Source organism: Nuphar pumila, chromosome 9, assembly GCF_984573655.1.
Source record: "Nuphar pumila chromosome 9, dmNupPumi1.hap1.1, whole genome shotgun sequence".
NCBI lineage: Eukaryota > Viridiplantae > Streptophyta > Magnoliopsida > Nymphaeales > Nymphaeaceae > Nuphar > Nuphar pumila.
In genome coordinates, this window is record NC_143257.1 from 118,776,330 (window position 1) to 118,920,508 (window position 144,179).

General features: G+C 36.7%; 5 protein-coding genes and 1 non-coding gene across 9 annotated transcripts; 5 read left to right on the forward strand and 1 right to left on the reverse strand.

The window, feature by feature from the left end:
* Positions 1 to 715: 715 nt before the first annotated feature.
* LOC149829059 (uncharacterized) lies at positions 716 to 9,820 on the forward strand. The gene is made up of 6 exons (XM_090017885.1): positions 716 to 940; positions 3,819 to 3,850; positions 6,763 to 6,951; positions 7,614 to 7,664; positions 9,204 to 9,268; positions 9,352 to 9,820. The coding sequence occupies exons 1-6, from the start codon at positions 885 to 887 to the stop codon at positions 9,457 to 9,459; spliced, it is 501 nt and encodes a 166-aa protein (XP_089874011.1). The 5' UTR covers positions 716 to 884; the 3' UTR covers positions 9,460 to 9,820.
* Positions 9,821 to 12,840: 3,020 nt separating this feature from the next.
* On the forward strand, positions 12,841 to 38,897 carry LOC149829060 (uncharacterized). 2 transcript variants are annotated; one of them, XM_090017886.1, is made up of 9 exons: positions 12,841 to 12,990; positions 13,104 to 13,215; positions 21,803 to 21,882; positions 29,375 to 29,477; positions 29,596 to 29,752; positions 30,227 to 30,355; positions 37,446 to 37,532; positions 38,122 to 38,166; positions 38,301 to 38,897. In XM_090017886.1, the coding sequence occupies exons 1-9, from the start codon at positions 12,903 to 12,905 to the stop codon at positions 38,436 to 38,438; spliced, it is 939 nt and encodes a 312-aa protein (XP_089874012.1). In that variant the 5' UTR covers positions 12,841 to 12,902; the 3' UTR covers positions 38,439 to 38,897. The 2 variants fall into 2 exon arrangements, with proteins under 2 accessions (XP_089874012.1, XP_089874013.1); XM_090017887.1 differs by lacking the exons at positions 12,841 to 12,990; positions 13,104 to 13,215; positions 21,803 to 21,882 and adding an exon at positions 24,215 to 24,333.
* Positions 38,898 to 46,376: 7,479 nt separating this feature from the next.
* LOC149829061 (uncharacterized) lies at positions 46,377 to 55,065 on the reverse strand. The gene is made up of 5 exons (XM_090017262.1): positions 54,995 to 55,065; positions 53,848 to 54,079; positions 51,454 to 51,551; positions 49,977 to 50,084; positions 46,377 to 46,678 (listed from the first exon to the last, which is right to left on the reverse strand). Exons 2-5 carry the CDS (start codon positions 54,074 to 54,076, stop codon positions 46,517 to 46,519), a joined length of 597 nt encoding a protein of 198 aa, XP_089873388.1. The 5' UTR covers positions 54,077 to 54,079; positions 54,995 to 55,065; the 3' UTR covers positions 46,377 to 46,516.
* A 14,464-nt stretch (positions 55,066 to 69,529) lies between these two features.
* On the forward strand, positions 69,530 to 69,601 carry TRNAQ-CUG (transfer RNA glutamine (anticodon CUG)). Its single transcript has one exon. It is a non-coding gene; the product is annotated as a tRNA-Gln (tRNA).
* Positions 69,602 to 80,733: 11,132 nt separating this feature from the next.
* LOC149829063 (uncharacterized) lies at positions 80,734 to 87,029 on the forward strand. Its single transcript, XM_090017203.1, has 3 exons — positions 80,734 to 80,922; positions 85,962 to 86,226; positions 86,308 to 87,029. The coding sequence occupies exons 1-3, from the start codon at positions 80,734 to 80,736 to the stop codon at positions 87,027 to 87,029; spliced, it is 1,176 nt and encodes a 391-aa protein (XP_089873329.1).
* A 10,378-nt stretch (positions 87,030 to 97,407) lies between these two features.
* LOC149829064 (protein SOSEKI 1-like) lies at positions 97,408 to 105,054 on the forward strand. Of its 3 annotated transcripts, none has more exons than XR_016434185.1 (7): positions 97,408 to 97,716; positions 97,828 to 98,021; positions 98,582 to 98,651; positions 98,759 to 98,874; positions 101,350 to 102,010; positions 102,903 to 103,099; positions 104,906 to 104,946. XR_016434185.1 is itself a non-coding variant. In XM_090017263.1 (7 exons), exons 2-7 carry the CDS (start codon positions 97,862 to 97,864, stop codon positions 105,036 to 105,038), a joined length of 1,236 nt encoding a protein of 411 aa, XP_089873389.1. In that variant the 5' UTR covers positions 97,408 to 97,716; positions 97,828 to 97,861; the 3' UTR covers positions 105,039 to 105,054. The 3 variants fall into 3 exon arrangements, 1 of the variants encoding a protein (XP_089873389.1); XR_016434186.1 differs by having other exon boundaries at positions 102,938 to 103,099; XM_090017263.1 differs by having other exon boundaries at positions 103,004 to 103,099; positions 104,906 to 105,054.
* The last annotated feature ends 39,125 nt before the right edge of the window (positions 105,055 to 144,179 follow it).

The window sequence follows — 144,179 nt, forward strand, 5'->3', positions numbered from 1 at the left end:
AAGGACCCGATTGACTTGAGTAAGTCTTGATAGAAAAGTTAGATAAAAATATAAATAATATAGAGGGCATTTTTTATGCAACAACGATGTGTATGCAGTGCCGCTGATAGCCACTGACAGCCACCCATCTCAACATTTCTCGAGATGGAGACCACACCCATATTGAGAAATGCCAAGATGGGTGGCTGCATGATGCAGCAGCGCTGCATTTTATGTGATTCCGAATATAAAAACCACAACAAATAAATGTTTTTTATCATGCTACTGTCATGGTGGAAATGTTATATTTTTTAAAATGAAATATCACTTTTTGTTAACTATTTTTTTTATTATTTATAACTCAAAAAAACTGCACGGCACTTTTGGTGGGTCCTTTAACAATGATTCATAATCACATGAGGTCGTGTGGTTAAGTCTCTGATCTTAAGGATGGTTTTTCCGTGTAAATATCAAAAAAAAAAAATTCCAGTGCTATCAGCAAATGAGTGAATTTCTAATTTGCCTGAGATTCAGAATCACATGGGGGGCAATCTTTAAACGAGCAACCAAAAGTGAAAGGGCCGTTTACCGTGAAACAAACTGGCCCTCAGCGTTGAGGTGTCAGGTAATAGGATGACGTGCCCATGGGAAAAATAATTGAGAAAGAAAAAGCATGGGAAAATGACATTCTGCGCAAGCCCAAAGAACGAGGAAAAGAAAAAAAGGTAGGAGAAAAAGGGTGCGGGGGTAATAGGAGGGAGGGAGTTGGCTAGAACAGACTGGTTGAGTAAGAAGGGCGAGGGGAAGGTTTGGCCCTTCAAATCGTTGGTGGGATTTATCGTTCCCATCGTGTTTGGGGGTGTCAAAGGACACCTGTGTCCGTCTCTAGTTCTGTTTGGGGGACAATGCTTGAGAATCCTGCCTCCGATCCCTCCATCAAGCGATACACCCCTCCTCCCAGGTGCCACCAATCTTCATATTCTCTCTCAGATTTTTTCTTTCTTTCATTTATTTCTGTCCTCTGTAAAATTGGGGTGTTGAATTCATGGATTTAAATCTGAAGGCGGACCTTGTTCTCTTACCGATCCTTTTGCTTTTGTGGGTGTCTGTTAGAATTTTTGTTTCTAGCAAAAATCGTAGTTTTAGGGACTTGGAAGTGAAAGATTGAGAAGGTTGGGGGCTGTTTTTAGTGGGTTACAAGTAGAATTTTGGATTATTTATTCCTGTTGGATCTAAATGATAAGTGGATGTTTTAGTGCCTTTTAATCTTGCCTCTCCCTTCATGCGAACGCTGGTGATCCCAATTTTTATGTGTTCTATCGTCTTTAGATGGGTAAGTTGTTGAATATTGTGAAAGTGGATATTTGGAATTTGGTAGCATTGGAAGCTAACTAGTTTGGTTGGTATTAGTCTGTTTATTTCGACAAGTCCAAACCATGGAATTTCACGGGGAATTTAACATGAAATATCGATTTCTATTGTTAATTTTCAAGGATTGATTGCTTTCTGTGATGCCATGCTTCCCCTTAGAAGCTGCTCGTGGAACACAATAGCGTAGATTATAGTTATTTGGAAGCTTGCAGTGGAAGCGTGAAACCACATGTTTTTTTCTTGCTTCGAAGCTTTAGGAGAAGTTCACTTCAATAGAATGGAAAACTTGTTTTTTCTTGTAAAAAATTCATCTTTCTTCATGTCAGAAATGCACTTTTCATGTTGGAAGAGTTATACTTTTTGAAAAGTTATGTTTTGGTTATAAAACCTGCATATATAATAATTATTTTCTGGTAGAAAAACTTAAAAGTGATGATATCAATGGTGATCTTGAAATAAAGCTGTTGACTATGTCAAATCTGCGAACTGTGTATGTGATGCGGAAAGAGGCCGATTCGACATCATCCTTTCATCATAGTTAGTGACGTGCTTAATTAAAAGCACAGGTTTTATCTACTTTTTATGCCACTTCCTCCTCTCCTTCTTTGTCGCTTCTTACTCACTTCCCTTTCTGCTTCCTAAGTGCTTCATGTTTCATTCATTAAGCCATTTCTTGAACACTGTTATTTTCCCTTTTTCGAAAAAATAAATCACTTCTAGCTTCTCCATTTGCATATTGCTTTTCGCACGTGCTTCTTACTCTTATAGCTATGGTGTAATTTGACATCATATCAAAGCCTTTAAGGTGTGTTTGAATGCCTCAGACCTCAGATCGGGGGATCTGAGCTGGAGTGGGGCACGCTGATGTGGTGTGGGTCCCACACCAAGGTCTGGGCGCATTTAAGTGCCAGATTTTATATCATGGACTTTAACTGTCTCATATAAAGGGATTGGATGAGAGATCCACTGATCTCTTGCTCAGTGGGAGAGTGTCAGACCAGAGATCAACGGCTCTCTCATCCACTGATCTCCAAGGGATTCAAATGCCCCCTTGTTGATGGTATTTTGCACGCATTGATTCCTGCATTTCACAAATATGAATGCATTGGCTAGCCAAAAGAAGAAAGAAGAGAAAAGATTAAAAAAACTTTTATCTATAGTTCCATATAGAGCAAGAATATACTCAGCACTCTAAGCCTGGGTGACTCACCAATTATGTGCTTGTCAGGGTAGTTATGGAACACTAAGCAAGAAATTCATTTCCTCATTTTTCAGTGTACCTTGTCCTTAGAGATCTTATGTTTCGGGCAATAAGTCCAAAGGAGATTAACAATATAACCTGTTGCTTCAAGAGAATGGACCTCATAAAGAAAAGAATACTGGAATGACCATTAAAACTAAGAATAGCAGCTCACACCCTTTGGAGCAGTTTTTGCAGACTGCTCAACTGATATAGCTACCTCCACAACTCTACCCCGTTACAGGAATTTAATTATAAAGACCCAAAAGGTCCAAAACTAACTATAATATACATGAAAGGCTCATACGTTGGTGTACATACCACACTGCATTAACTCATAATAATCACTGAATCAAACCATTGTAAAGGCTTCATTTTCTGACCAAATAAAGCTGCTTTATCTTTCCTCCTCTTCTACATGGTTGTTTTGGATGGTAGGCTGTCATGCACATGTCATATTTGGATTTACGTTTCAAGAATATCTCTTATTCTATGTCACATGGGCACTTCACCTATTGTACAACACCAGCACATGCACTGTATGCAGCCTGACATTGATATGGTCAAACTTATGTTGACAATAGTTGGTAAACATGTTTTTACTTCATCTATGTTTTTATCATGATTTTGATCCTTTTTGTTATTGTTGTTTTTTTCCTTTTCAAAATGTCATTAATTATGCAGTTTTCAACTTCGAATTGTTGTTTAATGTCTATTAATTATCATGTCTTTGAATTGTTGTTCAAGGATTTGCACTTTTAATGTGATGTTTAATTGTCAGTGCTTTGTCGTGTAAGATGCTAATTTTTGATTAATGAAAATCACTCTCTCTCACACACGGCTGCATCCCTACATCCTATTGTTTCCAAACCATCATGTTGCCCAAAGTGTGTCTATGTTGTATTCAATTCTTCTTTCCATGTCTATATGACATGACTTTTACTAGATTTGGTCAAATTTGTTTACACTAAGAAAACCTGGTGCACATAACGTTCAAAATTTCACTAAAATCATCATAATAGCTACTTATGTTATGTTTTCAACCAGTTTAAATCATCAATTGTATTAAGTGTTGGAGGTTTGCAGCATTTCAGGTTTACATGCCTTATCAAATTATGTTCTATCTGCATGTTGTAGATGTGTTTATTTCTGGTTCATCTAGTATCTCATATTTGCAAATCATGCTTTATAGACATTCTTCTAATCTTTTGACATGTTATTGTTGTAGGAATCGTCTCCTCAATAGGCGTAAATCTGGAGGTCAGTTACTCTGTTATTTTCTCCGATTAGCTTGTAGTCATACTTTATTCTCTTTACTTGATGCTGGTTGGAGCTTGCCTAATGGTCAATCTCTTACTTTTTAGGTGAACTGGTGTCAAATTTGAGGAGTTTTTAATTCAAATCTTGACCTTACAATGATACACAATCATATTTTCTTGCATCATTTACATGTATGGAGGTTATGGATATATAGCTTTAGATTTGGATGAACAAATAATTCAAATTTGTACCTCTTTTTTTCATCCTCAATATTCTTAGCCTTATTATCTGCTTCCACCTTGTCCCTTCAATTGTTTGTAGTTGTGCTTATTTTTTCTATTCCAAACCTATTCTGAGATACTTTATTTGTTCCTTCATCACTTCATTATTTTCTCTTTTCAATTTTCATGTAGAAATAAAATTCACATGCCTTCTTTCTTCCTCTCTTTCCCTTTCTTTCCATTTGAATATTCCATATAATTTTCTTGAAAATCTGCTCTTTTGTTTTATTTAAAGAGAAGTCCATTCTTGTAGATTTAGTTTTTATTTTAGTTTAGCTTCACATTTGATTTTCTCTTGCTGTGGCTTTTGTTGACATGCGGTAATTTAATTCCCATGTTCTAACTTGTAGGTTGTCTCTCTGATTATTTGAGCATTCCAGCATCTACATGTGATTTTAATATGTGATGTTGTTTCCTTGAAAACTTGTGACAACTAGATTGAACTTTCTATTGTTTACTTGGCCATTTCTCTACAAAACATATGATGGAATGATGTAACCTTTGGTGAAAGACAAGGTTAACACTCTTTTCATAAACAACAGGTGGTGTTAAGCATTCTTTTCCTTGACAAGAACCATAAGAAAATCATAGTCACCTGTATCGTTAAAGGTAATTTCTCGGAGAGTTCTTCAAAAGTTGATAAATGTCGGGAATTTTAAAAATTGGAAAAATATAAATAACAACAAAAAAGCTAAGAAAATAATAAGTTTTGCATTATTTTTTTCACAAATATAAAGAAACAAAAAAAAGATATGCAAACTTAAAATAAAAAAAGATTTTTCCCAAAAATATCACGATAATATCATGATATTTTGTCTTCTGGAGATATTTTGAAAATATCGTGATATATTCCTTATATTATTGGCTACCTTGAAATAGCTGATAATATCACAATATTTTCGATATACCGGCTATATCGGTGACAGTGAGGAAAAGGAAAACTTTGATGGCTGGAGCAAATTGAATGTCTGTGGTACATTTTTTTATTGGGTCTACTGAAGTTTCTAGATATGATTAGGTTACAAAACTGTTCTTATTGTGTCTGAAGTAGAAGGCTTCCTATGGATGCATTCTAATTATAGATTGTAGGTAAAGGAGGCTCCTTTTATCACCTATAACTTTTATCTCATTTTCTTTTCTTTGGTCCTAGTCTCATCCTACCATCTAACAGTGTCTACATTTGTAAGTTTGCTTAGTAAACAAGGCTTTCTGAAGTAGTTTTAGAAAATACTGACACGATGAGTCATGCGTAGCCTGGGGCCTGGCTGTGACTTGCTTCAGCTTGACTGACGCACACACACACACACACACACACACACACACACACATATATATATATATATATATATATATATATATATATACTGAGCATGCCTACTCCCTAATCAAGTCCCTTGGATCTTATTTGATCCAACACATGTGACAATTCCGAAAACGGTGTGTTGCATTTAATATGAGTTACTAAACGATGAAGGGTTTCAAACTTTTGTAACTCTCTCTCTCTCAATGTATCATTATGTTTTCTTGAACAAAATAAACATATTTTTATTAAAATAAAGAAGGTAACAAGAGTCGCTGAAAAAGAAATCAAAGTACAAAAAAGGCCTCTTCATGTGTCATGACTAATATATTAAATAAAATACTTTTTTTTCTCTGAATTATCACAGCTGTTTGGTCACATCAGATCCAACTGACTTGATCAGGAAGTAGGTTCACCTCTCTCTCTCTCTCTCTATATATATATATATGTATGTATGTATGTATAGCTCAAGTAGTTGGGATAAGGCATGATGATGATGATGATGCTTGTAGCTCAAGTATAATTTAAACTAAAGAAGAAATTCCACCTATTACCTCTTTTATAAAATCTAGGCATGGACCACAATACACAAAAAATAACCTTATCAAAAGTGTACAATAAAGTGGTAACATATGTATGTTCATTTCTTAAAAAAACCATACTGAATTTGTTGAGCTCTTATGAGCCTGCACTGAAGCTCGAGCTTGACTTGAAATGTTGAGCTAAGATTGAGCCTCTCACAAGGGGCTCAGCTTGTAGCTCAGCCCTAGATAAAAGTTTCTAATTTATGGTAGTGACTATCTGCTTGTGCTCGATACATTTATTTAGAATTTTTTAATTAGTTAACTTGTTTGTATTGGTATACACTTTACAATTTTAAACTTGACTATCTAAATCTGTGCTATACCTTTAAGTTGCCTCCATGAATTTATTTAAGAGATGTGGTTGTTACTCATGCCAGTTCAGTGGCAGTTGTATATAAATAGGTGTGCGTTAACTCTTGATTGAATATTTTTCCATTAGGTTGCTATGTCCTACGCTGCTATGCATCTGTTGCCATGTTTGACATGTCTCATACTCTCAATCTTTTGATACTGAATTGCTTGTGTTTATTTTTCTTATCCCAGTAGACAGCATGCCAAGGGTATATTTGTGTATTTGCCTCATCATGTGAGCACGGTAGACACACTTCCTTAGAAACAGCAGGGCACTTGCATACAGACTATCCTTGTGTAGAATTTTCCTGCTGATGGCTTGAAATTGCACTTGCATGTTTTCTCATGACTGACTTCTCACCCCATCGGATTTCTTTTCTTTTCCAATGTTGACAGATCGATTGGATAGAATAAACAGCTCCCAGGGCAATGATGGAGAAAAAGGCTCATCTACTTTAAGAAACATCTCTGCTGCCAATCATGGAGATGCTGGTAGCAGCAATCATCAAAGCGAGAGTTCAAATCCAGGGTTAATTGTCATTGATGGATGTAGCAGCAGTGAGGCTGTACAACTAATGATTGAGCGTACGTTCATGTGTTCATTTATTTAAGATTGTTTTGTTATTAATTGGAAAATCTATATCCTTGCCTGTTAGCAGAACAGGACTTTTCATTGATATCATAAAGCTTTCAGATGTGCAAGTGAATTACTTTTGTCTACCAACTTCCATGCCTTGCTTTGTAAATGTGGAAGAAGGTTACTATGTGCATCCACATTTGTCAACTAATTGAATTGCTTCTTGGTACAAAAAATATGAAATAGTATTTGATAAATGCCCCCTTGAAATATGTTGTCTCACTCTCATTTGACTGCAGATTTTCAACATCTTGGAAATATGTTTATCTTGATAAGTGGTCCCTTTGGAATATGTTTCTTAATCCTCATTTGACCGCAGATTTTGAACATCTTGGAAATATGTTTATGGTTTGCAAGTCAAGGATACCAGCTTTTTATCCAAAAAAGAAAAAAAAACCTTGAGGGTACCAGCTGGCCTTTGCATTAGTGGTTAGTGACTCTGTCAAGTGTCAAGGGTTTGAGCTGGTAGAAATCTATGGGAAAAGAGGCTTGACTATTTGCAAAACTAAGAACCAATCCATTTGACATCCACGTTGAATGTTTCGTTTATCTCGCATATTATCTGTTAAGACATCTTAACCTGTCTTCTTTTAATGTTTACTGGATGCAGGTTGGGCTGCAGCCATGGACTCTTACAATGATCCATCAATAGGAATAGCTGGTATGTGTTCTTTCTGTGTTTTTTATTGAAAGCTTACATTATTGCTAATTTGTTATGGAAGTTATGGGGTATATTGTAGGTTTTCAGGAAAAGGAATTTTAGGAGGAGCTTGTGCTTTGATGTGTGTGAGATTTACTTTTTGAAACATCTGAAAGTGCCGTATATTGCTGCTGTCAATGCATAGATGTTTCAGTCCCTTCTAACCAGGAAACTGGAATAACCTTGTTCTGATTGAGGCGACTTGCTCAAAGTTGATATTCACAGACTTAGTGTACATGCACTAGTCTATTTAATAAAGGCTCTAATCAATTTCAATGATGTGGAGAAGGATGTGAATTAGCTGCCTTGTTCCATAATATGTTGGTCCCAAACAATGAACTAGTGTGCAAGATATTTGCAACTATTGCTATAAATCTTTAAGTATTAAACAGAAGCATCAAATGTGCATTGTTGATCTCACTCCTCTTCAAATTTTGTTTCTCTTCCGAGGATATCTCGTCGGAAGTCAATAAACTTTCCAGTGTGCTCTTTTCATCTTTATTAAGGACTCTTGCTAGCTTGCGACTCTTGTAACATCCTTCACCAGTACATTTCCTCTCATAGCGGGATCCTTTGGAATTGTCAACTAACTGCTTCGCTACCTGATTGATAGATAGATATTGCTTCATCTATTGCTCATTAGGATCTATATCACATATCTATTCTCCTTTTGGTTGGCTTCCTTTAGGTGTTATATTCTCTCTCTTCCGCAATTTTTAATGCTTGAACACCCTTGGGATGTCCTTTCAGTTATCCATCTATTGATGAAAGTGTATAAAGTTGCTAGCTGATGCTGTGTGGATGGGTCTCTCGGTGAACAAAACGTGCAGCTGCACATTCCATTTGCAACAGTCACTTTGTAAAGGATATGATACGTGTTGAACAGTACAAGGTGTTCCTTTTCCCTCTTTTTGATAGGTATCGGTTGTTGAAAGTTCGAAGGCTGCTGCGAAGTGTAGAATGAATTCAGTCCACCTTATTTCTTTCCCAAAACCAATGTTCTCGATTGCTCTGTCACAGCCATTTTCTTGTCTTGCTTGTGTATCTACTTTAGTCTTCATAGATGTGGTTTCTTTTCTAGGTATATCTCATAGCATTTCTTTAAATTTTTTATTATAACTCCAATTTTGGTTTACTTGAGTTCTTAGGAGCTCGTGACATTCAAGTTACTTTGTGTAATAAAATTCTAACATTAATAACTCTATCACTGACATTTCAACCAGTTAATAATATTCACTTGCTGTGTTTCTGGCCACCCTAATACATGTGATTCTTAGACAATTTATAAGCAGTTTCGTCCTCTCAAATACATGAAGCGGTGATGTTCCGGTTAATCAAAATTTCCAATCATTAAAGAAAACAAGAACATGCAAAGCAGTAACCCTGTTCCAGTATGTGATTTATGGTTCTATATCAGTATATACACAAACCATATCTCGTCTTTGTACTCTTTCAAGCATTTCCAGCTGTATGCTGATTTTGGTCATCATTTTGTTCCAGAAAAACCAGTTGTATACTCAGGTTCTAGTGGATCAGCATGGGGATCTGTAAAGCTTCCTCATCAGGTCTGTTCCTTTCATCATCTTTCTCTACTTTCTTTATTTGGGTGCTTTGTGTATGCCAACCATGATTATGTTTCTATTTACAGATGGATTTTTTAACTGAACTTCGACATGCAATCCAAACTGCAAATGCCCCAACTGCCAATGCTGGAGAATTCTCGAAGCCCAAAGTTCCACACTCAGGGCGAAATTGATCCCTTGAGAGTGAATTCATTATGATATGGAAGTCACAAGAAAAGATCCTCGAGGATTGGATTTGACGCCCAATTCTCTTTGATAAATCACTTGTGGCCGAGCATTACGTAGTATTCTGTCAAGAGGACAATTCTGTGTCTGTTTATCTAAAATATTTTGAGACTAGAGCCTGCTCATATAGATTTCTGAGCCAGCAAATATGCCAATATCTATGGATACAACAGAACCAAATGTTGTAGTACCATAAAGATGTATATTTTCTTGTTTTGCCATATCATAGTCACAGTATTTAACAGATAACAGTATAATTAATCGCCACTGCTCTTGGAAATCTGAAACACCATCCACGTGAATTTCTCATACTCTGTTAATCCCTGTTATATTATGATTTTTTTGATAACCATGTTTAGGCATTTCACAAGATGTTGAACTTGATTGGGTATCATAATTTGGCATTAAAGTTTCTATATGTTTCCAACAGATGCATGATCAGTTGGGTCTCGGTCAGTCCAGGAGGGTCTTTAAGTGCTTTCACTATCTTTATCCATGATAGTTCAAGGTTGAACCTGTGTGTGTGTGTGTGTGCCCCCGTGCATGCTACATGTTGGATTGAATTTAGGTTTGTGCGGATACACATGTTACATATTGGATCGAGGTCATGAAAGACATTTTGGGGTGGGTATAGCTGTGTAGGCTGCCTTAACTAGGGCCGGTTATCGTTCTGTCTTAATCTAGCAGTTTGATATCTGTCTTTGTGGAGAATATGAGGGTGCATTTGAGAGCTGAATCGGGGCCCAAACCCAGGTTCAAGGCACATCGAACGAGTTTCTTCAGGTCCTCCAGCCTTCATGGCACTTTACCACCATGATGATTTGATGTTTGTTTCATTCATGGTAAAATTCTTCATGAAAGTTGTACGGAAAAATGAGCTTTTAGTGAAATAAACATTCAAACATCATTGGGGAAAGTACCATGAGTCCTAATTTTTTCCACCACCTTCCTTTCTTATATGTAAAATCCTTTTATATCTCTCTACATGAAAGAACTTTCATAAGAAGGCTAACCTGGGAGAGCTTTTAGAAACCCATGCACTTTCCCATGTCCGACTCTTCTCTTTCTTGGAGATGAAACAAATGGGCCCTTGAGACTCTGCATAACAAAGTCACAGATTCGGCCAACTCAAGCCTTTGTTGCCACTTGGTTGGGTAGCAAAAGTCGGTCAAAGTCATGTTGCTCAGATGGGCTTATGGCAAGTTTCTCAGTCCTTACTCCAACCTTGTCTACGGAACTACTTATATTGGATATGATGTGTATCATTTGGTATTAGTGAAACCAAGCTATAGTGCTCTTGTGTGAGGCCTTGGATCAGCAAAGATGCAGAGTAATTACCTTGCCATTTTTGCCAATATGTGTAACGTGTAATAAAAAATACGAATCATTAAAACTCTCCAAAAAAGTGTCCTTTATCTCACTAAATATTTTTATTATTATTTCAGAACAGGTGATATTTTCAAAATATCGACAATATTTGTAACTATGTTCTTTGTGACAATGACACTGATATCACTGATCGGCATGTGTGATTTTTGCGAAGGTTAAAGTGAGCGATGCATTCTAGGATATGTTAGTCTCTTCATTTTTTATTTAATAATTTTATTTGGAGACTCATCAAATTGAGAATGGTGCAAGCAACTGAAGGTTTAGGCAGCAAGATGGCCCAAGGTTCCTTGTTACCTAATTTTGTTTAAGGCTTTTTGCTCACTTCAAAGTTGATAAGTTGATTAGATAATTGAAATGAAAATGAAATATGAAGCCCCACCCAAGCCTCGTCTGGTTTTTCCAGGCTTGAGCCAGGTGTTCCACTAACAAACCCAATGGAATGGAGGGACATGAATGGTTTCCCTGGAAGAAATGGTCTCAATCCAAGAGATTTTTTTTTACAATCCCCACCATCATCTTACCACATCTCACCATCACCACCACCATCCTCACCCTTCTCCTCCTCTTTCTCAATTTTCACATTTTCCAACTCTATTTTTCATGATGTACAAACAAACAAAAAAACTTTCTTTTAAAAAACTTCTCATATCAAAAATTCTCATAAGCAAAACTTTCTTTTCCTATGAGAGTTTTTCTTTCTTCCAAATGTACCCTTAGTGCACAAAACATGCTTGGGATGGGAACCAAAACCAAACCTTTACTACCTAAATGCGCCTCTCAAGATGAAACAAGCGGGTCCTAAGAAATTTATCCAAAATATCCAACCTAAGAATTCAATAGCCTAGGAATTCCAGTTCCAATGAAATTTGAACATCTCTGGTGTTTTAGTTTATGTGGTAAAAAGCAGAAGACGACGAGCACGTAGGTAAGGCTGGTAAATGAGCCAAACAAACCGAACAGGGCATATTCGGGCTCGGCTCGTTTACTAGTGGATTGAGCTCATGGCTCAACTCGTGTTCGTGTTTAGTCGAGCTAAGCTCGAGCTTGACTCGTTCCTGAATGATACATGTTATTCCATGTTATTTATACATAGTATATACATTTTTATTTATTATACTTAAAATTATATAACTTTTTATAAATTACACATAATAGTCCATATTTTATGTAAATATTTTTCATTCATCCTTCTTTTTATATATATTTTATGTATTATTTCTTTTATATATTACACAAATTTTATATTATCTATAAAAGTCTATATTTTATCTATACAAGCACTCTTGAGTGGAGCTGAGCACCTTGTGTTTAGGAGCGACTTGTTTAAGCTAAACGAGCTGCTCGTGGCTCTCGTCTCGCCAAATATACAAACTGATCATGAATGAGTTCATGATGAGCCAGACCGAGCCAAGTCACTAGCTGCTCGGTTCGTTTACCAGCCCTACACGTATGGCTGTCAACCGGTTGAGTCAGGGTTGACACAGACCCACCCATATAACTAAGAACTGGGTTCAGGATTTTGTTGGACCCCCATAATTTTTAAAATTTATTTTTATTAAAAGCATATATAAAATACTCAGATCGGCTAATCAGGTACCTGACATAAAATTCGTGTCGGATCAAGTACCCAAAAAAATCATGACCCAATCCGGTCAGCATATTGTTCGGGTATTAGACCCGATACAAACCGGACCCATTGACAGTCACTCCCCGAAGTAGGGATGGCTGTGAACAGGGGCGGGGGACAAGGTCTTCACCCCCGCCCCATCTCAAAATCCGGACCTCCATCCCGCACGGGTTTGGATTTTAACCTCCATCCCCGCCTCTATTCCCATTTCATGTACTCCATCCCCGGTCCAAACACGGTGAAGCGGGTCGGGGTCCCGTTTTCCTAGGCCTATTGCCATCCCTAAAGAAGGATTGGGGGAGGGGCGGGGGAAAGCGTAAGCCAATCCCCGCACGAGTTTTGATTTTAACCGCTATCACCGTTTCCTGAGAGAGGATGGAAGCTCTCTTGCTCTCTTTGGCAAGATGTTCATTGCTTTCCAAGGCGATCATACCCATCTTTCCTTTTTCCCTCGCAATGTCTCGTATGTTCCAAATTTTCTATTGGTTACCATCGTTGTTTCGTTCCTTCACATTTCCTTCAATCCCCAAACCCACAAAACTCCAATAAAGTTTGAGTTTTTCATTTGATTTACAGGACAGCGTCTGTTTCATGGAGTTTCTACAGCGAAAACGGACTGCCGATTTCGTTTGAAGCTTTGGAGAGCTTATGCTTCCGGGAAATCGGTGCAAATCCAAGTTCAGAAAAAGTAATTCTTTTATTCGTTTGATTTTGTTCTTACCCATATAAAAATCTTCCATATTTTTCATTGTACTATAAGGCTTTTCCACCTCTACCAAATTGATCGGTTTGATCACTTAAAGGAATTCATTTGCGTGGCACTTTACTTGTACTGTTCCAGTCCTATCATCTAAAGGAGTTCTGAGGAAATGATTTTTTGGGTCATTGGGCTTGCATATTACTCATGTTTGTGTAAACGAACCGTGTTTGTTTCTGGATGTGATGCACTCATGAGCATATTGATGGTGTTATCTCTTTATCCTTTCATCGTTCGTGACATTAAATGGCATAGTGGTATTATAAACCAAAATTACGGGAAGCTTTTTGCTAGATGGGGAAGCTAGCTTCTAGCTTCAAAGCAGGGGAACTCTTAGCTTTCCTAAAAGGAGGGGAAGCTTTGGGAAACCCACTTTCGAAATATGGAAAACTCTATTCCCTTTGGTGGGAAGCCCGCTTTCTCTTAGTTTCACAAATTGATTTCCTTGTTTTTCCTTAACGTTCCTGTAACACCTCGATCCGTAAGGGTTAGTAGGTATTACTTTCCAAAGGGAGTGAGCACAGCCAAACCATGACATAAAATTTTTTCTAAAATAAAACATCATCATTCCATAATAAAAGCCCTCACATGCTACATCATTCATACATATGAGTTCAATAAAATAAGAACACCTGCTGAAGTTATGGCTACGTCGACCTCTCTCTGGAATACCTCTTGGAACCTATAGTTGTAATTATTAAGGAGGTGAGTCTAAGACTCATAAAAAAATATTTATAAGTAACTTAAACTTTGACTTACAATTGTAGTGAGTTCTAAGCCCCTATTCTTAGTTTAGATTTTTCTTCACATAAGAGAGATGCTTGTCTCTTTTAAACCCCCATCAGTGTTATCAAAAACGTGCATTGAGGCGCAAGCTCGAGGCGCAAAAAATATATATTTTTATTTATTTTTACAACAAGATTCCTGAGACATGATCAACAAGATTTTTGTAGGTTAATCTCATGTATTTTCCAGTTATTTCAGTTATGTAATCAGTTTCTTAGTATATTACTATATTTTAACTTTTGTTGGTTAATCTCGTATATTTTTCAGTTATTTCAGTTATGTAATTAGTTTTTTAATATATTTTAACTTTTGTTGGTTAATCTCATATATTTTCCAGTTATGTAATCAGTTTTTTAGTTACTTTTATATGTTAATCTCATATTTTTTAGAATAATCTCATATATTTTAATTTTTGTAGGTTAATCTCATATATTTTTCAGTTATTTCAATTATGTAATTAGTTTCTTAGTATATTTTAACTTTTGTTGGTTAATCTCATATATTTTTCAGTTATGTAATGATAATCAATTTTTAGTTACTTTTATATGTTAATCTCATATTTTTTAGAATAATCTCATATATTTTAACTTTTGTAGGTTATATCGGGAGAAAGTGTAGCTACACAACATAGAGTTTTAATTTTGGATCTTAGAATTAGAAAATGCCGCAAAAGGGATAGACATAGGATAGATCCTAGAATTAAGTGGTGGGCACTGAAAGGAGCTAAACAAGGAATGTTTATAGAGCAGGTAGTTAAGGAAGCTGATTGGTGTCTCGAGGAGGATTCAGAATCAATGTGGAATAAGATAGCGGGTGGCATGAGAAAGGTGGCTACAGAGGTATTGGGTGAGTCTAAAAGCGGTGCACCGTTAGGTAAGGATACATCATGGTAGAACGAGGATGTCAAATTAGCTATTAAGGTTAAAAGAGAGTATTATAGAAATCTAAGTAAGAATCGTGATAATGAGAATTTAGAGAAGTATATGATAGCAAAGAAGGAAGCTAAAAAAGTAGTTCGAAACGCGAGGGATAAGGTATATAAGGAGGTTTATGACAAGTTTGATACCAAAGAGGGCGAGAATGATATTTATAGGCTTGCAAAGATGAGAGATAGGAAATCGAGGGATCTGGGTATGGTTAGATGTATCAAAGATGAAACACAAAAGGTTTTAGTCAAAGATGAGGAGATTAAGGAGAGATGGAAAGATTATTTTGATAAGCTATTTAATGGAAGTCATGCTCAGGATCTTGTAGACTTCTCCGTTCCTTTTCATGAGATGAATCGTGACTTCATGCGAAAGATTAAAAAAAAAAAAATTGCAGAGGCTTTGAAGAAAATAAAATCAAGAAGGGCAGTTGGCCCAGATAATATATCTATCGAGGCTTGAAAATACTTGGGTGAGAAAGGTTTAGAATGGTTGACAAATTTTTTTAACAATATTTGGCGGACAAATAAGATGCCTAATGAGTGGAGGAAGAGTACTTTGGTGCCTTTATATAAGAATAAGGGTGATATACAAGATTGCACAAACCATCGTGGTATAAAACTCATGAGTCATACTATGAAACTTTGGGATAGGGTGATTGAGTATAGGTTGAAGAAGGTTGTCATGATATCAGAGAATCAATTTGGTTTTGTGCCTGGAAGATCAACTATGGAAGCTATACATCTTCTTAGACAACTTAGTGAAAGATATAGAGAGAGAAACAAAGATTTGCATATGGTTTTTTTTGATTTGGAGAAGGCATACGATAGAGTACTTAGGGATGCTCTCTGGTGGACAATGATGAAGAAAGGTGTTTCTCTCAAGTACATTAGTATAATTAAAGATATGTACGAAGGAGTAGTAACCAATGTCCACACTTGTGGAGGGGTGACAGCCAATTTTCCTATAACGGTTGGGTTACATCAAGGATCTGCATTAAGCCCTTTCCTATTTGCTATAGTGATGTATGAGTTTACGAGATCAATTCAAGAAAATATGCCGTGATGTATGTTGTTTGCTGATGATATTGTTTTGATTGATGAGTCTAGAGCTGGGGTTAATGCTAAGTTAGAATTATGGAGACAGACATTGGAAGCAAGAGGTTTTAAGTTGAGTAAGAGTAAAACAAAATATATGGAATGTCAGTTTAGTAAGCAACGAAGTAGTGATGGGAGTGTAGTGAAGCTTGGTGAGCAAGAAATATCGGTGGATGACTGTTTCAAATATTTGAGATCTATCATTCAAAAGTATGGAGAAATTGATGGAGATGTAAATCATAGGATAAAGGTTGGGTGGATGAAATGGAAAAGTGAACTGGAGTGCTGTGCGATCGTAGAATGCCATTGCGGTCAGGGGCGTAGCTAGGGGGGGGCAGGAGTCCTGCCTCCCGAAACAGTTAATTTTTTTTTTAAAAAGCCCAGTCCTAGCCCAGCCCTGATTCCATATGAAATAGATTTTTATCCATTTTTGTAGCCCATCCCAGTCCTAGCCCAGCCCTGACTGCAGCAAATAGTTTGATTTGTCCATATGAAATAGATTTTTATTAATAATTGTAGCCATTTTTTATTTTATCTAAAAAAAATGTTTTTCGGGGGCGCTGCCCCCGAACCCCCGACTATCGCACAAATAACATTTTTTTTGCTACACCCCTGTTTGCCCCCCCCCCCCCCTCACATGAATCCTAGCTACGCCCCTGATTGCAGTTGAAGGGAAAGTTTTATAGGACGACAATTAGGCCCGCTTTACTATATAGTACGAAATGTTGGGCTGCCAAGAGACATCATATTCAAAAAATGAGTGTAGCTGAGATGCGTATGCTTAGATGGATGTGTGGAAATACAATAAAAAATAAGATTCGAAACGAGGAGATACGTAAGAAGGTAGACGTTGTAGCCATTGTAAATAAGATGAGAGAGAATCGTTTACGGTGGTTTGGACATATTCGACGAAGGCCTAATGATGCTTCAGTTAGAAGGATGGAGAAATGAAAAAATGTATTAGTTAAAAGAGGTCGGGGTAGGCCTAAGAAGACTTGGATGGAGATGATAGGAAAGGATATGAATGCTTTGAGCCTCACCAAGGACATGACATTGGATAGAAATGATTGGAGGAGAAGGATTCATGTGGAAGACCCAGAATGATTTTCTTTTTTTGTTCATATCGCCGACCCCAATTGTTTTAGGATGAAGGCGTAGTTGTTGTTGTTGTTGTTTGTAGGTTAATCTCATATATTTTCCAGTTATTTCAGTTATGTAATCAGTTTCTTAGTATATTTTAACTTTTGTTGGTTAATCTCATATATTTTCTAGTTATGTAATCAGTTTCTTAGTTACTTTTATATGTTAATCTCATATTTTTTAGAATAATCTCATATATTTTAACTGTTGTTGGTTAATCTCATATATTTTCCAGTTATGTAATCAGTTTCTTAGTATATTTTATCTTTTGTTGGTTAATCTCATATATTTTCTAGTTATGTAATTATTTTTTTAGTTACTTTTATATGTTAATCTCATATTTTTTAGAATAATCTCATATATTTTAGCTTTTATCGGTTAATCTCATATATTTTTCAGTTATCAGTTTCTTAGTATATTTTAACTTTTGTTGGTTAATCTCATATATTTTCCAGTTATGTAATCAGTTTTTTAGTTACTTTTATATGTTAATCTCATATTTTTTAGAATAATCTCATATATTTTAACTTTTGTTGGTTAATCTCATATATTTTCCAGTTATGTAATCAGTTTCTTAGTATATTTTATCTTTTGTTGGTTAATCTCATATTTTCCAGTTATGTAAACATTTTTTTAGTTACTTTTATATGTTAATCTCATAGTTTTTAGAATAATCTCATATATTTTAACTTCTGTAGGTTAATCTCATATATTTTCTAGTTATTTCAGTTATGTAATCAGTTTCTTAGTATATTTTAACTTTTGTTTGTTAATCTCATATATTTTCCAGTTATGTAATCATTTTTTTAGTTACTTTTATATGTTAATCTCATATTTTTTAGAATAATCTCATATATTTTAACTTTTGTTGGTTAATCTCATATATTTTTCAGTTATTTCAATTATGTAATCAGTTTCTTAGTATATTTTAACTTTTGTTGGTTAATCTCATATATTTTTCAGTTATGTAATGATAATCAGTTTTTAGTTACTTTTATATGTTAATCTCATATTTTTTAGAATAATCTCATATTTTTTAACTTTTATCGGTTAATCTCATATATTTTCCAGTTATTTCAGTTATGTAATCAGTTTCTTAGTATATTTTAACTTTTTTTGGTTAATCTCATATATTTTCCAGTTATTTAATCAGTTTTTAGTTACTTTTATATGTTAATCTCATATTTTTTAGTACTTATTTGAGATTTTCTATTTCTTATTGGTTGTTATTTCATCAATAAAGCATTTTTTTATTTATTTATATTTTTAGATATTTTTTTTATAAATTTTTTAAAGTTTTCAAAAAAACTATTTGTGGCTTACGCTTTACGCCTCGAGGCTTACGCCTCGCCTCGATTTTTGGTGGAGCGCCTCGCTACACCTCAACGCTTTTCACAACACTGCCCCATTAACTTTCTCAAAACTTATAAGCTAACACTTGCTCAATGCCAACTATTTCTCTAGATTGACTATACCAAAAATAACCTATTATGGGTATAGCAACCCGTGTAGAATGCCTCAATTCTATGATTATGAACCACTCTAAACGATTCCAGTTGAGATCACTAGGCACTACAGTTAAAGAGTCAGACTGAGGAGCTATACCTACCCCTAAGGTTCACGATTCATGTTACATCCTGGTCTGCCTAAAGTCTCAAATCATTATGTGAGACATAACTCCTAGGATATATTATGCAACTCTTGCTTTTTTCACATGAACTCCCTCAAGTTTATTTTCTCTCTATCTCAAGTAAGTTTCTCAGGGTATTCCTAGGGTTCTAATATTCAAAAAAATCTAAGCATGTAGACGATGTAGTTTTTCTACATCAATAAATCGCCAGTGACTCATGCTTATGACAACTCTCACTTTGACTACCGTAAGGTAGCCATTTTCATCCGTCACCTTTTATGGAATTTATGAGGTTAAGTCTAATATGCTAAGATAACTCAAATTGCAGTAAATATAACTAAAAGAAGAGGCTCAAGAAAATCACTAAAATACTCGATTCTATTATCAAGAAGCATAGAATATGGATTTTTGTTTAAAATCACACAATTTTCTCACATGCATAGAAAACTCAAGGATACATGAAACCATTCTGGGCATTCTAGCTAACTCACATGCATTCATTCAGTCTCTCAAGCGTGAATAAAAATCATTTTTAGAATACAACTACATTATATGCGAAGTAACGATTACATTCTCAAACATATAATTTCATGCAAATTATCTCATACAATCAAACAAACACATTGTTTATTATTAACTAGAAAATGCTCATAATATCAATTACCTCGAATGCAAGCACTAAAATCTAACCTGCAGTCGAGTCTCTCGTAGTAGTAATAGGATATGTTTAGTACATAAAGACTCACTTAATTACCAAACAACCATCTCTCATATTTTTGTAAAATTACCAAACTATCCCTCCCAATGGTGGTTTGTCGGACCTCATTTTTCATGCTGCGTGTTTGGTCATAAAAATAGGATAGAAAAATTTCCCTCTATGTCTTGATTCCAACGAACTAAACCTCACCCGATTCTGAGTCCGGGGTGAGGAGTTATGACCAAATTATGAAGCACATGCTTCAAGGGTAATCCGGTCTTTTTACTAACTTGACATAGTTCAGGTCAGAACTGGTCTCGTTTTGAGTTCAGTCCAGGCTTGACTGAATAAGCTCAGGTCTAGTTTGACCCAAGGCTCCCTCTAATATATATATATATATATATATATATATATATATATATATATATATATATATATATATAGGGTTCAACTCAACCCAAGTGGGTCCAACCCATTTTCTCTTTTACTCTCTTTCGTACCCACTTCTTTTTGGGTTTACTGATCTTAACCCAGACCTAGCTGAGTCTAGGTTCAATCTGGTTGTCTCTCTCACTCGTAAGTTATACAAACTGGAACCAGACCCGGTTTTGTTTGGGTTCGGTTCACAACTTGAAACCGAGATAAAAGAGTTTTCACTCTCTTTGTCTCAACTCGTATGACCAGACTCAGTCTGATTGTTGTCCCTGACAAGCCAAAACAGAGGGCTCTGTCTCGCCTATCTTTACAGGCTCAGACTGTCTCAGTTTGGTTTCAAACCCAAACCGAGCTGGTCTGGCTCGCATAACAGCTGCCGTGACAGAGGGCGTTACCCTCTGCCCCGCTGGTCTCTTGGCCACAACTGAACGATGTCTCCCATCGCTCCTACTCTCTCTCTCTCTCATGGCTACGACGATGACGTCGGAAACCCCTTTCTGGTTTGCCGGTGTCGTCTCTCTCTCTCTCTCTCTCTTACGGCTGTGATGACGACGCCGGCAACCCCTCCCAGTTTGCTGATGTCATCTCTCTCACGTAATATATATAATTTAAATGAGGAAAGGAGGGCTTACCGGCCGGTGGCTTTCCTCGGTCGAACGATGCTTTGACCTCCCACGAGCTCTTTCTCTCTCTTTCCCTCTACTTTCTTACTTCTTTCATAGATAGAAGGGAATGAGAGAGCTCCATAGGGATCCTTATATAGAGGCCCGTGGAGCCTCTCCCCCTTCCTCATTTACGTGGAGGTCTCCCCACTCTCCCCACTACTACATGCATGGGGGGAGAGGGAGAGACTCCCTAATTAGATCATTTTAATGTGGTCTCTTCACATCCCCACCCACCCCCTTAATATGTGGGGGAGAGGAAGGAAATCCCCCCTCATATTCATGAGGCCTCTCCACTCTCCCATTTACTACCAACGTGGGGGAGTTGGAGAGGTGTGTTTTACAGTTCCCTTCTCGCTTCTCATCACATTCCACTCTCCTCCTCCTCACTTCGCATTTTTATATTAGAAAATTAATTTTTTTGTTGCAAGCTTACATGTTGGCTTTATATCATTTTCTATGTGTTTAGGTCATTTCTTGTTTACTTCTGCCCGTGCTTCACATTGTTTTCTATGTGTGTTCTTTTCATTTTTCATGCACTTGCATAATAACTTCATAATTGTATCCTGCTTCCCGCTTCATGCTACTTTTTAACACTCGCTTCCTGCTTCCGCTTCACGCATTCCTTCTCGTATCCATTTCGTTTCCTAGCAACTATGTTATAAACAACATTCTGTTTTTCGTTTCTTAATTTCAGTTCATCTTTTTGTGACCAATTTCTTTTCTGCCGAATGCTCTTCTCTCATTTTTGGCTATTCCCCTTTTGCCTCCTCAATGTTGTGTGCTTTGCATGCTGAGTTGCTTTCTGGTATATCTGAATTAGACTGTCATTTAAGTTTCCAGTCTATATACTCTGAACTGCACATTTTGTTTGGTGCTTTAGTGAAAGATATATTTGAGGCGCATACTGGATTTCAGTTCTTGATGGGGACTTCACTTTGATGATGCTAGAGCCAAGAACAAGTCATCTTTCTCAATAGACATGAAATTCTGCATACAACAGCGTTGCATTGCTTTAGACAGTTCCTTTGGGATGTAATGTTCACTTTAGAATTAGCCTAAGGAGGGAGATCATAATAGGACCTTGGATGAGTTATCTACACATTCTGCTATTTACTGTATCTTCTTTGTGTTGTATTTCTCAGAAAGAAGAGGCTAGATGAGGTTTGTGTTGAAAGATTTGAACAATATAGTCGGACACTGATACAGTCATGGATTCTTCAAGGTATGCGTAATTCAGCACTCGTGTTGCACTCTTATCTAGAAATGATATTTGAGAAATAGCAGAAGGTATGTTCTTTGGCACATGCTTCTTCTTGAACTTGAGAACGGCTGAAGTGTTTAATCCATGTCTTCCCAGTCATTCCTTTCTTTTATATCAGGTGCATTATCATTTTCATTAACATCGTGGAGGTTGTTGTTGCCATATGACCTACCGGATCTGAATGGTTGTAAAACCGTCTAAAAACCATAAGCTGCTAATTGAATTGATAGCATAGTTGGAGGTGTTGATCTTAGTACTGCACCTATTTTTTGTTTTGCTATAAATAAAAATACTAATGAGGATGTTTTTTGCTCTCGCTCTGCCATTTTAGTTTTTGTAATTAAGAGTTTATACTATACCAGTCTTTAGAAACTTACTTGGATTGGCAGTTTATTGGGTCAGCCCAGTGAGTAGGCCAGGGTGCTGTTAAGACTCAGTTGAGTGATGAGCTGACTTAGCTAGATCTCCATATATATATTTATGGGTGTGTGTGTTTTGAGAGTGATGAACTGACTTAGCTAGGTCTCTATATATATGTATGTATGTATGTTGAGCAAGAAGCATCTCTCTCTAGAAGGTGTTTAAGAGATAAATGTTGCTTCAATTTGCCTATGGCATTGTGGTTCTTTTGCTTCAATTTGCCTTCTTTGAATTGCTTCTTGTTCATGGCTGCAGGTGTGTCAGTGGGTTTGAGTTTATGCATGATAGGCTTCTTTAATATATCATAGTCATAGTTTTGCTGTGTAAAATGGATACAGTCCTTCACTCTATTGACTTCAATCATCAGGAAATAGCTAAGCTGACCCATGTCTCTACGCTGAACTTCTCATGAAGAATTCTGATTTTTTGGTGATTATTACATCATCCACATAAAAAGTATGATGACTATACCTTTATTTCCATAATAAACAAAAGGAGGATTATATGTAGGTGCTTTTGTGAAGCCACGGTCTTTAACTGCATTATAGAGGCTTTCACACCATGGCCTTGGGGCTTGTTTAAAACTGTAAATGTATCTCTTGAGCAGACAAACTTTCTAGGATCATCCTGATAAAACCTGTGTGGTTGTTCCATGTGTACTAATTTTAGTTTACCATTTGTGACTTTCAAGGTTGCAGCAAAACATTCGTTGGAATTTGTTTTCAAACTCAAATTTCAGACATAATATGAGACGTATAGAATGGCCAGGGCTTTGCAGTACTTATTCTTATTAGAATATGGATTGGATATGGATCCGATAAAGGATCCATATCCATTCACAATTGTGGCTGCCGATTTCTGAAAGCTCCCTCCTTCCCTTCATCCTTTCTCGTGCTTGCAGCAGAACACGTCTGTTCATAGGTAAAATTAACAATTCTTATGTGGTAAATTAATTTGTCAGCTTATGCAGTCACCCATGAATGTTCACATGAGAATTGTGAGGTACATAAAAAGGACCATGAGCCTTGGGTTAATGGAGGCTAAAAAATGAAGTCCATGATTTTCAAGTTCAAACTGTGATTTGATTTTCTGGCTTGGACTGCGCAGATGATGAAGAGTCAGAGAATAAGGATGAAGGAGAACCTATTTATATTGATTCCTCATATGATGACATCGAAGACTTAGATATTGATGATGACGAGACACAAGAAGAGCCTAGACCCTAATTCATTTCATAGGGCTATGGACATTTATATGTTTTTTTGGGTCTTTCATTTGCACTTGTGAATGTTTACATTCTCATTTTGAAGAGTTTTGGACAAATATATTAACATTTGGTTGTTAATGCTAACATGCATTTTCTAATTATGTCCATATGATGTTAATGCTAATATTCATTTTGTTGTTAATTTTTTATTGAATGAATGCTCATATTTTATTTCATAGATACTTACATGAATCAAGTTGTTGCATTAATGTTACTTTTACATGTTAATCTCATATTTTTTCAGTATTTATTTGATATTTTTTATTTCTTGTTGGTTGTTGCTTCATCAATAAAGCATTTTTTATTTATTTATAATTTTAGATATTTTTTATAGTCTTTTTTAAGTTTTCATTTTTTTTTTTAGGTTTACGCTTTACGCCTCGAGGCTTACGTGCCTCTCTCTTTAGATTTTGGTAGAGCGCCTCGCTACACCTCAATGCTTTTCACAACACTGCTTGTATTCTTATATATATGTGAATATTGCATACAAATATAAAGGGAATCGAGAAGCTGCCAGAAGAGCCACTACGATCCCACAATAGTGACAACCTCGATATATTGGATGAGTGAGTATAAGAGCCTGGTGTCTTGAATGATGATAAGGATTGGAGGCAACTGGAGGCTGAGATGGAGGCTCAGGTGGATGATAACAACGATTATGCTGACCTAGAGATGAATGTGGATAGAGGGGGAGAAGAAGATCTATCATTTGAATATTGTTTTCGGTATGATTGATAAATTAAGATGCTTCTTCTTTTGTTTTGTTATGTGATATGTAACTTTGATATCACACATTCATGCTTGTGAGTTGTCACTTTTGTTAAATGTTTGTTAGAAGTGTTATCAATATCGTATCCAATGTTTTACTAGTGCATGTTTATTTTTAATCACTCATAATGTATATATTTATGTTCTCTATAATTTTTTTTTGGAGATTTTTTTTTCTCGTAATTTTTTAGATTTTTTGTGATTTTTAGTTCAAGTTTTTTCTAGTATCTTATGATACGATACATCCGTTGATACGGGTTCCAATATGCTAATTACAACATTGTTCCCTCTTCTTCCTTTGCTTTTTTGGCATTCTCTTTCTCTCTTCGAAGCTACTCAAGTATCCGTGTCGTGGTGGGCGATCATCTTAGTGCGAAAGATGGTTGACAAAGCACAAGCAGGTGTGGGCTTGGTTGTATTCTAGAACCGAAGTTGCAGTTCACCCTTTAGCACCCAGGTTCTTAACTGGAGGGGCAATTGTCGCTTTTAAGAGAGCGCCATTGCTGCCCGCCTCCAGGCTATATTGGATCTCATCTTCCTCAAGGACACCATATGGATCGTGCAAATTTCCATTATGATCGTACAAATTTTCAACATTCTTTACCTCTATTTCCGTAAATCGGATTCTACGAAGTATGAATCCGATTCATTCTCCTTTGATATCTTGTTATTGATTCCCATTTCATGAAAGTAAAATCTGAAAAAAAAAGATTTGCCACTTTTTAACGGGTCGGAGTTGGAGTCGTTACAACTTTGGTATTAGAGCCGCACAACGGAAGCGTGGTAGGCCCATAACCCACAGGTCAAAGCTGTAACGACCCCAATTCCGACCACTTAAAAAGTGGCAACTTTTTTTTTTTAAATTTTTTTTTGAAACAATTGTAGAAACAATCCTAGGGACCCGAGGCCTTACAGTCGTAATCACATCCACCACCACAAGGGATCTTACATTACCATTATTGAAAGCAATCCAACTTTATTCAATATGAAATGTCTAGAGACATGAACATGAAAAAATAATAACAATAGCCAAAAATAAGAACATGTCTCTAAAGTGCAACCCTTCTGTCCAAACTAAACATGGTCTAGTAGTCATGTAGCCCTCGTAGCTCTCTAGAGTAGCAAGTCCCATCACTGAGTCTCAACAACTTTGTAAAACACAAAAGTAGGGTGTCAAAATGCAAGATTCTACGTACGAATCCCTCTATCAACTCAAATAAGAATAAGAGAATGTAAATGGGATTCATGCAGTATAATAGAGAAAATGTAACAACTATCTCATGCTTCAATTGATCATTTATGCATTCTAAGAACAAGAATTATGTAACCAGGAATATCATATTTGAGAAAAACAATAACGTTGCATGATCTAATGCAGAACAATGAAATGCATAGATTCAATGTACATGCATGAATAACTTATTAAGTTATTATCAAAGTTTTCTTTATGTATGCATGCCCCTATTTACTGCACACATTTTTGTTTCTCTTATTATTACCATAACTCGCGGATACTCAAAATGAATTAACAATTTCCGAGTTCAAGTTGGATCTCCAGTTGTGGCTTAACACACAAATTGATATTTTAATATTGGGTTTTCTACTTGGCCCTCGATCGACTTCAGGATTTAACACCATTCATCGGAACATTACAATTCAACATCTATTGTCGAGACATTAGGGAAATCAACATCCACTAATGCCACTTTCTTGGTATATCAAAAACCAAACCTGTGTTTACACACCACTCTTAGGCAAATTGGCGGAATCTCTTTAAAATCGTGGCCGGGAGGTGAACCACCTAGTTGGGTTTAGGGGCACAAATACACACGGAGTTTTAGTATTCTCACGGTTTTCCAAAACCGTAGTTCAGTATTCCCACACTAAAGAAGGGACATCCATGAAAATATTAATTACACTGTTTTTCATTTATCTTTTTATTTAAAATAATGCTTTATTTCAATTCTTTGTTTTGCAATTCATCATGCAAAAGTCAAACATCCATTTCGCATTTCATCATGCGAAACTCATCACGGGACCACAACATGTTATCACATGAAACAATAAAATTAGTTTAAAAATATTAAGTTGATTTTTGCGATGCATAAACTAAACATGGAGCAACACCTGCTCGAGGCCCACACGGCCTACAGTTGTTCACTTTTAACCACTGATGCATCAAATGAAAAAATCAGAGTGAACATGTAATTTATGCAACCATTCAGCATGCTCACAAATGCATGCCTACAGTTGTTCACTTTTAACCACTGATGCATCAAATGCAAAAATCAGAGTGAGCATGTAATTTATGCAACCATTCAGCATGCTCACAAATGCATTTACTTTCATACACATTAAGAGGGTACATGTTTAAATAATTTCATAAGCATAAGATCATAAGCTTGGAAACACACATCTTATTTCACAGGATTTGTCTCATGCATTTCATTCAAATCTGCACATACCCATATTAATGTTTCATAAGCTACCGTCAAGAATTCAACCACGAATTGTACATGTTCGTACCATGAAGAATCTCTTATGACACTAATCATGGTGACACTTTGTGACACGTGATTATACAAACAAAGGCATGCATGCATATTAATCCCCTTTAGCATTATGAAATTAACATATCAGTGGCATATGCAATTAACACAATGTATATTAAATGCTGGGCATTTAGAATCATAAATAGATGCAACACTTTTAAAACTGGATAAAGCTACACAAAATAGGATTCTAATCATGCCCAAACTATACATTAATCATGTATAATTTTAATGCTTGCCCTGTCAAAATCTTAAACAAGCAACAAGGAGAAATCTGAACATGTAACATTTAAGAATTTAACACTTTTACCTAGTTGTATGCTTGACAAGTACAAAACCTGGAATTTTGGGCAGATATACCTACTTTTATAGATTTTCAGAAATCATCATATATTCTGTTTAATATGTTATGTACTTGTAGATTCCTTTTCATTTCCCAGGATTTCCTGTTTTGCCCTGTACTGTTCATATTGTATTCATTATATATATATATATATATATATATATATATATATATATATATATATATATATATATTCATTTGCATGAGTTCGGCTGAGCCTAACAGGCTGCCCATCTGTCCTGCAAAACCCAGCTCGGCTGGACCTAGCAGACCACTTGCCTGCCGAGCCGAACTCGGATCGGCTGAGCCTGGCATGCTGTGAACAGACCCAGGAACATATAGAGATTATGGTTGTTACACCAAACTGACCTAGGTCTGGCATGAAATTTCACAAGTTATACTCCACTTCCTATACTAACTAAACCTCTTTTTTTTTTTTATAAGCAACCAGCAAGCTTGGGTTAGGCAGACCCCTACCAGTAAAACACTATACCATTGGGTTTTGAACCAGCAACGTCCCAACACCATGTGACGTGCACTAGCTACTCTTTCCAAACATGAAGTAGTTGATTTTATCTTCGTATATATATATATATATATATATATATATATATATATTTGAAACCATATGGCCAGACTAGGCCCGGCCGACCCAGTCGGCTGGGGCTCAGGCCTTGCCCATTCAATCCAATCGGTTGGGTCTGTTCTGGTCAACTGCCCAGCATAACACAATGTAAAAAAATTATATATGAATCTGATTCATTCACTTTAGAGACTTGTTTTTATTTTTGGCTATTGTTATTATTTTTTCATGTTCATGTCTCTAGACATTTCATATTGAATAAAGTTGGATTGCTTTCTGTAATGGTAATGTAAGATCCCTTGTGGTGGTGGACGTGGTTACGACTGTAAGGCCCCGGGTCTTTGGGATTGTTTCCGCAATTGTTTAAAAAAAAAATCTAAAAAAAAAATTACCACTTTTTAACGGGTCGGAGTTGGGGTCATTACAATTTCACCATTCTTTGTCCGCCTTTAAATAAAGTGTTTTTTAACCCCGACTGAGACCAAAAAGTCTAACACTTGAGCTGCAGGCTATTGAATTAGCTAATCTACGCTTACCAGACCTAAAAACAAAACAAGGTTTGAGCAAGACAAGGTGGCTGGCTTACAAGAAACAAAGCTACCAAGTTTGAAATTGTCTTTCTTTTTTCTCAAGGACCAAAAAAGACATTGAATGTCAAAGGCAAGTACGGCTTTTGGGGCATCAGCATAGTTGCCTGCATAGTTGATATAGCGTTTTGGTGGCATCATGCATAGACAATGCCTCTGAACACCAACGGCTTAATCTATTACTTAAGAACTTGCTTCTGGCTGTGAGTCCAAATGAGAACAAAAGATACTCCTTGCAACTTAGCTCTACTCATGAGCCCAATGGAACTATCTTTCTTTTTTTGGAAAAGAGGTTTTTTCTAAGCTTTTCTGGTTGACAAGCAGGTCAGATTGATTACCACTATAACTAGATTAGTTGGATTTGTGGAAAGATTCTACAAGATGATACAGTGAACAAGAATGAAAATATACTACCTCAATTGGTGAAATAGCCAGCTGCCATCCTAAGCTGGAACTGTACTTCACATGTTGGCTTGACTAATGGAACCTTCTGAGTTAACAAATCCTGGCCAAATCATTAGGTTGGCTGGCCCGAATCCCAAGTGAGTTGATTCCCGAGGAACTTGATTTTCGAACCATGTACTATACGACTAAAGTAACCAATTTCTTCTGTTTATGATGGAGATAGATAAGTAGCTTTAAAGATTTCATAAGATATGCTATGTAGTGGTTTCACAAACTTTAATGGAAATGATAAGTACAAAACATGACTTGTAACAGGTGCAATCTGAGTTGGTCGTGCTTGCATAATTCCTCTGGATGTGTATTTGAATGCGTTGAGACATCACATTACACAAACAGCAGCATTGCTCTTATGCATTTTCTTAATTCCAATATTTACTCTTTGATTTCGTAATGTTTAATCAGCCACTTTTTTTTTTTTTTCAGTTTCCATTATATATAATTTATTTTTGTCCATGATCTCTGTTCCAGGCAAGGTATTAGTTGATGGTAAGGTAGTAAGCAAGGCCGGCACACCTACTTCTAGTAAAGCAGTTGTCGAAATAATTGCAGAAGTTCCCAAATATGTGTGTAGGTGACTACATGGCTGCTGATGGCCAGGCTTTTGAGAGATCATCTAGATTTTTTATTCTACAATGTCGACCAGTGTCATTCAAGCATATCTTTGTTCTTTTATTTTTTGTCTCATGCAGAGCAGGATACAAGTTGGAGGCTGCCATTGAGCAGCTGAACATTGATGTCAGTGGAAAGGTTGCTCTTGATTCTGGCCTCTCCACTGGTGGCTTTACAGATTGTTTGCTTCAACATGGTGCATCCTTTGTTTATGGAGTTGATGTAGGCTATGGCCAGGTGAGTTTTTCAGTGATCTCTTTATAAAATTGAAATTTAGTCTTTCAGTGTTTTTTTCTAAAGCATATTTAATTTTATTCATAGATGTAGCCTATTTGTAATAGTGTTTGCCTTTATGTCGGTTTTGATTTGACATGTATACTAAATGGAAGCTTATTCAATATCCTTGTCCTCCTGACATTTGTCATATTCCATTGATATAGTATCTTTTTGTAAATTTCTTGCTGAATGATAAAACTGTAAAACCAATTGTTCAATGCTACAAGTGATGCAAGACCTACCTTGAGTTGCACTGCTTGCAAATTCTGCTCCCTTGTATGACTTGAATTCTGAAATGCCAATTGCTTCTGGATATTCTGGAGGAAATGAAAAGCTCTTGCTTATTATAAAGTTACTTTTCTTGTATCATGTATTTGCATTCAAATTAGTTTTGAATTTTTTTAAAAGGTTGTTATTTATTTAATGTTTCTTTAGGTGGCTGATAAAATTCGTCGAGATGATCGTGTGTGTGTCATAGAACGGACAAATTTAAGATATCTTCCTGGGCTGCCTCAAAAAGTGGACCTCGTCACGCTTGACCTTTCATTCATTTCTATACTTCTGGTAATGCTTTTGTGCTTTTTTTTATTGGTTTGTTTCAAGTCAGTGTATTCTGTGTTAGAATAGCAAACTATGCCAAGTTTGGTTGTCTTGAAAAAATATTGAACTTCTTTAATTGAGAGGATTAATTTCATCAACTGGAAATAATGATCTTTCTTGTGATATGTAACATGGAATCAATGTCTCCCTATTCAGAGCTTGTCATTAAGACACTTCCATGCAAGAAACTGTTAGGAAAGTTTTAAAATTGGTGATTTCTTTCCACCAAATGTGCTTTAAAAGGTTTAGTCCCATATCTAAGAGAAATCAGTTTTTCGAGTGGTTTAAATACAGGCTTTGTTCTCTATTCTTTACTTTGGTAAGCTTTGTGTCTTTGGGTGGCTTGGGGACGTTGCTGCGCATCGTGCAACATCGGACGCGTCGTTCGCGTGCACGCGCGCACGCGTGTGTGTGTGCGCAAGGACGCTTGAGGCGCAATGTGGCGTTTTGATGGCGCACTTTGCACTTCGCACGCTCGCAGCGGTGCGAGGTGCATATGAGGCGCAAATGTCTGTTTTGGAATTTCGGTTTTGAGACATTTGGCCGTTTGAAAGGTTTTAATAACATTTATATTGAGTTTATGGCGCTTTGTGACTGTTGGACGGTTTTGAAGGCCTTTGATTGACAGTCAAAGGTGGGTGACCGTTCAGGTACCTTTTTATCTTATTTTCAAACCGTTAGATTTATGGCCATTAATCTCATTTATCGCAAAACGTTTTGGCCTCTCTAAAAGTCTATGAATATCTTCTATTTTCGTCTTTTGAAAACACAAGAATTTTCTGACTCTACAATCTTCTTTTTCCTTCTTCTCGATTTGGCTTGCTGAGTAAAAGTGTGGTAGAGATCATCTGTCCTTGCGAAGCAGTGACTCTATTGAGGTTCTAGCCTATTTGTATCCTGGAAACTCAGTCGTAACAGAACCCTTTTTCGCATCTTCGGAATTCCCGGAGTGGGGCGATTGAAGTTCTAAAAATAGCGATCTTAAGAACGTGCCTCTAGGCTTTAAATCTCTTTTCTGAAATCCATTTTTCATAAGGTTGGAATAACAATTTTAGAACTTCATTATGGCCTTTGGTTCGACATCCAACTCCATCAATCTGCTTAGCCGTGATCTTGAAAAACTCGATCGATTTGATGGGTCAAACTTCAAGCGGTGGCAATCAAAGGTCTCTTTCTTGTTGTCCGAGCTGCATATCGACTATGTTCTAAAAAAGCCCTGTCCCATTGTCGCTGCTGGAGAAGTTGAGACAAAAGAACAAAAGAAAGAGCGAGAGAAGTGGCATACTGACAACTACCGATGCAAATGGCATATCCTGAACACTTTAGCCGATTCTCTCTTTGATTTGTATTCACCATTGGAGTCGGCTGGAGAGTTGTGGAATGCTCTCGAGATCAAGTACAATGCAGAAGATGCTGGTAACAAAAGGTTTATCGTAGATTAATATGTTAATTTTTCTATTGTTGATGATAAGCCTATACTTGCTCAAATTCATGAGATGCAAATACTGGCCTATAAGATCAAAGGAGAAGGTATGTATCTTGATGATGACTTCCAAGTTGTTGTCATTATTGAGAAACTACCGGATTCCTGGAAAGAATATAGGAATCACCTAAAACATAAAAATGAGAAAATCACTTTAGATGGCCTTCTTAAGGACATCCGAATTGAGGAGAAAACTCGTCTTCGTGACAAAAAGAATTTGAGTCCTAAAGAGGGTTATCCTAAAGTGAATTTTGTTAGTAACAAGGGTGACAAAATCATGAAAACCCAGAAAATCAAAAAGAATTTCGTGAAAGGGAAAAAGCCAACTGATAAAAAGAAAATTAGTTGTTATGTTTGTGGCAAGTTTGACCATTTTGCTAGAGAATGCAGAGAACGGAAGAGGACTGGTGCTAAGCCAAATGAGTCAGAAGAGAGGCTTGTTGCTGTAATCTCTGAAACCTTTATGGTGGCTGCAAATAAGGACTAATACCTGGATACTAGAAGCACTGTTCATGTGGCAAACGACAGGAACTTGTTCAAGTCGTATGAAGTAGTGGGGGAGGGATGCAATCTCTTTATGGGAAACTCTTCCTCAACTAAAGTGCTGGGAAAAGAGAGTGTGGAGATTAAGTTCACCTCCGAGAAAGTCCTAACACTTGAGAATGTCCGCTATGCTCCAGAAGTTCGAAAAAATTTATTCTCTGCAGATCTCCTGTCACGAAATGGTTTTAAGATTGTTATTGAGTCTGGGATTGTAACTGTGACCAAAGGAAAAATCTTTGTAGGAAAAGGGTTTGCCACTGGTGGTATGTTCAAGATGAGCATAAATGAAGCTACTACTTCTGTTTATATGGTTGACTCCTATTTTCTTTGGCATTCACGATTAGGACATATAAATTCTCGTTGCATTCATAATATGAATAACTTTGGTCTTCTTCCTTGTCATGTTAGAATAGAACATAAACATAAGTGTGAGACCTGCATTCAAACTAAGCTAACTAGACTTCCGTTTCCTAGTGTAGAAAAGAATTATAAATTGCTTGAATTAGTGCATTCTAATGTGTGTACGATGGATAATATTTTGAGTCGTGGTGGTAATAGGTACTTCATTACCTTTATAGATGATTACTTAAAATTCTGTTATGTTTATTTGTTGAAACATAAATCTGAAGTATTTTTCAAATTTCTTCTTTATCTAGCTGAAGTACAAAATAGGTTTAAAACAAAGATTGTACATTTAAGAACAAATAGAGGAGGTGAATACTTAGGTGGAGAATTTGATAAATTCTGTGAAGATAATAGTATTATCCATCAAACGTCAGCTCCTAGAACTCCTGAACAGAATGGAGTAGCAGAAAGGAAAAACAGAACACTTGTAGAAATGATGAATGCTATGCTTCTTAATACAGGTTTGCATTCCAACTTATGGGGAGAGGCTATACTTTTTGCTTGTTATATTCTTAATCGAGTTCCTTATTCCAAATCTGAAAAATCACCTTATGAATTGTGTTTTGGTAAGAAACCTAATCTTAGTTATTTTCGTGTTTGGGGTTGCTTAACATATGTTAAAATTCCAGAAAATAAAAGGAAGAAGGTTGGACCTAAAGCATTTAAATGTGCTTTTATTGGGTATGCTGAACATAGTAAATCATATAGATTTTTAGACATTGTTAATGATGTTATTATAGAATCTAGAGATGCATCTTTCATAGAACATAAAAATGCATTTGATTCTTTTCTTGATGGCAATCGCATTACAGTAGATGAACATCCTGTTAATGACATGATTGAATATTCTAATGATTATGTTGATGAACCAAAAACTGAAGTTAGACACAGTAAACGCATTAGAAAACCAACTAATTTTGGTTCTGACTTTTTTACATTTCTAATTGAGAATGATCCTGTGTCTTTTCAAGAGGCTATGTCTTCTCAAGATGCTGCCTTTTGGAAAGAAGCTATTAATGATGAAATAGAATCAATTATGTCTAATAATGTTTGGAAATTAGTGGATTTACCTGTTGGTTGCAAAACTATTGGCTGCAAATGGATTTTCAAAAAGAAATTAAAAGCTGATGGTACAATCGATAAATTTAAAACACGTTTGGTTGCAAAAGGCTTTAAACAAAAAGGTGTTGATTATTTTGATACTTTTGCTCCTGTAACCAGAATATCTACTATTAGAATTCTAATTGCCATGACTGCCATATATAAGCTTCAAATCCATCAAATGGGCGTGAAAACGACCTTTTTGAATGGAGAATTAGATGAAGAGATATATATGGAGCAATCTGAAGGTTTTGTAGTGCTAGGGCAAGAGCGAAAAGTTTGCAAACTTGAGAAATCCTTATATGGATTAAAGCAAGCCCCTAAGCAATGACATGAAAAATTTGATAGTTCTCTTGTGTATAATGGTTTTAAAATTTATGATGCGGACAAATGTGTCTACAGTAAAGTAGATAGTAGCTCAATTATTATTATTTGTTTATATGTTGATGATATGTTTATTTTGGGTAACAATAGTGAATGCATAAATCAAACAAAAAGATTTTTATCTTCCTTGTTTTGTATGAAAGACTTGGGTGTTGCAGATGTTATTTTAGGAATCAAAATTATAAGAAATAAAAATGACATTGTATTATGTCAATCACATTATATTGAGAAAATTCTTACAAAGTATGGATATCTTAATAGTTCACCAGCATTCACCCCATATGATCCAAATATGAAATTGACTCCTAATGTTGGTGCAAGTGTTCAACAATTAAAATATGCCAGTGTTGTAGGTAGCCTTATGTATGCAATGAACTGCACAAGGCCTGACATTGCCTATGTAATGAGTAAAGTGTGTAGATACACTAATAATCCTGGTCATCAACACTGAAATGCAATGAACAAGATTCTTAGATATCTAAAGCATACGTTAGACTATGAAATTCACTATACCGAGTTTCCTGCTATTATTGAAGGGTATAGTGATGCAAGTTGGAATACCGACTTTGAAGATTCCAAGTCTACGAGTGGTTGGGTTTTTACCCTTGGTGGAGGAGCAGTTGCATGGGGGTCTAAGAAACATGCCTGTATAACTCATTCTACAATGGAATCTGAGTTTATTGCTTTGGCATCCGCTTGTAGAGAAGCTGAATGGCTTAAGAATATGCTAATGAATATTCCACTAGGAGAGAAGCCTATACCTGCTATTTCAATGTTTTGTGATAGCCAATCAGCTATATGTAAAGCAGGTAATATGAAACACAATGGAAAGTCTAGACATATTAGTCTAAGACACAGTTTTATAAGACATGATTGATGACAATATTATTTCATTGAAATATGTGAAGTCATGTCAAAATTTGGCAGACCCATTTACGAAAGGCCTTTCGAGAGATGTCATCAATAAAACATCGAGGGGAATGTGAATTAAGCCAATTAAGTCATCACCTAAGGATACCCAACCTAGAGCGCTGGAGATCCCACATGCATAGGTTCAATGGGAAACAAATTGGTGAATGACAGATATTGAGCATATTTATGTAAGCCCATTACTGATGTGTGCTCATGAGCTGTAACTAATATGAGGGTTGAGCTAATAGCTCTTAATGAGTTTGTAGGCCTTAAGGCTAAGGTGTGTGTTACAGTACACCTAAACAAACTCACCTATATGAGTGTAGAAATATGAGTCGTTTCTTATGAGAATTGGCAATTCTCTAGAGCACTCATGAATCCAGGAAAGCACAAGGCTCTAAATGTGCCAACATGAAATCCACACAATTGAACTTTTGGAAACCTATGTATGATTGAAAACTCCGTTAACAATATAAGGAGCTAAGTTTAAGGTAAGTCCACTTAGCACCTTGGTTAATTTAGGTTTTCTTTCAAATAGTGGGGGTTCAAGTCATGCAGACACTCTCACTGATGCATAAGTTTCTATGCAAGCCAAATATATTTTAAAACTAGTGGGGGATTGTTAGGAAAGTTTTAAAATTGGTGATTTCTTTCCACCAAAAGTGCTTTAAAAGGTTTAGTCCCATATCTAAGAGAAATCAGTTTTTCGAGTGGTTTAAATACAGGTTTTGTTCTCTATTCTTTACTTTGGTAAGCCTTGTGTCTTTGGGTGGCTTGTGAACGTTGTTGCGCATCGTGCAGCAACGGACGCGCCGTTCGCGTGCATGCGCGCGCGCGTGTGTGCGTAAGGGCGCTTGAGGCGCAATGTGGCGTTTTGATTGCGCACTTTGCACTTCGCACGCTCGCAGCGGTGCGAGGTGCATATGAGGCGCAAATGTCCGTTTTGGATTTTCGGTTTTGAGACATTTGGCCGTTTGAAAAGTTTTAATAGCATTTATATTGAGTTTATGACGCTTTGTGACTGTTGGACGATTTTGAAGGCCTTTGATTGACAGTCAAAGGTGGGTGACCGTTCAGGTACCTTTTCGTCCTATTTTCAAACCGTCAGATTTATGGCCATTAATCTCATTTATCGCAAAACGTTTTTGCCTCTCTAAAAGTCTATAAATATCTTCTATTTTCGTCTTTTGAAAACACAAGAATTTTCCGATTCTACAATCTTCTTCTTCCTTCTTCTCGATTTGGCTTGCTGAGTAAAAGTGTGGTAGAGATCATCTGTCCTTGCGAAGCAGTGACTCTATTGAGGTTCTAGCCTAGTTGTATCCTGGGAACTCAGTCGTAACAGAACCCTTTTTCGCATCTTCGGAATTCCCGGAGTTGGGGCGATTGAAGTTCTAAAGATAGCGATCTTAAGAACGTGCCTCTAGGCTTGAAATCTCTTTTCTGAAATCCATTTTTCACAAGGTTGGAATAACAGAAACCACATGCCATTTTTGAAGGTTATGCTACAAATCAGGACCGCTGCATTCTGAGGCTGTGCGGCACAAAGCTTCAAGCTATTACACCTCGAATGATTGTTAAAGTCATGTCACATCATCTGGTTCCTTATGGACATTTCTGCAATTTGACATTATTTCCCAATTACGTGATTGTCAAAGATGGTGATCTTTCCACATGATTCAGCAGCCGAGTTTGTCTCAACCTCTGACCAAGCTGTGAAAGTCCCACAAGGATTTGCCAAGGGATAAGGGCTTTGGTCTATGGACCAAACCAGGCAGAAGCCTTATCAAGGGCCTTGGATCACATTTTTCTGGGGTTGCATGTTAAATGGCAATTTGTGGCTTCTTGGATGTAGTTCACAGAGGAATCTAAATGCCACAGAACCAAATGAAGCCTACTTCACGTATATTGACCTTGTTGCTATTGTTTATGGCCTTCTCTAGTTACGATCCCCTATTTGCCATGATAGCAATTCTGTTGGTCAAGAAATCATTTTGTTATGGCTTGTTTTTTTGTTCCTTTCCCCCTTTTGACCAATCTGCCGAGTATGTCTAATAGGAGAGACCTCCAAGTCACAAGTAGGGGCCTGTTATGTTTTTAAGATTATGATAAAGATACTGAAAAAATTATACTAGTAATATGTTGATGCATAGTTTATGACTTATGAGATGGTGGGCATCTGTGAAGGTGTGATATTATCTTAGGCCTTTTGAACTTGAAATGCAGGTCATGCCTGCAGTTGTCAACGTTATGAAGCATGATTCTTCTTTGGTTACATTGGTTAAACCTCAATTTGAGGCCCGTAGGTCCCAGGTTAGTAGTTTCGTTTGGAGCTTGAATTCTAATTTTTTTGTTTAGCAGCTTTTTTCCATTTCATTCTACTCTTTTATTTAATTTTATTTTTGTTATTCATTTTAATATTGGCATTCCTTTTAGCATTATTGAGACTGGTCAATAGAATTTATTTTGTGTTTGAACATCAATAAGCTTCATAGATTGATCAATGCGCTCTAACATACTATAGGCATTTAATAATTTTCGCATGGATGACATGAGTGTCAATTGTGCAAAACCTTCCAATGCAGTGCCGTCTAGTGGATGTTAAGGCAACCTGATTTAGGACCTGATCATCCAACTGCATATGAATATGCTTTGAGACTTAACAGGGATTTGGGAACTCACAATCCCAGGTTTTCTATCAACTTTGATTGTTTTCATTTGATTTCATGCTACAATGAATAGCACAGGAATGAATCATAGCCATAGTAAATATGTGGGATATAAATATTGTGTTGACTTGTTAGCACCTGAAACTTGGCCTATTGGTGCGATGTTTGTGGTTTGCTTAACATGTTCAATTTTGACAGGATGTTCTGTGCTTTGGTTTATTTTCTTTGGACAGGTGGGTGGTGGTGGAATTGTGAGAGATCCCAATGTCCATCAAGAGGTATCAACTTCATCATGAACATTCTAGTGGCGGTATTTCATGTCGATTTGTCACCAACTATAGTCGATTGATGGACTCTCGGGTCCATAGGACTTGAAAAAATGTTTACCATTGATTTTTAATGTCTGTGCTAGGTTCTTGATAAGATTGTGAGGGGTGTGGAGGCATTTGGATTTAGCAGCCAAGGTTGGATAGAGTCTCCCATAAAAGGCGCCGAAGGAAACACAGAATTCCTGGTTTACTTCCATAGAACAGCTCAGCATGAAGGATGATCCAAGTCTGTTCATTCAAGTCACTGGACTCACTGCAAATTTTGCAAGAGCAGATTCATGTACAACAATGTGGCAGTTTGGAATTTCTACCAACTCTTTCAGTAGTTCCAAACGTCTCAGGCTGCTTTGCACGGCTTTCCCAATTTTGAAATCAAAGACCAGCTCAACTGTTCATTATTGCCTGACCAACACAGTATTTTCTATGCTGTGGTTTGGCTTTATAGAGATGTCTTGAAGATGTGTACACATGAGCTCTATTTTGTGAGTCAATCTTAGGACCGTTTTCTGTCGGGAAAATAATCTGTCGTGTTAGCTTGTGAGCAAATTCCACACAAATTTTCCTATGTATCATTTTCACAAGTAACTATTGTTATTTTTTTTGACAAAATAGAAAATATTATTGTCGTTCTTATAACACGGCTTTGGTAGAATGAATCATCATTGTAATAACAAAGGATCTACCAACCTTAAAGTCAATTGCTTATAATTGTTCTTCTATCTTTCTATCATTTTTCTTTTTTCTTTTTCTTAATTTATCCTTTCGTCCTCTCCCTTGGGATCTTTCTTTCTAGTGATTCGATGTTGATTTAGGTGTCTCTATTTCATGTAATCTTAGAATTATCTCTTAAAAGTATTAGTTTAATGCTGATCAATTTTGTGATTATTTTTTTTTGGATAACTGGGGAAAACTGCCTTGCTCACCGAGTTTACTGGTGTCAGATGCACAGCTATGAGTTTAGAACTCGTGATGTCTTGTTAATGTGGCAAAGTCACAATTCGCACCCCCCTAAAAAAAGGCTTTGCTTATTTCATTGCCACCAATAAGAAAAGACCTCCATGAAAAAGGCATCCCATGTTGGGAACACCATTTCGTATGTCAACGTAAATAGAAACCCTTGTTGACTGTGGGCCTATCAGGAAAATGGTTTTGGTATATTGGTTTCACCTGCATACAAAAATGGGGGAAAACCCTTGTTGACTGTGGGCCCTGCAGGAAAATGGGTTTGGTATATTGGTTTGACCTGCATACAAAAATGAGGGGTTTTATATGTAAACCTCTATTTTTGTGAAATGAGTGAAACAAATGGAGCCTAAATTCAGCTCCAAGGGGTTTGGTGCAGTGAGGAGGCGGTCAAGGTTCCATTCCCATAAGTGTCAAACCCCTTGCATTAATGAGGGCAATGTCTACTGACCAATCATTTCAATAGTATGGGTTTTCAAAGCCAGTTGACTCCCTGGTGACAAGGGATGCACCACGCCTTTACACCATCGGAAAAGCGACCATAAGTACGACAAACTTAACCAATGCGACTAGATCTCTAGTCCCAAGGGTGGTTTCCCCATCCATCATAAAAAAAAAAAACAGAAGCCTACATTTATCTTTTTGATTAATCAATAGCAAATTTTGTAAGATCAAACATTTTAACTTGGGTGGCAAAAAGTTGCATCTTCTACAAAACTTTGCCCTTTAGAAATGTAACATGATATATTAAATGACCACATGAACGCATAGCACACATACCATTGAATTTCCAAAAAATAATGATAGTACTTTATAAGAAAAATGATACATTTTCTAAAATACCCTATAATTTTTGAAATCCGTCCCAATATCCAAAATTTCCAACAATTGACTTTTTTTGGATCTTTTTATTCTTCGCACAAGCGAACCTAGGTTCACGTGATATATAGGTATGTTGTCTCGATCTCACAACCTCTCACTAAAAAGTACATTCGCACGATGATTTTGCAAACCTCATGAAGTTTGCATAACCAAATTTGTGAACCTCCCATAACTAAAATCTACGTACCTTTGTAAATACCATACAAAATTCACATATATAGATGATATTCACACTTGTTTCAACTATTTGCTGTGAACAACTAATGATAGGCAGTTAGTTTTTATTAGTTGGTAGCAAAACAAGAGGACTATCACTTTATATACTCACTGAAAAATAAGGGGTAAGGTAAATGTCCTTTGACAGTTCCGTTCCATCTACCATGTCCTGTTTGTGGTGTTGTTGGAGTCTTTCTGTGAATCTATGTAGATGCTACATAAATTCATAGTACCTGATATATTCATATAAATCTATATACAAACATAACAAACAAATAAACAAACGTGCAAAACTAATACTTACGTCACTGGTCAACATAATTTTCATGTACAAATCATGCTCGTTTGACATTTTTTTTTTCTGCATACCTTTTTGGTTCCCACTAACCTATTTTCATGATCAATTGAAAATGAATATAAACACTTATATGTCAGCCCCACTGGTTGTATACATACATAACTTGTTTCATAGTGAGAGTTTGATTCTCTTTCTACTATCAAAATTTTCTTTATATGTATACATCATAAACTACTTAAGATATACATAAAAGACGTAAGATATTGAAATAATTAATCAAAAAACTTTAAATAAATATATAGAAGCAATTTATTCAACAATTCTTAACAAATACATATTTTGCAACAAGCGGTATTTAAACATACTATTATTCATGTTTCTGCCTATTGTGGTTAACCTCACTACATACGTTGCACTTGTATGACACATCTTTGTGTTATGTTCTTTGTCTCTTCACCTTAGGTTGTCCTTGTTTATGAGAGTATTTTGATGCATAGACATGAATAAGAGTTGATGAAGCGTTGTGTGAGACATTATCTATCATCAAAATGAATAAAAATATATTATATACAGCTCGATACGATTCAATTTTGAAGAACTTGTTATAGTAATCTTATGACAGTCTTCATACCGATGTTGATGGCAATACACTACCTGCACACGTAATTATTGTGCCTCAATGCCTGACATTTTCTACTCGATATTCTTTATTTTCTAAAAAAGTTTCATTAGCATAAAATAAAACATCACAATAAGAGGTACTAGGGGCTTGTCACGTATGGAAAGAATAATTCTCAAATTGAAACCTTTTGCTATATTAGATGTTAAGCACCCATATCTTCTTTCTGAAAAGTGACGGTTAGCTTAATGTTTTAGATCTACGATGGTGACAATATAATTGTATGCAACTTCATATTGCTCTTGGACTTAAGAAAGAAAAAAATTGCATCGATGTCTCGTGGCTGCTACAGTTGCGGTCTACCAAATGACACTAAGTAGCGAACCAAATTTCTTAGCAAAGTTCTTTTTTAGTGCTTCATGCAATATCCAACATAACATCTAGGCTATGTATGAGGAACAACATACTTTATCCCTACATGCCTATCTGAGATAATTGTCAATACTCCTCTATCTCTAAACTCGTCGAAGCGTATGAGTTTTTTCTTTAGATACTTAAAAAACCACGCCCATGAATTCTTCAACTCCTTATCTATAACTACAAATGCTACAAAAAATATCTCATAACATAGATCAATAATATGAGACGACAACAATATACACATGTATTTTTGTTTTAGACATGTGTCATCTACCATAATAACTGGAGGTCATCATTTTAAAAACCCATCAAGGCATTGACAAAATGATAAGAACAAATACTTAAACAATTCTTTTTTATCAGTTTGAATGTTTCCTAATGCTCTGGGGTTAGTCTTCATCAAATGATTCAAATAGGCAGAAAACATCCTGAATGACTCTTTGAATGAACCCTATAACTCTTTCCTCGTTCATTCTCATTTATGCCATGTTTGTTTGTAAGTAACCTTCACACCTTTCTCATGATTGATGCTATTAATGATTCTCTTAAAGTCATCTTTGAGTTATCGTGAAGACATTTGTAAATAACACCTGAAATTTACTTTGAAGATACTTTTTCTACTAGAAGGTTGCCCAATCATTCACCACATGTATGGTAACTTTCATACTTCTTCACTTGAAAGAACACTACTCTGCACACCTTTGTGTAATGGATCTTTCAAGGACAATCAATCATAGTTTGCGAGTTCTTTCTTGTGCATACGATAGTGACTCTTATTGCATCTCTTTACGAATTTTGTTTTATAGTTATTCTTGATGACATAATCTTTCAAAAATTCATGACAGTGTTGAAGATCATTAAACCTTCAACCAAAAGCAATTTCTTAATCATTTGAGCCTGTTGTTAGGGACTGAAAAGGTTCTCAATCATTTGAGCCTGTCTGAGAGTTCTTTCTTGTGCATACGATAGTGACTATTTTATTGCATCTCTTCATAAATTTTGTTTTATAGTTATTTTTTATGACAAAATCTTTTAAAAATTAATAACAGTATTGAAAATTATTAAACCTTCGTCTAAAAGCAATTTCTCAATCATTTGAGCCTGTTGTTAGCTACTAAAAAGGTTCTCAATCATTAAGTTTTTCGTTATGCAACTCGTCACATAATTGAGATGTCTCCAGTTCAATGATTTTAAATTGCCTTTCATTATATAAGAATCCATTGAACGAGAATCTATTCAACCACGTCTCATTAGTGTAATAATATAAACCAATTCTACTACCCAACAAATGCTTATATAGCTTATACAACATATTAAGGGTTCGACTTTTTAATTACCATTTATGCATTATTTTCATCCACCATTATTTATCCCATGTCATCAATGTCTTGGTCCGGCTCAATCGACATGGTATAGTCTTTATTATCAACATCATCTGATTCTCCACTGTCAACATAATTGTTGTTACTACTAATTGACTGTTTGATTCATAAACTAAATCAAAATTTATTGTATTTATTGCTTTCTTTGCTTTCATACATGCAACATTCATGTATTTTCAACTTTCATGATTAATCATAAAAATAACACCCACATCATCACACTTATATCTTAAGCATACATTACAAAGTCCAACAACTTGTACCTAGTTATGTCATATGCTTTGAAAGGTTGCATGTTATCCAAATTATTGCGATAAATATCAATAGCAATTGTTTACTCACATAGTTCCACATCTTTTGCAGTGATTCTTTGATCATGTACACCATTAATTATTCATGGAAGTTTTTCATTGTTTGCACGACAAACATCTATATCCCTAATTGGTTCAAACAATTGTATGTCCTCCACATGCCTGAGTTCAATGTTCAATATCGCTCACTATTTCGGACAATTAGATGTTTGCCAAAGGATTGAGCTCAATAGATTGTGCCTCAAATAGATGCATATTATCTATATGATTCATATAATTTCATTCATCAACAGTTTCTCGTATATCACTTTCAACTGCTTCTTGTTTAACTTTGCAAGCAACTAAGTAAACATCGTTGCTAAATAACACCGACTCTACATCATCATCCAAAACATCTATCCATATATCTTGGCTACCTACTTTAAGAGAATAACTATACCAAAGGCTCAATAACTCTTCCACATATCTGGTTTTACGAGACATCAAAATTATAGATTATTTAAAGCTACTATTTTTTGGAGACTAGTATAGATTTTCAAGTAAAGTGATTAGTGATACGGTAGTATACTTTAACCTTATCAGAGGCCATTATTAATAGCTTACACCAACCACACAATATATCATTCATTTAATAAAAATAACATATGAGAAAATGTTATCCATATACCCTTAATACATTCAATTAATAAAACTACCTATAGTAACTACTCTTAAAATCAATTACCCACAATAACCCCCTAGCCCCTATTCGTCAAGTCCAACCCCATTACACTAATTGAATGCATGTGCGTAGTCAACTCTAGCTCCATTATACCAAGACAAAACCACTATATATATAAAACCCCAAACATAGTAAACCCAAAATAGTAATTCTAGTGTCAAATATTAAATAAAAAACAGAAAAACATATATACAACACCAACAACTAAACACACATACTACAAGGCTATTAAATGCTCATATTTACAAAAACAAGTTTAGAATGAAATAAAATAATATGCATATATATTGTTTATATGAAACTCATATTTTGACCTAACCAGAAAAGTCGATAAGAAGGATACCGTAACCTCATCAGAATGAAGAAAAAAGATTTCATGAGAATCACAACTAAGGGAGAGAAAAAAGGGTTAGGGGTTTTAGAGGAAAAAGGGTTGTGGTTCCTTCTAAAAAAAAAGACTTTATATATGATTCAACAAGCATGCAAATGCATAAAAATTTATATACTAAAAATTTGCGCATGTCAACACGTATTTGCGGATCTCATTGAAGAGAGTTTCGTCCAGGGAGATTCACAATCACTTTCACGAAAGTCATATATTATTTGGGAAAGTAGTATCATATTTGCCATATTCATATAAGAGCACAAAGGTTGGGGACATTCACAATAATTATATGTGAATGTCATCGCACATTTGTAGACCTCTTTGAGGATCATTTACTTAACGAAGATTCACATGGTAGCTCATGAATGTCATACAATATATATATACAAAGGTAGTACCATACTTGCAGAGATCCATCAGAGTGCAAAGGTCAAGGACATTCACAAACATTAATATGCGAATGTCACCACACATTTGTGAACCTCCTTGAAAATCAATTACTTAAAGGAGATTTGCATGGTAGCTCGCGAATATCGTCTATATATGCAAATTTTGTATGACATTTGCGAAGGTACCCAAATTTTAATTACAAGAGGTTCACAAATTTGGTTATGCAAAATTAGTGAGGTTCACAAAATTAACGTGTGGAGTACTTTTTAGTGAGAGATTGTGAGATCGAGACAACATATATATCGCACAAACTTCAGGAGGTTCACTTGTGCGGAGGGTAAAATGGTCTTAAAAAAGTTAGACATTTGTGAATTTGGAAATCAGGCGAATTTTAAAAATTGTACCGCATTTAAAAAAACATGTCAATTTTCCCATACAGTATGGTCATTTCCTGTTCTTGTTTGGGGTTATCTTCTTCACATACGCTGGTTCCTTTTTATAATCAGATGGCTTGTAATTCGGTGTCACCCCTAAATACAGGGAATGCATAGCTTGGGCCAATGCTAAAAGTATACACTAAAGATATTTTCAATATCTTGTTCAATTAAAAAAACATAAAAATGTTTAAATGGTGTTAAAATTGCACTAACATCATGATCTCATCCAGATACTTAGAGATTTGGTGGACATACTGTGGGGCAATACTTGATGATGCGAACCGAGAAATGCAATTATTATCAATTAAGCAATCTTTGAGAACAAACAAGCTAGATATTAATCATCCAAACCACATGAGCATGGGCTCAGGTAAGGACAGCCTTACGTCGAAATGTAAAGCAATGAGAGGATGTTATATAAAGGTTAATATTTGGGGGATAATGAAAGTACAGAGCTATTGATTAGAGATCTTCTTTTCATATTTTTAAAACTTTTTAATATAAATCGGACCCTGTGAATGTGATCAACAAGGTTTGTTTGGTAGAAATGAGTTATAAATCATGTGATTGTGACATGTAAGCAGTTTTTTCAGGGCTTCAAAAATCAATGGCCCCAAAATGTACCAAAATTTTACTACAAAAATCATAATTTTATATCGGAAGGTTTCAACCCTAGCAAATAAACCGTGCTTCAAACATTTCTGTGGTCAAATTGAGTGGATACAGCTTGAACATATGTTTTCCAGTTCAATAATTCCATACCTTCATTAGTACCAAAATATAAACCTGTTCTATGAATACCTCCTTGTGTCGACCACCATAACCTTATATCTCTTCCTGCTACCTCTGCTTGTGTTAATCACCATAAGATTATATCATTTCCTGCAGTACATGAACTGTGTGGGACACTTTTCGTTCATCATGACAGCAGATCTGTGTAGTCATTTTTCTCTTTTAGCAGGTTTTCGGCAATTACTAAAATTTTTCTTAAAAAACGCAAATATTTTCTCAAAAATTATAAAAAATCTATGATATCCTAAGAAACTGTATAGCTAAAATATTTGCTCATACCAATATTGGTGACTAAGCATGTCCCTGTCAATTGCAGAAAGCAAGGCATAGCCATGAGCATACATTCATGCATGTGTGCACGTGCACACACCCATCTTATTAGTTTTATATGAAATTTGTATTGACACTTCCGTGAGCTGCCATCAGAATTCTGAGAGAAAAAAAAAATGGAGAGAAACATCAACAGAATGGAACAAATATAAGCTACACTACAATATCAAATGTGGCACACTGGTGACACTTGATGTACAACGCTGTAAATCCAAATTTGTTCTCCAAGCAAAACTCGGCTTTAGCTTTACATCCTCTAAACAGGTGTTCATTTATGACTTCACCCAGCCTATCCCGCACAAAATCCAAATTAACCTGTCATAACAATTAAATTGTGTTTTGATTACCAACTGAGAAACAATATAAGTGATTCTTTCAATATAAAACCAGATTTAAGGCAAAATGCCACATAAAATCAGTGAATGCAAAACAGATAACAGTGATAAGCACTTCTATAGCAAAACCATGTAATAGTCATAAATTCTTTTTGTACTAGTGAAGTACCCTCTAATAGCCACAGTGAATAAAGTCCTCAATCATGATCCCAGCTATCCTGTGTTTGTAAGTGTTCCACTTGTGAATACTAAACCATCATGATGGCATTCAAAACCAGCTCTCATGTTGGGCTGCCACCCAGCCCAACCAATCTCAGTACCAACCCACCTCTATTGTGTGCTTGTGTCTGAGACCATGGACCAGGCATCGCTGGGTGACAGGCCATCATGAGCCAGGATTTGAGCAAAAGAAGAACCTCCCCACCTGCCTGGCTTTTCACTTGGTCCAAGTGCAGCCTGTGATCAGCCAAAACCTATCTTGACATGGGAGCAGGAGTTATTCCAAGTCAGATCATAGTGGAGCTGGCTATGGACTTGGTGAAATACCTAACCAAAAGGTTGGAACTTCAATAGAATAGGTAACTATTGAGCTTGAATTAAATCAAGCGACTTAAATGAAGTAGCCATTCTAGTTGATCAACTTATGAATTTTTAACAGCCCTTATCAATTTGACGAGACAAAACAGCACCCAATAGTTCACAGAATCTATCTGAGCTTTTCCAGACTAGGCACAATTGAGACATATAACAAAACTAGTTTAATGACAGAGTTTCCAACTCCTCATCATTGAATCAACAAAGGGACGTCCTCTGGCAAGAACCTTCAAAGTTCAAACTGTATTCTGCTGAAAGATGGGGTTCGGTTACCAAGATTGTTTTGGAATGATAGAAACAACAGGATACGTACGCCATGTACAGACATGGATAAGCTTTAAACAGTTTTGACATGTGGAATACAACTTCCCGCACAGTGTTGTGAAAAGCGTTGAGGCGTAGCAAGGCGCTCCACCAAAATCTGAGGCGAGGCGTAAAGCGTAAGCCTCAAAAATTGTTTTTTTTGAAACTTAAAAAAAACTATAAAAAATATCTAAAATTATAAATAAATAAAAAGTGCTTTATTGATGAAGCAACAACCAACAAGAACTAAAAAATCTCAAATAAATATTGAAAAAATATGAGATTAACATGTAAAACAGTAAAAGTAACATTAATGTAACAACTTGATCTACATAAGTATCTAAGAAACCAAAATTCTCTCACAGCATGAGATCTTATTTATGTTGTTTTTCAAACATTAGAAACCAAATTTCTCTTCAATTAAATTGATCTCTTGCTGCATTTGCAGGAAAAAAAAAACAGAGATAAAAAAACATCCAGAGAATAGCCATATGTAGTAGAGAAAACATGGGCCTCTTCTGTGTTCAATCCAATTTCAGCAAGCAATGAAGTTAACTGACGCAAAACCGAAGCATAAGTGTTATCAAAATCCAAATAAAAGAACATTTACAGTTCTATAGAATCATTCTGATGGAGCTGAATCATTCAACAACAAAGGAAAAAGACCCAAATACTCAAATGTGTATCAACAACTTAAAACACTCTACCAAATATGCAGCAATCACAATTGCATCAATTATTTAGATGAAAAAAACATGTATACATCTATGAAGCATCTAAAGCCAGTGGTTTTGATATATTTATATGTATATCTAATAAGTGAAAATCAATATTAAAAGTATATCATGTCATTTGTATTGCATCGGCTGAATTTGCTAAAGAATCTAACTTATGTCTACAGACTCAACACAATACACATGCTCTATTTCTCCAACTTCTGTCATCGTAATATATCAGCTGCAAAACACCTTGGGGTTAGCAAACTCGACGAGTTTAGTCCCTAACTAAGATATTGTTTTTTAACTCAGTTAGGGATCAATCCGATCCAACTCAGGCAAGTCACGAGCTGACTCACCGAGTTTGCTAACCATGCTGCAAAGAGCTTGAATCAACCTTTATATATTGAAATCTCGTTGAAATCTATAAACTGCAACTTTTTTCTATTGAAATCTCGCTGAATCTATAAACTGTCACATAGGTATGCATGCAATAACATAGGAGAGAAGAGGGTGACAGAGGAGAGAGGTTCATAGACGAGGCTGACAGAGGAGCAGTCTTCGTCTTCTATTTCTTCTTCTTCTTAGGTTGATAGATGAGCAAGAGGTGGGAGACGAGCGAGAGGTGGGAGAGAGCAGAGAGTGAGATAAGGGCTATGTCACACGGACTCGGCTCCAAGGTCGCCGCACCAGCGTCGACACGCACCGACACGGGTGCGGACACGGGTGCGGCTCGGACTCGGTCAACCCGACCCTGGGTGTGGTCAACGCACCCAGGGTCATTTTGGTCCATTTTTTGGAATTATTTTTTTTTTGAATTTTTTTTTTTTGAAATTTTCTGGGCTACAGCTGTAAGGAAAAAAACCCATCACAACTAAAAAACCTGTACACTTTCAAGTTTTAAGTACAGAATGGGCACAACTCAAGTTTTTGTGGTTTTTTCCTGTATGAAGAAAGTGAATTATTACAGTGTATGAAGAAAGTGCCCAAAAGTGAATTATTCCTGTATGAAGAAAGTGTACAGAATGCCTTCACAACTCATCACCTGTCCCCTAATGGGCACAACTTTGACCGAGTCTTATATATATATATATATGTTTTTTTTTTTAATATATATATAGCCGAGTCCCCGTGTCCAAAATTTTTGAAATTGCGCCACACCCGTGTCGCACCCGCACCCGCACCCGCACCCATGTGACATAGGATAAGGGGGAGACGAGAGGTGGGAGACAAGCAGGGAGGTGGGAGAGAGACGAGATAATGAGGCCCCCCGACAAAATAACCCTATTTTTTGGTCAAATGGGGGCTTTGACCCCATTGGACCAAAACAAGGTGAGGCGTGTACGCCTCACCTTGAGGCGCGCCTTGCCCTGAGGCATGCGCCTCAGGGCTTTTGCGCCTTATGCCTGCGCCTCAAGGCACAAAGCCCCTCACCTTGAGGCGAGGCACACTTTTTGCGCCTTGAAGCGCGCTTTTAATAACACTGTTCCCGCATTTTTTCCTAGCTCTGAAATGATAAGCTTCATAATAGTTGCAGAAACAACAACCATGATTATGGTAATGAAGATGATGAAAACAATGGCGATGGAAGCAATCAACTAGTCCAGGTTAAAAGCAATTCTCAAAGCAACTTTGTCCATTATGAATAGTTCGAATTTGAGATACCTTTTCATTTTGAAGATCGAGTTGAAGCTTGCATGATCCACAATATACTATATGTTGGTTCTCTTGTAAGTATCCTTTTGTGCAGACAGGGCACCAAACACGGTCAATCTTGCAGATATGGAAACCAAGTGAGCAACATTCAACTGATAACAGTCAATAGTGCTACTACAATCAACATCAGAATTTGAAAGAACCAGTCCAGAAGAATTAGGCTACATGAAAGCAACAAAAATATTTGGGGCACTGACAATTGCAGCTACGTTTAGTATAAGAGTAACAAAACACAATCAGAATTTGAAAGAACCAGCATAGAAGAATTAGGCTACATATGAAAATAACAAATATATGTGGGCACTGACAATTCTAGCTATGTTTAGCATGAGAAAATCAAAACCTTAACATATTTCGATAGCAAAGATGTACAGGATTAGAATTCTCACATATCTTAGAGAAACTATTGAACAACAGAGAGAGGTCATTCTTGAATTTGAAATCCTTCTAATGGGCAACTAGATTATGCACTTTCCTGTAACTAAGTTTCTCTTTTTTCCTGTGTTCTTTTTCAGAAAAGTTGTGGGATTTAAACTTAAGACCCCTCTGTTGAGATAGAGCAACTCTAGCAGTTCAGCTACTATGTTCAAGTCATAACAAAGAAGTTACTGCATGGGAGGATATACAAAGTAAAAAGCAGTTTGACCAAATGGAAAGGAGGATACCTCCAATCCTTACGGGACATCTAATTACCTGATTCTTTTCCTCGAAACTGGTGGACCATGGTTACCATGTTTTTCATTTATTGTGAATCACAACCGAAGACCCATGATCCAGCATACCAAGTCATCTTTTTCAGGTAACGTGATCCTACACAAACATACCCAGTTCTTTGGGCAACTAACAAACTGCAAACCAAAACCTACAACTCAGGTATCGATGGTGGGATCCACAAAAACCACTTATTCTTCCAAGAAAAGCCCTTGTACATATCATCAAAGGAATGGTATTGGTGAACATATGCACCCAAGGTATGAATCCCAATATTGGTACTTTTGAGGGTTGGTGATGATATCGTGCGCCAGCAGCCAGAATGAGAACTTAAAGGTAACAATGTTGGAATGGGTAGATTGAGGCATTTTGAAGCATCTTAGGATCTAAGGCAAGCAACAAAAACATACATCCAGCAGTGAAACAGGTTATGCACCGGGCAGATTGGTAAGACACCTTGCTGAAGATCCATTTGTGCTCTCTCCAATTAGATTTATCCTCTAATATGCAAAAACTTAAAAGATACGACATGCATCAAGTACAGATGACCAACCAGATAAAGTACAACCATAATTAAGTAGATGTATAGCTCAAGCATGTAGCTCATACAGATGGTTAGAACTTCAACATGCATCACTTACCAATTCAAAAAACCACAGATAGACCAAGGACACAAAGAAGCATAATAAGCTTATCAAATAATCTCTCCAAATACCTGCTTTTCATTAAGTTTCACATGCTCAAGAACAGACTGAGCTAGATAACTGTCTTCTTGGTCCAATATCCTCTCATAATCTTCTAGTAATGCTCTATCTGCAAAGTGTTGATTATAGAGATTAGGTTTACAATGACAAATTAGTGAACTAAAGCACATCACATATATAAAAGAAGCATCTAAATGAGTGATTAGATAAAGAATTGATGCGTTCCAGCCTTCCAGGTGGGCTTAGATTAGGTTTGAGGGTTTAGGTGGACTCGGTTAGGTCTAGGATTGGTCAAAGTCAAAATCAGGTAAACAAGGTAAGCTGGTTTTGGTAAAAAATTTGGTACACCCAAACAGTGTGGAGGAAAAATTCCAAAATTTGGAGGGATTGTTCTAGACACCTTAGGAAAAGTACAAACCAATTTTTAGGGTCAGGTGACACAGGGACATGTCGGTATGATTTCTGAAATGGGATGGTCAGACATGATTGGACAGGTCAGACAAGGTTTTGGGATAAACACACTCGGTTTGTAAAATCGATATCTTAGAACTGATATATGATAAAATCAAGATTTTTGGAAGGTTCAAACTAGATATCCAAAGGAATTTAGATCAAAATTTTAGACCCCATGGGGTTCATGGATTGGGCTAAGCAATTTTTGGAAGTTAGGCTAGTTTCAGGGTTTATCAGGTTTCAGGTTTAGGAAGAATTGGGTTAAGCGGGTTCTAAGCTGGGTTTAGGCTAGCCAAAAGGGATTGGCTTGACTTACCAAATTTAGGCTAGGTCGATCTAGGTCTGCTACAGGGTCTTGTGTTGTTGGAGAAGGTTCAAGCTCCACGAGGTTGGCTTAGAAATGCTGGAATTTCCACCGATGGCAGGGAAACCTTGAGTGCAACCTAGTTTGGACAAGGCAACAACTTGGTCTAAGAAAGGTTCAGACCCAAGAGGCCAAGAGGGATCTAAACACCTCTAGTTGATTGAGAAGAGCCCTTTCGAAGGGTGAGATGAGTCAGGGGGGGAAGGGACTCGCAAGGGATAAGAAGAGAAAGAGAGAGACAAGTCAATAGAGAGGGATTCGTGAGATAGAGAGTAGAGAGAGAGAGAAAATGAGAGCGAGGGATTCACGTGAATTCTTCTTCTTGATTCCTTCCACCAAATACAAGCCTCTATTTAAAGGCTTAAGGAGGATACTAAAAGCCAATCACATAAAACAAGGCAAATTAACTACATAAAACCTAAACTTAGATAAACCTAGGCTACCCTAGTTAGACCCAGAGTTACTGGAAGCGCCTAGGCGCATGGGGAAGCGTGCTTCCCCAAAGCGCGTTTCGAAAGCGCAAAATGTCGTGCTTCCGAAATGTGCAGGGAAGCACACTTTTTTTGGGAAGCGCACTTCCCAAAAATGGGAAGCGCGCTTCCCCCACGCTTCCCCCTCGCTTCTCCATTTTTTTCATTTTTTTTTTGCTTCCCCCTCGCTTCCGGTTCGCTCCCTAGGTCGCTTCCGGTTCGCTTCTTAGGTCGCTTCCGAGACAATTCATAATTTTCTTCTAAGTCATCCCACGCTTCCCGCTTCCTAAATTTTTGAAAGTGCCTCGCTTCCCGCTCCCGCTTCCTCGACTGGTAACTCTGGTCAGACCCTCCCTTGGGCACACTTAATGTAATGCCCAATTCCAAGGGAGCAATTGGACTTCCCAAAGTCCATTTAGAGAGGGACTAAAGAGCTACACGTCTCTCATGGGGGAGCCTTCAAGAGGGCTACATGCCCCCATGGTGGCTCTTAATGCTGGTGGAGAAGCCAAGGTGGTGGGACCCATTTGCTGAGGTGTCTTCACTAGAAGGGACGTCCCAATGTAGTAAATGTTGAGCTGAGGTGGCGTCCTAGGGATGGGTCCCACTTGGCCTACTTGGTGCCTCTGATGATGTGGCGCCCCAGGGATGGGTCCCATGGCTGGATGGAGCTTGGATCTTGGATCAAGAGCAACACCAAATGGATCTGCTTCAAGTATTTGAGGCATTGGGTTTGGATCTGGGCTTGCAACTCTTAGATCAACTTTGAAATCTTGGGACCACGGATGCGGATCGGGGGTCCTCCACAATTGGGTCCGCATCAATCTCATAACACGTACATCTTAACATGCACTTATGAAAATTCTTAATTTGCATTTGTTGCAAGCAAGTTTAACACATCCAATTTTGGCAGCGAAAAACATATATGTAAAAATTATTGAAATAATTTGAAGATACCATGTTCTGGTTAGACAAAAACAATATGCAAAAGCAACATGAGATTGTGAGAGTCAATATTAACATTGAAATAGCCAAATTCAGTGACAAACCGATATCCAAAAGTGTAGCACTGTTGGCTTAAAACAAAACAGATGAGCATTGAGAACGACTTAGTTTACTTCTTTTAATTATTTCAGCTGTGATGTCTTCATGAAGAAGCCTTTCCATCTTAATCATCAATTCTATATACTCATTTTGACTTCGCTTAGAGGCCACACGTGCACCATCAAATTCCCAAATTGGATCATCAGCATAAGTCTCTGAAATTTCATCACAATTGCGAAAAGATGCCTCTTTGATTTTTCTGAATTCATGACAGACTATGTCCCTAAAAGCCAATGTGACCATGTCCTATCAAATATAATGGTGTGCAAGTTATTAGGACAACTGCAAGAAAAAACCACAATGCTTCATTCCCAATGAATGATGATTAAATTACAAGACGTTAATGATCTTAAAGTAAATTAAGGTCACCATCAGCTTAGAATCACAACCATAACGAAACAGAGCACTGTCTTTGTCAGATTTTATAAACATACATAGATTCGATGGTTGCTAAATTAACAAAGCCTTCGTGCTCAAAGAAATCAACAACCTGGCCTTAACTCCAGCAAAACCTCTCATCAAACATGAACAAGCCCTTACTTTTTTAAGTAATTCTGTAATTGATCATTATATGCCATGCTTCTCAATCAAACAAACAAACAAAAAACGGGGCGTGATACGACATGCTGAAAGCAATTTCTATATCTCCCTTGTTCTCTAAAAGGAACGTCGAAACTGAAAAGAGAATGCATACTGCTAGCTCTTTCCATCCCAGTTTGAATTGTTTGTTGAAAATCGCAATTGTCAACTTTGATGAACACTCGTTTAAGATCATCAGAAACCATTCGCCCAATTCAACTCCTATAGTGTGTTCAGGTGTACAATTTATACCAGATTAGTGGGGTAACATGGAAGTATTTATTCCCAAACAATCCATAATTTACTATCTTATCCCACATTTCCGGATAAGCAAACACATCCAAACACTTCCTCTCTTTTTTTCCCGATAATCATCCAAACACTTCCTTACTCAACAAGTAGTATATAATAACAAAGGCGAAAATATTTCCCCACTTGTAGATGGAAAATACAAATATAAGAATATATGAACTGCTACTTATTCTGTTCGGGGAAAACCAATCGCCTTCTTATGTAACGTGAAGATGGGAATGCTTTTCTGTGAAATTTTCGTTCAGAAGAATTAAGGAAACAATGTCTTACCTTTTCGTTCTGCCGGAATTTCCAGAGCAACCTTTCTCGATCATTCTGAACCCTTTTTAAACAGTTCTCTCGAAGCTAAACTCATCCAACCAAATCCTTCAACAGGTGAGCTTCTTGAATGAAAAATAAAACCCATGAAAAACACAGAGAGAGAGAGAGAGAGAGAGAGATTTTTGCCTTTTCTCTCCAACTGGGCTTGTGGGTTTTCAGAGGGGTCCTTCTAGTACGATGGTCGTCCATTTTCGCTTCAAAATTTCAGAAATTGGGGATCGGATTTAGGCGGGAAAACTGAGTATCCAGCATCCGTTTTCTGTGTTTTCACAGTCTGTCTAAGAAAAAGAGAAAGACGAAAGAATGGCAGACCAGCTCCTGCTCCTCTTCTTCACGCAGAATTTGCGATTCGGAAAATTTCGCGGTAATAAACGCGATGAGGCGCGTTTTGCGCCGGGGGAATCTTGAGACCTTCGAACTATGTCACAGGGATACTCCAGACTTCCTCCAATGTCGTGTCCTTTTATATACTTTTTTTAAAGTGAAAAAGTAACCTGAGGCGCGTTTTACACCTAGAGATTCTTGAGACCTTCGAGCTATGTCACAGGATACTCCAGCCTTTACTTCCGTGTCGTGTCCAATTATATACATTTTAATGTGATACCGTATCATGTCTCCGTGCCCTATGTGACGTGTCTCTATGACATTAACATTTTTAGTAAGGCCCACACTTAGGGATGTAAACAGTTCGGATTCGGATCGGAAGTGGCCAGTACTAGATTCAACTAATTGAAAGTCGTCTAAACGGGTTCAAATGGGTTCTAGAACCCATTTTACAAGGACAATACAATTATTTTTCGTATTCGAGTTCAATTACATATAAAAAAGGCCCATATGATATGGGCTTTTCATCATCTGAATATGTTTAGATAACCATATTGTCCTTGTAAAATGACGTGTTCTTCAAAATGCCTCACAATTTGTCCAAATCCCCCCCATATCCAAAATGTTTGATTCTCGACTTTTTTAGGATATTTTTACCCTTTTGCAAATATAGCACAAAGTTTCCAAAAATGATTTGTGAAAGTCATACTATATTTGTGGACGTACGTTAAAAAGTATTTAGTTAAAGAAGACTCACACATTTTGGGGACATTTACAAAAATGATTTGCAAAGGTTGTACTATATTTGTAGACTTACGTCAGAAGTATTTAGTTAAAGGAGGTTTGCACATTTTGTGGACATTTACAAAAATGATTTGTGAAGGTCGTACTATATTTGTAGACTTACATCAAGAGTATTTAGTTGAAGGGGGTTCACACATTTTGTGGACATTCAGAAAAGTGATTTGTGAAGTTCATACTATATTTGCATACTTACATCGAGAGTATTTAGTTAAAGGAGGTTCACACATTTTGTAGACATTCAAAAAAATGATTTGTGAAGGTCGTACTATATTTGCAGATTTGCATCAAGAGTACTTAGTTAAGGAGGGTTCACACATTTTGGAGACATTCACAAAAAAATTTTATGAAGGTCATACTATACTTGTGAACTTACGTCGAAAGTATTTAGTTAAAGGAGGTTCACACATTCTGGAGACATTCACAAAAAAAATTTATGAATGTCGTACTATATTTTGCTGGCTTATGTTGACAAATTTTAATTAAAGGAGGTTCACACATTTTGGCGACATTTGCAAAAATGATTTGCGAAGGTTGTACTATATTTGCAGACTTATGTCAAGAGTATTTAATTAAGATATGAATGCCCTAACCTTCTCATGCGAATATCCTCACACATTTGCAAATGTCCTCCTGACACTTGTGAATCTTTGTGCGCGCATTAAATGCGACTATTCACATGTTCAAAAGGTGTGTTTCACATTTAGGGTTATTTTTGCATAAAATTAGGGGTTTTATGGTCCCTAACCTGTTTTCCCCAAAAATATTTTTTGATGACTAATTCTGGCGAATCTTCGATGTTATAGCTTTATCTCCGTCATGCTGTGACTTTTTTAGCATCGAGCATATCATCGATGGTGAGATATTTCGATAAGCACATGTTTCGCTCCCTATAATAGTTGAATCAATTATTTTTTAAAACAGTGGCATGAATCAATTATTTTTTGAAATATTGATATGAATAAGTTAATTTGTGAAACAATTACATGGTTCTCAAGTTATCTTTGCATTCTATAGCCCATTCCATTTATTTTTTGTAATTCGATTTCATGTGAAATAATCTATTTCAATCGCCTATTCCATTTATCATTTGCTCACTTGTTATAAATCTTATGCTCATAATTTTTAAATACCATTATTGTTCCATATATTTTCACCATAGTCGACAACTAGGTTTTGATAAAATATATAATAAAGATTTATGAGTTCTATTATGATAATATAAAATATTTTTAACGTATAAATTTATGAAAATATCAATTGTTAGTAACCATTGGTTAATAAACTTACATGATAATTCAAAATTTGTTAGGAAGAAAATTTGGTGAACTAATAAACAACTACATAAGCCTTGGACATTATTTACAAAGAAGTGCATTCCACAAGAATTATGTTTTTTCAATAAATCGATTCGATCCAAAACATATTTTTTAATAAATAAGCAATAATAAACTTGGATACAAATTCTTATTAAGCAAAAGCACATGCAATTATGTTCTTTAAATTGACCTAATTTAATAAAATTGAGTAACATGGAATGTACTATTCACACACAAACACAATGGTATACCTTTAGCATGTTTTATTTAGTATATTAGAAGTTTTTTTTCTTAATTTGGTATGCTGCTATCCTCGAATTTAGTTGTTTATCTATTGTTTATCTTATATTATAAAGATGACTAGGGAACACTTGCATATTTTTGATTTTTTTTTTGCATTTTCAATAGCTTATTTTGTTTGTTTTTTATAATTTGATTTCATGTAAAATAGCCTATTTAGTTTCTTCTTTGCCCATCTCCTTTATCCTCAAATTTGTTTGTATAGAAAATTGTTCATTTATTATAAATATGATGAGTGAAAAGACTATCGTGGAGGCACCAATACCTACACCTACACCTATTGATAGAACATAGCAACAAATAGATTACACACAGGCTAATCTGCCCTATTATGAAGTATGAAAGAGGCTTGAAATGTGGATAAAAAGAGAACCTACTGTGTGGCCAAGTGTATGAGTGCCTGATATATTTTACAACAAATGCAACATTAATAAGATGAAACCGAGATTGCCGTGTTCAAATAATAAGCAACAAATATATTCAATGGCAACAAGAAAAGTTATTGCTGCATGAAAGGTTGAAGAGCTAGTGTCCAAAATTATCTCCCATCTAAGAAGCATTTGAGAAGAGGGATGTTAGTGAGTATTTAGTGGTGAAGAAGTATTAAAAACCATTGACGTTAGAGTCTTCAATAGTTGTTAACCTGCATGCCCAACTGGAGGAAGAAGGTAACGCAGCCACCTGCAGTGGCAATGGTCAGATGGATATGGAGAATATGGACACCGTGAGGGTGGAAAGGGCAAAGGAGGAACCTCAACAAGGGAAGGGTGTCAAGGCTGATATGGAGGAGACTATGGAGAAGAGAAAAGAATTGCCTATGAGGTTGAGTTTGATATTGATGATGGTGAGAGGATAGAGAAGTAACCTTAGCAAATGGAGGAGGTTGAGGTGGAGGAGAGGGATTATTAGGAGTCTGAGGTGGAGAGGGCGGAGAAGGAGGTGGAAGATCATCCTTTGAAAGAGGAAGTGCATACTCCGCTAAAGAGGTCACAATGACAAAGAAGGTTCAATGCTCGTGGACATGTATTTTCTTAATTTGTGAGTGTATGCAATATGTTTGCAATCGATTTCAATGTTACATTCAATCATTGATTAAATTGTCATATATGTGTGTATGAATCATGTTTGTAAGATAACTAGTTTGAATATTGTAATTCAATGATTAATTATGATGCGTGTCTGTGAAGCTTTTTTGTAAGTTAACCAGTTTGAATATAGCAATTCAATTATTAGTTTGTCATATTTGTGTGTGCCAAACATGTTTGTAAGATAGCCAGTTTGAATATTATAATTCAATAATTAAATTGTGATATGAGTGTATATTTGTAAGATAATTAGTTTGGATAATGTAATTCATGGCAATGTATTAAATGCAATAGTGGATCTGTTATGTGTTATTGTGTGTAGTTGCATCTAGTCTACTAAAATAAATCAATTTTAGTGTTATATTCAATGATTGATATGTGATATGTGGCTAATTTCATGCAAATTCTTATTAATGTCTGCAGTTGTAATTAGGTCACTAAAATAAATAAATTTGAGTGTTATATTTAATAATTAAATTGTGATATGTAATTGATTCTTTGCAAATTATATTGTGATTGTAGGATCCACAACCATAAAGAACAGATGATTCAATGCACTATATGCATCGGTTCTACTGGTTCTAAGTACACGAGTGTGTCGTAACACTATCGGAGGATGCAAAGGAGTGGCCAATCAATTGCACTTCTGATGATTGTTAGAGGTTTCACCATGGAACATTGGTCATAGTCTAATAGATTCTATGATGCAGTTTTGGAATCCACAACAAACACATTTCAGTTCTCTTATTTTGAGATGACCATCACCTTGGAAGATGTAACATTCATCACAGGATTAAAGTATCATGGAGAGCCAATAAATGCAAATTGGTTTGAAAATTTTAAGTATCAATGTGAAGTTTTATTAAGAGCAACCGATAATGCATTTGAAGGTGAAATGTTGAAGTTGTCATGATTAAGAAATGCATATGACAACAACAAGGTGATGAGACAAAAAATATCCTATATGGGAGGGAAGGCCGATCCTAGGATAGAAAAAGAGTTGAGGGCACTCTTGCTCTATTTTTTTGGCAACTGTGTATTTATCAACACTGGTAGGAAGTCGATCCATATCTTATGTGCAACTAGTGCAAGACCTGGATTGTGTTAATAAATATGCATGGGGAGTAGCTTAAGTTGCATACCTATATGCAAGTTTAAGTCAAGTGAAGCGTGAAAGAAAAAACTTGGTCAGCATGCAGATTTTGTTGAAGGTACAAAATTTGTTTCATTGATTTGATTCGATTCATACAAAAACATGAACTTCTTATCTTTATGTACTAATCTGTGTAGTAATCCATGTATTGATCCTTGTAACTTTGGATATGGGAGCATATATCCATTGGAAGACCCCTTAGACGTAACCAAGTCCCTAGGTTTCTATGTATTCTATGTAGAGTAGGTCACGCAAGAGAGAAAACAACGAGGAAGAGGAAAAGGAAGAGGAAGAGAAGAAGGGTCAGCCCATAGGGAGGACCTTTTGGAGTGTAAAGTCGCGTTTGTTGTTCGAAGCACATGTAAGTATATATAAAACATATGGTTATATATTTTATAAATAATACAATATAAGACTCACTAATGAATGAAACTTTATTATGTAGGTAATGTAATGCTCTTACGAAGATGTAGATGATGATGAGGATTTGGTTATACATGCCATGGAGCTCACAAAGAAAGACATTTGGTTGCACAACATGAATGAAGTTGAATACCATATGAGCAGTTAAGTGGTTCAACAGTTTGGATATGTTCAACGACAACCCCATCACTCTTTTTGTGTTAGCAGAAGTGTTCCATGCTGTTTAAAGTATGAGTCAACTCCGTTTTTTAAAAAACTGCAAAACTAGTGTGACGACGGCAATGACATCGAATATTATTTCATTATATGCGTGTGCAAGGAGAATGTAGATGCTCACAACTAGCAGTTGCCAAGCAGTTTCAACACCAAGAAGAGTAGTGAGATGATAATACACAAACATATATATACTTTGATTTTCTCATACACTTTGATATTCATAATTTGATTATACTTGATTACAAATTTACTTTATTTATAAATTTACTCTCATTACAAATTTATTACCTCATATAAATATATACTTTGATTACAAATGCAAGGGGGGCAAACAAGTTGGGGCTAGGAGTCTGAAGCTTAGAAGGACTTCAAGTGGAGTGGATGTAATGACAAAGTTAGTTCTTGCAAAGGTTGAAATTCGTAAGCTTCAAGATTTGCTTGCAATAAAAGATGAGCAATTCACTACTAAGGAGATCATTGTAAAAGCTAAGGAAGAGCTTTTGCAGACACATGTATAGCTCCAATCTACCAAGGATAAGGAACTTGAGGAGCTAAGAGCATGATGGTAGGATGTGCAATATCCACAAGTCGCAAGCACCGAATTTCTCGCAGTTCTGATGCTTTCACAAACATTTATCAATTGTATAGATACTGTTATAATTATGTTATTATTTGTACACTTTTGTTGTAGTTAATTATAATTAAATGTTAGGTTTGTACTTTGTTTCAATATTTAAATATGCTTACTATGAATATGTGAATGTATATACTATATTTTTGTGTAAAAATGTATTGACATATTTTTGTGTATGGACGTATGGATGCTTTAAAAAACATGTGCTTAAATAAATATTTTTATATACTCTTGTTGAATTGTAGATGCATATATAATTTGTAAAAGATTTTTTTATACTGTGTATGGATGTTTTGGCAGAGTATGTAACATGTACTTTATACTATATTTGAAAGTCTAAATTACTGAATGTAATGGCATGAATGTATGTAAATAACAAGTGTTTATACTATTTTTGAATGATGACATTGTTAACATCATAGTGTCCAAACATGAGAACACTCACACACTCTCATATTAACCTTATCAATTATATGACGTTCACACATCAAAGTTTATACTTAAAAGAGGTTCGCATGCAATGAATGCACAAATGTCCTCAATTCTGCGAATATATGACATGAACCTACGAAGCTCGCAATCATCAGAGAGTTGAGAAAGTCAGGATGTTTTCAACACATATCATCGAATTTTGACCCATATTTCTGGACCTTCTAATTGGATGATGTTTCTTTATAAAATGTCATGAGTTTCCAAAAATTTATGGTGCAAACATCACTCATATCCTGTTATTATCATCTACACAATATTCGTAACTAATCTACACAGTCACAAACACACATTTCACAATAAGAGTTACTCAAACATAAGTTATGTTGTGGCCAACCTCACCATATATACTGAACTTGTATGACACATCATTTGGTGCTATTTTTTGTCTATTCACATTAGGTTGCCCTAGTTTATGCATTATTTTATGTAGATAAACTAGAATAAGAGTTAATGGAGCGGTGTGTGAGACATTATCCATCATAAAAAAAATGCAAATGTATGATATGCAGTTATATACAAATCAACTTTAAAGTATTTGTTACAATAATCTTCTAATAGTTTTTTCATACAAAATGAATGCAATCATATGTTCGCATAAAATCTCACTTATCACTCATTGCAAGAACATCACTCTTCTCAAGATCAACATTGTAACTGTGAGATCAGTTGTAGGCCTTTTACAGACGTTGGTGGCAATATACGATAATCACACGTAGTTGTTGTGGCTTTTTCTTCAGTGCCTCTACCTTTTCTTTTACCTTAGACACAACGTTTGACATTTTTTGCCTGATATTTATTATTTTTCTCAAACAATGTCATTATCACAGGACGAAGCCTCTCAAGAAGAGGCACTAGAGGCTTGTCACATATATGAAAAATCTGCAAATTGAAGCTTTCTTCTATATTAGATGTTAAACACCCATATTTTTTTTGGAAAGTGAGATGTAGCCTAAAACTGTGGTACCACGTTGGCCATAATATAATTATATGCGACTTGAATTTTTCTCCAGACCTTTTCAAGAAAATATGTGTACTATGGTTTCGAAATGCATTGAGTGATGAACTAAATTTCTTTACAAAGTTCTCTATTAAGTGCTTCATGCAATATCCAACATGACACCTAGGTCATATGTGAGGGATATCCTACGTTATCCTTGGGTGCCTATATGAGATAACTGTCAATTACCTTTTCTTGCTAAAATCATCGAATTGTATGAGTTTGTGCTTTAGACACTAAAAAAATCATGGTTATGAGTTCTTAGACTCCTTATCTACAAATGCAAATGCTACCAAAAATATTTCGCTACAATGATCAATATTATGAGACGATAACAGTGGCATGCTGCCTTGCTGGAAAAGTCGTCAGACAGTGAATGACTAGATGCATGGTGCAAGCAACAAGCCTGAAGCCCTAACCCAGCCTGAGCAGAGTTGAGAGAGAAAGAGAGAGTAGACCTGCCAGGGGGTGCACTAGAGGGTGCCACCGAATGACAAATAGCCGAAGGCACTAAGCAGAGCTACCACAGGCCAAAGGCTCAAAGAGAGAGGGAGAGAGAGGGGCGCAATTGGTGGCATTTCATGCCTTCTAGGAGAGAGAGAGAGAGAGAGAGAGAGAGAGAGAGAGAGAGAGAGAGAGACGAAAGGGATAAGGTCGTCAGACATGAGTGCCCACCCTGACCTGGGTCACGGTGAGCACTGCGTACCCTGATCCATACCCCTTGGGGGATTTTTGTGGGTTAGGGCGGGCAGTGCCCACCCTCCTCACAACGTGGCTCCGCCCCTGCGTGTGTTTGAACATTTAAGAGGCATTTGAAATGCAGAACAAAAGCCACCTAAGAACAAAGCAGTTCCCACAATGGCTTGTTTATTGTTTGATACAAATTTTATCCCAAATTCTTGTAACGCAAGCCCCTGAGGTCCAACTCTAATGTCTTCGATGTTGGCAGGCAAGCCACGTCCAGGGATGCATATGCCCCCTTAAGGGGCATTTACAAAATATGGGAAAGAGGCTACTTTTCATACGAAATACATGAATGCCCCTTTGGGATACTTGAAATAGAGCCTATTTTTTCATATGTAGTGTCTTTCGCATGAAAATGGAGCTGCACTCCTCCCACGCATAAGCGATTTCATGTGAGAGAGTGCATTTGCTGGAAAATGCACCTTCGACTTACACTTGTGTCACAAATAGGGGTGTCAATGGGTTGGGTTTGACCCAGACCTGACCCGTACCAAACCCTATAGGGTTAGGGTTTGGTGATAAGCAAGGAGGTCCAGTTAGAATCTGGGTCACATTCAAAGGGTGCGATTAATATATGGAGCTGGGTATAATTTGTGAAATTTCATATCGGACCTGGGTCCGACCCGAGTTTTGACTTAGATCTGCAAATTTTCAATGTAAAAAAGATAAAAAATATTATGTTACTGGGTATGGTCCGGGTCAGGTTCATGTAATCCATATAGAATCTGAGTATGATTTCTCTTATAGTGGATCTCATTTAGGGGTGGCAAAACCTGACACGACCCGCCAACCCGCCTCTTAGGCGGGTTCAGGTTTGGAAAAAATGAACCCGTTTAATAAACGGGTCGACCCGCCTAACCCGTTTATTAAACGGGTCGGGTTCGTGTTAGGGGTATGCCAACCCGCCAACCCGCCTGACCCGTTTAATAAACGGGTTAGGCGGGTGGGTCGACCCGCCAACCCGCCAACTCGTCTGCCAACCCGCCAACTTGACCCGTCAACCTGCCTACCTGCCAACCCGATCCGTCAACCCGCCAACCCAACCCGCGAACCTGAAAACCCGTTTACCCGACCCAAGCCATTTATTAAATGGGTTGGCGGGTCGTGTCGGGTTACCCGTTTATTAAACGGGTCGGGTTCGTGTTTGCCACAGCCGACCCGTTTAATAAATGGGTCGGGTTCGGGTTGAGGTATGCTGACACGCCAACCCGCCAACCCGACCCGATTGCCACCCCTAATCTCATTCAATCCGAGTTCAGACTTGATACCAGCATCTCAAATCAGATATGGGTTTGGTTCTACCTGAGTTTGAACCAAACCCGACTCGTTGACAACCCTAGTCACAAATGCTCCCTTAGAATCGATTAACCAAGTTTGTTACAATGAATGAGAGAGAGAGAGAGAGAGAGAGAGAGAGTATCTTTGGCGCCCATGGGACGCGTCTTGCTGACACATGTTTGGTTCACTAGAAAACGACCTTTGGATCATGTTTTTCAGACTTTTGGAGGGATGAAAAATCACCGGCTAACAATATACCTAATTTTCAACTAACAAAAGATTGTAATCTTATTCTGGAAAATTTTTGATCCAAAGATTGATTCTTACTATTTTAATCATGCCAAACAAATCCATAGAGTTACGTCAAGACAATCTCTTTTATGACTTGTTTCAACCAAGGGGTTTGCGGTAGGCCTGTGTAGTTATACACTGCCGGTCCCAAGCCCGGATAAAGGAGGAGGGTTGCGGTAGGCCTGTGACAGCCAGCATAAAAACTTTGTCATATCCTATGAAAATGAACCAATATGAGAATTTCGTTGGGGCGTTCCCTACTGAGCGACGCGCTGTACTCTCTAGGCCCGGAGGCAGTGATAAATGTGCAAGGGTTGCTAGGTCGTCGCCCAGAAGCGACGCGTCACACCGGCGCCCGGGTGTGGTGTCAAATAGGCAAGGGTTCCCTCACTTTGTTGGACGGGTGGGGGTAAAGAAGTTAGTCCAAGACCATAAAATTAGGTTAGCCACTTGGAACATAGGGTCTTTAACTGGTAAGTTGGTAGAGTTAGTAGATGTTATGTGTAGGAGAAAGATTGATATTTTATGTCTTCAAGAGACCAAATGGGTAGGTGAGAAAGCTAAAGTGATAGAACCTTGGGGATATAAGATTTGGTATACAGGAATAAATAGGAATAGGAATGGAGTAGGGATTGTTATGAGTCGTCAGTTTATAGATAATGTAGTTGAAGTCCGTAGGAAGGGTGATAGAATTTTACTTATTAAATTAGTATTAGGTACGGATATTATTAATATTATTAGTGTTTATGCACCTCAAGTAGGTTTAGATGATTCCATTAAGCATCAATTTTGGGAAGATTTAGATGGAGTAGTACAAGAGACATCTTATGGAGAAAAGCTTTTCATCGGCGGTGACCTTAATGGACATGTAGGCATTAGTAGGGATGGATTTGAGAATATCCATGGAGGCTATGGTATAGGAGAAAGAAATGAAAGTGGAGAAAGGATTTTAGATTTTTGTTTGTCCTATGATATGATCTTAGCAAACACTTGGTTTAGGAAGAGGGAGTCTCACCTAGTAACATTTAAAAGTGGGGTTAATACGAGTCAGATAGATTTTTTCCTACTTAAAAAGAGAGATAGGGGTTGTTGCATCGATTGTAAGGTTATACCAGGAGAAAGTGTAGCTACACAACATAGAGTCTTAATTTTAGATCTTAGAATTAGACAATGCCGCAAAAGGGATAGACATAGGATAGATCCTAGAATTAAGTGGTGGGCACTGAAAGGAGCTAAACAAGGAATGTTTGTAGAGCAGGTAGTTAAGGAAGTTGATTGGTGTCTCGAGGAGGATTCAGAATCAATGTGGAATAAGATAGCGGGTGGTATGAGAAAAGTAGCTAAGGAGGTATTGGGTGAGTCTAAAGGCGGTGCACCACTAGGTAAGGATACATCATGGTGGAACGAGGATGTCAAATTAGCTATTAAGGTTAAAAGAGAGTGTTATAGAAATCTAAGTAAGAGTCGTGATAATGAGAATTTGGAGAAGTATATGATAGCAAAGAAGGAAGCTAAAAAAGTTGTTCGAAACGCGAGGGCTAAGGTATATAAGGAGGTTTATGACAAGTTGGATACCAAAGAAGGCGAGAAGGATATTTATAGGCTTGCAAAGATGAGAGATAGGAAATCGAAGGATTTGGGTATGGTTAGATGTATCAAAGATGAAACGCAAAGGGTTTTAGTCAAATATGAGGAGATTAAGGAGAGATGGAAAGATTATTTTGATAAGCTATTTAATGATAGTCATGCTCAAGATCTTGGAGACTTCTCCATTCCTTTTCATGAGATAAATCGTGACTTCATGCGCAAGATTCAAAAGAAAGAAATTGCAGAGGCTTTGAAGAAAATGAAATCAAGAAGGGCAGTTGGCCCAGATGGTATACCTATCGAGGCTTGGAAATGCTTGGGAGAGAAAGGTTTAGAATGGTTGACAAATCTTTTTAACTTGATTTGGCGAACAAATAAGATGCCTAATGAGTGGAGGAAGAGTACTTTGGTGCCTTTATATAAGAATAAGGGTGATATACAAGATTGCACAAACTATCGTGGTATAAAACTCATGAGTCATACTATGAAACTTTGGGAGAGGGTGATTGAGTCTAGGTTGAGGAAGGTTGTCATGATATCGGAGAATCAATTTGGTTTTATGCCTGGAAGATCAACTATGGAAGCTATACATCTTCTTAGACAACTTATTGAAAGATATAGAGAGAGGAACAAAGATTTGCATATGGTTTTTATTGATTTAGAGAAGGCATACGATAGAGTACCTAGGGACGTTCTCTGGTGGACAATGATGAAGAAAGGTGTTTCTCTCAAGTACATTAGTATAATTAAAGATATGTATGAAGGAGTAGTAACCAATGTCCGCACTTGTGGAGGGGTGACAACCAATTTCCCGATAACGGTTGGGTTACATCAAGGATCTGCTTTAAGCCCTTTCCTATTTGCGATAGTGATGGATGAGCTTACGAGATCAATTCAAGAAAATGTACCGTGGTGTATGTTGTTTGCTGATGATATTGTTTTGATTGATGAGTCTAGAGCTGGGGTTAATGCTAAGTTAGAATTATGGAGACAGACATTGGAAGCTAGAGGTTTTAAGTTGAGTAAGAGTAAGACTGAATATATGGAATGTCGGTTTAGTAAGCAACGAAGTAGTGATGGGAGTGTAGTGAAGCTTGGTGAGCAAGATATACCGGTGAATGATTATTTCAAATATTTGGGATCCATCATTCAAAAGTATGGAGAAATTGATGGAGATGTAAATCATAGGATAAAGGTTGGGTGGATGAAATGGAAAAGTGCTACTGGAGTGTTGTGCGATCGTAGAATGCCATTGCGGTTGAAGGGAAAGTTTTATAGGACGACTATTAGACCCGCTTTACTATATGGTACGGAATGTTGGGCTGCCAAGAGACATCATATTCAAAAAATGAGTGTAGCTGAGATGCGGATGCTTAGATGGATGTGTGGAAATACAATAAAAGATAAGATTCGGAACGAAGAGATACGTAAGAAGGTAGGTGTTGCACCCATTGAAAATAAGATGCGAGAGAATCGTTTACGGTGGTTTGGACATATTCGGCGAAGGCCTAATGATGCTCCAGTTAGAAGGTTGGAGAAATGGGAAAATATATTAGTTAAAAGAGGTCGGGGTAGGCCTAGGAAGACTTGGATGGAGATGATAGGAAAGGATATGAATGCTTTGAACCTCACCGAGGACATGGCGTTGGATAGAAATGATTGGAGGAAAAGGATTCATGTGGAAGACCCAAAATGAATTTCTTTTTTGGTTCATATCGCTGACCCCAATTGTTTTGGGATGAAGGCGTAGTTGTTGTTGTTGTTGTTGTTCAACCAAGGGGTTTGGAACACTGACAGTATCGGTATCGGCCAACGATTCAGCTGTATCGGCCCGATACTGATAAGTGAATCGTTCTTTATTGGCTAAAAAATACTAAAAAAACATTACGTGTCAATCAGAACATGACACATGTTAAAACCATTAAAATAATATTAAATTTTTTTAAAAAAATTAGTATTTTTATATTTATTAAAAATAGCTGATTCAGGGGTGATGCATATGGATTTTCTGCCAATACGATACTTACACACAACATTGGCTTGGAACCCATGAGGGTGGCCAATACTTTCCTTATTTTGTGTATCTTTTAGGGTAGCCAATACATCCCTTTAAGCTGTCAATGGGATGGGTTCAATGTTATCAGTATTCGGTGCGTATCGGCCTATACTCATCGTATCGGTAGAAAATCAATACGTTACAAGCCTGAATTAGTTATTTTTCAATAAATAAAAAATACCAATTTTTTTTTTTTTATTATTTTAAAATTTATTCAATGGTTTTAACATGTGCAACATTAGGATTGACACATAATAAATTTTTATTATTTTTGGGCCGATACATAATGATTCACTTGAGTATCGGTATCGGTATCGGTATAGGCCGATACAGCTGAATTGATGGCCAAACTATTGAGGGCCGATACTGACAACATTGGTTGGGTTTGTGTTGGTTACCCAATTTGGACAAAATCCTGAATATTTTGAGTATGAAAATAAAAAAGTGCCAATAGAAATAGTATTTAGTTAGGGTAGACTTGTTTCTAGTTTAACATGAGGGTCAAATTTTTTTTTTATTTACACAGAGAAACTACATCAGGATCATAGACCTAGCCGCGTTGGCTCTGCCTGCCCTACTTATGGTTGTTGTCCTGACACCGTAAAACTCGTCAGGCATACCCCTTGCCCTCAGAGACTATGACTTCTAGAAGATGTCCGAACAGACCTGACTGAGAAGAGTGCTTTATCCCTTGTAAAAAGGAACGTAAGTTTCAAACTGCCTATTATATCAACTAAACTTTATTAGTATAGTATTAATAGACGTGGCTACTATTTCCATCAACGGTCCCATGGTCTAGTGGTTAGGACATTGGACTCTGAATCCAGTAACCCGAGTTCAAATCTCGGTGGGACCTTTAAAATCTGTTTTTTTAGTCTGAAACAGTAAGTCTTCGTCACATTAGACTCTGAATCCAGTAACCCGAGTTCAAATCTCGGTGGGACCTTTAAAATCTTTTTTTTTTAATCTGAAACAGTAAGTCTTCGTCACTTCACCCGTATAAAACTTGAAAGGAATTATTTTAGTTAAAAAATTAAAAAGCGGTGTTGGTGCTTATTAAAAAAATTGGGTTCTTTTAGGGAAATATTCAACTAGTTGAAAATCTAACCCACTACGAATTATTATGAAAAATAAAAATAAAAACCTGAGAATAACAAAAAATAAAAAAATTTGTAAGAAAATACTGAAAATTAACTAGAAACAAAAAATAATTAAAATAAAACCTTTTGGAACCCAATTCAAGTCTCTCTAATCCTCCCAATTCAAGTCTCTCTAATCCTAGATCTTTCTTATATTTATAGAAAAAGAATCGTAATCCTAATAAGGCCTAAACTATCATTTTTGATAAGCATCAATGAAGAAAACACATCATAATTCTACTAAATTACTAAAATAAAATATGAAACAATTATTGAGATCCAATATCCATTATAATGACCCAAAATAATAAAATATCCAAACTAAATTGATTTGGATCTCCAATGATCTAATGAACTGGGTGAACCCAATATGTGTTGCTCTGCTCTTGCATCAATGCCTCATGGGAAATGACCACTAAAAACTGCGGGATACATCCTGAAAGCAATGTAATTTGATCTGGCATCCTTCGTCACGAGTTTTCACACACACTAGGTAGGCGTTCTTATAATGTTGGAGAGTTATGCATCAAGTAGTATTATGAACATTTTAGATTTTTTGCAAAACATGACCATCTTATTGTTAATGGTTACTTTAAATTTTAATTTCTTAGATTAAACAATAAATGTAGGGCCCCCAAGAGGGGTTGGTTTAGTGGGGTAGGGCCTTGGCTACTAGACGGCCACTCAAGGTTTGATTCTCATGGGTGTCGCCCCTCTGCGCAAGCCAAAGCATAGCATAGGCCTTGGGGGCAGGTGTCCTAGCCTCAAAGTTTTATGTTGCTGGCACAATGACCATAGGTATGACAGGTTGAGCCAGTGCGACGAGGTCTTCATGCTAGGTGTGGTTTCTTCGGCTTATAAATAAAAAAAAAAACTAAATGTAGGGTTCAAGAAGTTGAGATCTATATCCGCTTAGTTTGTCATGCCACTTGAAGCTGTAAACACCAGCAAACTTTGTGTTATTGAAGTGTGATTATGAGTGTATTTGTTGTGTTTTTAATGATAATGAGGATAAACCAGTAATATGGTTCGGATGTCACATTATGGGCTTAAAGGTATTACATTGGTTGTGACCCAATTTAGAGTATCAAACTTGTAAGTTATACCATCCTTCAACTTGAACTCCTTAAGCTAAACCACCTAGCCAAGTAGAACATGCCAAAATTTAAAATAGGATGATTCTTAAAAAATATAGCATAAAAGTACCAAAATGCATAAGCCCCCCCTTTTTTTTACTTTGTCCAACTTCTAACTCATTAAAAAAAATGCTTTAATACTTAATTTTTTAGCTAGGCGAAGGGAAACCCCTCTATCACCTCTTGGATATTTTCTTCATAACAGGTGAAAACTAAAGTTTGGAGGCACACAACAATGGTGCTTTCTTAAAAGCAACAGTTGGCACATCAAGTGTGAACTTGGGTGCAGTAGGGTTGGATACAACCTCGTTTCTGGGATACAACGAAGCATGCACTTCAATGTGCAATACCAACCACTTCTCATAAACGATAATGAAAGCGAGAAAGAGAACACGAAAAAGCGAGAGGAAAATGGCTAAGTTCATTGACATAATGATACGAGGCAACTAGAGTTTATATAGATCCAGTAGAATGGTCTAGAGGACCGTTTGCATGGTCCCATAAAGGCGAAATAGGTGATATGCACCCATTTAAGGCCCACTGCATGCACTCACTCACCATCCCAACGTGCTATGAAGATACCTTTTAGGTTTTGAACTTTCACTTAGTGTGAACTTGATTGAGACAATCTTAGAAACTAAGTAGTTAGCCCTTGAACTTAGTCTATATTGAGGACTTTCTAGGTCCATTTACACTCACATTCATTTCAGTTAACTATATGTGCTATCAATATATAAAGGCTGCATATATTTTGAGTTTTATGTATTATCCCACTTCATGAGTACTTTAGAGATAACCTGAATCTCATAAAAGGCAACCCATACTTTAACACTCATTTAGGTGAGTCTATCAAAAGTGGAAACCTATTTGAACCACTTTAACCAATTTGATGTATCTTATTATGAGCCATGAGACTCATCCTCATATCACAAGTTTTTGAGCACTTACATCAGAATGAGACGTGAAAATACTCATTATCTTCATAGATTCTTTAGTGCTCACCCAATTACCCCAATGACTTGTTCTTCTCATTGAACCAAAAACTCAATTGACCTGAATCATTTTATTGGGTTTCCATCATGAGTAATTTTTTAGTAGGTTTTAATCCCATTATCTCATATGTACTTTTAATGATTTTTCAAGAAATGACTTTTGTTAGTGGATTTATCAAGTTTTAACAAGATTTCATATATTCAATTGATGTTACTATTTTATTGAGTAAATCATTCATATTATTGTGCTTTAAACAAAAATGTCTAGATTTTCCATTGTATATATTGCTCATTGATTTATCTATAACAACTTGGCTATCACAGTAAATCACTATAGGGGGCAAGGGTTTGCTACTCAATAGAATCTCAATCAAGAGATTCCTCAATCATTCAACTTTCATACTAGTAGATGCTAGTGCTATAAGCTCAACCTCTATAATGGATTGTGTTATGATGGTTTGTTTCTTGGATTCTTAGGATATTGTAGTCCCAAATCCAAGAATAATGACTCATTCACTTGTGAATAAAAAATCATCTTTATTTGAATTTTAAGCTCAACCTCCATAATGGTTAGTAGATTTCTTCGTATATATTAACCCATAATCGAATGTTCCTTTAAGGTACTTCAGGACCCTTATGATTCCATACCAATGCTCATGTCCTCGATTGCTAGTATATCTACTTAATTTTCTTATGCAAAATGCTATATCTAGTCAAGTTTCATTCATAGCATATATAAGACTACCAATAATATTAGTGTACTCAAGTTAGAAAATACCTCTTCTAGTGTATTTATATAATTTAACATTGGGATCAAACAAAGTCTCAACACACTTGCAATCAAAACAATCAAATTTTCTAAACAATTTTGCAATATAATGTGATTGAGTTAAACCATAACCATGCTCATGTCTAAAAAGTTTAATTCCAAGAATCACATCAGTCCCATGTCTTTCATATCAAAATTAAAAGATAAAATTTTTTTAGTATCATTTATGCATTTTATACTATTGCTAAATATTAACATATCATCTACATATAAACAAGTAATGACAATATTTTCATGATCAACTTTAGTATAAATGCATTTTTTAGATTCAAGAATGTCAAAATCATAACTCAAAATCACTTGGTCAAATTTTTTATGTCATTGTTTTGGAGCTTGTTTCAAACTCTATAAAGACTTAAGAAGTTTGCATTCTTTATTTTCTTGACCAAGAAGTACAAAATCTTTTTGTTATTACATGTAAATCTTTCTTCTAGATTGCCCTTTTAACATCCATTTGATGAATTCTAAGCTTGAAAATCGAAGCTAGGGCTATAAAAACTCTAATTGAAGTAATTCTAGAGACTAAAGCACACATGTCAAAATAATCAATCACACATTTTTGTTTAATGCCATTTGCTACTAATATTTCTTTAAATTTATCAATAAATCCATAAACCCTAAACTTGTTTTTGAAAATCTATTTACAACCAAGCGATTTAAAATCAAGTGGTAAATCTATTAAAACCCAAGTTTTATTTTCAAGAATTGAATTAATTTTACTTTGAATAGTTTCTTTCCAAGATGCAACAACATGAGAGGACATAGTTTCAAAAAAAGTTAATAAATCTCCATAAATCTTGTAAAGGCAAAAATCTATTCCAAAATAATTTGATTTCTTAATTCTTTTACTTTTTTTGATTTCTAGATTCTAAGGTTCCAAAATACGCTTTTTGGATACATGTTTGCATAAAGTATTGAAAGAAAAAGGATTGTGAAAATATTTGAAAGCTAGATATTCTCTAAATTTGACTTATATAGATTCACAAATTACTTTAGTTTTTAAGTTCATAAATTTATATGTTTTGTTGTTTTGAGAGTAGTCAATAAAAACACGTGTTAGTTTTCGACCATATACTTTAGTTTGTTTAGGTTCATCAAATCTAACATAAGCAATACAACTCAAACCTTAAGATTACTTAAATTTGGTTTTCTATTTTTTCATAATTCAAAAGAGTAACATCCCATTTCAAGTAAGGCGCATAATTAAAAAATAACATGTATTAAGTAAAGCTTCTCTCCATAAATTAAAATTAAGACCAAAACTAATAAGAATTACATTCACCATATCAATTAAATTTTTATTTTTATGTTCTGCAACACCATTATGATTAGGAGTGTAAGGAAGGTTTTGCCTATGTATACCATGTTCATCACAAATTTGATAAAATTATGAGACAAGTATTTTCCACCTCTATGACCTAACAGATACTATGTTATAGTTGTGAATTTTTTTTAACTTCAATCTTAAATTTTTTTATTGTTTCAAAGGACTCATCTTTACTTTTCATAAGATAAACATAAGCAAAATTTGAATAATCATCAATGAAAGTTATAAAGTAAAGACTATCCTCATGAGTTGAAAAGTTTTTCAAATCACAAACATCATTATATATGAGTTTAAGAATTTTGGAATTTTAGAATTTTTTCTACTTTATGAAAAGGTTTAAAAAATAAATCTTAAATGCACATATCACATTTATTATAATAACCATGCTTGCATAAAGAAATTAATCCTAACTTACTCATTTTCTTAATAAAACCAAAATAGAGATGACCAAGTCTAGCATGTCATAATTCAAGAGAGTCAAACAAATACGTAGAAACATAAACAATCTTATTGATCACATTCAGTTTAAACATGCCATCAAAAACACATTCTTTGTTTATAAACACACTATTCTTCAACAATATTAAATTAACAAAATCAAATACTATCCTAAAATTATGTGTGGTCAGTAGGAAGGATGATACAAGATTCTTTATCATGGTGGGTACATAATACATATTTATGAGGGTAAGACATTTTTAGGATGTAAATTGGAGTTTTACAATCCCTTTTTTTTCAGCCCTTGCAGGATGAGTCTCTCATGTAAACTTGATTGTCTTCTCCCACTACATTGTATGTTTTAAACATATTTAAGTTTTGACAAATATGAATTATAGACATTGAATCCATATACCACTCTTTGTCCATTTGAACAATGAAAACCGAGTTTACTACAACTACTAGGTTCTCTTCAAGAGCTTATCCCTTAGTGTTTTGTCTCTTACAGTGGCACTCTCTCGCATAATGTGCCGGTTTGCAACACACATAGCGATAAATAATTTCACATTTGAATTTCTTAAAATATTTTGGTCAAGGAAGCTTATAATTCACTATAAAAAGATTGGTAATTTGAGTCACATCCTTCAAACACAAAACTAGATATTCCATAATTTGGTTTGCACACAAATTTCATACTACCATTAATGGCATATAGGTTGGGACTCAATGAGGAATACTTTATGATAATTGATCAAATTCATGTATTCTCTCTCTCTAACGTGTCAATGGAAAGACCCCAAAGTTGCCAAAGGTGCAATAATAAAAATATAAACGGCTCATGTTACATGCAAAATAGGTCAATTTGTTGATTGTTTGAAGGCTCCCGAACCAAACCTTATCTTCCTTTGAAAAAAAAATCTTGAATACTTATGAGTCACCGCAATGACATTGGCGAGCACCAAAATGCACCCCTTTCCTCGTTTATCTCATAGGAAAATTAAAGGACAATTATTCAAAATATTTTTTAAAATTACGTAAATAGTTTGAATTTACACCCAAAAAAACCCAAAAAAGATCTGCATTCAAGAAAAGACTACTACAGATAATGATGATTCCTCTAAATGATCTATTCGTGTAAACGTAAGCTCGCCCCATTCTCAAAAGGCAGACGAAGATGAACATGAAGATGAAGATGACTTCAAGTAGAGCAATGGGGAGATTGATTATGATTAATGCAGGGAGCTGATTTAGATATGTGTGCAGGAGAGAAAAGGGCTTCCTCGGTTGGAAGGAAAGCACACTAGATTCATTTACAACAGTGATAATGAGATAGAAGAAGAGGAGGTTACAGTGGCAGGTTCTTCTCCTAATGTGCTGCATTTGAAGGGCCTACCCACTCCAAAAGCAAAACATCTGCGCTTTCCTGATGAAGATAACTGAATTACATTTGGGGAAGGGCGTTGGAGTGCCATCTTGGCACCCTATTATGTGGGAAATTCGCTACTCTCTCTCTGTAGTTTCTTTTTTAGTTTTCAGGTTGGTATCTGTTATATTTCTACAAGATGAGATCTTTTTAAAATTACCCAAAAAAGATCATTTATTTATTCATTATAATTTATTTAGTAAGAAATATGCTTTACATGAAGACCTTATTGACTTTTGGATCATCATAATCAGATCTATAAATGCTTGAATATTTATGAAAATTCTAAGCCATAAATTTTTAACCCTTAAAAGATCTTTCTTATACACCATAATTGGATGATCCAAGAGTTTGTTTCTATAAAACCAAGCGTCTAGATCACATACGTATGGTGCTTTCAAAAAAAGTAAGAAAAACCTATGAAAATCTTGGTTCATACCAATAAACATATTTCACACTACAAGAAAACACATCATTACCGACCATAAAAATGACAATAATAAATTATCAACGTCAATAATAAATTAATCCAGACGATAAACAATGTCATAGTAAAAATAACCATAGCAGATGATATAATATTGTCGCTCCTATCCCATCGATAATATGCATAGGAACACACAAAAGATGATCGAGACTAGACATTGCCAAAGATATTATCATTGCATTTTTAATATTGTGATAATTATTCATCGCCTATTATCTTTTATACTTTTCATAGTACAGATTGACATTGATAATTATCCCCCATATATTTTTATTTTTGATGATAATTATCGTCGTTAAGAGGTTATAAATGATATAATTATCGTCATCAATATGCTGACTATTTTTAATCTCTTGACGATAATAATCATCATCATCAATATATTGATTATTTGTAATATATTGATGATGATAATTATCGTTGCCAATATACTGATTATTTAAATCTATTAGTGGTGATAATTGTCATCATTAATAGATTATAAATAATTAGCATATTGACGTCGATAATTATTGTCGTGAATATGTTGATTATTTATAGTATATTGATAACGATAATTATCATCATCAATATATTGATTATTTGAATATATTAGCGACAATAATTATCATCGTTAATAGATAAAAAATAATTGCTATATTGACGATGATGATTATTGTCGTCAATATGCTAATTATTTAAATCTATTAGCAACAATAATTATCGTCGTTAATGGACTACAAATAATTTATATATTGACAACGATAATTATCGTCATCAATATGCTGATTATTTGTAAATTATTGATGATGATAATTATCATTATCAATATGCAAATTATTTAAATATATTAGCGATGATAATTATTATCATCAATAATTTATAAATAATCAACATATTGATGATGATAATTATTGTTCTTAATATGTTGATTATTTTTAACTTATTGACGATGATAATTATCATCGTTAATATGCTAATTATTTGAATCTATTAAAGAGACAATAATTATCATAGCCAATATGCTGATTATTTGTACACTATTGACAATGATAATTATCATGGCTAATAGATTCAAATAATCAATATATTGACTATAATAATTATCGTGCTACCGCTTGAAGTAGTTGCATATTCAACCTTTATAATGTTCATCATGCTAAGTTTCACCGGCACTTGTTTTAGTCTAGGTTGCACGAAATCATAACATGTCAAAAGAAAGAAACCAATGAGAATGGAAATGCTGAAGTTCCTTGGATGCTTGATGGTGCTGGGCTTCCTCCAAATGCTTCTGAGCTCCTCCCAAAAGTGGTAACATATAATGGTAGGTGTCGGCCAAAAGGATGTATATCATATTTTTACATTGCTATGAACGAAAAGAGTATGCATTTATCATGAGAAGAAAGTTGTACCATAGGAATTTTCCCTTGAAGCTTTATAATACATTCTTATATGGATATTTTTTACTTTTCTTATATAATGCATTTCATTCATCTTTGATTTCTTGTTTAGTTATGTCAGTTTCTCTAACTTGGGTATCTGCAGGCGATTTTATATCACAGAAATTCCTGACATTTATGATTTGTGCAAGCAAGATCGATTTGTGCCTTTATTTCCTTTTTGTTTAGGTCATTCATTCTATCTGAATGGTTTGGTTTCAATTCTGGCAACTTTTTTTCATTCCATCTGTGGTTTTTTGCTTAGAGAATCAAATGAGAATGTTGAAGCAAATGATTCTCAATTGGAATAGGGATCTTTTTTTGGTACTTTCCAAAATTAGGTAAACCCAGTTGAAGCTTATTGTATTCAATGCAACTTTTCAAATGTTTTCTTTTCTTTCATACTTTTTTTATGTCATTAGAAAAATTTTCTTGATTCTTACTCGAACGTTATTTTTTCAGAAGTCAACTACAATACATGCCTATGAAAAGGGAAAAAAGACAGTTTGTGGGATAAAAATTTTCAGTTTATTTTCATCATCACTTCATAATGCACATTTTAATCTTGATGGCTTGGATGAGCTTTTTAAGGTTGCCCAGGTGATTTCCATCATCACTTCAATTGAAGCAGATTCTACAGAAAAACATAAAATTAATGCACGTCCTATGCGTGTTAAAATGCAGCAAGAGAGTGAATCAGTGATGAACATAGTCTCTGTTTTGGTTCTTCAATTGCGTGACCAAAAGTTTAGGTATTCACTAACTTGTAACCTCTTACAGTCATTGGTTCTTGTCACCTAGAAGATCTGACTATTTTGGTTTCTCTTTTCTTATGTTTACAATGGTTTTTTATTGGCTATTCATGCAGGGTTTGACAATAATTCATTAGCAGGTTAGTTAATCTCTTTTTCACATGCATATTGCTAGACATTCCATTGTATGAGCTCAACATATTTCACTCCATCTTATATTTGATTCGATGGTTTTGATGTTTGAAATGGATGCACTCAGCAACATGTAAGTTGGTTTCTTGTATGAGCTCAAGTGCAAGCAAAATGCACTACACTTGAATTTGTATTTGCATCATATTTACCTTCACTTTCGTTTCTATGGTTTCTAGATTCCTATTTATTTTATTTCAGGGGAAGTAAAACTAGGTGTCAATGATATTTCCTTAGAATATTTTGAACAATTAAAAATAATTTATAAAAAGTATCTGCATGTTGTTAGAAATTTCACATATAACTTAATTTCCATTCTATTTGTTTAGTCACATTTCTTATCTTCCCTTTTAAGCATCATCATTGATTCAGTTGTTACTGTTCTAGATGTTCTAAGGGAAGGAACCCCCTAGTTGAAACCCATAGATGGAGGTTGTTTTAACCAAATTTGACTTCGTGGATGTGTTCAACAAGGTCACAACAGTAGGAATCGATCCATGGTTCATATTTTTTTAACGTAAAAATATGTTTTTCTGAAGTTTGAAAATTTGGTAGATTGAATCCATTGAATTTTCAACTCTCATAAAATCCACACCTGGAGGGTCAGATGTGCAAAAAAGATGAAAACAAATAAAAATGTTATACTTTTTTCAATAAAAGGTTCCTTACCCACGAGGATAGCAAACACTACCCCTTGATTTTACAGAAGAAAACTGTAGTAAAGCCTAACCAGCAGCTCATCTTTTCCAGAGAGAGAGAGAGAGAGAGAGAGAGAGAGAGAGAGAGAGAGAGAGAGATCAAATTGTCTTGGAGGGTTAGCAACTTTTGCCCTAAAAAAAAAACAAAGAATTGAGAAAATGTGAGTGGATATGGCTTCTAAAATTTTATATTGCTTTACTTAAAATAAACAAAAAAGATAACGAAAGAGTTGAAGCACCCCTGGTCCGAGACTTCCTTTCCCTCTAACGACCATAACAAAATCAAAGTTTAGGAACAAGAGTACATCACAACCTACCATTGTCTAAAATTGTTGCCAACTAACCCTCTAACTGTTCATTTTGTGTGAAAATTAGAAAAGTGTGAAACACATACACTACAAGAAAACCAGCTGATGGGCTCATCCTAGCGGTAGCCCCATTGTTTATAGACGTTTAAAATTTCACCCCAAAAACAAAAGATGAAAGTGTCGTTTAAGAAAAAGTTGTTCAGCCAAATTTTTTTGCCTCCTTTAAACCTCATTTTTTTTATGTAATTTAAGATAAGAAAATATATATTCTTAGGGCAAGACGTAAGCCTAGGGAGTTGGCATGACAGTGATCTCAATTATGGCAGGCAGGGCCAGGGCCACTAAGTCTCTGAGCCTAAGGGTTGTTTATCTAAGAAAATATAATGTTTTTATACAGAGGAATGACCATCCATGATACTGACACCTATCTCTAGAAATGCCAGGATAGGTGGCTGCTGACCGGATATAATGTGAACACTTGTATATATACTAATATTTGTTTCAAAAGAAAATCTAAGTTTTATATGATATTGCAAGATTTTTTTATTTTTTTAGCTGAGATTTTCCCGAGAAGGTAGAATGTGATTACAAAGATGGTCACGTCCGCCACCTACCTCCACCAAAGCTGGACCCCCATACAGTTTTCTTAGCCCAATTTTCTTTCTGTAAATAAACGCCACCGAAGGTTTTATGCAAAATTTATTTACGTTTCTTCGGAGTTCAAGTCAGAAGGAGCAGAAGTCAGAGCCGTTTAGGCTTACAGGTCTCATAAAAACATGTAGGGAACAAGGCAGAACGATCCCCTCTTCCACCAAACCTCTCTCTCTCTCTCTCTCTCTCTCTGGGATGACAATGGAGGGTTTGATTCCTTTCATCTACAAGGCGATCAAGAGGCACAACGTCCGGCGGAAGTACCGGTGCCTCTCCTACGGCGGGTCCGCAAAGAGGTATTACGACGACCCACCAAGTTATCACCAGAACCACCAATTCCATCGCGTCGAGAGCAACGGATTCACCGCCGGAGAAGATCGCCGGAGGGTGGTACGACGACAACAACCGCCACCGCCGGTATAACTCCGCCTTCCCCGATATCGAGTTGGACTACCGCGACGGATGCTTCTCCGGCGAGACGCTCTCGCCGAAAAACCGTCGGTGCGAGGACATGAGGCTGGCGAGGCACGGCAGCATCAAGGGGTTCCTCTGCATCGCCGGTCCCTGACTTGCGTCTCTTTCTGTTCTTGCTTTGTTTTTCCTTCTCTTAAATTTTCAAAGGAAAAGTCTTTTCTATCCCTGATTATTTTTAAAATAACGATCTTGTACAAAGGCACAGGTCAAGTGATCTGGTGATTACTAGCAAGTTTCTTCCCCAGCAAGAATCACATTGCACACAAAAAAACATGCAGGCTGTACCGAGCCCATCACATGGCACGCTTTAAGTGTGCCTCTGCACCGGGCTGACCTCCATCTTTGGCTGACAGTCTGAGTTGTAAGGCCAAACCAGGTGCACACAAATTGCCGAATCCATATTGCACACAAATTGCCGTGTATCCTTTCCTTTCATGAAAACAGAAAACGTTGCAGAGAGAGAGAGAGAGAGAGAGAGAGAGAGAGAGAGAGAGAGAGAGAGAGAGAGACTCCATGTTGCCCACCAAATGCCATGTATCTTTCCTCTTCATGCAAAGAGATAGAGAGAGTTTTGGATCGGTTTAATTTTGCCCACCCTGATGCAAAAAGATCCTATATATCATCTGACATTATAGCCAACGGGTAGGATTAGTCCACGCATTGAGGTGATAATGTTGATGACCGTTAGATTGAATGAATAGATCCCATCATATGTCAGATGATGAATTCATGAGAGAGTACCATTGAAATAGATAAAGACTTCTGCAATGCCCCATGAATGTTTCCTGGGTGGTTGCAAATCACAATTACAACACTTTCAAGTTTGGTAAAACATGAGAAAATGAATGCATCTCTATTGAATCTTTTGGAAGTTGGCCACCAAACTCATAAAAGTGTTCGACCCGGAACATACAGCCACGTCCCCGTGCAGATGCCTGCTGAATTCTTCTTTGCTACCTACTTTCGGTTTCAGATGAAAAAGCACAGAATAGGGATTTGATTAGTTAATCAGATATGTTTTACATGAAATTGGGGCAGATTCTCCGCTAAACTTGAATTCATTTTAGACTTAGGTTTGGATTCGGGTGCAAAGCTGTATGCTGAATCTGAATTTGATTATCAATATAGAATAATACCTACTTTATGGAACCTTTCTAACTAGATTTGAGTTCCGTTGGATGTTTGACCCTAACCAATCCGAGTTGTGACATGATCATGATGACTAACGAGAGATGGCGGATTATGTGCAATCACATTGCACATTTTAGTCTGCTACTGCACCTGACATGCCCTTCATTTTTTATTGGTACCCACAGTTGACAGGCTGTAACCTAGAGATAGCGACCCACTCGAAGTGTGCAATGTAATTACAGCTGATCCACCCCCATAGAGATCCACCCCCCCCCTCTCTCTCTCTCTCTCTCTCTCTATATATATATATATATATATATATAGAGAGAGAGAGAGAGAGAGAGAGAGGTAATGCAACTATGCAAGGTGCCGTAGTTTAATCAATAACTATTTTGGCCAATTGATGGCCAAAGGTTCTTGTTTAATCAATAACTATTTTGGCAATTGTGTTGTTATAGTCTCTCTCTATATATTGTCATTATAATATGTTAACTGTAAATATGTGAACTAGGTATATATTTTCAACATTTTTTTTTTGCAAATTCAACCCTAGAGATGCATTTAGCATGGTCCATTTCTATGAATGGACTGGTGGATAATGTATTTTGGATGAAAAATAAATTTTTTTGGATGCTTGAATATTTATGAAAATTCTGAGTTGCTGATTTTCAAGTCTTAAAAAATTATATAATAGGATGATCTAAGAGTTTGTTTCTATAAAATAAAGCATTTAGATCACACCAGAATGGTAAAATTTAAGAAAAAATAAAAAACCCATGAAATCTTAGTTCACATATTTTGGTGTGTATATATATAGGGTAAGAGACTAGAATATGAGAACTTAAAATATTAGAATTTTCAACACTTTTTTTTTTGTAAATCCAACCATGTGGGTGTGCTTGACATGGTGAATTTGCTAGGAATCAACAATTGGATCATGTATTTTAGATAAAAAAATGTGATTTTTGAATGCTTAAATATTTATGAAAATTATGAGCCATTGATTTTAAAGACTTAAAAATATCTCGTTTATGCATCAAAATCAGGTGATCAAAAAGTAATGCAAATCATCACAGTCAATGCTCTAGAGCATTGAGTTTGAAGAGTGAGTATCTTTATATTTTTGCATTGCATTGCATGGCATATTCTCTCAATCCCAAATATTATGCAAAAAAGTGACAAGAAGGTGATGTTGGTCGTGTCCCTGCAAATTTAGACCCAAAGCTATTAATGCATAAAAATATGTATATGGCAAGACTTTATCGAGAATCACATATCCTAAATCAAGTCAACAAGAGTTTGAAAAATTTTCATCTTCAAGATTATATGAACATACATTAATAGTGAGAGAGAAGAATATAGATCCTATCACATGATGGTCAACATATGGATCAGAAACACCTCTTCTCCAACGTCTTGCATTGAGATTGCTATCCTAGCCTGCTAGTTCATACTATTGTGAAAGAAATTAGAGTACATATTTTTAAATCCATAACATGAAGAAAAATAAACTCATCAGCAAGCGTGCAGAGGATTTAGTATATGTTCATTCTAATCTTTGACGCGCGAACCAATGATGAATACATGTACTAATTTCTCTCTTAGTTATTTGACTATTTTTTAGTTTCTTTATTTAAATATACTTGTATTTAACATTTTCAAATTGAGTTTGTAATATAGACAAAGATCATCCAAATTTTGAGATGTAAACCCAGAAGAGTGTGACTTAGAGGGAGAGCATGATTTCAATATTACAAACATGGACTTATATGAGCTTAGTCTTTCTTCTTATGATGCATTTGATGATGAAGCCGAAAATTATTAGGATCCATCACTTCATCGTCATATACATTGTGTAAGATATACTTTTGGTATGTAATTATGCATTGTTTGCTTCCTTTATTATTATATTGTATAATTTACTTCTTTTGTGCTTTACTTATTTGATTGTTTTTATAATATATTTAGGTTGATTTAATTGCAGTGTTAGTTTTTATAATGAAAAATAGAATTGTAGATTGTTAATTTGATTTATTGCATGCATGATGAATTGATTTGATTATATTATGATAATTATTTTTTATTTCATTAGTGTTATTGTTAACTGCTAATATATATATATACCCTCCCGCTCCCACACCCACACCCGCACCTATGTGACATAGGCCTCAACCCATTTTATCCATTTCATGATCCAATCAACGTGTAGATAGCATTCTAGATAAAATGGTCCAATTTTAATCGTATGCTTTTTGACTATTAAGTGCTAGTTAATTATATATCTTTCACATGTTTTGGACCTTTAGTTCGTATTCAAAGTCTACAACTCCATGTGTATAGCATTTTGTAAAATACCGTATAGTTTTGGATATATATATATATATATATATATATATATATATATATAGCCATACCCTGTACCCATCAATTTAGGAAATCCAATGTTGTAGCCTCCATACCCACACCCATACCTATGTAACATAGACCTCAGTTCCCTATCCCATGTACATGGAACTGCACAATTTTATATGCATCAAAATTGTGAAAGTGGAGAGTCGACTCTTAAATGGCATTGAGTGGGGTTTGATTGTGGTAATGAGAGGGAGAACATTCTTTCACCAACTCGATCGATCTCTGTCCTTGAGTGGCAACAGAGGGAATGAAAATGCAGCTTCTTCTTCATTTACCTTCTATCTATCTTCCTTGGAATCTTTATGCAGATTCCTTGCACATATTTAGAGTGTTAGGAGATTATTTCTTTCTTTTGCTCTCTTCAGTTTTACATCTTTCCCTCTTTCATTATATTATCTTTCGGTTCATGTCCAAAGGTACTTAATCTTCTTTTCTTTTCTTTCTACCTCTCTGCTCTTGTTTATCTACAACTCTTTATGTTCAGCCTGTTTCCTATGTCAGCCATAAATGAGCTGGTATCTTTAGTCTCTTGATTCATGCTGCCATTATAACATCCTTTTCTTCATGCTGTCGTTGCTGCTGTCGATATTGTAAGTTTGTAACAACCAAACCAACATAATACTTCTAAAATGGACAGAAGGAAGAAAAGAAATTACAAAGCTATGGAAATAATGAAGTTGTTATTAGACTCTCGAAAGAAATAAGTACAAACAATAAATAAGAATGAGGAAGTGGTGTATACGTACGCATGCCCCACTTATTCATTGTTTGTTCTTATAATAGTCTAATGACAACTTTTTATTTCTTTTCCCTTTCTGTGGTTGGTTGTAGACCCTCTTTTTTAAGTAAACTCCCTCCCCTCTCTCTCTCGCTCTCAAGGAGTTGGCATCTGGCTTCACTTTTGAACTTCTTTTGCCTAATATTTTTCTTTTTGTTTCAAGACCCTCTTAACCTTTTCTCCACCCTTCTTCAACTTAGTATGGCGACCTTTCTGTTGTAACACAGGGTTTTCTGTATTAGTATCTAGAATCTAATCTGATAGACTTTGTGGTCTTAAGAAGACATTGAACTGATTGCAGCGTATCATCTTTTACATAATTGGCAATAATTGTAGAATTTGGTCACTGGAGTAAAGCTTGTGCACCTAGCTGTGAATAATAGGATAGTTGCTCATACATTATGGATAAGTTATAGTTGGTGGCTTTATTCTCCCGGAAGCTTGATATTCTTGTTCAACAAAGTTTTTCTTATCAAAACAGATATTTTGCAGAACTAACCAGAGCCCCAATCTTATTTCAGATTTTAGACTTTTTGCACAGCCCTTGCGTCTTCTGCCAGCAAAAGAAGTGAATACTTGTCCTTTTTCATAAGAAGAATTACTTTTCCAATTTGGAACTGATGAATTCTGTTAGCTATATTCAATTCGGCTGTGTACAAGTGCTGATCTAAACTCAGGTCTCAATGACTCGACTTCTGCAGTATTAATTTGTCTGATTGGTGAAAATGGTGATTCAATATTACAGAGAATACCATCAGTGTCATCAACCATCCCTAACTACTTGGAGGAGATGGGCAGTGTTTATCAGGTTTGCTTCCAAAGAGGTTCTGTGGATCTCTTCAGCTTTCGAGGACCTAAACTAAATAAAATTGAGTACCTCTGGGTTGGCATTGAATCAGGTTCTGATTATTTCTAAAAATATTTGTGTGTGTGTAACGTCTAACTACTGTGCATGACCACATTAATTATTTTATGTTCAGGTAATTGGAGATTGGGAGGTGTCAGTTTGGCAGTCATTTCCACTAACCAATATCCGCTGAGCTCCGAAGTGGAGAAAACAAACCTGTACAGTGGAATGCAATATGATTTTGGAAATGTGGATATCACCATTGGGGAGAGTGAAGGCATCTCCATGGCTGAACTGAGACCATGCCAAGTAACTGAGCTATCCTGTGTCAACCCATTTGATTTGCCAAACATTTATCAGCAAGAATCTTCTTCTCTACCAAAAAGTAGAACATCCTTGGAGGATGGCATGAGGGAGTACAGAGATTTAAAGCTTTCAATGCTGCTTTATGATTCGATGCTTATCGCGGGAGGTGCATATATTACTTCTGCATTTTCAACAAGTGACAGAACTGTATCCATCTTTCTGATAGGGGGTTTCTTTGGATTCCTTTATCTGTTCCTACTTCAGAGGAGTGTGGATGGGCTATCTGCACCCTCTTCCGTCATGGGTAGCAATGCTGCATTTGGCTTGGATAACCTTTGGCGTGTCCTTTTAAGAACTAAGGAACCCTTTCCAATTGTAGTGCTGGGCTTGGTCTCCACAGTCCTAGCATCAAAGTATTTCTCAGGAAATATCTCTATGGTTTTGACACCCCAGGAGCTCTTTGCGTTGGTCTCTGGGTTTTTTACATGTAAATTGGCTGTATTTTTAGCAGCATTCAGACCAATATCTAGTTCAAGGAAGATCAAATGAATGACACGTTTTGGAAATATTTGGTTAGCAAGTTTAAGAGTGAAGGAACCTTTCCTTATTGAACTTTGGAGTTCTGTCATTAAGTTGTGCTTTGAGAGAGATTCTGACATGCCAGGAGTTCTAGAAATTGCTCTTATGGATTCTTTACATGTAAATCGCTATAGCATTGGCAGCTTTAAGACCAGTGACAAAGATGACACTTTTAGTTTTTAGAACTGATTGGTGGCATACATGATAATGAAGGCAAATCAAATGATGCTGCTTGCTGTTGTTGATATTTATAGAGTTTGGTCTTGTGTGCATCCAATAGGATTTTGAGAATGAAAATGATCTTGAGCATTGGTTGCAGCCGGATCTCTTCTCTCTTATCCTGCTAAATCTAAGTATAATATTTTTAATCAATAGTTGAAAACAGGCGTTTCTTTCAGACACCCTTCAGACAGAAGCTCTGCTTCGTTAAGTGGTCCTACCAAGCAATTTGCAGATATTCTGTCAGGTCATTGACCACTACAAGCTTTGATATTTTCAATGATATTATAGGTTAAATATTGCGATATTTTGAAAATATCACCAATTTGATAATATCATGATATTATCAATTATTGTTACCATTTTTATTTATTTTCTACATCTTAAATGTGTTATTCTTCATTATTTTGCATTTTCACTTATTTTTTTATTATATATGTATTTTATTATCTAAAATGATATTTCTTACTTATTTTTGTTATTTTTATATATATTTTTATTTTTTTAAGCCCCGAGATTTTTCTGAGATTTATCACCAAACCTATAATATCACGAGAAATGGCCTCTCCGAGATATAGCCGATACTGATATTTGTGACTATGGTTGGAGATAATTATTTGTAGTTAAGCACCAATATCTGTTAATGCAGTTCTTTGCAAGCAGGCCTTGGTCAAATCAATGCATCATAAAAGTGGGATATTGCTGAACCGCATCCAGGTTTGGCCTAGGCTGGTCTCTTAATTGCAAAGTCTGAAAATTACCGCAATAAACTATAGTTAAAATATAGCAATTTTGTTCAAATTAATTTTCTTGGTTTTCTGATATGATCAGTTCCATATGTGATTAATGATAACACCAGACTATAGTCGAGGTCAGCATTTATTCTTTTATTTCCTGCTTTATGGTGCAGTAAGCTGTAAGTTTGTGTTAGACCAAGGATACCTATAATATATCACCAGAAATAGCCTCTCCGAGATATACCCGATACGGATATTTGTGACTATGGTTGGAGGTAATTATTTGTAGTTAAGCACCAATATCTGTTAATGCAGTTCTTTGCAAGCAGGCCTCGGCCAAATCAGTGCATCATAAAAGTGGGATACTGCTGAACCGCATCCAGGTTTGGCCTAGGCTGGTCTCTTAATTGCAAAGTCTTCTAATTCAGTCTTACAGGCGGACTTTTTTTATAAACCCTAGAAACTATTCCAAATCATTGTATATCTCAGTTCTCAATTGACATCCTTCCCTTACAGACCGACTTGTTCAGTGGTTTTGTCCATCATTCACCTTCTAAAGATTTTGTATAAAAAGTAGATCATTATAATAGATCTATAAACTGCATAAACTATTGCATATCTTTTTCTTCATTGACTAAAAAAACTACAGTAAACTGCTAAATTATCTCCAATCACTCAGGTCTTTCATTGCTGATCCAACAGTTCAGTGGTTTGAACAATATCCTGTTTTTTCATGTCAGATTTTTCCACTGTCACAGTAAAGTTAGTGGCTTTTCACATTCAGAAGAGTAAACCATAACTTTCAATTGTGTTAAAAGGTATTTTTATCATCATTTTGGAAAATGAGGCTGTCAAGTGGTTGCCACTATAATGGAGATCATATCAAAGGGAAGCAAGCAGTTGCCTACAGTAGGCAAATGATAACTGTATTTATAGAAAATATGTTAAAAAAGATATAAACAAAATCAATTCCTCATTTTATTTTAGGAATCCACCTATGCAATAGAGGATGCCAGTGAAAAAATTTTCCTGGTAATTTCATTTCACATTCACGTTTGGAAGCAGAAAAACAGTAGGAAAAGTGAAAGTAGGAAAGAAAAAATTCCAACTTTTTCATCTGTTCTAAATGAGAAATTGTTTGAAAGTTTTTCTAAAATCTCATATTTTTTATATGAAAATTCCTCCACTTAGAGGGGTGAAGGAATTTTTCTTATCAAAAGTTTTCGTTTTGCATTAGGGAAACCCTTCACCCTCAAAGCATCGCATTCCATCGGCTGCCACACTGTTGCCTTCCTCCCGTGCACCTCCATTTTCAACTCTCTCTCTCTGTGAAAAGGGGTTTGATCAACCCCGTATTCTCCCTATCTTCCTCCAAGAAAGGGCTCACGTATTCAACGACACAATACCCGAGTGTCTTCTCACATTTTCCAGCTTGTTTTTCTCATGCCACAAACAAGTGAAAATTTTTCATTTGGAAAAGTTTTCACATCAAAGTTTTTCATAGAAAACGTTTTCTTTTCTTATGAGATTTTTTCTTGCTTCCAAACATGCCCAGAAAGATGTTAAATGATCAATGAAGATAAGACAAATGTCTGAAAAAAAGTCCATGAGATTGTAAGCCTGCTAATTAAATGTGAATTAATATGGCGTCGAAATGGTAGCTTTTCAGAAATTCATCATCACAGAAATACAATAGAAACTATTAAAATGCATAAGGACATGAATATGAATTTGAGTAAAAAGGACAAATATGCATTCTCAGAGAAAAAATGATTGATTTTGAAGAACTCTCAATCTAATAGAAACTGTCTGGAGTTTGAATGAAATATGTTGGCAATACCAATTTTTAGGTTTTTGAAGTTTTCAAGAGTTGGGGCTAACAGCAAGGCTATTATTCTACACATTCCCAGCAATACCTGTTCTGTTTATGGGCTTGACTACACAAAGATGCGGCACTGAAAATACTAGGCCATGGTAATATTCATGTGTTTGTTAGTTAGTCTATATGCTAAAATGCTGATTACACCTAATGCTACTAAACAAAAGGGGCCACCAACGGGGGCTCAGCTTGTCTGGTAGGAGCAGCTACTGCACGTCACCTTGTGTTGGGACGTTGCAAGTTCGAATCCCAATTGTTTTATTGTATAACTGGTAGGGGTCTACCTATCCCCAGCTTGCCTTTAAAAAAAAAAGGGGGGTCACCAACGGGGTCTCCCTTCGTATGGTGGGGCAGTGAATGAACATCGCCTTGTATTGGGACGTTACAAGTTCAAATCCCAATGGTATGGCTGTAGATCTGGTGGGGTCTGCCTAACCCAAGCTTGCCTATCTAAAAAAAAACTAAAGAAAAGCGGTGTATAAGACATTAATGATAAAGGTAAGAGAATCCTTTTAAAGAAATTTGGCTAGTGATAGTGTAATACCCTAGAAATTTTAAATATATATATATATATATTCAGATTTTTTAACCTAAGATTACATAAGTTCGAATTTGGGAGCGACCCAAACCCGTCAATTTTGGGCTAAATGCATGTTGAAATGAACCAAACTGAGATATCTGGTCTAAACCAGAGATGAAGCGGTACAAACTTCAGAGGATCGATATGTACATGATTCAGATCGATCAAAAATCTAGAAAACCCATTTGATCGGAAGCGGGTTGGGTACGTATACACGGTTTGGACCTCGATCTAAACGATCTGAGCCCAAAAGGAGTATTTATGAAAGAAAGTGAAGGAATAGGGGCATTTCAATTTTTTTTTTTAAAATTTATGAACAGAGAAAGGGCAAAAGGTTCATTTCTAAGGAAAAGACCCCTCATAAGATGCCAGGTGGCAACCCTCTCTCTCTCTAACCTCCCCATTTTTATGAAACACCCCTCTCCTCTCACTCTCTCTCTCCCTTTCTTGTCTCTCTCTCTCCTCTCTCTCGTATCTCTCCTTATCTCACTCTCTCTCATAACCCCCACCGAAACCCCCATTTCTCTCACCACCCCCTTCGAACACCGGCCAGGTTGCTGGATCACCACCATACGTCGCCCTCCCTTCGACCACTTGCCTCATCACTAGACGCTGCTGTTGGGGAGTTGTAGTCGTCGGGTACCTCCTCCTGCCACCATCGCATTCCACCCTCTCTCGGTTTCTCTCTTTCACGAGAGCCTCACTTGAGCAACCCCTTTCTCGGGTTCTCCTTGCTACCGACCACCACCGTGGCCCACCACCACAACCATCTCCCTACGACCTCCTTTTCTCACCCATAGCTCTCCTCTCTCTTCTGTCTCTCTCCCTCTTCAGTTTTACCGAGAAGAAAGAGAGGAAAAAGGGAAAAGAAGAAGAGGAAGAAGGGAGAGGAAGGATAAGGAAAAGAAGATGAGAGGAATAAAGAAGAAAAGAAGAAGGCAAGAAAGAATGAGAAGAAGAGGAAAAGAGAAAAATAGGAGAGCTGTGAAGCCCACCCCTTCTCCCTCCTGTCTCATTCTCTCTCTCTATTTTTGGCATCTGGGTATGCCATAGTTGCCGCTGCCTCATGACTCATGAATGCTACTTTGAAATTTATGCACATTGACTCGAGAACCATGCCACTACCACCCTATGTGTGTTGCCTCGTTGTCCGCATTTCAGTCACCCTCGTTGTTGCACACCCCTTGAGTTGATCCACCACCAGAGTATATGCTGTATTTGGGCAGTTCGAAGAAACGTTGAATGAAGGACGTGTCTAGAGAGGTATAATTCTCAAATCTTTACCGGGGCTGGGGGTATGATTCTCCTACACTTATTGTGTTCCTAATTACGCAAGGGGTGCATAAATAGTAACCTGTCGATGATTTTAAAGCCCAAAAGTGGTATTTTTTGGGTTCATATATTTGTTAGAATATTTTATTGAACTAATTAGAGTTGGGTTTGATGAATGAGTTTTATAATCTTAGAATCAATGTTAGAAGTGTATTGTTTTGCAGGTTGTACCGTAAACATTAAAAGATAAAACCAATATTTAATTGTTAATCGGTTGCATAACGGTAGACCTTAATTATGTGTTGTGCGAGTATGCACCATCGAGGCATATACATTAAATATATGTGATGTGAATTGATACATATGCGATTACAACATACGTATGATAATATTTGTTTGTGAGCATGTTCCCAGGGTGTATATCTCTGTTGTAATCATTTTTTGAGGTTGAGCTCTTGTTATGGTTCATTCCCTTCGTGAACTATATCCTATTAAGCTAATTTACATTCGCACTTGCACTCAGGTGGCCCCCCTAATGCTTAGTTCAATTGGTATATCGGCATAAATAAGGCTCGTATCATCAAATAAAAATCAAGTGAATATAAATATTTTTGCAACTATCGAATATCGTTGTGATATGATACACACACACACACACACACACACATATATATATATATATATATATATAGTTGAAGCAAACATTGATATGATGTGATACATACATATGCAATTGAGACATATATATGAATATTATTGTGTTATGATACATACTTATGAAGTTGAGGTATACATTTGAACGTTGATGCACATTGATGTGATGTAATACATATGTGCAGTTGAAACATACATATGATTGTTGATGTGATGTGATACAAACATATGTAGTTGAGGCATATATATGAATGCTTACGTAATGTGATGTATATATGCTACCGGCATGCATACAAATAAATGTGATATATGTTTTATTATATGCAATGTGTTGAATGGTATATGAAATGAGATGAAATGTATACATGCATGCATTAGAAATTAACTACATATGGTTGATTACACGCATTAAAAGGTATCTTCTTAAGGCATGTCATATATATATATATATATATATATATGTGGGTGGATGATATAACTGTAATGGTTTGAATTTTAAATATATAATGGACATCGACCCTTTACGATGATTTCAAATATGAAACCGTATGATGCATGCTTGACATTTGCGAATTAGGCAAATAGTGGGTTATAAATATGAGGCATATTCAAAAGACATATTTCATATTGAGTATTGACCCAAATATTTGTTTCATATATGAAAATTGTTTATTTATGCATTAGATCTTACAAGTATGACAAGTGTGATCTATGCACAAGGTGCATGATCAAATAACATAAATTTGATAGATATTGATCAAAGTGGTTATTTGTGTGTTAAAATTTATGTCATTCAAGTTGAAATATGCATGAAGTGCATAGATGAATGACATGAATTTATGGGTGTTAACCCAACTTATTTCTTGTTATGTTAAGTTTTTGTTATTCGTGATTTAATCTACAACTTTGACTTATGTAATACATGATATGCATGATTGAATAACATAAAATTTATGGGTATTGACTTGAGTGTAACAACGGACGTGATATTGCCTAGCATGTATATTTATTATGTGAAATGATATGCAGTGAAAAAAATTTCTCAAAAAAAAGAATGTTGTACTAATTTATCACACTCTGAAAGATGGGGTGACATTGACTCGTACCATTGATGTCGGGCAAGTGGGTCAAATGTAACCTGCATTTACACCAACCCTGTGAAAATTGTGGTCTTGTTGAACGTAGACCAAGGCAGTCTTATCGTGTCAAATATGAATCCTTCCCCTACCACAACAATTTAAGGAGATTTTGCACTCTGATACATGTAGCCGAGTTTGATATACAATTGTATGTCAATAATAGTGCACCGACGTAACAACATGTCACAAACTCTGGTGTTATTCTCTTGTTCTTCAGAAGATTAAAATATAAAAAATATAAATTATGTGAATAACACCCCTAAGAAGGCCTGAGTATCCATAGTTAGTCAGGCATGGTACCTCGGGGTAATATGATAAAATTTAAAGTTCATTGTTTACAAGCATAACATAAATTCCAAAAGAAAGTTAAATGAAAAGAAATGAAAAATACTCATGCATGAGGTAAGTCAAGGCATGGTTGTATAATTATATGCATAAACTAGTTACGAGTATGTTCATAGGTTTAAATATGATATTTGTATAATTGTATGCATGAGGTATGTAAAAACATGATTACATTATTAAATGAAATAGATATTTAACTGTATGCATGAATTTGCATGTGAGAGTAAGTGCACGTTCGAATGACCTGTGTGCATAATTGTATGTGCGAATATATACACATACGATTATATATTTGAATTATATGTGCATATAATAGTATGTGTGTACTGTATATTTTTCTTACACATAAATGTATGTTAGGTTGTACATGTAATAAAACATAAAGATATGCGTAAGTTGTATGCTTATTTACGGAAATGTGTGCGTAAGATTGTATGCTTATGTACGCATAAATGTATACATGTATTGTATGTTTGTTATATGCATAAGAACATACATAAATGATTTTATTATGTATGTATCAAAGTATGCGTACATTATATGCATATGATTTGTATGATGATGTAAAGATTATATAGGTTATACCGTAACTGCTATCTCTTGTATTGTTTGTATTTTTGAGACCTAGCTAGTAAAGTCTGCGAAATTGTGCTGAGACATGATGTGTCTTATACTTTGTTTCTTTTCACTTTTCAGCTCCACAGAAGCAGGCAGATGAATGTTGATGCACATGAGGACTCCTATGTTAGACTGAATTGTCCTATTGTATTTTTTTTTTGGTTTTTGTGCATAAAATTTAAAATTTCATTTATGATATTTGAATTGTAATGGTTTGATTCTAATTTTGTGATGCGCTCAAGTTTGAAAATAGTTTTGAATTGGTTCGAAAAAGTCTTTCACTGTGTTTTGAAAACAAAATATAACCTTGAGTCGAGGCCAAGCATTACAAATAATAACAACTCTCTTATATTATTTTGGTTTTTGATTAATAATGATGCTTGGAGGTTGTAAAGTACCTTTACCAAAGCAGAAGGGCGTTCCATAGGCTCTTTTATGTTGAAGGACTTTGAAGATGCCTTTGATGCGACAATTGTGTCCCACCTAGGCAGGGACACTCATGTCCCTTGTTTGATGCAGGGCATGGTGCCTGCCATAGGCCTGACTTTCAATCCTTGCTTGAGAAGACTAGACTCAAGTTGTCTCAGTTCTCAATAGAACTAGACTGCACTAAACAGATTAGCAATTGAGTGTTAAAGATTGCATGCTCTTGGAAATATGGCATAAGTGTAAGGCTCTGTTTGGAATCCGAAGATGAGAGCAGAGACGGAGAATCCTTAAACCTGTTATTGTTTAGGATTCAGTATTTGAGAGATGAGAGTTGAGATGATAGGAGAGATGGGAGTTGAGATAGCCTTCTATATCTCGTTTTCAGTTTTGTTTTTTCATGAAGGACAGGGAAATCACCCACGGGGTAAGTTGCTGGCTAACCCTTCTGTACTTACTGTCACTTTCGCGATGGTGTAAACTAGTGGCGCACTCCTTGCTCCTAGATGTTGCCCGGCTTCGACTGAGCAAGAGCTTATCTCTTACCCTCATTAATGCAAGGGGTTTGACACTTATGAGAATGGAGCCCTGACCACCCGTCTAGTGGTCAGGGCCCCGTCCACTTCACCAAACCCCTTAGGGCTTCTCTTTCATTTTCAATAGTTGGCAAATCCATACTCATCTGCCATTTTCAGCTTTGCTCACATCTTCATTCCCTTCTCTGACTTACAAACAAAGCCTAAAGGCATTCAAAATTGCATTAGGATAAAAGTTTTCTTGCAGTTCCCTTTCTGTTGGCAGCGTATTCGGAATGGGATTCACTTAATGGGCCTGAATGAGTGCCCTAGTCTACAAAGAACACCTGCTAAGCAAGCCACTGATATGATCACAGTTCGATCCTGGGCAAGACATGGTCTACAATCTCCTGATCACTGCTCTAACCACTGAGCAACCCAGGCCAAGTTACAGGATATTATTATTTAACAAAATATCATGATTTTGTCAAGATATTTGCATTTATATAGCTTATATCTCAGGAAAAAGAGTTTATTTTTATAATATTTTAATTTTTATTTCTTTATATATTTTAATTTAAAATTTATATATTTTGTCAATAATAACTTTAGAAAAAAAAACATTTCCTCACTAGTTTTAAACTTATATTATGATGGAAAAAAGGTAATCTAACATATAGGTGCCGAACGTATGACAGATTTACATTGGCCGTCTCAGCTTTCAAACTATTTGACATAGTCACATAGCCTTTTATAAAATTACTCAAAATAACTAATTGAGTTGCAATTTTATTCGCCTAACTCTTGCTAACATTCAAAAATGACACTTTTAACCTTTTTTCCTTTAAAATTATTGAATCTTACATTTGTAACCTTTACTTTTTGTATAGGGATGGCAGTCGACCAGAGAGAAACGGGCCCCACCTTGCCTCGCCCCGTCTAGATCAGAGATGGAGGACATAAAATGGAGAATGGACCAGAGATGGAGGTTAAAATAAAAACTCGTGCAAGGATGGAGGCATGGATGAACTTACTTTTGCTCCTGCTCTGTCCTCGATCTTCATTAAAAAATTATTATTATACCCTTATACATATTATAAAACCTTTATATATATATAACCCTAACATAAAACCCTTTCTTCAATGTCTCCTCTCTTCTTCTCTTTCTTCTAACAGGTTGTACGAGCTCTCATTCCTCTCTTCCTTCCTCTAATGGTGGAAAGCGGCAATGACAGAAGGTGAACGAAACAGAGAAACAAGCCCTGCCCCACTTTGTTTGGTTTGGACCGGGTATGGAGGAATGAAACACGGATGAAGGCTAAAATCACTCGTGCAGAGCTAGAAGCGGGGACAGAGGACAAAAGTTTGATACAGGATGAGGGTGGAGACTTTCTGCACCACGATCCACTTCCATCCCTACTTTTGTACTTTAAATAAGTAACTTCATAAAAAAGTAACTCAGGTAATAATGTGAGCAACTTCTTGAAAGGTTAGGTGTCCTTAAATATTTAAAACCCGAGGTTACTGAACTTAAATTTGCTATATGTTGGGTGCCTATAAGTAAATTACCCCACCCCCCCCCCCCCCCCCCCCCCCAAAAAAAAAGAAAAAAGAAAAAAGAGTAAAACCATGAGAAAGTCAAATCAAGGACAGTTCTACATAGAACGTCCCAAGTTGCTTGTTTGGTGGAACGCATTTATTATGTGGGAAGTGAGATCATCTGACAAGTTGAGTTGTTTTTGTTAGATAAATATTGTTGCAAGTCAGTTTGCTTTCATCATATTAATAAAGTTTCTTGCATATTAACTACCACAACATCACATGCACAATTTGACATTTTAAGTGGAGAAGAATAAGCCCCAAGGGGGGGTGGGGGTGCTTGGGGTGGGGGGCGGCTTGGGGGGTTGGGGGAGGGGTGGTGGGGGACCACTAGACGGGTGGTTGACGTTTGATTCTTATGGGTTTCTCCTTTCTGAGCAAGCTGATGGCCAGCATAGGTTTTGGGGGCAAGGGTCCTAGCCTCAGAGTTTTACGCTGCCGACAGGATGACCTTAGGTACGAAAGGCTGAGCGAGTGTGACCAGATCTTCATGCTGGGTGTGGTTTCTTCGGGTTATAAATAAAAAAAATAAACAAGTGGAAAAGAGCAGGGGTGTGGTGGATATACACATAATGAGGAGATATAGCCAGTTCGTTGTGACTTGTGAGAAATCCAAGGGCCATTTGTTGGTTGTTAAAATTTTGAGCGCAAAAGGAGGCACATCAGCAGAAAAGGTCAACTCTCATCTTTTAACTTCACAAATTTATAAAGAAAAGTTAAAGAAGAAAAAATGTTTCTCTATTCTAGATTTTGTTAACTTGTTATATATTGAATTGGGTTTGCAGAGGTTGCAGTTGTGCAAATGACAGGGTTGGCTTCATGGGGGAGCACTTCACCATTAAGGAAAGCATGGATGGGATGAATGGTGAAGTGGGGAGCAATATCCATATTGTTTATTTCTTGAGCAGGAAAGGAAGGGTTGAGCATCCTCATCTCATACGTGTCCAAACCTCCAATTGTAGTCGAGTTCGGTTAAGAGGTAAATCTCCTAAAACATCAATTTTTTTGTTCATAATAATAGTTTTTTTTTCAATAGCAGGGAGAAAACCATTGATTTTCTGTTGGCCGCAAGGTACAATCAATTGTTTGAACCATTCCTTGTTGGTGTCCCCCTTACCCACAATGAATTATACCTAGCTTCGGCCTTGCAGCATGGGATGCATAACTTGGGTTTCGAACTCATGATGCCCCCATCAAGTATGACCTCTAACCAGATGAGTCGAGAGTTCGTACAATAATAGAATTATAAGACACCAACAAGGAATCCCAATGGTATGGTGGTATAACCAGATAGGCTCCCCTTGTCTGGTAGGAGCAGCTAGTGCACGTCACCTTGTGTTGGGATGTTGCAAGTTCGAATCCCAATGGTATCGTAGTATAACTGGTAGTGGTCTGCTTAACCCCAGCTTGATTCTCAAAAAAAAAAAAATTATGAGAAAGACATTAGAATTATGAGAAAAAAAATTGGAATTGTGAGTGACTAAGAAAAACCCAAGAGAGTTATGAGCTTCTTGGTAATCTTTGATGAGGTTATTGCAGATGTCAAGAGGTGGCTTGCTGAGGTGCGAGAGAAGGAGATGCCAAACTCTTTTGCGTGGTCTAATAAAAGGTAACATGATCGTAGTTGTAGAAGAATGATGATTTTGATTTGTGAGCTTCTTGCACGGGATAGGATTTTTTGGTTGAAAACTTTTATTGTTCTCTAATTTTTGATAGGAGGTACAAAACTGGTTATATTTGGGAAGACTTGCATGATGATGATCTAATTATCCCCGTATTCGACAATGAGTACGTCCTCAAGGGTTCTGAAATCTCTGCAACTTCATCACCTGGTAAGAGTTATATATAGAGAGGGAAATGAAAATGGATGCAATGGAAAACCCTCTCAAACCTCCCCAATAGATGTTTTATTGCATTTTTAGTGTTTTTTTCAAAATTCTGACCGTACAAATGTGACCTATATGCATGCTTTTATAAGAATCAGTTCTTGGAGAATTTGATTTCAATGCATGGATAGTTTTTTATAAGTTTCAAAATGAAACACATACATTTTTCATAAATTTTTGATGCTCCAAATACTATTTTTTCTATCCAAAATTCATGATCAAACTGTCAATTTCTGTAAATTAATTATGCTGAAAACATATGTACGGTCAGAATTTAAAAAAAATATCAAAAAAATTTTATTGCAGAGGTTTGGGAGGGTTTCCATTGGGGAGGTTTTCATTTCCTATATATATATATATATATATATATATATATATAGAGAGAGAGAGAGAGAGAGAGAGAGAGAGAGAGAGAGAGATGGAAGATGCTAATCACTTTTGTAGCTAAAGCCAGCTAATCGGGTTTTTGAAGGTTTTTCTTTTATGTTTTTCTTAAAATTGACTGTACAAATGTGTTCGAATTGCTTGATTTTATCAAAACAAGCTCTTAGATCATCTGAGCCCGATATGCATGTAGGTTTTTATAAAGGTTAAAAATTGATAATCTAAGATTTTCTTAAATATTTAAGGTTTAATTAATCTTTTTTTTACTGAAAAAGTTATTCACGTGTTGTTCCCTAAAAAACTGATTGTGTCAAACATATATGTAACACTTTCAATAAATAATGATTTATATCCTGAAATATTTCTATAAATGCAAATTATGTCCTGATTGGCCAGAAATGAATCAATAAATGAAATTCAAAAAGGTAGAAACACATTTCTAATTTGGAGATAAAAAATGAGTTCTTCATTTATTAATAATCTTTAAAAATTACAGGTTTTACAACATCTAACAGTCAAATTTAAGAAAAACATGTAAAAAAACCCTTCAAAAGCTCGATTAGTTAGAAAAGTTGTTAGCAATATATCATCTCTCTCTTTGTGTGTGTATATATGCTAAATGAAACATGGTGAAAGACTGTTGGATTTTTTGGGTGCTTTTTTTTTTGCAATTCTTACCCATAGATGTGTTTGGTATGGTTGATTTACTAAGAATCGACATCGGGATCATGTTTTTTCAATGAGAAAAATGATATTTGAAGCCTAAAAAGTTTTCAAAGATTTTGGGTCTTTGGTTTTTTAACCTTATAAAAACCTACCATGTTTCAAATGAAATGTTGCAAGAGCTGATCCCTATAAAATCATGCGCATAGATCATATTTCTACAGAAAGTTTTAAAAATTTAAAAATCCATTGCTTGATTGCTATGGTGGATTGTATGCAATGTAGTTGGAAATTCATAGTTATGTCAACTCAATCTAACCCCCCATAGATATGTTTAACACGGTTCACTCGCTAAAGATTGCACCTTGAATAATGTATTTTTGAGGTAGAAAAAAACATGTTGACTCATGAAATTTTGACATATTAGAGTCCATCGATTTTGAAGCCTTTGAAAAACTTGCTTACACGTCGAGAGAGGTGATAAAAAAACCTGTTTTTTTAACCCTTAGCTGTGGTTTTTCCACATTTTTTTCATTCATAAAAATTTTGGCGTGTTTACAGCCATCATTTTTTTTGTATCGCCAAAAAACCTGCTCACACGTTAAAAGCTGGAGATCCAATAGCAGAATATTATCCTGCTCACACTTTTGGTGTATTTACAGCAGTCAGTTTTTTGTATTGGCAAAAGAAAACTACTCACTAGTTAAAATCCAATGATCCAATGTGATCTGACACCATGGATGTGGTCAGTATGTTTAAAATAGTAGGAATCCACTATTGGATCATACATTTTAGACGTAAAAATAAATTATTTTAGGGTTGAACATTCTATACATTATAAGTTTTTGATTTTTCAACCTTCAAAAAATCTGACACACATCTGAAAAACATGATCCAAGGGTCAGTTTCTGATAAATCAAGCATGAAGATCACATCCGGAGCGTGACTGATTCCACTCGTGCGGATAATTTTTTTTTCAATTATAAATTACCATAAAAAATCATGTTTATACACCACTCAACATTTCATCTATTCCACAATCATGATTGGTTTTGGTTGGTTCTGCCAAACGCAGGGCACAGGAAAGAGAGAGAGGGAGCTCGGCCGAGTGAGTGAATGCCGTATCTCGAATCGAAATCAGGTGCAATGTGATTGCACACTTAGTATGCTTCTACACCTCATCACCCACCATCTGCTGTTGAGCCCCCAACTCCCAAAGATGGTGGGTGATCAAGTGCAGCAGCATACTACTCATCCTCCCTCGGCATCCCCCTTCCCTCCCTTCCTCCCAAAAAGTGATTGAACCGAGTGCCTTGCAAAGTGCGCTACAACCTTTGCTTCTAGAAACTGAAAGCTTTTGCATCGCTGTGCCAGACGCGAAGCACCAAAGCCCGTTCAAACCAAACATAAGCACCATCAAGGCCAAGTTTGATCCGATTATAGAGGAAGATGAAGACAGCAGCATATCAGATAAAGCATTCCAAGCCGAATATGAACCAACCCACGAGATGAAAAAGTTCCAAGTCTCAAACTCTCTCAATTCCAACATTGACATCGTGAACCCCTTTGGCATGGAAGATTTGAGAGCTTCTGGCCATGGCGAAGACCCCGCCGATTCATTCTCGGATTCGTCGACTCAAACTGAGGACGATTCAACCATAAGCGCACCAGCAAGCAAGCAAGCACACAGGCAAGCAAGACATGGGAGGAAGTCCCATCGAAATGGAAAGATCAAGGAAGAGTTCGTTGATGCTGCACCGAAAGTGGAGGATGAAAGAGATGAGTCCACAGGAAGGAGTGGGACCTCTCTGCTTAAGAGGAAGGGTTCATCGTCCGGTGGTGGTGCATATTCTCGTTTCTTGAAGAACTTGCTTACTTGTCGTGCTGTGGAGACCAAGGACTCTGCAGTGATGCATGTTCATGCAACCAACAAGAGCTCAGAGGGGAACAATGTGAATGGCCGGGCTAACAATACTGATTTGGAGATCTCGAGGGCTAACAATGCAGAAAGGAAAAATGTGAACAGCAGTAACTGGTGATCTCTCTCTCTCTCTCGTCCTTTCATTGGGAGGCATCCCTTTTTTAATGACAGCAGATCAGGTGCAATCACATTGCACAATTTTGGTGTGCTGCTTCATCTGGTCACTCTCCATCATCTGTAGAGCTCCGCAGACTGTATCCCAAAGATAAAGGGTAGTCAGGTGCAATGTGATTGCACATTTTGCCACTGAACTTGACTGCCCTCTACCTTCTGTTGGGCCCCACAGCGGATAGGTTGTACCTTAAAGATAGGTGCAGTGGCACACTCAAAGTGTAAAATGTGATTGCACCGGATATGCCCTCGGGTGGAAGGCATGACAACTAGGTGCAATACACTAAAAGTGTGCCATCACATTACACCTGATCTTCTCTCTTTTTAATAAGGGGCCGCCACCACGGGGTACAATGGATCTGTTTGGTTTCATCAGCCAAGATACTAGCTTTATTGTGGTCATGAACCCCATCCGGGTTCACCTTGCAGGGCAGGCCCATTGTGATCCAGTTCTTGGCAAGGGTTGGTCATCCAAAAAAGATACTAGCTTTGTTAAGTATCCAATTTAATTTTTGAACGTAGTTGAAAGCTGTCACACAAGCACTGTCATTATGTAGCTAAAACCCACCAAATGTTTTTTTATGTTCATGTGGTTTTTCAGCCATCCACTTCTTGGCCACAGATGCTGTTCATCTAGAAATTGAATAGCAGTGGGATTTTTTGTGGGGGCCATTACTTTTGGTGGCTTTCGGATGTCGTTGATTTTCATGATGAACGGCATCTAAAGAGCCTTGGACAGTTTTCTAGTGCAGCTGGGGGCAGCTACTAACTAATTTAGATTTCTTATCACAATTTCATCAAAGAAAACCCTCATTAATGGAGGTTTATCTTGTAGAAAGAACTCCGAAGTCTTACGAAGTTGAATTACAGAGTCATCGAAGAATAAGGCCGGGATTGCTTCCTCTGCTAAAGTGTGATGATATCATGCATTTGTAGGAAAAGCCATAAAAGTGGCAGGAAAAAGAGAACAGGATCCGTGCATCAAAAGTCAGCTTCTGAAGATCACGGGCACCTCCCTGAGCCGACGTGCTCGTAAGATCCTTCTTTCCTCTATGCTACCAACATTCTTGTTTACTTCAGGATTTTTATGTGCATTTTTATTATGTTATATATACAGAGTAGCTCTTAAACAATTAATGTCCTAAACGTTTCTAGAAATCATTGCTTATTCATGAAAAAACATACTTTACAAATTTGATGGGATACCTCAATTTCTATATCACCAAGTTTTGGTGTCATATGAGCCATTGATTCCCGGTCACTCTAAATATGCATCTAAACATGGAAAATGCCTGCTCTAATACATGTTTTATACTAAGTTACAGAGGAGGTGATGAGGCTGTTTAGAAGCTCATCTCTCTCTCTCTCTCTCTCTCTCTGTGTGTGAACCATGATTTTCATGGATTTTTTATTCTTTTTTCTTGAATCTTACCCCATGGATGTGATCTACATGTTTTGTTTTATAATGAAGAACCCCCGTCTTGAATCATTCCACATAAACAAGATTCTTTAAGGCCTTAAAATCAAGGCTCACAATCTTCATAAATATTCAAGCATTCAAAAATCACAAATTTTCATTGAAAATGCATGATCCAATGGTTGATTCCTAGCAAATTCATCATGCCAAACACATCCACATGATTGAATTTGCAAAAAAGTGTTGGAAATGCCCATATTTCCAGTTCTCATAATTAAGTTATCATATTCTAGTGACTATATATATATATATATGAAAATTAAAACCTACCCAATAAAAAACATTTATCAGATTTTCGGTGTTTTTTTTTAAATTCTGACGTCAGCATGCTTAATTTTACTAGAAATCAACACTTGGATCATGCATTTTGGATTGAAATAATGTTATTTGAAGCCTCAAAAATTTATGAAATTGTAGGTCGTTGATTTTTGGAACCATATAAAAACATATCCATGCATCCTAATCATTTTGCTCAAAGAATGGATTCCTATGAAAACAAGCACACAGATCACATCTGTAAGGTCAGAATTTTGAAAAGATACTAAAAATCCGATAAACATTTTTTATTGGGTAGGTTTGGGAGGTTTTCATTCCCATATACATATAGTGTTTGCTTGGCCGTAGCAGTTGATCAACTAACAAAAATATGCAGGATAAACTTGCCACGCAAAGAACATTTCACTGCTTACATAATAATCAAGTAAAATAATGGAACTTACGTCAGTGAGGTTGTTGATCACATCGGCAAGGACTTGAACACATTTATGACAACTCAGCTGAGGCTGCCTCATTAGCTTTCTTAACGATTAAGTAAAAAGAAAAACCTCATCAAATGAATTTTATAAAAAGATATTGATGAAAATTTAAAAAACAACATAAAAAACAAAAGTTAAAAAAAATCGGCAAAGCATATACAGGTTCAATTTCATTCTAATTTTGTAAAATGAGAAAAAAAAACCCACATATATAAGATATTTTTCTTTGAAAATTTGGTATGTATGGACTAATTTAATTCAATTCAAACCCGAGACCCAATAAAATTGGATCCATATTTGAGTTCTTAGAGAATTATACTTTCCAATTCCAATTTTCATTTTCTTAACATTTCTCTTAAAAAGAACAAGTTCGTTTATTAATCTTTTGAAGAAGAATATTTTTTTCAAAATTTTATTGAAAAAGGCATGTTTTAATCGAATTTTCGCTAACTATGGACGACTTTCTTAGAGGAAGTTCAAACGTGAAATGGCATACCAATCAGCTTATTGAAATTAACGAGAACTTGTACATGTTTTAACTAATTTCCTTCTGCACCCTTTAATTATTTTAATTGATAATAATAACATAATTACTTAAATTTGCAGGCAATGTGGCAAGAGGTTCAAACCGGAGCAGCTAGGCGCCCATATGAGGTCTTGTAAAGGCTTGAAAATGCAGGAAAAGATGTCACACAGGGATGAGCTAACAAGGGGAGAAACAAGTGGTGAAGGGGATTAGTTTTGACGGAAATGGATACGGTCCAACATTTCATGTTTGGCAATTTGACAATGTTTCAAAGGGGAGATAGATAAGAAATAAAAAATGAAAGTTTATAGGTAAGTTTTGGCTTGAGTTAATTCTTAGACCATGGTATATAACAATCTATGGACAAATATCAGCAATATTTTGTAAATACGTGATCTTATCATGATATTTCAGAGACCAATCTAATCTTGAAATATCAGGATATTTTCAGAATGTGACATATCCTGAGTGTTCCTATACCAACATTTCGGTGACTTTGTTCTTGTTACAATTGGGCCAGCTCTCCGTCCAAAAGCAATGCTTGGACCAAGCAAGGATTTTTTTCATTGCTCTATGAACGACTTTTTTTTTTAAACATTTACAAGGAGAAACCACCCACAGGATCAGAGACCTAACAGTTTTGGCTTTACCTGCCATACTTACTGTCACTGTTCTGGCAGCGTAAAACTCCATGGGCTTACCTCTTGCCCCTTGGGAATCGCCATGCTTTGGCTTGTGCCAAGGGGTGACACCCATGGGATTTGAACCTAGTCTGCCGGTCTAGCGGCCTAGGCCACATACCACTACACCAAACCCCTTTGGGCTGCCCTGTGAACGACTTAGGAACCATAACTGTCTTATATATATGACATCAATCTCATGCAACGTATATACAAATAAGTTTCGGGCAACGAGTGAGTGTGGCGCCTAGCTTACTGAAAGCCTAGCTCTTTAGCTCACTTTGCCCATAGGCAACACTCCCAAGCATAATCTCAATCTCCCTTCCACGCTACAAGTATGTGAGCATCGGGCCAGCCCAGCCCACTAATGGACCGGGCCAGCTCGGTCAACAGGCAGGGTTTTGGCCTGGTTCTTAACAAGCTCGGGTTTGAAGAGAAGCCCATGACCTGGCCCATTGGCCCAATGGGACAATGTGAAGCAGGCCGGGTTTGGTCTCTTAACAAGCTCGGGTTTGAAGAGAAGCCCATGACCTGGCCCATTGGCCCAATGGGACAATGTGAAGCAGGCCGGGTTTGGTCTCTTAACAAGCTTGGGTTTGAAGAGAAGCCCATGGCCTGGCCCATTGGCCCAATGGGACAATGTGAAGCGGGCCGGGTTTGGTCCGGCGCAGACCAAACCCATTTATTTTTCTTTATTTTCATGGTACAACATGAAAACCTAATTCTTAATTAGTGCAACTAATTAGGTAAATAATAATAATTAAAGAATAGCAAGTTCTCATGCAACTAATTAGGTAAATAGTAAGTCATCTAAGTTACTATGTAATAGTTAATTTTTAAAAATTTTATGTTATTAAAAAATTAATAAATAACTCAAGCCCATCTGACCGGCCCGGGTCCAGCCCACGTATGTAACAGGCTGGATTTTGGCTCAGTACCTAATAGGCCCAGACCTAAAATCGCGGCCCAAACCTGGCCCGTTGCCCACCCCTAGCTACAAGGACTGTCATAAATAATCTCACAAGGCAAACTAACATCTTTTCTTTTATTCATTATTCAAAAAAACCATGTTCAGGATCATAGACCTGATCATGCTGGCTCAGCCTAACATACTTACAGTCATCATCCTGGTAGCATAAACCCTTGCCCCCATGGCCTATATGTGCTGGGTGTCGGCTTGTGCGAGGGGGGATGGCCTAAGGAATTAAACCTCAATCACCCATCTAATGACCTAGGCCCAACCCTGATATGCTGTCTCCTTAGCACTAACCTTCCTAAACATAGCTTAGGACTAACTAAGCCGTCAGGTGAGCTAAGTTAAGAACATGCTAAATGGGATTTTCAGGTATTTTTTAATTTTATTTTTAAATTTTGACAATAGAACTTGATTTTATAAGGATCTGCTCTTGAAGGGTATGATTTTGATACCTGAGTAGGTTTGTATAAGTTCTGAAAAATCAGTGCCTCTACAAACCACATTGTCTGATTCTTGGCTTTATGGGTGGTGCCCGTGCCATATCAGTGCCTCTACAAACCACATCAAGACTCGGATATGAGATCTAAGGTCATCAAAAGCACCCTAATTTTTTGATTTTAGTAGAGCACACTCCCAAGCTTATTCCAAGTATTTCTTGGTACACAAATATCAGATGTCAATCTCATAAAAATAGCAAATGGTGGACTAATAAACACATAATGAAAGAGTCCAGCATCACTTCATCTCAAGAAGCTTTTATGGGGCTTGTGGCGGTGCAATTTGTTCATTTTTTGTAAAGGGATACTTAGGGATGGCAGTGGACCAGGGGAAAGCGGGGCCCCGCCCCGCCTCGCCCCGTTTGGACCGGAGATGAAGGGTATGAAATGGGGATGGAGGCGGGGACGAAGGTTAAAATCCATCCCCGTTCGGGGATGGAGGCGGGGTTCGACCAACACTTTCCCCTGCCCTGCCCCGCCCCGTCCCTGCCCCACCTGTTAATGATATTACTAAAATACCCTAAATCAAAAAATAAAATTACAAAATACCCACCTTCATAAATACTCTTATCTTACTAACCCTAACCCTATGTTTTATCTGTCAAAGCCGTCGTCGTTCAGAGGAGAGGGAGAGAAGGTAAATGGGTTTTTTTGCTCTGTTTGAATGAGGAAAACAGATCATAAGTTTATTCAGCTCAGTGATCTAGCTTGCAATGTTTATAAGGGTTATTCACTACAAAAGAAAAAAATGCATTGTATTCAATCAGTTCAATGGATCTTATGGCAGAGTTTTTTGGTGGTCTTTCACCTTGTCGAGATCTAGTATGTTTCTGAACTTATTTCTATAGATGTGGAAATGCCTAATTTTTTGTGTGATCTAAATATTATATTTTTTAACCTATTGTTTGCAAGTTTGCCTTATGTTCCATTGTGTGATCTGTAAATAATTTTTCTTAGTAAAATATCTTTGTTTATTTTTATTTTTTTTTGCATCATGGCTCTGTTGGTGTTGTCGGAGATTCCCATGGCCATAAAGAGGTTTGTCTTTTCTCTTGTTGTTGTTTTGTAAAGGCTGGCTTCATCCGTTGATTTCATTAAGAAGTTACAAGATGGTGGTGTTACTGCACATATACTTCATAAAGGAAATGATTTGATACTCAGGCAGACAACCTGAGTTGGATGGGTTGGTATCGTCTGGTACTTCTTGCTCAGGTGTTCATTTTGATTTATTTTATTTATTAGTGTGTCATAAGTCCTTTATAGATGTTTTAGTGTATGGTGAGCCATTTAGATGTTCAATGAATTCAGCAGAGACAAGATTAGGGATGTCAATGAAAGACATCCATATTGGTGAAGGGGGGAGCAGACTGAAGATGGGAGAAGAGGAATGGGGTGGGGATAGGGCGGGGATGTGTCGGGGTGAAGGTGGGGCGGGGATGAGGTGGGGGTGGGGACGGGGATTCATATTTTGATATGGGGTGGGGGTGGAGGTCCAAAGTCTCCTCGACCACGGGGATGGACCGGGGATGAAAGTTAAATTTTTGAGACGGGGCAGGGGTGGAGACCTTTTCCCCTGCCCCGATACACTGCCATCCCTAGGGTTACTAGTTTGAATTTCTTTGTCAATTTTGTATACTAGAGACCCAAAATAATTATTCCATTGGATTCCATCAAGGCGTCAGTATTCTCTGGGAGGTAAGTGCAAAGTTATCACTCAGCATTATTCCATCTTGATTATTTTTTATATTAATTATAAATAAAATTTATTTATCTGGATCATGAATCACGTACTTGTATAAATTAATATGTGAGTTTAAAGATTCAATAAAATGAAAAAAAAGAGAAAAAGAACGGTATGAGTTTTTTCTCATGGACATTGGCTTTTAGCCGAACCACATGCGTATATGCATCGAACCTCCATTTCTCTTACTTCATCTCTTATTTATTTTTTATCCAATCAATTCTTTATTTTTAACATTTATGGTATCAGAGCATGAGAGATCTATGATGTCAGGATTGAAATCTTGGTCCTCTGCATCTACTGTGTCCCTCTTAAGTGAATTGGGTGTCTGTAGTTCGCTTCCCTCGAATAATCTTCCTCACTTTCTGTCTATAAAGTTAATTAGAGATAACCATCTTTTATGAGGGAGTGGATTCACTCCTGTTTTGATTACTTATGATCTACTTGGATTCATAGATGGTTCAAAACCAGCTCCACCGAAATTCAAAGATAGGACGCCTAAATTAAGCCATGAGTAGGTGGAATGACTTAGGCATGACCATGCTGCTATTAAGCTGGATTTTCTTATCTCTCACAGAAACGAGTCACAACCAAGTAGTTGGGTTCAAGTCTTTGTTTGAAGTTTGAAGTGCTTTAAAGCAGTCATATGCTTCTCATTCCGGTGCTAGAATCATGATTTCAGGATCTCAAAAAGGGATCAAAGGGTATAGATAGATACATCCAAAGGGTGAAGGCAATAGCCCATCAATTAGCTATTTTATGTCATAGAGTGTATATAGTTGAAGTGGTTGACTTGCAATCAATAATAAGTTTAGAGTTCAAATCCCATTGCTTTACAACTTTGACATAATGCATTTATTTTGTAAATGAGTCAGTTTAACCTAATTAGCTCAGTAGGTTTGGAATTCAAATACATAGATTTTATATCATAGGGTGTATATAGTTGAAGTGGTTGACTTGCAATCAATAATAAGTTTAGAGTTCAAATCCCATTGCTTTACAACTTTGACACAATGCATTTATTTTGTAAATGAGTCAGTTTAACCTAATTAGCTCAGTAGGTTTGGAATCCAAATACATATATTTTATATCATAGGGTGTATATAATTGAAGTGGTTGACTTGCAATCAATAATAAGTTTAGAATTCAAATCCTATTGCTTTACAACTTTGACACAATGCATTTATTTTGTAAATGAGTCAGTTTAACCTAATTAGCTCAGTAGGTTTGGAATTCAAATACATGTATTTTATATCATAGGGTGTATATAGTTGAAGTGGTTAACTTGCAATCAATAATAAGTTTAGAGTTTAAATCCCATTGCTTTACAACTTTGACACAATGCATTTATTTTGTAAATGAGTCAGTTTAACCTAATTAGCTCAGTAGGTTTGGAATTCAAATACATGTATTTTATATCATAGGGTGTATATAGTTGAAGTGGTTGACTTGCAATCAATAATAAGTTTAGAGTTCAAATCTCATTGCTTTACAACTTTGACACAATGCATTTATTTTGTAAATGAGTCAGTTTAACCTAATTAGCTCAATAGCTAGGTTTGAAATTCAAATACATATATTTTATATCATAGGGTGTATATAGTTGAAGTGGTTGACTTGCAATCAATAATAAGTTTAGAGTTCAAATCCCATTGCTTTACAACTTTGACACAATGCATTTATTTTGTAAATGAGTCAGTTTAACCTAATTAGCTTAGTAGGTTCACTACAAAAAAACAGTTGATTAGCGACGGAATTTAGCGACAACATTATTCCGTCGCTACTTAGCGACGGATTAACGAGAGAAATGCATCCGTCGGTATAATTGGAGAATTTTACGAAAATAGCGACAAATTATTTTCCCTCGCAAAATCTGTCGCTAAGTAGCGACGAATTTTGCGAGAAAATATTTGGTCGTAATAAATACGGCATTTAGCGATGGAATTGCGACCGATTATATTCCGTCGCTATTTAGCAACGACCTGGGCGACAAAATATATTATGTCACATTTTTTCGTGTTTTGAATTACGATGGCTTATCGACGACATTAATCTGTCACTAAGCCGTCGCTAAATGTCGCATAACTCCTAATCCCAGCCCTATTTTTCCTTTCTTCTTTCGCTGCTCCCGCCCGCCGCCCTCTCCCTCCTGCCGCCCTCTTCCTTCAGCCTCCCTATCCATCCCGTCGACCTCTCTGTCGGCCCCCACTGTTCGCCGGATGTCGATCTCCGTCAACCTTCCGCCGCCGCCGCTCGGAGGAAGCGCAGGTATTTCTGGGCCCCACAGTTAAATGGATTGGGGGTCGACCCATTGCGTTTTTCGGCAGAGGATCGACTCTGCCAGGCGCTCGACCCCGGCAGGGGGTCGACCCTTTGCCGTGTCCAGCTGGGGGTCAACCCCGGCAGGGGGTCAACCCCTTGTCATGTCCGGCAGGGGGTCGACCTCGGCAAGGGGTCGACCCCCTACGGTTTCGGTAGGGGGTCGACCCCTTGCCGTGTCCGGTAGGGGGTCGACCTCAGTAGAGGGTCGACCCCCTGTGGTTTCGGCAGGGCTTCGACCCCCTGCGGTTTCGGCAGGGGGTCGACTCCTTGCTGTGTCCAGTAGGGGTCGACCCCGACAGAGGGTTGACCCCCTGTCGTTTCCGGCAGGGGGTCGACCACCTGCCGTGTATGGCAGGGGGTCGACCCCGGCAGAGGGTTGACCCCCTGTCGTGTCCTGTAGGGGGTCGACCCGCTGTTGGAAACGGTTTCCGACAGTGGGTCGACCCCCTGTGTTTCTACAGGGGGTCGACCCCCTGTGGTTTCGCTAGGTCATTAGGTACTAGGCTTCTCAAGCCCTATGCAAGATGTTTTTATTTGCTTCGGTTTTTTTTTCGTGGTGACTTTATTTTAAAACAACAATTTTTTTTTTTTGCAGATTTTTCAACGAAACCAACTCGTGCTCATCCACTTGTGGTAAGTAAGAGAGCAAAACAATGCAAATCGGGTAAATACTCGTGGTGAGTAAGTGATGCAAGCGTATCACATGTTATTTAATTTATTAGTTGTTAATATTTAGGGTTTCTTTGTTGAAGTTCGGAGATCATGCTGAGCATGATTTTAATGTATGAATATTGAAGTGTTCTTATTTTTGGAGTACGGAGTTCATGTTAGGCATGGTAGTAGTTAGTGAAATATTGAAGTGTGTTTGTTGCAGGTATATATTTGCCATTTGTTTGATATGAATAATTACGATGTATTGCAATGTTTGATGTAATTATATCCACGCTTGCATGTAGTTACTTTCAATTTGATTATGGATTCCATGTGAAATTGTATACTGAAAGCATGCTTCAAATGATTGTATCGTGTCATTAATAGTTTGCACATGAAAATATAAAGTTATCAATGCATGCATTAAAATTTTGTTATTGTATGACATCATATATTGCATGATAAATTTGATATTTTCTTCATCATAGCATTCTGATGGTTCTCTTTTAATTCGTTAGGTTATTATTCGTAACATCATAAGAAAATAACTGCAAACCATGAATAGATGTACCGTAGGATAGTGGACAATGTGTTATCGCATGAATATATGGATGATGTTGAAAGTTTTATTGAATTTGCAACGGCAAGTGTCAGTACAGTGGATCCCACAGGTCAGATTAGGTGTCCCTGCAAGATTTGTAAGAATAATCGATTTGTAGAAACTCATGGCGTTAGACATCACCTATACAGGAAGGGTTTTGTCAGTGATTATCAGAACTGAACGTTTCATGGAGAAGAATTTAGAAACAATTTTGATGCACAGGTGAATGTGGTGCACGATAATCCATATACGGATTTGATATTTGATGCCGCAGGAATAGAACTGGGTTCTACTATGAGTTCTAGTGATGTAAGAACTATCGTAGATAAAGAATCACCAAACGATGCAGCTAGTAGATTTTATGATTTACTTAGAGATGCTGATAAGCCACTTTGGAACGGTTGTGAGAGTCACACTATCTTGTCTGTAGTTATTCAACTAATGAATTTGAAGTCCGAGTATAATTTGAGTCAATCATGTTTTGACCGTTTGTGTATGATTGTGGAGTGTATGTTGCCCAAAGATGAGAAATTGCCACAAAATTTCTATCGTGCGAAAGTTATGGTCCACGCTCTAGGTATGGGTTACAAAAAGATTGATGCTTGTCCAAATCACTGCATGTTGTATTTAAAGGAGCAGAAAAACAACATATCATTCCCGTCATGTGAGCATCCTCGGTTCAAGCGAAAGACAAGAGGCAATGGTAGCACGAGATCAAAGGAAGTTTCATACAAGTCGCTCTGCTACTTTCCTATCACTCCTAGATTGCAGCGATTGTATATGTCTTCAAGGACAGCTAAACACATGAGATGGCATGCAAATAAAGTTCGACACGATGAAAACAAGATCACACATCTTGTTGACGCTGAAGCTTGGAAGCACTTTGATCGTACTCATCAGAACTTCGCAATGGAAGTGCAAAATGTTAGACTCGGTCTATGTACAGATGCATTTAATCCATTTGGGGGTAGATCAACTCTATACTCATGTTGGTCAGTATTTGTAACTCCATACAACCTTCCACCAAGCTTGTATATGAAACGTCCAAATCTTTTCTTGTCTCTGTTGATCCATAGTCCGACCTCACCTGGCCAAAATCTTGATGTATATCTAAGGCCATTGATTGATGAACTAAAAGTACTGTGGGATGACGGTGTTACCACGTATGATGCCCACAAAAAACACATTTTCAACATGAAGGTTGTTGTTCTATGGACAATCAGTGACTTCCCTGCATATGGTATGCTATCTGGTTGGAGCACACATGAGAGGTTGGCTTGTCTGTACTGCATGGAGGATTCCAAAGCTTTTAGATTTAGGCATGGAAGGAAGCCTTGCTGGTTTGAGTGTCATCGTCGATTTCTACCCAGCGACCATCCATTCCAACGACAAAAGAATGTGTTTAAAGCAGGCACAACTGAAACAGAAGGTCCGTCCTCAAGATTGTCTGGCATAAAGATTCTAAAATGATTACGATATTTTCCAGATGTATTACCAGATGCCCGATGTCCTACACCCTTCCTTGGATTTGGGAAGGATCACAATTGGATGAACAAATCTATTTTTTTAGAACTACCGTATTGGCCGACCCTATTGATATGACATAATTTGGATGTGATGCATGTGGAGAAAAATGTGTTTGATAATATGTTCAATACAGTAATGAATGTTAAAGGAAAAATGAAAGATAATCCGAAGGCCTGTATGGATTTAAAATTAATATGTAAAAGACCAGAATTGGATCTCAAAGAGTATAATGGCAAAGTACTGAAATCAAAGGCAAAGTACGTGCTCGAATTCGATCAAATAAAACATGTATGTCAATGGTTGAGACAACTGAGATTTCCAGATGGATATGTCTCTAACATTGCTTGGGCTGTGAAGATTGACGATGGACAGTTATATAGGTTGAAGAGCCATGATTGTCATATCTTTATGCAACGATTGATACCCCTAGCATTCCATGATATGTTAGACAAACCTGTATGGGGGGTATTGTTTGAGTTGAGCGGATTTTTCAGAACATTGTGCGCATCCGAGGTCGTAGTATCAGATGTAAAGAATCTCGAAGACTCTGTCATCACCACTGTTTGTCTGCTAGAAAAGATATTTCCGCCAGCATTTTTCGATGTTATGGAACATTTGATCATACATCTGCCATATGAACTAAGGGTTGGTGGCCCTATGCAATATCGATTGATGTACCCATTTAAAAGGTGTATGTTTTTTTATATTTGTCTCTTTAATGACAGATATTTAAAATTTGAAATGTATATTCTTGTTAGATACATGTTCGACCTAAAAAAAAAGGTTCGTAATAAAGCAAGAGTAGAAGGCTCTATTTGTGAGGCATACACTTTAGAAGAGATTTCAAATTTCTCATCTATGTACTTCAAACCTCATATTCCAGCACATTACACATGTCCGCCCCGTAACGATGATGGAGAAGAAGTAACTATAGCTGACAAGCTGTCGATATTTCAACCACTTGGGCATGCATTTGGTAGTTGTCGATCGAGGCTATTGACAGATCGAGAGCAAGCCGCAGCACACATCTATATTCTTTTTAATTGCTCAGCGATCGACCCATACATCGAGTAAGTATATGTAGATGCAACACAATTATAAATCCTTTTATGTTCTATATGTTGATACATGGCTCGGTAATATAAGTATTTGTGGTTTGCAGACGATTTGATCTGGAGTTGCAAAGAGAAGTTTCACATCTCACTGATGCAGAAGTACAAAAAGAACGTGAAACTAAGTTTGTGGAGTGGTTGAAACAGTTGGTAAAGAAGCTAACATAAATTTTGTACTTATAAACAACACTAAGTTACTTAATTGATCGTGATTACAATCATTGTTTATGTCTGTGCGTAGGTCCGCCATGGTGATGTTAAAGATCAAGGAATATGTGATTTAGAAAATGGTCCGACCAAAGTTGTGCAATGCTACAACAAGTACATCGTAAATGGTTATCAATTCCATACAAAAGATTACGGTATAAACAAATCAACAATAAATAGTGGCGTGCGTGTCAAGGGTAGCAGCTACGATGAAAATGAACATGATTACTACGGTGTTATAGAGGAAATAATGGAGTTGACTTACTTAGGCATAAATAACAGAGTAACTTTATTCAAGTGTCATTGGTTTGATCCAACTGCAACAAGACTCGACAAAGCTTCAGGCATTGTGGAGGTGAATCATAAATCCAGGTTTGGAACATATGAACCATTCATATTAGCCTCGCAAGCTCAACAAGTTTATTATACTTCATATCCGAGTATAAAAAAGTCAGATAAAAATGAATGGTGGGCAGTTTGCAAGGTGAAGTCTAAACTATACCTCGAGTATGATCAGTTACAGAAAGATGAGTTAGCTGAAGACAGCGATTACTATCAATCAAATGATGTCTATGACTTCGCTTATGGTCACGATGTTGTGCATGATATGCATGTCATATCTCCATTGGTCGATGAAACATTCATAGAGGAATATGATCCAAATGATGTACCAAGTGGATGGGCAAACAATGAAGAAGAAGAAGAAGAAGAAGAAGAAAAAGAAGAAGAAAGTCAAATTGGTGACGAGGAAGAATTCTCAAGCTAGTGAGCAAAATCTTATACTACAAACATCTATTTAAATGCATTGAAGTACTTGATGTGAATGATTTGAATTATTTGAATGTATTGTAATACTTGATGCGAATGAATGAGTTGTATTGCAATACTTGGTGTGAATGATTAAAAATTTTATTTGAATGTATTGTAATACTTGATACGAATGATTTGAATGCATTGCAATACTTGATGTGAATGATTTGAATTATTTGAATGTATTGTAATACTTGATGCAAATGCATGAGTTGTATTGCAACACTTGATGTGAATGATTAAAAATTTTATTTGAATGTATTGTAATACTTGATACAAATTATTTGAATGCATTGTAATACTTGATGTGAATGATTTGAATGATTTGAATGTATTGTAATACTTGATACGAATGATTCGAATGCATTGCAATACTTGATGTGAATAATTTGAATGTATTGTAATACTTGATACGAATGATTCGAATGCATTGCAATACTTGATGTGAATGATTTAAATTATTTGAATGTATTGTAATTCATGCAACAAATGATTTGAATTATTGCAATACTTGATGTGAACGATTTGAATTATTTGATTGTATTGTAATACTTGATGTGAATAATTTGAATGCATTGTAATGCTTGATGTGAATGACTTGAATGCATTGCAGTACCTGATATGAATGATTTGAATTATTGTAATACTTGATGCGAATGACTTGAATGTATTGTAATACTTGATGTGAATTATTTGATTGTATTGTATGACATATGTTATTTGTTAGAATATGGTTCATGGAGGTTACATTGGTCGCTCATCCAGTACTAGTCAGGCCCAACCTTCATCTTCACGGGCTCCTGGGATAGGTATATTGATTAACTAATTGGATGCTTGATTAGTTCAAATGCGCATTCTGAGAACTTCTAACGTATTTTTTTACAGATGATGTTTCTCCTATACACGACCCACCTACACCAGTTGATCACACAAGTCAGGAGCCAACACAGGAAGCAGGGTCTTCTCAGTCTGACACAAGAAGACTCATTCGAATAGTGTATATCGATAATCGACCGTAAGTATTTCGTTTTCAATTATTGTATATCTTTTAAATATTTTATATTGATATTTACTGTGTAACAATTCATGTGCGGCATGAGGTTTGAGCCACAAGAAGTAGTACGGGAGATTAGGAATTCACTTCTTCAATATCTACCAGGACAGATTGCTCAATGGAAAGAGTACCCAAAGGAGGTATTAGACAGATTGTGGTGCTCATTCACGGTATACAGTTGTTCCTCATAGTTAATGTGTTTCATATTTAATTTTTTTAAGTAATGTCTACTAACTTTCTGAAAATATTTGTAGGCTTCAAATCACTTCGCAACTACGGTAGAAGAAAATGATGCAAGGAAGGTGTGGTAGAAGGTGGCTGCCAATCGATTTGCAGACATGCTGCACACTATGAAGACTGCAGCAAAAAAAGCATTTGGCGTAATAGATGATCCACTACAGTCGAAGGGCCATGACCCTATTACTATCAGGAGAGATTATTGGGATGAAATGTGCGATAAGTGGGCGGGAGATGCATTTCAAAATCGCTCTGCGAAGGCTGCACAAAATCGAGCGAAAATGCTCGAAGCCCATCTACACACAGGTGGATCTAAGACATTTGGGAGCCACCTGAAGAAAATGGTAACTCATCAATATATAATATTAATTTTATAAGTGTGGTTGCAAACTTGTGAACTAAATTTTTTGTCCTTTAACTTTGCAGGAAGCAGAAAAAGGAGGCATTGTACCATATAATGACGTGTTTGTTGAAACACATAAACGGAAGACAATGGGAGTCTTCGTATCAGAGAAGGCGAGAACAACAACAACATGTATTTATTCTATTAATAATCATTGCAATATATATGTAAGTTATCATAATGTTATCATTAATTATTAATGCATACTTTAAACATTATTTTGTAGGAGGCATATGAGCAACAGATGGTAGAGCGATATGGCGATGACGCTACTCAACATCCATCATTTGATCCTACAGCATGGGTGACTGCAGCAGGTGAACCCAAAAAAGGTCACGTGTTCGGGTTTGGGAGTAATATGAACACTTCACCAGTTATTGCTTCTTCCAGTTACGGCTCACCGACTTCTTGCACCCACATAAGCTCCAAGCAGCAGACTATTCTTTCCAATGATGATGTACGTCAGATCGTTACGGAATCACTGAATAACTACTTCCATGACACCGTCGCACCTTTCTTCGAAATAAGATCAACAATCTTGTTCTGAACAGGGGATTTTCGATTCCAGGTCCCTCTCAGGTATAATCACATATTCAGTTTTTTGTCTGCCTTAGAACACATATGAGCATAATCGAATCACATATATAACTTTTTGCCTGCCTAAGAACACATATGAGCATGTTATAATCACATATTCAGTTTTTTGACTGCCTTAGAGCACATGTGAGCATGCTATAATCACATATAAAGTTTTTTGCCTACCTTAGAGCACATATGAGCATGATAGAATCACATATAAAGTTTTTTTGACTGCCTTAGAACACATATGAGCATGCTATAATCACATATTCATTTTTTTGACTGCCTGAGAACACATATGAGCATGTTATAATCACATATTCAGTTTTTTGACTACTTTAAAACACATATGAGCATGCCAAAATCACATATAGAGTTTTTTTACTGCCTTCGAACATATATCATTCATGATAGAATCACATATAAAGTTTTTTGCTTTGCCTACCTTAGAGCACATATGAGCATGATAGAATCACATATAGAGTTTTTTTGTCTGCCTTAGAACACATATGAGCATGCTATAATCACATATTCAATTTTTTGACTGCCTTAGTACACATACGAGCATGATCGAATCACATATATAGCTTTTTGCCTGCCTTAAAGCACATATGAGCATGGTAGAATCACATATAGAGTTTTTCTAGCTGCCTTAAAACTCATCTGAGCATGATATAATCACATATAAAAAAAATTTAATGCCTTAAAACACATATAATTCATGATAGAATCACATATAGAGTTTTTTGCCTGCCTTAGAGCACATATGAGCATGCTATAATCACATATAAAGTTTTTGCCTGCCTTAGAGCACATATGAGAATGATAGAATCACATATAAAGTTTTTTTGACTGCCTTAGAACACATATGAGCATGCTATAATCACATATTCATTTTTTTGACTGCCTGAGAACCCATATGAGCATGTTATAATCACATATTCAGTTTTTTGACTACTTTAAAACACATATGAGCATGCCAAAATCACATATCGAGTTTTTTTACTGCCTTAGAACATATATCATTCATGATAGAATCACATAAAAAGTTTTTTGCTTTGCCTGCCTTAGAGCACATATGAGCATGATAGAATCACATATAGAGTTTTTCTGTCTGCCTTAGAACACATATGGGCATGCTATAATCACATATTCAATATTTTGACTGCCTTAGTATACATACGAGCATGATTGAATCACACATATAGCATTTTTGCTTGCCTTAAAACACATATGAGCATGGTAGAATCACATATAGAGTTTTTCTAGCTGCCTTAGAACTCATTTGAGCATGATATAATCGCATATAAAATTTTTTAATGTCTTAAAACACATATAATTCATGATAGAATCACATACAGAGTTTTTTGCCTACCTTAGAGCACATATGAGCATGCTATAATCACATATAAAGTTTTTTGCCTGCCTTAGAGCAAATATGAGCATGATAGAATCACATATAAAGTTTTTTTGACTGCCTTAGAACACATATGAGCATGATATAATCACATATAAAGTTTTTTTGACTGCCTTAGAACACATATGAGCATGCTATAATCACATATTCATTTTTTTGACTGCCTGAGAACACATATGAGCATGTTATAATCACATATTCAGTTTTTTGACTACTTTAAAACACATATGAGCATGCCAAAATCACATATCGAGTTTTTTTACTGCCTTAGAACATATATCATTCATGATAGAATCACATATAAAGTTTTTTGCTTTGCCTGCCTTAGAGCACATATGAGCATGCTATAATCACATATTCAATTTTTTGACTGCCTTATCACACATACGAGCATGATCGAATGACATATATAGCTTTTTGTCTGCCTTAAAGCATATATGAGCATGATAGAATCACATATAGAGTTTTTCTAGCTGCCTTAGAACTCATCTGAGCATAATATAATCGCATATGAAAATTTTTTAATGCCTTAAAACACATATAATTCATGATAGAATCACATATACAGTTTTTTGCCTGCCTTAGAGCACATATGCGCATGCTATAATCACATATAAAAATTTTGTATTGCCTTAGAACACATATGAGCACATAATAGAATCACATATAAAGTTTTTTTTACTGCCTTAGAACACATATGAGCATGCTATAATCACATATTCATTTTTTTAACTGCCTGAGAACACATATGAGCATGTTATAATCACATATTCAGTTTTTTTACTACTTTAAAACACATATGAGCATGCCAAAATCACATATAGAGTTTTTTTACTGCCTTAGAATATATATCATTCATGATAGAATCACATATAAAGTTTTTTGCTTTGCCTGCCTTAGAGCGCATATGAGCATGATAGAATCACATATATAGTTTTTTTGTCTGTCTTAGAACACATATGAGCATGCTATAATCACATATTCATTTTTTTGACTGCCTTAGCACACATACGAGCATGATCAAATTACATATATAGCTTTTTGTCTGCCTTAAAGCACATATGAGAATGGTAGAATTATATATAGAGTTTTTCTAGCTGCCTTAGAACTCATCTAAGCATGATATAATCGCATATAAAAAAAATTTTAATGCCTTAAAACACATATAATTCATGATAGAATCACATATAGAGTTTTTTGCCTGCCTTAGAGCACATATGAGCATGCTATAATCACATATAAAAAAAAGTTTTTGCCTTAGAACACATATGAGCATGTCATAGAATCACATGTAGTGTGTAATTTATTTCATTATATTTTGTTTATCAATACTGACTGTTCTTTTCTTGTGTAGGCTGCTAGCGATAATCAACGTAGCGGAGCTGAAGGGACAAATAAAGGCAATGAACAAGAAGACACACAAAATCTTGGCGATGATTAGAGAACTGTGTTGAAGAAGCTCTAATTTTTTTTGTTTCCTAATTGTAATTGTTGAATTGTAAATAATTAAACTTGTTAATTTTAAAGTGGAACGATTAATTGTTTGTAGATTCCTTTTATATGGAATTTTTTGTGTAGTTTGTTTTTTATTTACAGGAAATATAAATTGTACATGAAATATAAATTGTATTGTGCTCGGTATTTAATTTTCAAATAAATTTTTTAAATTTTTTTCGTCTTTGCAACGGATTAGCGACGAAAATACCCGTCGCTATGGATATAAACCTAGCGACGGCGTAGCGACGGAAACAGTCATCGCTATGCATATAAATCTAGCGACGGCTTAGCGACAGACGTAAATCCATCGCCAAGCTGAGGTCGCCGTTTAGTAACGACGGAATGGCGACGGAATACATCGCTCGTTATTCAGTCGCAAGTAGCGATGGACCAAGCGACAAATTTATTCCGTAGCCAGTTAGCATCGAAAATTTCGCAATGTAAGCATACCGTCGCCTCATCGTCGCTAATTCATCGCTAAGCCGGTTAACGACGAAATGTGGTCGTCGCTAATCCACTGCTTTGTTGTGGTGGTTTGGAATTCAAATACATATATTTTATATCATAGGGTGTATATAGTTGAAGTGGTTGACTTGCAATCAATAATAAGTTTAGAGTTCAAATCTCATTGCTTTACAACTTTGACACAATGCATTTATTTTGTAAATGAGTCAGTTTAACCTAATTAGCTCAGTAGGTTTGGAATCCAATTACATATATTTTATATCATAGGGTGTATATAGCTGAAGTGGTTGACTTGCAATCAATAATAAGCTTAGAATTCAAATCCTATTGCTTTACAACTTTGACACAATGCATTTATTTTGTAAATGAGTCAGTTTAACCTAATTAGCTCAGTAGGTTTGGAATTCAAATACATGTATTTTATATCATAGGGTGTATATAGTTGAAGTGGATGACTTGCAATCAATAATAAGTTTAGAGTTCAAATCCCATTGCTTTACAACTTTGACACAATTCATTTATTTTGTAAATGAGTCAGTTTAACCTAATTAGCTCAGTAGGTTTGGAATTCAAATACATGTATTTTATATCATAGGGTGTATATAGTTGAAGTGGTTGACTTGCAATCAATAATAAGTTTAGAGTTCAAATCCCATTGCTTTACAACTTTGACACAATGCATTTATTTTGTAAATGAGTCAATTTAACCTAATTAGCTCAGTAGCTAGGTTTGGAATTCAAATACATATGTTTTATATCATAGGGTATATATAGTTGAAGTGGTTGACTTGCAATCAATAATAAGTTTAGAGTTCAAATCCCATTGCTTTACAACTTTGACACAATGCATTTATTTTGTAAATGAGTCAGTTTAACCTAATTAGCTCAGTAGGTTTGGAATCCAATTACATATATTTTATATCATAGGGTGTATATAGTTGAAGTGGTTGACTTGCAATCAATAATAAGCTTAGAATTCAAATCCTATTGCTTTACAACTTTGACACAATGCATTTATTTTGTAAATGAGTCAGTTTAACCTAATTAGCTCAGTAGGTTTGGAATTCAAATACATGTATTTTATATCATAGGGTGTATATAGTTGAAGTGGATGACTTGCAATCAATAATAAGTTTAGAGTTCAAATCCCATTGCTTTACAACTTTGACACAATGCATTTATTTTGTAAATGAGTCAGTTTAACCTAATTAGCTCAGTAGGTTTGGAATTCAAATACATGTATTTTATATCATAGGGTGTATATAGTTGAAGTGGTTGACTTGCAATCAATAATAAGTTTAGAGTTCAAATCCCATTGCTTTACAACTTTGACACAATGCATTTATTTTGTAAATGAGTCAATTTAACCTAATTAGCTCAGTAGCTAGGTTTGGAATTCAAATACATATGTTTTATATCATAGGGTATATATAGTTGAAGTGGTTGACTTGCAATCAATAATAAGTTTAGAGTTCAAATCCCATTGCTTTACAACTTTGACACAATGCATTTATTTTGTAAATGAGTCAGTTTAACCTAATTAGCTCAGTAGCTAGGTTTGGAATTCAAATACATATATTTTATATTATAGGGTGTATATAGTTGAAGTGGTTGACTTGCAATCAATAATAAGTTTAGAGTTCAAATCCCATTGCTTTACAACTTTGACACAATGCATTTATTTTGTAAATGAGTCAGTTTAATTCAAATACATATATTTTATATCATAGGGTGTATATAGTTGAAGTGGTTGACTTGCAATCAATAATAAGTTTAGAGTTCAAATCCCATTGCTTTACAACTTTGACACAATGCATTTATTTTGTAAATGAGTCAGTTTAATTCAAATACATATATTTTATATCATAGGGTGTATATAGTTGAAGTGGTTGACTTGCAATCAATAATAAGTTTAGAGTTCAAATCCCATTGCTTTACAACTTTGACACAATGCATTTATTTTGTAAATGAGTCAGTTTAATTCATATACATATATTTTATATCATAGGGTGTATATAGTTGAAGTGGTTGACTTGCAATCAATAATAAGTTTAGAGTTCAAATCCCATTGCTTTACAACATTGATACAATGCATTTATTTTGTAAATGAGTTATTTTAACCTAATTAGCTTAGTAGGTTTGGAATCCAAAGTTTATTAATTTTAATTTTTAAAAATGTATTTTTTTTAAAGAAAATAGCTCCAGCTCTGCCAGCTCATAACAAGAACAAATCAAGCTTAAACTCTGGTTGTTTGGTTCATTTGACTCATTTACCTGCCTAATTATGTTCAATATAGCTATCTCTCTCTCTCTCTCTTGATAATACCAATAAAGCATTTTGTTCGCTAGTAGGTAGAAGGGCTACTTTGGATATATAGCAGATTAACATCCCCACGCCTTATTGTGAAAGAGAGTCTCCAACATTTATGAGAAACATTTAGGCTATGTTTGGGAGCCGTAGTTTGCAGATGGGGATTCACCATCTATTGATTAGAGTCACTGTTTTGGGAGGGAAGTCGAAGATGATCAGGGTTGTGTTAGGAGGGGAGATGGTGTTATAAATGAGTGGATTTTAAAAATGTTTTCATAAGAATGTTGTTACTGAATCCACCAATTTTATCACTTCTCCCAAACGGAGCCTTAAATATGAATTATACATCATCTTGTACAAATGCCTTGTAAAAAAATATGAATTAGGATCATGCAATGTGCAGCGGCACTTTGCATTTGTATAACTGACTGATTGCACCTGAAATCATATAATTCTGTCCACAAGGGCTCTGTCTTTTTTGCTAGGGGTGATCTGACTAAAGATGACCAAGATTTGAAACTCCCAAGGGGCATCCTTTGCCATAAGTTCAAAGGTGGGTCCACTCTGCATGCAGTGGATAGAGAGAACCTCAAAGTCTTCATTAATAGAATGACTGCTAATGTGTAAATGATGAACAAAGCATGTTGAACACATCTATGTGCTTGCACCTATGATTTCTAGCTCAATAGTTTATTACCTTCATTATTACTAATATTATACTTTTTCAAAGTATCGTCGACATTTGTCATTATGCATATTGGACAAGAAAGTGTTTCTTTTTAATGATGAGGAGCTCTTATCTAGAACTAGGGATGCAAATGAGTCAATTCCTTTGCAATTTTGGCTATTTCAGATCTGATTCGGATCTGAATCTCTATGTATTTTGTTGTTCCAATTAATCCTAACCATTTGCATCCCTAAATAAAACTAGGGCTGTCAACGGGTCCTCCGTTTGTATTGGGCATCCGACTCAACCTGAACCCGAATTCCCAAGTATGGGCATAAAAAACACAGACCCCAATAATATTCAGGTTGACCCAAACAAACCTGACCTGAGCAATATGGGTGTCGGGTTTGGGTCATGACTTTTGCAAGGTACCCGACCTCACCCGAGTATTTTTGTACATTTTTAATAAAAATAAATTTCTAAAATTATGAGGGTTCAGGTTTTATATTCTATCTTCATGACCCAAGACAAAACCCTAACCCGGTTATTAGTTACATGGGCGGGTATGGGTCAACCATGACCCGACCTATTGACAGCACTATCAAGAACAGGGAAAATATTTGCACAAATATTTTTGCATTAAGCACCTGATCACCTTCCATCTTGAAGATAGGGCCTGTCAGATGTGGGGGCCAAGGCTGATGGAGGGCGATCAGGTGCTTAATGCACAAATTGTGTGTCATGTGATTGCACCCGATCCTGGCTCCAAGAACCGTGTCTCTTAGTGGGGCCGAACCCCCTTGTGAATAGTCTTTCTCCGTATGATACAAGAAGAAATAATCATTACCTCCCACAATTTCGCTTCAATCTACATGTTCCTGCATACCCCCAACATTGCACCACGTCACACACACTTGTTGAGTTTTTTTTCACCCAATTATGGAATGGAAAGCTGAATTATACATGGTGAGCACCTGAGCTCAAGCCGTGACCACCATCCCAAGCCCTCTGCACACTCAAAGCAACACCACCACTACACTCACCTCCTCTCCATGCCCACCATCTTCGGCTCATCGACTGAGCGAGCAGTTGTTCGCGGAAGGGCGAAGAAAGGTGGGGCAGTACTGCCTTCAGTGGACGACTGGAGCTTCGAACAGAGAATGAATGAAGCTCTCGATGTGCTGGACCTCATGCAGGCCCAAGGCCTGCAGCCGAACCCCAGCTTGTACTGCATGCATCCTCTTGAAGAGCTTCACCGATTCCCAGCAACTCCAAATGGGCACCACCATTCACCAACACCTCGTGTGAAGCGGGCTCGACTCCGACGCCTTCGTCGCCAACAATCTCGTGAGTATGTACGCTAAATGCGGGCGTTTGGGAGCTGCACGCCAAGTGTGATGATATGCCTCTGAGAAACGTGGTCTCTTGGACCGCGGAGCAGGTTATATGTTAACCCCCCGAACAGAGCCGGTAGCTACATCTCATGTTCGGGGGGTCCCAATGAGCGCCACGTATAAGATCCAGCCCGGCTAGTATCCCCGTGTGTCCGCATGACATAGCATCGTAATTTGGTGTCGTCGCAAAGACTTAAGTACCCTTTACCGACATTCTCTTCCTCTTCCTGGAACGGACATAAATGCCCTCCAGCTAGAAAAGGAAAATGGCGGTTCGTGAAAAGGACAAAACGGCCCTCCATCGTGATCGCGCCAAAATTTTCTACAAAGTTTGCGTATGTAGCAAGCTTTATGTTGTAGGATTTAAATAGTTCAAAACAATCCATTTTCGCCCTAAGCAGAAAAGTCTATCGGAGCATACTTTGCCTTCATATGTTGTCGTCGGATCATCTGTTTCCTTCATCTGTTGTCGTCGGATCATCTGTTGCCTTCTTCTGTTGCCGTCGTAGCATCCTTTCCTTTGCTCTGCTACCGTCAGAGCATCTATTTCCGTCTTATGCGCAGTCGCAGCATCGTTGCCACCATCTGTTGTGTATACGTTCTAAGTGTTTCTTACTCTACAGTTGGACTACCCAAACTCCTATCATTTCAGTGAGTTTCGTGTAAGGTTTCGTTATGCAATCTGAAAGTTGCGATTTATACAACGATTTATAAGTTTGAATCTGTGATGATTTATACATTCAAAGCAATAGCGATGTGTGTTTATTAAGATACCTCGATTTGTACATAAGTTTGCTAAATCTTACAACGATGTGTACTTATGAAGCCAAATATTGCGACGATTTGTAATCATGATGATCGTTTAACAAATGGGATAATTTGTATTATTAATGTGTTGTGCAGGTTAGCAATGTCTGCGGCTCATCAGAGAAGAAATACCTCATCGTTCTATGGGTTATGTATTAGAGAAGTGATCTGTCAATCTCATCTATCTCAGTTTTTTGAAAGGTACCAAAATATACTTAAGATTGAGAATGATAAAGACAGGGAAAAAGCGTTGGAATTGTATTATGCGGAGGATTATCCATCAGATATTGAGGTTGCATACCAAAGGAAGAATGCTGAAGAACTAAATATGCAGAAGAAGGATGACCAAGAGAAGGCGAAGCAAAGAAATAAGGAGGAGAATGAAAAGAAAAGGCAAAAGAAGAAGGCAGATGAGAGGTAAAGGCAAAAAAAGAATGAGGAGGAGAGGGAAAGGTAATTGAACAATCTAAAAAAGGAGGCTAAGACAGAAGCACGAAAGTTGTTGTTGGAGTATATAGCAATGCGAAAGAGGGTAAAGCTACTGAAGGAGGCGGAGGAGAGGCGAATGCAATTGAATAAGGAGGAGGAAGAGAAGGAATATAATAAGCTTCAGGATGAGGAAGAAAAGGAAAGGCGAAGGAGGGAGAAGGAGTTTGAGAAAGAGAAGGAAAGGCAAAGGAAGGAAAAGGAGGATGAGAAAAAGAATGAAAGAGAAAGGAAGGAGAAGGAGGAGGAGGAAGAAAATGAAAGAGAAAGGAAGAAGCAGGAGGATGAAGTAGAGAAAAGAAGAAAACAACATGAGGAAGAGAAAGAAAGGCGGTGGAAGGAGAAGGAGGACAAAGAAAATAAGGAAAGAGAAAGGAAGGAGAAGGTGGAGGAGGAAGATAAGGAAAGGGAAAGGAAGAAACAAATTGAAAAGCAAATGATACCGGTGATGGAGCTAGGGACGGTAGAAGTGAAAAAGCAGTGGGAGGCAGTGGACCAACCAGAAAGGCCTAGGTTGGAGGGATTGGTTGAACAGGAGAAAAGTGCGACCAAGGTAAATAAATTCGTCCTGACTGTGAAGATTTAATACTATGTTTAGCAATTTTTGTAAAGCGATTATTGTGTTAGGTATTAATATGTATAGTGATTACTGTGATAGTGTGTGCGCAACCAATATTATTTATAGCGATTAGTAGAATATTATTTATAAGTACAAATGGTACTAATTTACAATTGGTACGAATAATATGTTATTGTGTGTTACAGGGAGGTCAGAAGAGAAGTAGAGCACCAGGTGAAAAGCTCGGAGGTCGGTGTTAGTGGCCTGTAGTTCTGCCGTGGTATGGTCAGTTGAGTGCATATCAGAAGAACTAATTACGAAATATGCACTTCAGCGGCCTTTTGAACCAACAATATTTTGAAACTTGCTGGAAGACCATGACCCACCTGGTAAATAAGTGGAATGATAAGACAAACACATTCCAGTTTGATTCTTTTGAGATCACCATGACCCTAGAAGATGTGGAGCGGATAACTGACCTTAATTGCATTGTTAGTGCTGTCCTATTACGGGATTCAAACTATAACGCAAGAGGAAAATGCACGGCCCTTCTAGGAATGTCGATGGATGAATGAAGTCAATGTATTTCTGGTGGAATCAATTCCACGTCAATGAAGGTCTCATCTTTTCGTAATAAATAAGAAGGTCGCTCCACTACTTGTGCATCTAAAATAGCTGACCAAGAGTTGCGCGGCTTCCTTCTTTATTTTTTTGGTCTTACTTTATTTTTCGATTGTTCTGGTTCGAGAATAAGTTATATGTGGCTGCAGTACCTGGAAGACTTAGACGCAATCGACAACTATGCATGGGGTGCCGCTATGCTTGCACACTTGTACAGTCAACTCTACCGTGCGAGTAAGGGTACAAAAACAGTCAGGGGATTTTGGTCATTTGTTCAGGTATTTGTTTATTACATACTTACTACTTGTAGACGCGATTAATAAAGCCAAAAATGGTTGTTATAGCTCAACCTCCTTGAATGTGACGTATATTGTCAACAATCGTTGTACACGTTAATTTCAATTGTATGCAATTAACAAAGGTTACTAATGTTTGGCTGTGTAATAGGTTAGTGATTCATGCAACCGCCAATGGCTTGTAATAATCACCCTTTGTAAACAGTGTAAGTCAACATCGATTTGCGATGTATGCGGACAACAAGACGAAACAATTTTGCCGGTGTTAAATGATAATAGTCTAAAGCGATAATGAACGTTTGTTGTTAAAAAAACAATAAGGAACGTATGTGTCATGAATATATCGATGTATCCACAGATGATAACCAATATAATAATCATCAAAGATTATACATACCTGGACAACAGATTTGGTCGGGTCGGGTCAATCTTCCACCCAACTATTGTTATAATATGTAGTCGAAACGATGTTTTTTTATTTATTTAAAACACAATCAATTAATTTGCGTGCGGTTTTTGAAAAAGAGCGGTATGTGAAACAATGTTTCCTTTATATTTGACTGACACGTCGATTTCGTAGCTGCGTCGCAAAGGGGTCATCGATATCTTCGTCTAGGCATGACACCAAAAAAGAGGACGATGAGAGCAATACGACCAGGCATGACGCCGAAGAAGAAGACGACAGATAGACAGTCAACGTTGATGATGAAGAAGACAACCACATCAACAGGACCAGCACTAGCGCTTAAGGCATACATTTTTTGAACCTCGTGACCGGTTTAGGCAATATTTGCCTTTTTATGTCGTATATTCAATTTGTGTTGTTTACTGTAGAAAATAATTACAATGTCGAATTCTGAATACTATGCTCATGGTGCACTCAGTGCAACATCCACAAACAAGGGTGGACGACAACACCCTAAAGAGTTCGAAGAGAACATCAATCAGATGCAAGATGAATTTGCAGACAGGAACTCTATCAGTAATTTTGTACGTATGTAACTACTATTATTTTCTAGGTCATCGGTTTGTATGTTTTCAAGCTCATAAATTTTTTCAACCAGACAATATGTGATTTCGTCAATTATATTCAAAGCAACGCAACAAGCAATACCGTACGCATCATCACCCCTTATTTCATGGTATGTCTATTCTGCTATTGTTTTATTTGCTTTTATGACTTACTCATGTTTCTTGGTGGTTAAACCTTACTATTTCGTGCAACAGGCGTACGTCCGGCGAAAGCCATACAATAGTGGATTCGTAGATGCACTACCTTGTTGGAATATCGATGATCACTGCATAGACTTTTCGAATTTTGAAAAGGTATGTGAACAAACCTCTTCTCCAAGGTTTAGTCTTAACATCCCCATCACGATATGTCTATGGATTTATAAAATATTGTATCGATTCGCAGATTTTACTTCCTACACTCTGGCAAAATCCTGAACATTGGGTCTTATACGAGATGAATTTACGGGAAAAATAACTATGGTGCTACAACTTATTGGACTGTTACAGTGATGTAGAACGTGACGCTATGCATTTGGTAAGCTTCTATCCATAGGTGAATCGTATCTTTTTGTGGTGGACCGGATTTTACTATATTCTCCATTTATCACAGGCAGGATTCCTAAACGACGTTTTGGGTGTCGACATTGCCGAGTGGATGTTGCTCTGTGCTAACGATGCTCCTTTAAAAAGTAATGGGGTCGATTGTGGCATATTCGTAATGAAGCATATTGAAGCAATATACAATGGAGAAGAACCTTGTTTTGACGATGTATGAACTTTGTATTCGCTGTTATTGGGGAATCCTTTTATATATTGTTTTCACATTACATATTTTATTGCAGGAAAATATACCAGAATTACGCAACGAACTATGCCAAAATTTGATTGAGTTTAAAAAGTCAGCAGACATAAATAATCAACCAACAAGACTACTTACAAAGGAAATGAATGGCACGATCCAGAAAAGTTTAAAAGGATGTCAATAGATTTCTAACAGATTTTGGAGACTGTCTACACCAATTTTCGTAGGCAAATTTTGTAAGACTAGAAATTTTGTAAATCTATCTAGGTTGAAATATAATTTGAACTTTACTAAACACACTTATGAATCGTTGTACTGCTTCATCTACGAAAATTAAATTGTAACAAAAAATAGTTTTGTGTTGTATGCGGTGAACCAATGCTAGTAATGCTGCTCTTCAGTAATTAAAAATACTGCACAACGAAAGATATTTTGTTGTTGTTCTGAAATCTTTGTATAACTCACACTTCGTGAATGAAAATCGTGGAAATAGATTTCCGCTTTATGTGGTCAACAAAGGCATGTAATGTTCGCCCTTAACAAATGACGAAGTAATTATCGATAAGAAAGGTTTGTTTCTCAGAAATCACTATATTTCTGAACTTACGAGAATAAAAATTGTAATATATATGCCCCATCGTGAATGTAAATAGTGCATAGCTAGAAGAGATGCGTGATGCTTAGAAATCGTTCTACTGCTCAATCTCATTGAATTAAAATCATAAATGGTGAACCAGTCTGAACAATGTCTCATTTTCTGTGATGGGTTTAGTTGAGAGAGTGACTCGGGCCGACCCATTGTCGAGGTGTAAATCCATAATCTAGACCTAAGGCGATTTGTTGGGACGAGGGTGGACGAAGTTCTGGATTTATATAAGACCAAAAAAGATTTCTATAATCAAACTCACACGATACGTGCTACCGTGATTTGAACTACTATGTCCAATCACATTGATTAGTTTTGTATACAGCTATATGAAATGACATTGTTTAATTTCATTAATGCGGAGTGTATTTTATTTGAGATTTGCTCACTGTTTTTTAAAACTATCGTATTTATTTGAAAACTGGCGGAGGGTGATAGGACGTTTCATTTATATATGAATGACACATTACACATGTTAAAAATGTGTTCCACTTTGCTTTGTGAATAAGGAACCGACAAACCAACAATTCCTGCATAAACGACTTGTTCGTGAATCGGGTGTATAACCGGCTTCATCGCAATTGAGGTATCCGTCTAGACTTATTTCAGATATCCACAAACTCATAATTAAAGGAAACGTCATTTCACAGTCCAAAATTTTTCAAATTATTACACAAGATTTCATGGTAGTAGCAGTCAACATGACGTTAGACCACGATTTCTGAACAGCAAACCTGTCTTATCGTTGTGTATTATTTTTAGTTACGAAAGCGACATTAATGGCTCTTATTGACCGCATTCATCACAAATCTCGTTTGTGATTTTCATTCAGGGAGTGTGAGCAATAAAGCGATGTGTAAACATCAAGCATTTCCTATCGATGTTGACTATTATCATTTCGAACATTACAAGCCTTTGTTGATTGCATACATCGCAATCTAATTTTGCGATTGTCAATCATGCGGGTTGAGCGCACATCTTTTATCAATTAAAAGATTTTATTACTTGCGCATGCTGACCGTATAAATCGCATATTTTCCTTGCGATTTGCATTCAATGACGACGAAGAATATTGCGATTTCTGAACAACAAACGTTCCTTATCGTTGTTGAGTATTATTATTTTAGGGCGAACATATACATTTTTTTTAGAGCATCCATAAATCATGTTTGCTGTAAGATATAAGCTCATGATAAAAGGTCAAAAGCGGTAGGATATGTTTGTTGTTCAGAAATCGCTCTTTTGCTGAGACACTTTAAATGCAAACTGCAAAATAGGATTATGATTCATGCGGTCAACAACGACTTGTAATTTTCTGTCGAAATAGGATTGATTACACACAAGTTGGTTGTACCGTCTCTAAAATCTACTTGAAATAGACGAACATGAAATTACTCTGGCGTGGTGGGCAACGCTGTTCGTTGCCTTTTAGATCCTCGTGGCGGCTGCGTTATTTTCTCCTATGCAATTAGAAAGGTCATCAATTTTTTGCAGAGTTCTTCGCGAAATCCAGGTATATCAACCTGCAAAAAAAATGTAATGTGGAACCAATGGACATGCATTTAATCCCCAATAACAGAGGCCAAGAAATGACATCAGCGTTGAAATAAGGTTTTGCACCATTGTATATCGCTTCAGTGTACTTTATTACAAATACGCCGCAATCAACGCCATTATTTTGTAAAGGAGCATGGTCTGCCATCCGATAGATCCACTCGCTAACGTCGACTCCCAAAATGCCTTTGAGGAAACCGATCTGAGAATAATGCGGACAAATGTAAATTCATGACCCCAGTAGATGACACGATACTCCTATAGATGGAATCTTAAGAAATGGGAAATGTCAAGCCGTAAACCACTGTCAACATCCAACGAATTGTAACATCATAGTTGTTTTTCATGTAAATCCATCACGTATAAGACCCAATGCTTTTCAGATTGCCAGAGTGTAGGAATCAATATCTGTAAATGGATCGTAAAAATGTTGTTAGCACTGTTATGTTGTAACCATGCACTCTCGATTTGTTTACTTACTTTTTCACTTGACAAAAGGTCTCTGCAATGATTACCATTAACCCAGTAAGGTAGGCCGTCTTTAAATCCACTGGAGTATGGCAAACAATGTACGATAGTCTGTAAACCGAAACATTGTTAACAACAATGTTAAAATATGAATTAACTGGACTAAATCAATAACAAAAAAAACATAAAATAGAACTGATATACCATGAAATAAGGGCTGACGATGCTTATAGTTTTGCTTGTTGCGTTGCTTTTAATATAACTGACGAAATCCGATATAGTCTGTTTGGAGCAAATATGATGTTGTTAACGTACGTACACATGGCTTACGTATATAGATAACTCCTACTAGTTTCATACAAACAAAATTACCGATCATGTTGCATTGTGTGAATTCAACGTGCATCCGTTTGATGTCCTCCAGGAGTGATTGACTGAGTTTTTGTCCAACTTCCTCGGTGGATGTTGTACTGAAATGAATAAGGAATTTGCAATGAACGATATTGAAATTACATTATACAGTATACAACACAAATTGCAAAAATGACATAAAAGAGACGAATTTTGATAAAAATGGAGACGATGTGTAGACAATATACGCCTGATTCACCATCGTTGGTCGTGTAGCTGTCTTTGTCTACCTCATCGACCACAATTTTCTATGTAGCTGGTTACATGTTCAAGTGACAAACTCGAGGTTTATAAAGGAATCGTCGGTTTGACTGTTGCTCGTTCATGAAGTAGAAGATAATCACACCATCCAGTACTTGTGCGACTATTTATGAGCTAAAAGATCTATTGCTCAACCACCGTGATCAATGAATAATGTACGATCAATGAAAAATTTGTTAATACATCCTTTGCTATCCGTATGAATCGCATATGTGTCCTGCGATTTACATTCAATGACGATGAGGAAAATTGTGATTTCTGAACGACAAACATACCTTATCGCTGCTGACTATTATCATTCAACGGGGAACATTACCATATTTTTTTGACAACATAAAACGCAAATGTATTTTGCGATTTTCAGTACAGGAGGGAGAGAATTACAATGATTTTTGAACATCAATCATTTCTTATCGATCTTTACTTTTATCATTTTCGAAAGTCGATTACATGCCTGTGTTGACCGAATAAATCACAAATGTTTTCTGTGATGTTCATTCAGTTTAGGGTATAGGGTTTATGTTACAGAGAATCGGGTTGAGGCTTCATGTCTTCATGTTCAATTTTTTGTCTCGATTTGTACTATATTATGCTATATGTACATCGATTTCTGTATTGAAATCGTTACTTTGTTATAAATTTCTCATAAAATTGATGCACAGTATTTGAACTACGAATCGATGTAAATATGTATTAAGTGTATACGAATGACTGTTATAGATTTCTCATACAAATCGCAGCCGGATGACTACACAAATCGCTATACAGCGAATACGAAATCGATTCACGCACCACCAAGCACGGACCACAAATCGTCATCGACAAATCAAAATCCAGCGAATACAAAAGACATCCTCGGCAAGATCAATGGACGTTTTAGGAGTTCTGCTGCGGTCCGAATAAGAAAGGAAACCCAATAATTTCTCAGTAAATGAGCTTTGTTGTAAACCCTAAACTCTTAAGTTCTTAACAAATCCGACAATGTAGAAAATGGGTCATGCAAAGATGCATGACAAGTTAATTAATAGCCCAAACGAGATTTCTGTGTCCCAGTTTTCTCTTTCGAATTCATCAGAGTCTGTCATGAAACAAAAAATATAAGACACTGCCTTAAGTTTCACAAGAAATGCAAACCTCATCCCAACATTGATTACATACCAAAAGACTTGTAAAACTGAAGCTATCGTTGCCGAAAATCTGGTCGGGAGGAATGAAGGTTAGCACGTTGGGTATTACGTCTTTAGGGTATTGTTGCATGTTGGACATTACACGAGTTAGACATTGACAAGTTTCACATAATGATAAGCAATATAATGTCTTACATACATGTTCATGTGAAGGGATTTGTTGTTTTTTATTACAGGTTGGTTGTTTCTTAGACCTTTTCTTGCCAACCAATTCTAGTGCACCCTTTGTCCTTCGACGACTGCGATCAGAGGCAGGTTTTCTTTTGATACCCTTCGCTTCATGAATATGCCTATCATAATCAACAACGTTCACTACTGACTTGTTGAAGATGATGTTTAGGCTACGGTGCAACTTCTCAGGAGTGTCAAGCGAAGCATGATTTTCACTTACGTTGTTTGATCCCATTATCTTCGACTGATATTCATTCGCTGCAACAGACTGAAGGTTAATTAACTGCACGTTTTCAAGTAACTCCCTTGACGCTTTTCTCATGCATACATAGCCTTCTTCACTTCTCGATGCCAAATCAGCAACATGCATAAATGACCCACACAGTTGTTGGTAACGGAAGGCTATGTGGCACTTCTCGTCGACACCAGATTTACTCACATTGTCCATATCAAGCATTTCAATCTTTGCTTGTCTTCTCCATCTTCGCATTACATAAGACTTCGATATTTCTTGTATCTTCTCTTGATTAAGTGTCTTTAATGCATGACAACATAAAATACCTTTGAATTCATACATTTTGCACGAACATTCAACTCTTCCATTGTCAACATTATATGTGACATGTGCTTCTTGCCTTTTGTGATGCTTTATGCCCTCCCATAAAATACTGTATTTGTGCATATTCTCGGTTTGCACGGGTCCTTCTATATTGCAATTCATGACATGAAACACATCTTTCTTGATCCATTCAAATACAGTTAGTGTATACAGATCTGCAGGTCGCATCAATATTTTCATGTCAAAAGTTAGAGGTCGTGTATTGAAGCATTTCACGTCTTGTTCAAGTTTATTTTGTCTTAGACCGTCTACAAATAATTCATATTATTCCATGAAGCGAAACATTATTAAACATGAATACAGGGTTTTCTTCAGCGTGGCATGTATAGATTCAACTCTTTGTGTGCTTATCATACCTGCACAAAAGTATTGTCTTCCATATGCCAATGCCCACTTCTCTTTTTCTACATATAAATTTTGTAACCACAGACAATCTTCAAGGTCATATATCTGAATCATTTCCTCCCAATTAGACATAAAGGTGATCTCGTCTATGCTCTCAAGTACACACCTAGTAAACTTTTTACCAAACCTTGTTTTCTGATTAAATATGTGTCCTATGTTCTTTGTTGCATTTTGAAAGATATGCCACAAACATAGGCGATGATGTGCATCTGGCCACACATGAAGCACTGCAGCCGCAATTGCGTGATCACCATTTGTAAGTACAGCTTCAGGTTGCTTCTCGTTTATTGCCTGTGTAAATACTCCAAACAACCACTCAAAGCTTTTCTTGGTCTGGTCATACAAAAACGCGTCACCTAATATGCAACTCTGTGAGTGATGGTTCACTCTGATAAACTGCGCAAATGGCCACTGTTCAGTATTAATCTTTACTGTAGTATCAAATACAAACACATCATTGAAGCATTCATAATCTACTCTTGACTTTGAATCTGCCCAAAACATATTCACAGCATATCCATCTTCATCCAGTTGCATTGCACTAAAGAAACCAAGGTTATTGTTTGATTTCTTCTGTAAGTAATCAACCAAAGAACATATTTCTTCATTCTTCATGTTATCTGTCATCTTCCTTCTTAAGTGGTTTCTTAAATCCAAAGGTGTGAATGGCACATTATCGCGACCACCATCTATGTGGGCAAATAAATTATGTCTTCCTTGGTGCAATGTCGGTGCTATCGGCTATTTTAGCCATTGCAGCATGCACTACAGTTACTTTACGATGTGACCTTAACATAGGAGTCATAAATGATGCAGATAAATCATGATTATGATCACTGATTAAAGTATGAACTAGAAATTTTGCATTCGGATGTTTTTTCAAAACCATTCTCGCTTGACATCTACATCTTGATTCTGGCATGCTCCTTATTGGATTTTCCATTGATTTCTTCCAACCTTGCTTGGAAACAAACATATGTCTTTCTCACCACGACACCTTGTGCATTTTTTGACCAAGAAAACCTTCTCACACTGAAGCCAACTTTTAAGGCATAATCATTGTAAAATTTATATGCAGCTTCCTCATTATTAAACTGCATTCCTTCTACCGAAACATAGTCAAGTGTACTTCCATGTTCATTCCCAGTGCCTACACTTTTATTATGTGTACTGTCATGATAATTTACCTCATTATTGAATCACATTTTTTCTACTGGAACATTCAAGTCAAGAGTGGGTCTAATGCCTGCACCCTTCTTATCATGTGCATCATTAGTGCAAATGTTCAATTCTTCAGTTGCGTTATTAGTATAGATGTTCAATTCTCCATACCTTTCAATTGATTGAGCTAGATCATCTTCATTACAACCTGATGATAAGCTCAACAATGTTATAAGTAATATATCAGTTTGTGTTGCCAGCAAAATAGCAAACAAATCGATATTAACTAACAAAACAATATCTCACAAATCGATAGTATGTTACTAATACATCGATTTGAGATACAATGCATATAATGAGTGAATGTAGGATACCTGATAGGGTAGAGGCCCTTCCTAGCATTTGTAAACAAGCATTCTTATCAATAGGTCCCAGCATCTTACAAATATCGATAAGTTTTCAACCATCGTAAGAACAAGATCTACCTGCAGTAACAAAACAATGCCTTGATGGCACACAAGACGACATGTGTTCTTCATCGATAGCATGATGAGATGGAAAGCTACTCACGACGCTTTAATGGCACTGGTCGGAATGTTTGTGCGCCATTGCTTTCTTCCATAATGCCTAACGACAACACAAAAGAAGAGAAGACACACGAATGTTTCGTAAGCAATATATCATATTGTGTTAGCAAGCGCATACGTTTACTACGATTTAATCAGGATGCATATAACAACAGATACTGATAAGGGTTAGCAAGTCAAAGAAACGATTTAATGAATGACAGTATAAAATCAAGTGCGGTTTGATATTTGCTTATACTGAGCATCGAGTTGTCACTTACCATGCCAATAAAAGACATGAAATGTCGTACATATATGTTGACGATAACGCTGTCAGTAGATCCAAGAGGCTGTTAAGCAAGTTCAATAGAAATCGCTGACAGAGCAGCGATTTGAATGCGAAAATCGCCATCGCATGCGTGTAACGATGTGTTTCTGCACGCACACGTTTTCAAAGTATGTGTATAAATATCTTCTGAATACATATTACAAAACATATAATATCTTACAAATCGATATACATATCGAATAATATATTGAACATTGATACGGCAATTCAGCATAATAACTTATAAATCAACAATACAAAACCATAATATCTAAAAGGTCGATAAATATATCGCATAATAAATTACAAATCGATACGGAAGAAATTGAGCATAATAGCAAACAAATTGATATTAACTAACAAAACAATATCTCACAAATTGGTAGTATGTTACTAATACAGCGGTTTGAGATACAATGCATATAATGAGTGAATGTAGGATACCTGATGGGGTAGAGGCCCTTCCTAGCATTTGTAAACAAGCATTCTTGTCAACAGGTCTCATCGTCTTACAAATATCGATAAGTTTCCAACCATCGTAAGAACAAGATCTACCTGCAGTAACAAAACAATGCCTTGATGACACACAAGATGACATGCGTTCTTCATCGATAGCATGATGAGATGGAAAGTTACTCACGTCGCCTTAATGGCACTGGTTGGAATGTTTGTGCATCATTGATTTCTTCCATAATGCCTAACGACAATGAAAATGAAGAGAAGACACGAGAATGTTTTGTAACACAAGGCAGGTACGAGAAGGCGATAATGTGTTGTAAAATAGGATAAAAAACAAGGCGAAAACCTCGACTGGAGACGAAGGCAAAGTTTGCGTTGACAATGGGAGCTACTGTTACAACAGATGGCGCAAGAGTTTAATGAATAGCGAACGTCTACACCTTAAATAGTTAACATCAAACTTTCTGGATGGAGGACTTTTTTATCCTTTTCTCGAACCGTAGTTTCTCAACTTTTGAACGGAGGATATTTTTGTCATTTCCTCAAACCGTCATTTCAGGGCAAGAAAAGCAAGTAAGGGTGATTAAGTCTTTGCAACAGCACCAGAGTCCTACGTAGCGCTCATTCGCAAACCCCCCCCCCCCCCCCCCAAGCACAAACGTGGGATTCAGTGAATCATGGGGGGTAGCATACACCACCCTGCCATCATTTCTGCCTACTGTCAGCTTGGTCGCCTGGACGAGTCGCTGAGGATGTATGACCGCGATGAGGGCGCAGAAAGTCCAGCCCAACGTTTTCACTTACGCCACGGTGTTGAAATCGAGTGCAAGAATGCAGAGTTTCCACAAGGGCGATGTAAAATTCACCAAGAAGTGATAAAGGACGGATGTGAATGGGACAGCTATATCAGGATCGCGTTAGTTGACATGTAGGCGAAATGGGGGAAGATGGAGGAAGCTCGCAGGGAGTTTGAGAAGATTCCTGAGCAAAGCGCGGTGGCATTCACTGCCATGATTCAGGGCTATAACAATGGATCAAATGAAGCTCTAGACCTCATTCGGAGAATGTCACATTCGGGCGTTGATGAGAAGTTTATCATGGAAGTAGGATTCTCTTGCATGATCAGGTCTTGCAGCAGGATAATGGGGTTGAAGCAGGGGCAGAAGATTCATGCCTACATGATCAAAGCATATTACAGTTTCTGGATTTCAGACAAGCAGTGAGCTAGACTGCTAGTTGAGTTGTGCGCGAAATGCAGCAAGGTGAGGCCTGCCCTCTCTCTTTTTAGCAGGCTGCACATCAAACCTGATGAATTGTGGATTTCATTCATTTTTGGTTGTGTAAGAGAAGGCTTGAACTGGGATGCCTTGACTCTCTTCTCCAAGTTGTTGCATGAGAATATGGTGCCCGATCCTTCTTTGGCGCTGCATTGTTGGTGCTTGTGTGTGTTTGTCAGCAGTAGAGGAAGGGAAGCAAATCCATGCTATGTTGGTTAAAATATGTTATAGAGCATTGAATGAATCACTAGAAGGTAGCCTCATAAGTTTGCACAATGGAAGTGGTGAAAATGCAGCAGTTTTGCAGCTTAAGACGGTAAGGGAAATGTACATATGAAAATGAGAGGTATTCTTTGAAAATTCACTGGTTCACATCTTAATCAAAGCAATCAACTAAAACAGGATCACATTTAATAATGCGGGCAGATCAGCTCATATTATATATGACCAATCATCGGTTATACTTAATCCCCTCCGCTCATCTCACTTGGGAACTGTGAGTCTCGCTTGGAAACTGAGAGAGTGGAGCCCGTGCACATCTCCATCAATTGAGATATACAGTGGGGATTGAATATAACTGATGTGGGTTATGTACTGCAGTATCACCTGATCTGCCTTCATTTATCCTTCAGTTCGTGCTCGGCTGCTCTTATTATTATTCTTTTTTTCTCTTTTATGACGAAGGAACCCTCACTAAGAACCGGGTCACTTAATGAGCCTGCCTGAGGTAAAACTCTGGGTTGAGGACACAACCACCCAGCCTTACATGCAGATCTGAGTGGTTTTTCGGGGTCTCTATGTCCATAGCCATAGGTGGTTAGGTCCAAGCCCAGATTCCATGTCCTCTGACTCAAGTTTGGCCCAAGCTAGATAAATGTAGATGGACCACCCTAGTTGTGAAGCAGGCCAACACCAATATATAACTCTAGTAACACATGGACTAGGCTGGATCTCACGCTGACCTAACAAGTCTGATGCAAATCCAACTCGCAAGCATTAAATAAAAGCCCATGAGTCTCTTTACATTAAAATTTTTGTTTTTTGAAAACATTAAATTTAATTTTGGTCGATCTTGAAACTTGTAAAAGTCAAAATGCGGATACAAGTTGATATTGAATGGCACATACATAGGCCCACACAAGGAAGAAGAAAAGGAATTCTTTACCATTTCTTTTCTATGCTGATTAACATTGTTGTGTCAAAGGCAAGATAGCTATACTGATTTGGTATCATGTTTGCAATGCCCTGTGATTGTTCCATACTTTCTCAAGGTTGTGATTGTGATTGCCAGCTGTGATGTTTTTGCCTTGAAACTTGTGAAAGTAGATCACAAAACTGACCTTGTGATTCATATATAATCACAGCTTTTACTTTCTCAGCTCACTTTCTCAAGCCTCTACTTTCTCACCTGTGACCAAAGCAAACATGCAATATACACCATGTCAATTTTGATAGTATACACAAAGACTATAGTTAACATCATTCCTTCTCAGTTTCAAGGAATCACTTTTAAGTTTCTCAAATTTGAGAATTGAAGATCTCTAGATCCGGCATAAGAGTCGCAAATTTAATGAGAAATGCATTGTCTGATTCTTGGCTTTATGGGTGGAGCCCGTGGCTTATCAGTGCCTCTACAAACCACATCAGGACTCGGATATGAGATCTAAGGTCATCAAAAACACCCTAATTTTTTCATTTTCGTAGAGCACAATCCCGAGCTTATTCACCAATGGGGAGCTCCGCTAGTTTGGTAGAAGCTGTTAGTGCACGTCACCGTGTTAGGACGTTGCAAGTTCAAAACCCAATGGTATGGTGTGTAACTGGTGGGGGTCTGCCTAACCTCAGCTTGCCTATAAAAAAAATCCCGAGCTTATTCCAAGTATTTCTTGGTACACAAATATTAGATGTCAATCTCGTAAAAGTAGCAAAGAGTAGATTAACAAACACATAATGCAAGAGTCAGCATCATTTCATCTCAAGAAGCTTTTATGGGGCATGTAACGGTGCAATTTGTTCATTTTTGACAGGGTTACTGTTTTGAAATTTGGTAATTTTTTTATACTAGATGCCCAAAATAATTACTCCATTGGATTCCATCAAGGTGTCAGTATTCTGTGGGAGGTAAGTGCAAAGCTATCACAAACAAAACCCACTTGATCATGTCAACAAAGAAGCTGGTTGTCAGATTTTGCACCCATGTTCCTTTTGAAAATGGACAAGATGCAGTTGTAGCCTCTCTACTTTGCTCTTTTGAGGGTCTACATGACTGAAAGCACAAAAAAAAAATTGAAAAGCCAGCGTACTGCCCAGCTGGCTTGTGCCAACTTAGGGAGAGGGTTGTGTATGTTCGCCCCCGATGATTCACTGAATCCCACGCCTGTGTTCGGGGCTTTGAATGAGCACCACGTATACAAGCACATGGGGCTCGTATTCCTGTGTATGTTGACATAACTTTGCATCGGACTCTGGTGTTGTTGCAAAGACTTAAGTACCCTTTATTGCTATTCTTCTCGTAAAGTGATGGTTTGAGAAAATGACAAAAATGCCCTTCATTTAAAAAAGAAAAAACAAATAGTTCAAAAAAAGGACAAACATGTCCTCCATCCAGAAAGTCGAGGATGATGTTGACTCTTCAAAGTCTTCTTCTTTTTCTGTTCAAAAAAAGGACAAACATGTCTTCTTCTTCTTTCTCCGTAAAACACTGTAAAACCCTTTCTCTCTCTAGAGAAGAAATCAAGGGAAACAAAGAGTTCTTCCTGGAGAAGGCCATGAACATCAACCCTCTCACTCTCTCTCCCTTCTCTCTCTACTTCTGTGCACATCCAACAGACGATCCTACATTGCTCCATCGTCATCTTCTTCTTCTTCCTTTTTCGTAAAACACTGTAAAACCCTCTCTCTCTATAGAGAAGAAATCAAGGGAGGTAAAAGGTTCCTCCTGGAGAATGCCACGAACACCAACCCTCTCACTCTCTCTCCCTTCTCTCTCTACTTATGTGCCTGATTTAGAGTTTTTGCTCTTACAGGAGGGGTGTCCGGGGGCTCCCCCCGGTGCGGATCCCGGACCAAATTTTTTTTGGGCCTTCCAACAATGATTTGTAGTATTATCGGGCTTTCCTACATCAATTTGTAGTATTTGTAGTGTCTTCCGTAAATCGCGAAACGCTATAGCGATTTGTAGTGTCTTTCGTAAATCGCTATAGCGATTTGTAGTGTCTTCCGCAAATCGCTATAGCGATTCGCAAATCGCTACAGCGATTTGTAGTGTCTTCCGCAAATCGCTATAGCGATTCACAAATCGCTATAGCGATTTGTAGTGTCTTCCGCAAATCGCTATAGCGATTTATAGTGTCTTCCGCAAATTCGGACCAACTTGTCAGAGCTATATCTCCCTAACCGGAGGTCATATTCCAAATCCGTAAAAAGTGGTGTCTTCGTTATTGAATCTAGTTTATTTTTGTAAATTTTCAGCAATTTCTATTGTCATTTCATTTTCCATTTTAACTTCAACGATACATTACAACCACAATCATCAAAAGAAAGATTGCCCAAGCTAAGAGTCACCGTTCTCGCCCTCCTCCTCGACAACAACCCAGTCGGTGCAGTCGCGCTGAGGATGGCCAGCAGAAGCTCCACCACGTCGTCTTCCTCTCCCTAGCGAGGAGGTCTCAGCAGAGCAGTCGTTCCGGTGACGGGTGTTCATCTCGTTCCGGTGACGGGTGTTCTACGAAATGTAAATCCCCTCTTCTGTAAGGGCAAAAGGTCATGAACACGCTGGGAGGAGCCCTCAGACCCCCCTTCTGTAAGGGTAAAAGCTCTGAATCAGACTCTATAACTCTTCAAGTTGAATGATGCTACCCACACTGAGAGGAGCTCTCAGACCCCCCTTTCTGTAAGGGTAAAAACTCTAAATAAGCAGAAATAGAAGGGAGAGAGAGAGAGAGTGAGAGTTGAATGATGCTACCCACGCTGGGATGAGCCCCCAAACCCTCCTCCTGTAAGGGTAAAAACTTTGAATCAGGCTCCACAACAGTCAATGTGCAGGTCAGTCGGTGCTTGATGGAGCAATGTATGATCTTCTAATGGATGTGCACAGAAGCAGAAATAG

Excerpts from the sequence above, each read along its gene's own strand:
- LOC149829059 (XM_090017885.1), top strand. The coding sequence starts at position 885 with ATGCTTGAGAATCCTGCCTCCGATCCCTCCATCAAGCGATACACCCCT. Across the intron at positions 941-3,818 it reads CGATACACCCCTCCTCCCAG|GAATCGTCTCCTCAATAGGC; the intron begins GTGCCACCAATC and ends TTATTGTTGTAG. Across the intron at positions 7,665-9,203 it reads TCCATCAATAGGAATAGCTG|AAAAACCAGTTGTATACTCA; the intron begins GTATGTGTTCTT and ends ATTTTGTTCCAG.
- LOC149829060 (XM_090017886.1), top strand. The coding sequence starts at position 12,903 with ATGGAAGCTCTCTTGCTCTCTTTGGCAAGATGTTCATTGCTTTCCAAG. Across the intron at positions 12,991-13,103 it reads TTTTTCCCTCGCAATGTCTC|GACAGCGTCTGTTTCATGGA; the intron begins GTATGTTCCAAA and ends TTTGATTTACAG. Across the intron at positions 29,753-30,226 it reads TTGATGTAGGCTATGGCCAG|GTGGCTGATAAAATTCGTCG; the intron begins GTGAGTTTTTCA and ends ATGTTTCTTTAG.
- LOC149829061 (XM_090017262.1), bottom strand. The coding sequence starts at position 54,076 with ATGGTCACATTGGCTTTTAGGGACATAGTCTGTCATGAATTCAGAAAA. Across the intron at positions 51,552-53,847 it reads AGCTGAAATAATTAAAAGAA|ATAGAGCATTACTAGAAGAT; the intron begins GTAAACTAAGTC and ends AACACTTTGCAG. Across the intron at positions 50,085-51,453 it reads TGAAACTTAATGAAAAGCAG|ATTGACCGTGTTTGGTGCCC; the intron begins GTATTTGGAGAG and ends CATATCTGCAAG.
- LOC149829063 (XM_090017203.1), top strand. The coding sequence starts at position 80,734 with ATGGAGGGTTTGATTCCTTTCATCTACAAGGCGATCAAGAGGCACAAC. Across the intron at positions 80,923-85,961 it reads GAGAAGATCGCCGGAGGGTG|CTATATTCAATTCGGCTGTG; the intron begins GTACGACGACAA and ends GAATTCTGTTAG. Across the intron at positions 86,227-86,307 it reads CTGGGTTGGCATTGAATCAG|GTAATTGGAGATTGGGAGGT; the intron begins GTTCTGATTATT and ends TTTTATGTTCAG.
- LOC149829064 (XM_090017263.1), top strand. The coding sequence starts at position 97,862 with ATGGGGGAGCACTTCACCATTAAGGAAAGCATGGATGGGATGAATGGT. Across the intron at positions 98,022-98,581 it reads TAGTCGAGTTCGGTTAAGAG|ATGTCAAGAGGTGGCTTGCT; the intron begins GTAAATCTCCTA and ends AGGTTATTGCAG. Across the intron at positions 98,652-98,758 it reads TTTGCGTGGTCTAATAAAAG|GAGGTACAAAACTGGTTATA; the intron begins GTAACATGATCG and ends AATTTTTGATAG.